Raw genomic sequence first — 114,469 nt, forward strand, 5'->3', positions numbered from 1 at the left:
GCGATTTACAAGCAGGCGTATATTATACCTAAAGAATACCTTAATTAAATTCCAGGGGACTTACTTGGAATCCTTTGGTCCGGGGATCAGAGGTTCTCCTCAAGAATCCCTCCATGCCGGCTGGAGGTCCCGTGATCCCGCGGATCCATCGGTATTCACAAGCAGGGTCCCATCTGGGTCGCCAGAAACTGTCACCGAAAATCCGGGAATAAAACCTCGTAACACCAATGTAGTGTTAAAAGACAGGCATTCTTTATTGCGACGCCTGATGCACGGCGGATAATTCCACCGAACGTGCATACCCCATACCCTTTCCGTGCAGTTTATATAGATCAAAATATACATATTCATCTGATTACATAAGCCCTTCCTTTCATAGCCAAATCAGCCCATTTTCATACACTCCTCCCACCCGCGCTTGTGCAGTGCCTCCTAGTGGTGGTCGTCGGGGGTCCCACGATGAAGGCTTATCCTCTTCACCACAGTTTCTGCGCAAACTCAGTCCTCTTCTGGCTCTTGTCCCTGCGGCACGGGTCGTCTTGACCAGTTCTAGGCACCTGCTAGTTTTAATTAACACTAACTTCTTTGGGGGGAGATGTATGACTTTTTGCTTCAGTTAATTCACACAATAGATAGGTACCACAAATACACCTGCAACTATTTGCTAACGCTATTTCTATCAAAAATCCCCCTTCACCATTACTGTTTAACATTAATGATTACCTAGGGACTAAACCCTCTGTTCCCAGACCTAATGTCCAGATGGGCAGGACATAGCAGCACTGTTCGTGCTTTAAGATTAACTAATTCCATCACCTTGGTTACAGGGACGGGACTGACGGACGGACTGACTGCCGCCCGCCCCGCCCCGCGTTGCCCCGGAGACGGTTGCCGCCGCGCGGGCGGCCGTTGCAGCTCCCTCACCGAGCCGCCCGGCCGCTGCGGGCCGGCCCCGCCGCTCCCCGCCCGGACCCCCGCCATGCTGCGCGGCCCCTACCCGGAGGTGGCGGCGGCGGCGATGGGCCCCGCCGTCCCCTACAGCTACTGCAGCCGGCCCCGCGCCCTGCCCGCCCGCCCGAAGTACCGAGCGCCGCCGGACGCCGCGAAGCCGTGAGTGCTGCCAGCCCCGCCGCCCGCTCCCGCCCTCCGCCCCCGCTCCCTCAGCCCGGCTCCCCCGCCGCCCTCCCCGGGGGAGGGGAACCCCTCGCCCCTCCGGCGCCCTCCCGGCCTGTCCCGGGGCCGCAGCCCTGTGACCGCGGCGCCCTGTGCTTCGCGTTGCAGCCCGGAGGAGCCCGCTCGCTTCGCCAACCTGATGCACGACCGGAGGGTGGTGCGCGGCAGCATGTACGGCCCGCGGGCCGCGCCTCGGGTACGTTCCGTGTAACGGGGTAACGGGAGGGGGGGGCGGGGGGTGCAGGGAAACGCTTCCTCCTTCATAACTGCAACCACGGGAGCTGTAAGTCTGCTGAAATTTCAGGTGGGGACGGGCCCTCCGTTCAACTGGCACGCAAGTGTTTTCACCCTTGCTTTAAAGCACTTTGCTTCCCGTGAACTTCTGTGGCTCTGATTATTTTTTTCGCGTTAAGAACTTGATTCCCGCCTCCCCCCGCCCCCCCCATTTCTTTAATGTAATGATACTGAGCACCAGTCACGATTTCTTACCATATGCATCCGCAGGTGTCATCAGTGAGAACAGCAGCTCTTGGGGTGGGCTTGGGCTTGCTTTACTACGGAAGCAGTGCTAGATGGGCCAGCTGTATGCAAAAGCTGCTTGTGTGGAGGCAAAAGTATTTTATTTGTCCTGATACAGTAGTAAATGTTCTAGTGATACTTTATTTTCAGGGAATATTTCTATGTAGACAGGTCGATCATATGAGAATTCAGAGCAGTCTGTATGTTTAACAGCTGCTTTGTGGAAATAACTTTGTATTGTTCAGTAGATGTTTGTTAGAGTGACTTTCACATACATATGTCCCGTTTAAGAAGTTCAAAAGCGATGTTCGTTTCAATCCACGAACACAGTACTGAGTTTAAAAGTTAGTATGGGTTTCTTTAGCTTTATCAGCAATAAAGAACCTATAATTTTTATCTAGCAAACAATTCTCTTGATAATATGATAACTGGACTTAAGTCCATTTGATCTTCTTAAAGCTTTACCTAGAAACTCTCACTTGTCAGCAAGAACATGCCATTTTAATATACTTTATCTCACAAAGCAAAGTTCTGTAGATAATACCCGCTTCTAAATAGCAACTGATGGCTCTTAGCATGAGATGCCATTAGTATGTGCCTGTAGGCAGCTAGCATACTTTATTAGTTTCATTCCTTACAGTCTTTAAGGTAACTGAAAATTTAGGGTCGGGACCCAGAAAAGCAAGTCCGAAATGCTGGATTTGTAGCATTAAAATCAAAGAACAACCTTCATTTTCCTGTAGAAAGAAATTAGTATAATTGCCAAGTACAAACTGTATTCTGTTTCGTGGGGGTTTTTTCCCCTTCATCCCTGCTTAGAGTACCCAACCTGATCCCCTGGAGATTCAAAGGCAGAAGGAAGCACGGAAAAGAGCACTGGCTAGAAAGCGCTTAAAAGAGCAACTGCAACCACGAACACCCGAGCCTGTGGAAGGCAGAGAGCACGTTCATGTGCAGACAGGTAAAAGGCTGAATTTTTAAAAAATTCATCTGAAAAAGACCCAACTTGCTGATCTGTATTCGCTTACTAAATCGATGATGCAGTTGGTAGAATCACATAGAATTCAAGAATCATAGAATTCTAGAATCGGAGGTTCTCTAGTCCTTTCCATTATAACTTCTTATTTTCAGTTATATTTAATAAACTTGGCTAATTAGTGGCATTTTCCCAGAGGCTCTGTTTCTTGGTTTTCAGTGTACATGCTTGAACATTACTCAAGGCTTCTTTATTTATTCTTTCCTTTTCCACTATCATCAGAGAAGATTTTAGATGCTTAAAACGGGAGTTTTAAACATTTTGCTTATGAGTGCACTCACATAGAATAGAATAAGACCACTATTAAAAATTCGAGGACACACCCTAATTTGCAATGGAAAACCGACCTGTTTGTGGGAGAACAGGTTTATTTGTAAGAAAAACAAAATTTCCCAGTGGGGTAGTTAAGGTGAGTGTCATGTATTGCTGTGCCCTCTGAAAATCATGTCAGATTGGACTGACTGGGAAAACAGCTGCGTTACATGCTAATCAGACACGGTCTTTGGTTTCTGAACGTTCCCTCTGCCCCAGCCGCGCTGACTCCCCTACACTACCGCCAATGCACACAGCGGCTTTTCACCATTCAAATGCTGTTCTACGCAGAAGGAGGCTATCTATTGTGAAAGTCGTGGTCTCGTATCCTTCCCACTGATTAGTGCAGATAATTTTAAGTACCCCACAGACCTTATTTTCTGAGCCAGGCTATTTATCTCTGCAGTAGGAGGCAGACAATTATAATTCAAATCAAGCACATGCTGTTATAGATATGTGGTTACATCAAAGCCGTTTCTGGTGGGGCCAGAAGTACAATATCATTCTTCAAACCCAACAGATCCAGTGTTCTGTTTTGCCACATACAACGGTGAAAAATGTATGTTTTCAAAATTACTCGTTAGTAGATAGGCAATCGTTATCCCTTTTTGAAATTGTCCTATCCTGCTGACTCTACCAAGAACTGTTTATTCTGCAAGGTGGGCTGAAACGGTCTAGACTCTGACTTTTTAAACCTACGAAGTGAACTGACCTGTCAGAAATCACTTCCAAGAAGTGCACCAGATGTAACAGCAAACGTGGCATCAGATGGCCTATGCAGCAAACCGATCTGTGTTTTAAGCTGAGGTGTCCTTTTTGTTTTTTAACTTTATAGAAGACATTTTATTGCACTCTTTGAATATAATTCACCTTGTAGAGTCATCAAAAATAGTTGAGAGTTTAAAGAAAAAGAATCCAACTTAGAGCATTCCTTTTGTTTCTAGAACTATATTTGGAAGAGATTAGTGACCGAGTAATAGAGGTTGATACAGAGTGTCAAACAGATGCATTTTTGGACAGACCACCCACTCCACTCTTCATACCAGCCAAAACGGGAAAAGATGTGGCCACACAAATAGAAGAAGGAGAGGTATGAAGCAAAGTCAGGTGCGCAAATGCTGTCAAAACATGTCTCTCATACAAAACATGTTTCTGATGCAAAATTGAGGCAGAAACAGAAAGAAACTTACCCTCACAGAACATCCCCCCCAAATTTCTCCAATGTCTGCTTTGAGGTTAAATGCAAAATTAAGGAAGGTGTGTCTCTGTATGCACCTGTTCTGCTGCTTTCAGCTAAGAACTACAATATTGAGAAATGTAGAAATGGTGCCCAGCCCGAGAAGGGGTTGGGAACACAGAGGTGAGCACAAATAGGGTCCAGGTGAGTACTCTGCTTCTCCCTGGCAGGCCCTGCAGTGGCTGTGGTAGGGCGTGCGATGCCTCACTCCAGCCCACTCATCACTTAGCCCCCAGCTGCATTCATGCTTCTTGCCTTAGCTGGCACCGGCCCCCCACCTGCACTTCCCAGCCCTGCCTTCAGCACAAGGGCTTGTTCATCCTCCTGTTCTCATTGCCAAGGTGGTGAGAGTGATTGTGATTTAAGGGTCGTTTATCTCTGTTTCCCTGACTCCCATCTTTAGTTGTTTGACTTTGATGTTGAAGTCAAGCCGATCCTGGAAGTGTTGATTGGGAAAACGGTTGAGCAAGCTTTGCTGGAAGTCATGGAGGAAGAAGAGCTGGCCCAGCTGTGGGCACGTCAGCGTGCCTATACAGAGCTGCGTAATGCAGAGCTTGCTGAAGTGCAGCGCCTGGAAGAGCAGGACAGGCGATACAGAGAAGAGAAGGTAGGACTTCCTCAGAGCAAAACAGGCCTGTCTGCTCGTCAGAAAAGAGCAAACCATTTCTGGTACTGAAAGACAAGCTGTGGAATAAGCTGGATGTGCCTAAAAGGGTACTGTCAAGTCTGATACTCCTCAAAGCATTTTGGTGCCATTCAGCTGCACTCTGCCATTTGCTCTCATGCACCAGCACCGTGCTGTTCTGTTTGTCTGGAGCGGTCATGCTCCAGTGACCTGGTATACTCGGACACCTGATTGAGAGGCCAAACCCCAGCATTTTCCTCTGTACCTGGTGGACCTGTTCCTCAAGCCTTTTCATTAGAATAACTGCTGAATGAATGGTCACAGTGCTTGAAAGTGAGAGGCATCTCCTAGACTTTCACATCCAATGCATGCACTACTGCATGAGCACATGCACCTTTCAAGATCTCCAAGTATTAAGCTGTATTAGTACTATCTAGTAAATAGGAATAAATAGAAAGGATGAGTCTTAATTATTTACTATTCATCAGCCTTATATATTTGTGTTTTTTAATGTTTTCCTGGGTGCATTTTGAGTTTTAATCTTTTCTTATATGAAATAGGATATAAAATTGGAAAGATGAAAAGTTCAGGAAATCCTGACCCAACTTCATCTCATTCCAAGGCTTTATCTGCGGTAATAAAGCAGAGGGTCATGAGATCAGTGCACACTAAGGTATCAGAGAAGGGTTTCGTCTGGCCAGCTACAAGGCCCTTATTTTACAGACTTGCCAAAACCAGAGAAGGTATACCAAAGGAACCTGTTTATCTCTAGTCCTTGTGGATTTTAGTACTCCATAGATGGAGTACAAGCTGGCTTTCAAGCACTTGTTCACATGAGAAATTTTTGTGAAAGCTAGAGGCCGTTAGTATTGGTACCCTTGATTATCTTTGCTATTTATGACTCTCACACTGTCATCATTCTTCAAAGTCTAGATCGAAGGAGTAACAGCTGAGGGCCTGGAAGTTTTACATGCAATATTGTCTTGACAGGAACGTCGCAGACGCCAGCACATGCAAATGCTGCAGAAACAGAAAGAGACCACTGAGAAAATCGCAGCTCGGGCATTCGCTCAGCGTTACCTGGCTGATCTCATTCCTTCTGTCTTCAACAATCTTCATGAGAGTGGGTTTTTTTATGACCCTATAGAAAGAGGTTTGTATTTTTTTTTTAATATGTGAACTGAGTAACGCAAAAGTCAAAACAACCATAAAACATAGCTTATTGTCCTATGATTTAGAATAATGTCAGAAGACTTCATATTTTTACATTTGTGGCTGAAAAGATAGTTTCCAAACTCAAATTTTTGAAACAAACATTATTAGTCACCTGTACAAGTAGTCAAGAATAAGCAAGAGCTGACAGTGTTACAATGAGAAGAGTGGCTTTTGAATTGGAGAGAAAGAAGTGGATGGTTAGGATTGGTAGAGCAGAGAGAGAGATCTAAACTGAGGTAAATGTATTTTGATAGGACAGGCAAAGAAATCTGTATGTCTTTCTGAATCTTTGTTAATGATTATCAGAGCAATGGAGAAATTAGTTAATTGTAATTAGGCCCTGAAAATAACTTTGGAGTTGTACATCAGTGACTTCCAAGCTTTTAGAATCAGCAGGATTTCTTATAGGCTACCTTGCTTCACCCCGCTTCCCCAGGCCCTGCACAGGTGCCCAGACCACAGCTTGGGAATGGATACGCTCTCCCCAGAGTGAGTCATGGGGCAAATGCAGAAACTGAGCATGTTTTGCAGACGGGGCAGGCTTTGGGAACACGGTCTACAAAGATCACGATTTGAGAAATACATGGGTAAGCAAGAGCTCTTTAGTCAGAGGGAACAAATGCTTTCAGCAGACCAGAAGCCAGATGTCTTTGGAAAGTAAGGCAGGAAATGTTATTCTTCTGACTTGTTCAGGGTAGTTATTTTCATCTCCCTATAACACTACTGTGTATCTCTTCTGTGATCGCCCTTCAAGGATGCCAGAGCTCTTTGAAAATCCCAGCAGCTGAGAGGACTTTGGTCTGGGTCCATAATAATGAGGAACCTCAGTAAGAGAGGCAGGAGATAAGAAACCCAGCAACACCTGAGGGATTTCATCTGGTCCTTGAAAAGCAAGAGTCTTTTGGCAGGGATGTACATCCCTGAATGATCGTAGCAAATGAAAAACAGCCTCAAGATCCTGTTGCTTATCCTTAGTAAAACCACATTTTTTTCTTTCTTTCTCCCTGCTAAATGCTTACAGATATTGAGACAGAATTTCTTCCGTGGCTGATGACAGAAGTGGAAGAAACGCTAGAGAGGAAGGTTCTGGGGAGGATAATGCTTGACTGTAAGTTACCAAATCCTGGAATGTAATCTGAGCTCTTGGATGTTCTTAATTGTTTTTTCCCCAGTCAAAACAAACATTACATTCACAGGGTCATTGTGGGCTGAGGTAGCAGGTGTCATATTAGCAAGAGCTCCAAGTACCCATGGCTTTTGTGGTTTTTTTTTTTACTGTATTAAAACATAATGTTTAGAGAAATTTATGAAGGCTAAACAGCAAAAATAGTAAAGAATAAGTGCTTTACAGCTGCTTTTCAGAAAGAGAACATCTTTTGATGACTGCCATAGTTCCAGTATTTCCCATTTTCAAAACCATCATGCTGTGTGCAGCCTGGCTAGTTCTTGCTCCTGGTGGGGTGACCTGCTCTGGAAGTGAGGAACAACTGAGAGGAGATGAACAAAACGATTCAGGTGAACCCTTTCAAATAACTGCTTTCAGTGTAAACCACTCATTTGGCTGGAACTAGGCTACAGCAGCAGGGATGGTTTTTGTCATTCAAGTATTCATTCATTTTTAGCGTTATTTCAGGGTTTTTTCTCTGTTTAAGAAGTTATAGGTCAGTCATATATAAAATAATCTCAAATTATGGGGGTTTTCCTCTGTGTTTTATAATGGTGGCTTTCTCTCTTTCAGCCTTGATTTGTACAGTGGTTGAAAACCGCTTAGATGCATTTAGCCGTAAACCTCTGTCTGATCAGACAGAGGCACCTGCTGAAGAACCCAGGCCAACAGATGCAGCACCCCAGGCGGCCAGTGAGACAGACGCTGCTGACCAGCCGGTCACAGAGGAAGAAGGGACTGACCAACCTGTTGCTGAGGAACAGCCTTCGCGTCGCAACTCTTTCCAACTAGAAGAATCAGATCAAGCAGGAACAGAGGATTTGGAAAATGAATAGCAAGCAGGCAAATCATCAAGTAAGTGGAGATGAATGGCTTAGCTGAAAGAAATGAGTTCCTATATATTTGCAAGTATTGTGCCCTAGCCATGCCGAAGGATGAACCTAAGAAACAGTAGAGCATTATAGCATGTTTTTCATATGCTGACATTGCTGATTTCAGGCTGTAAAAATCAAGAGAGAGGTTACTAATGCAATGAATGGCAGTGAAATTCTATCCCCTTCTGCACAATCCAATCCATCAAAAACCTGTGACGTCTGCAGTTAGGAAGTAATGCTGTCCCACACCCTGTGCTAGAAGGTCATGAGAAGGGCATTGAGAGCATCCTAATAACCTTTGCAAGTGCTTTGATAACATTCTTAGCACAGAATTTCCTTACTTTCCCTGTTTTGAAAGGTAGCTGCTACAGCACTTAGATAAATTTCTTTTCACTCATGTTAGTCTCTCCTTTCCTGACAACCTTGGGTGGACACCTCAGCAGGTAAAAGTGCAAAGGCAGTTGTTCCTGAAGCTCTTCAGGTTCAGAGTTATCTGCCAGTGGGAATTTCTGCCAATGTGAAATCCTCCCCAGCCTCCTGACTCACGAAGCACTGATGAGGAGCTGGAGCCTCAGTTTTTTTTGTAATCGTCCTCTCCTGCTGGTTCACTGGAAGCAGTACCAGACGTGACTGACAAAATGTGCTTGTACTGTCACAGGTATCTGTCTGTTCACAGGCCAGCTCCACAAGTGGGGCATTCCCCTTCTTAAAAGCACACCCGCACTCTACCGCAGCAACACCGTTTCCTTGCTGGCTGCGCCTCTGGAATAAGTCCTGCCTTGTCCAGACTGCTTTGTGCTACCTCCTCTCTGCAGGTCAGAGGAGATGTGTGCTAACCCAGAAGCCAGATCCCAGTCTGAGAGTGGAATGTCAGGAATGACACCTGAAGAGACAAGTACCTGCTCCACATCTCACACCCTCAAAAGGGACATCCAGACTTTTCACTGGATGCCTTATATGTGTGGCTCCACAGGCCGACCTTGCCTTCCCTCCATTCCGGGCTAGGACGGCCGGTGACAATCAGGGCAGCTGCTGCTCACGTGGAAAAGCGCCCTGGCAAGGGGTCAGCTATTTACATCTCTCTGTAGGTAGTTGAAAATCAGAAGTAATGAGATATAACCACTAAAAAATCCGCTCAGGAGTTTGATGTAGTACAAATGTGTTAAAACTGAGTGTCTGGAGTCACATAGTACAGACTGTAGACAGACACATACCCATGGATGCTTTTCAAAGCTGGAATATTCCCCTGTAAACTCCTCCTCTGTTTGCTAAGTTGACAGTAGTTCAACAAAGTATGCTTGTTTTTTTCATTTCTGATTGATTCATCGTAGCATCCAGCAAAATGTGTTACATGTATGAAATTAAGGTAGTTGGTGCTCACTACATCTGTCTAAGTTTCTAAGAAGAATTTGTTTTTGTGCACGTGGCTGGAATTGAAGGCTTGAAATGAAACGCCTTGGTTTAGGCATTGAAGTCAGTGGGAGGTTTACCTCAGTTTTAGTAGGACCAAGATTGTGCGTTGTTTTTTTTCCCATGATGATGGAGACTCCTGTCATGACTTCAGGTAAATCAGGTAAGTGACTTCAGGCTAATTTTATCTGCAAAATAGAAAGGCTTTGTGACATAGTTAATGAGAATTGTAAATGTTTCAGCTCATTTTTGGAACACTGTATGTCAGTTTTAAGGATTCTTCATTACTGAATTATTGTTTTCTCATGTATTTATAGGAGCCTTAGCATAACCTAGAGGGCTGCTACGGATCATTCCTGAAAAGCACCAAACAAACGCTGTCTTCAATATTTGGTTTTAGAACGTTACAAGAGGAAGATGGTCACCTGGAACATTTTAGTTTTTGACACTCCTGCTTTGTGTTTGATCGCTAGAAAATTTACTTGAAGTGTTGAATTATTCTGTGTAAATAGGTTGTGGCTTTATTATGTGTTCTTGAATTACTATAAAAAATAATGACTTGTATGCCCTACATTCTTACTTCATTAGAATGTATAGATACAACTCAAGCGTTGTGTATTGTGGTAGAGTTTGCAGTAACAGGTGATGTTTTTACAGGGCCATGCAGCCCTGCACTGGCAGTTTTCCGTTAACAGCCCTGTGCTGGAATTTGGCCCCAGACGTGGGCCAGTGGGCAGAGGAGGGGACCCCTCGTATCCTGTCTGTCACCGGAGAAGCGGAAAACTGAGCAAGAGTCAGGAGGGGAGGAGGGATATGGGGTAAGGCGTAGCTGTCACCTGTCTGCGGTGATGCTGGTGGACACACAGGCTCTGTGGCACGGCCTTGCTGCTGGCAGGGGGGCTTGGGGTGGCATGCGGGTGGCTGGGGGAGCCCGGGCGTGAGCACCATGTCTCCCCACAGGGACCCCTCCTGATGCCCTCCCCACCCCTCCAAATCCCCTTTCTCTGTCTGTGTCCCCAGCAGCAGCTGTCCCCAGCCGGTGGGTAAGGCCACAGGGTGGCCAGCTCTGCACCCACAGTGGCCCAGGGGAGGCCCGGGGGTCTGCAGCTCCCGCTCCCTGCTCAGCCACAGCAGCATCCCTCGAGTGGGTGTGCAAGGGGTGCGGAGAGGGGAACACAGGGAGCTGAGGCTGCAGGCACTGGAGGGCAGGACAGCCCACAGCAATCCCGCTGTGGGGACACGTAGGAAGACACTGATGTCACCTATTGCATGTTGCACACCCTGCACTAGTGACAGCCGTCTGCACTTCCCTCTGCTGATGAACCCCAAAGGCATCAACCTTTTGTGAAATCTCCTCATAACACGAAGAGCTAACACATAGGGCCACCCAATATAGTCTGCACTAAGTTTGTAGGATCACAGAATGGTTTGGGTCAGAAGGCACCTTTAAAGATCATCTAGTTCCAATGCCCCTGCCATGGGCAGGGACACCTTCTACTAGACCAGGTTGCTCAAAGCCCCCTCCAACCTGGCCTTAGAGGCTTAGAGTGATGGGGCATCCACAACTTCTCTGGGCATGGTGGGTTTCCGGGCTTTCTAACTGCTGAGTGTTTCCACACCATCTCTCAGCCCTGGGCTGAACCCTTTCAAAAAGTTCAGCAGAGCTGTTTCAGCCTGCTCTTTCAATGAGATTGGAGGAAAAATACAACCATCTTTTCAGATGATAAGCAACTCTTAACACATCAGTGTGCTGGACCCAGGATGCAGGTTTCTGGGCGCTTTCTCCCAGAACCATCAGAAACTGGACACAAAGTTCATTTTGGCACCGAACTGTGTCCAAGGGACCACTCGTAGCATGGAGGAGTTGAGCTGGTACCTCAGTGTTGCACACTGACAGACCGGGAGCATTTTGTTGGGACGAAGATTGACGGCTGGCTTGCTGCTGGCAGAAATCACGGGTTTCAAAGAGCTGGGGAGAGAACGGGTAAAAAGAGCACACCTGTGAAAGCGTTTGTTCGCTCGCTTATGTGCATGTGTTAAACACGCACCTCACCTTGTCCGTCTGTAACGGCTGCAGCCTTGGGAGCCCACAGAAGCTGTGTTACTTCAGCAGCAGCAGTACACAGCAACAGCCCCATAGTGCTCACAAAGCTGCGAGGGTTCCTGTCCTGCCCTCCTGCAGGTGACACCTCCAGATTAGTGGGACAACATCTACCATAGCGAAAGAGTGAAACTATTTCAGCGTGGTTTGACACTGCCAGGATTGCTTTACTGGTACAAACCAGGAGCTGGGAATGGCCTGGAGTGCCTTGCAGTGGTCTAGCTGTGGTGCTGCTTTACTGCAGTGTTATCGTAGTTACAAACTGCCTCATGTCACCTCACTCCTCTTCCTCAGCCCCACCACAAACATTTGGCCCTCTCAAGTTGCCCAGGCCTTGGTTATTAATACGATAATGTTAGCATACATATATTGTCACTGGCAGTTGTTATGGGTTTGCATGGCAAGGTTTTCGTAGCCGGGGGGCAGTAGGGGTGGCTTCTGTGAGAAGCTGTGAGAAGCTTCCCCCATGTCTGATAAAGCCAACACCATCCAGCTCTAAGACAGACTCGCTGGTGGCCAAGGCCAAGCCAATCACCGATGGTGGTAGTGCCTCTGTGATAACATGTTTTAGCAGGGAAGAAAAAAACTGTGGGGAGATGGCAGTTAGAGAGAGGAGTGAGAAGATGAGAAACAAATCTGCAGACACCAAGGTCAGTGAAGAAGGAGTGGGAGGAGGTGCTCGAGACACTGGAGCAGAGAGTCTTCCCTTGCAGCTCGTGATGCAGACCATGGTGAGGCAGGTTGTCCCTCTGTAGCCCACGGAAGGGATCCCACGCCAGAGCAGGTGGATGCCTGAAGGAGCCTGTGACCCCGTGGGGAGCCCATGCTGGACCTGCAGGCCAGTGGAGAGAGGAGCCCATGCCGGAGCAAGTTTGCTGGCAGGGCTTGTGACCGCGTCAGGGACCCACGATGGAGCAGCCTGTTCCTGAAGGACTGCACCCCATGGAAGGGACCCACGTTGGGGCAGTTCATGAAGAGCTGCAGCCTGTGGGAAGGACTCATGTTGGAGAAGTTTGTGGAGAACTGTCTCCCGTGAGAGGGACCTTCACGCTGGAGCAGGGGAAGAATGTGAGGAGTCCTCCCCTGAGGAGGAAGGAGCGGCAGAGACAACGTGTGATGAACTGACCGCAACCTCCATTCCCCGTCCCTCTGCGCTGCTCGGGGGGAGGAGGAAGAGAAATGGGAGTGAAGTTGAGCCCAGAAAGAAGGGAGGGGTGGGGGGAAGGTGTTTTAATTTCTGGTTTTATTTCTCACTATCCTACTCTGATTTGATTGGTGATGAATTAAACTCCCTTTTCTCCCCAAGTTCAGTCTGTTTTGTCCATGACAGTAATTGGTGAGTGATCTCTCCCTGTCCTTGTCTCGACCCTCGAGCCTTTCATCATATTTCCTCTTCCCTGTCCAGATGAGACAGAGTGACAGAGCAGTTTTGGTGGGCACCTGGCATTTATCCAGGCCAAACCAAAACAGCAGTTTAACTAACTTGACAGCGAGCAGTAGCAGCCGTGGTAGTGGCAAACCCAATGCTGCTGACCGCTGTGGGGTTCATGATTTCTGGCAAAAAGTCTGGCTGAGAAGCTGCTGCAATAATGCTTGAAACTACCCCAGAAAGATTACTTTTAACTGTCAGAGTCCTAGTTGGATCCTTCAGCTGCTGCTGAGACAACATATACTGTTAAAAATAACCTAACAGTGTAATTTGACTCAATAGGAATTGTGATTCAATCATTCTTTGGCAATTGAAATTATATCTACTTTAAACATGGCTTTTTTTAAGACAATCACATCAGAAAGTACTCATACATATGATGGGTTACAGAGTACATCTAAAAGATTATTTAATGGGAAAACACCAGCAGGCCAACCATTACCATTTTAATTAATGGTAATTAATAGATCAAATGCATTTGTTACAAACAGAGCTGACATAATACTTGAGTTATCTACCTTTTCCCCAAACACAACCCACTGGATCACAGGATCACTGAAAGGTCTGCCTAGGTTGGACAGGATCTCTGTGTCCTTGGTCATTGGTCCAACCTTCCCTAAAAGCAGGGCCCCAGACCAAGCTGGACTTTGGCCAGCTGGGACGGGTCCAGGGGGCCTGGTGGCCTGCAAGCCGCGCGGCCGGACAGCAATGCCCCTCGCAGCCGTGAAGGCAAACCATGTCCCAGCTTGTGTCAGCAAGAGCACAGGCGACAGGCCAAGGGATGCCGTGATGCCGCTCTGTTCAGCACTTGCTGGAGGCCCACACCTGCAGGACCGAGCCCAGCTGTGGTCTTCCCCAGCCCCAGGGAGACACGGAAGAGTTGGGAAGGGTCCCGCACAGGGCCACAGAAAGGGTTAAAGGTGGAGAACTTGCCATAGGAAGCCGGAGTGGAGCAACCGGGTGTGCTTAGCCCGGAGCAGAGCGGGCTCAGCTGGACCGATCCCAGTTTCCCAGAGTGGAAATGGCAGTCACGGAGCAGGTGGAAGCACCTCCCCGAAGACGCCCCACGGCAGGACACGACACCCCCGCTCCCCTCAGCCTGCCAGGGCGCCAGTCTGCGACAAGACCCCGAGACGGTGTCGGCGCAGGAAACCCCCGCTGCCTTGAGGTGCTTCTCTCTTAATGCTTCCCCCGCCCGGCTCGGCCGGGCTCGGCCCTGCTCTTCCCGGCGGGGCGGGGAGGAAGCGGGGAGGGGGCGCGTCCCGCCCGCCCCTCGGCCCGGCCCGGCCCTCCTCCGGCCCGCCCGCCGCCAGGCGTCTCCCCGGGGCCGGGCACCGCCGCGGGGACGGGAGGAGTCGCCGCTGCCGCTGCTCTCCCCGGCCCGGCGCTGGGGGAGCGGGCGGCGCCCGCGGAGCCGGGCCATGAGGTGAGCAGGGCCGCGCCGGGGGCGGCAGGTGAGCGGGGGCGGCGTGCGGGGCCGGGCCGGGCCGCCCGGGGCAGCGGGGGCCGCGCTGCGGGCGGGCCGTCGGGGCGCGGAGGGGCGGGGGCCGAGCAGCGGGGCGGGCGGGCCGCCCGCCGCAGGGAAGCGGATTGCGCCACATGCGTCCGCCTTCAGGAGGAGGCTTTGGATTTAATTTGTTGATTTTCCCCGTTCTCCCCCCTCAACTTTCCCGAGACCCCCGCCGCGGCGCGGGCTCTCCCGCTCGTCCGCCCCCGGGCGGGCCTTGCGGCGGGGTCGCGCCGGCCCCCGGCCCCGCTCGGGCGGGCTGACAGCCGGCCGCGGCCTGAGCGGTCCCTGGCTCCTGCGGGGACGCGGCTCTCCCCCTCACTGCCTGGGGAGAGGGGCTCGCCGCCTTGCGCCGTTGGTCTTTCCTCAGAGTACAGAACTTCTTTAAAACGCACTTTTTGGTTGTTTGTTTGTTTTTTTTTATCTGGCCGTTAAAAGCCCGCGTCCCATGGCCGAATGGCAGTTCGTTTTTCCAGAAAGGTGAATTCGAGGCATCCGGACCCTTCTCTGGGGGCTGTTGCTTTCCCTGGGTGGCTCGAGCGTAAGGAGCGCGTTCCTCCTGACAAAGGAGGGCCCGGTGGGCCAGCTGCTTTTGCAGAAGGTATCGAAAGTAGTGGGTGAAGGGCGCAAAGCAGTAGCTGGCTTTAAAATGGGAGTTTAAATACAGTCTTCTCACCTGATACTTTTAATCTGTAAAAGACTGTATAGGACAAAATCCAAGCTGTGTTTTTGGGTACATGATGTATCTACGTACGTACTTGCGTGTGGCCGCTTTGTCCAGCATTTGGGATTATTCATACCCCCTTGATGATGAGGGTCTTGGTGAATATACAAGTGGTACATGCGCCCTCTTTCCAAGAAGTGGTAGAAGTGGCATTGCTGCCAGGGGATCGGCAAATCTAGCTTGACAGAAGGAGGAAGGAAGAGGTTCCCGATCCGAGCACTCGCATCTGTTGGCGCTGCAGTTGTAAAATTAGCGTCAACATGTGTGACCTGATTCTTGGTTGTCCCGATCCTTAGCAGAAAATCTGGCTGTTCAAATCGGGGGTATCTAATCACGTGCAGTGGCACAGAGTGGCAAGCGGTCCTCTCCTGACTTGGCAACTTCTGCGGGACAAGAGTGTTTCTTTTCCTTGTGAGGTCCATAGTACTCCGCTGACCCTGCATGTGCAGCACCTCTGTTGTGCTCTGACCCTTCCCTGGGGAGATACAAGGGTGCTGTCACTGGGAATTCCTCTTCGCTGCTCCTTCAGATCCCTGTGACTGGTTTGGAGGAGCAGCACAGGGAGCACCGCTTCACCTCTGTGCAAGGCGAGCGGCCGCGCTGTACAACACAGAACGGGACTGTGCTGCACGGGTGGCTCTGGGTGGAACACGGGTAGTGCTGCTGAACGGAAGTACGGGTACAGTGACAGGGTCAGTGACAAATTGTGCGATGGTTATTTGATAGTGTGTGTGTTTGCTGCAGTGGTGCTGCTATCTGTGCAGTATATTTTCCACCGTTAATGTGCACTTACCTACCCTGTATTGTAAGTCAAAGCAGTCAAAATCTCATTTGCAAACCTAATGGGAGCCAGTACAGATCCTGGAGCAGTACAACTGCGTAATAGGCTGATCGTCACCGCGTTTTGACTTGTTGAGTGCTCTCCAGGTGTATGTCTGACATTTAAACAGGACCTGACCGTTCTGATAATGCAGATGCTGCAAATTGATGATAGGATTGTTTCTGTAAGAAGTAGAAGATGGGATGAGCGGGAATAAAAGCTAGAAATACAATCAGAAGGATTGTACCAGTTTCTCTGGACCTGCGCGTCAGAATGAGAACAGTAGTGGGAGGTTTGGAGAGTTCGATAACAGAAAGCACATAAACACGACAAGATAAATAATTATTTCTTGAAGGCAGAGGGGGCTATTAAATCACGTAGTTAGTTCTCCAGGTTTAACCAGGTTGAAGCCTTGGATTGGCATCTTCAAGTTTGTTTAAAAAGGCTTAGTTTTTTAGATGAAAATGAAGAGTTAAACCATTTTGAGTACATTGCTTGTAGGTAGACTTTTTTTTAACGTGGACACTTGTTTTGCGTTCATTCTGCAGACGCATAAGCCAGCAGGTCACAGATTCATGCTCTCTAGTTAAAGACAAGAACTTCTATTTCCTTTCAATTCCGTAATCTGCTCTGCAGCGAGAATCTCCTTGTTGTGAAGCTCTGTGAGCACGCGCATGTCTCCTCTCGCTGCCTGCCCTTCTGCCAGGACTCGGTGGAAAGGAAACAGCGTAAGATAATTTCCCCACCCTCCTGGGCCGTTGAGACACATTTATTGTGCAGTGTTTTGTAGGGGCTGGGACCTGAGCTGCTGTCTCTTTCCCTCAAACTCCTAACTTCTTGGCTGATGATTAAAAACCAAAAACATCAACCCCCACCCCCGTAAGTGAATACACACACTGTACTTAGGACAGCCTGCGCTGGTGTTTGATGTAAGTTTCATGTATTTGATACAAGTTTTCATGTGTTTGGACATGAACGGGACATTACACCGAACTTGACGAACCTAAATAGTCTTCTTCAGTAAGAGCAGTCTGGCTCACAAGATGTTTGCAGAACCAGAGAGCATTTAAGGGACGCGTTGCCAACTAGTTCCCTACTGGCTCCACTGAGTTTTTATTTTAAGATGTTCCTGCTTTCAAAGATAAGCATGAAGCAAACAAGACTGCTCCAAACGCCAAGGGAACAGCAGTCACACACTTCTACTTAAGCATGTGCCACCGTAGAGCCGGCCGCATCACTTAATTGTCACTAAACCCCGAAGAAACTGTTTGTTCTTTTCTTGCGTGTGTGGAAAGAAGTAGGAAATCTCCTTAAATGATGCCAAGGATACTGCTATTTTATGATAACTAGCAGGAAATAACAAGAGTTAGGACAGAAAGAAGGTCAGTCTGCTTGAATTCTGTATGGGAAAATCTTGAAAGTCAATCATAAAATTTAATTCCACGCATATCCCAAGGGTAATCAGATAGGTATTTTGCTCCTAGCTTTGCTTTTGTGGCTACTTACCTGTTTCTTCCATGCATTCTTCTGAATATGGACTATTTGGAATTTGCTGTGAAAGAGTATTTCGGGTTCCACATGTCTCCGACATAATGATCTAGAAACGACAGTTCTTCCCAATGGTCTTTGTCCATATGCTTCTCATATTTCCTTTTTTTTTCCTAGCTCTTTCTGACTGTACTGATTGATTTTCTGTAAAATAGAGTGAGTTGCAGTGCTAAATCAGGATCAAGGCTGCCTTCATTAACTATTTCTGTCTTGAAGGACAGAGCAGATTTGCTTTTATCTTTCTCCTTCCTGCACCTGGAGCACTATTTTTGGAGAAGCTGTTTCACAAACAACTTGAGGTAGCAAATTTTAAGCCTTCCAAATAGCATTAACCGCTCATAATTCCAAGCTGGAATGATGGTACAACGGAAATTGTATCAAAAGGCATGGATTTGTAGTTCTAACGAGCTGGAGAGAGAACGTGATCACACTGATTACCTCCCACTGTTTTCTCCCATTCAGCTTCCATGATTTTTCAAAGGACATCCCTGAACACGCTGACACTGTGTATTCCCTTGCTTAAACCACTGAAAAACTGCAGTGGGAATAAAAAGCAGAAAAGCATGCATATCTAGTCCTTGTGGGTTGTAAAAGAGTTTGAAATAAGCTCAGTCATGCTAGGTTGGTAACTCAACATCCTTGTTTGTTGCCATTTTTTCCTCTGGAGAGCCTCAGGTTTTAAGTATAGAAAGATTTGGCTCTTTGAGTTGCTAATAAATCCTTGAAGATATAAGACAAATATAAATGAATACTCTAGTTCTCATCTGTATCGGTGAAGAGCCTGAAAAAGTAGTTGTGCAGAAGAACTGTGTGCATTTCATTTTGTTACTCTTAACTTAGGTGCTGCTTTTGGAGTGTAAAAGAAGAACTTGGGAGTATCTCAGGAGTATCACCATGGCCTGCTGTGAACAGGACCTAGTCCTAACTCTCCCAACAATGAAGTAGTGGGGAAGAAGACCTCCCAGCTCTGTCTGACCCACAGGGGTCAGAGAGTAAGTGCCAGTGTTCGTGTCAGCTGCTGGGAGCCAGTCCTCTGTGCAATGTGGATGGATTCCCTGTCCCATCTGTTTTCTCCTCGGTCTCTTCCTCCCCTGCTCTGAGGGAGGTGGGAATTGGTCTGTCCTAGGAGGATGCTTCTTCATCACCTGTTTTATGTGTATCTCGGGCAGGAGCAGGGGAGATCTCTTTTGCGTGCTGAGATACAATATGAAAGTGGTCATCTCTTGGGTATCTGGAGTGACAGTATTCCTTTTGCCTTACGTGGGGCAGCGGGGCTCCTGACAGCGGCACTTGTGCTCATGGCTAAGGTAGTTCAGCTGGTGGCTGCCCAGACCTGCGTGTTACACACAGAGCTGTTTCAGTGCTAATAGTCAACTCTATGCCGAGGGGTGTTGCAGATGACCTGCATGACCCAGACACTCCGCGTGGAATGGCTCACCACTTTCGTTGTGCTGGTGGCACCATGCTTTGTCTTCACAGCAATGCTAACCATGTTGGGGAATGTTGCGCGCTGCCAGTTTCGGAGCACTAGTCACTCCAGAATGGCAAGATTAACCCACAGATTAATAACTTTGCTGGGTTCATCTGATTGGGAGGCACTGTCCCCCTGTCAACCTTCTGATGCCATCACCTCTCAGAGGATCGTCTGAAGAGCTGTGGCAAGAAACGTGTTTGCAACAAATGCAGAATAGCAGCTGGTAGAGTGCATAGGGTGGTGCCACCAGTGTGGTCAACTGTGTGCATTGGACATACAAGTCACAGGCGTGGTGTAAACCATGCTAAAGAGGTCTGTAGTGCAAACACACAGAGAGTGCAGAGATAGCCGCTGTGGACCCTGTGCAGTCCGTCTGACACCTGGAGCAAAGACAGGGCACAGCATTTGCTCCAGGTCTTGTACCACAGCACAGGTAACAAAGGCAGTGTAGAAGTGCTTTTCCATTCTTCAGGGCTTGTAATAGTATTTTCCTAAGTGCAATTCCAGAGTAGCGGTATCTAACCTGGGCTAGCATGTACAATCACAAGCAAATGTACTGCAGAGAGCAATATTACACTTTGCTCCTCCACTCGGTCTCTTGTTTCCAGGTTCTTGTTGCTATGAATGGTGTTGAGGGACTCTTGAGGATAAGCAAGGGTATCTTCTGGAAGAGTGTCACATGTATCTGTCAGAAGAAACTGCAACAGCAAAAGTCCCATGTGCTTTTTTGGCCATAAACTGTCACTGCAATTTTGTTGGTTTACTTCAGCTAGAATGTTATTTCAGTCACCACAGCTGTATAATGTGCTCAATAGCATTTGTTTGTCCTGTCCCACAGAAATAAGTAACAATGGAATCAATATGTCTTTTTTAAATATTACAATTAAAAGTGCTGCAAGGCTGAGCAATAAACAAGTGATTTATAAAGTATTACAGTTCTGTTCTGCCAGTGCCTTGACAGATCATTGCCCAAAGAAGACTCCCAAGTATCTAGTCATTATATTGCCCTACAATAATGAACAGTGTAAGGACCAGTGAAAGATACGTTAAAAATGTAGAGAAGCTAGTTCAAAGTGTATTTTGTCCCCAGAGAGGTGGATGTTTCTTCTTTTGTCAGGTAGAATTATCTCCAGAGTCGTCTACACAGATGCGGCGTGCAGACAGTCAAGGGGAGTAGGAGAGGACGGCAAGCAGCGATGCTGAACAAAGATCTGGAAAGAGGCCTTAAGAGAAAGGCAAAGGAAAGATAATGAAACACTGGAAAATACTAGCTAAAAGAAAGAAGTTACTAAGAACATAACTGAAGCTGGATTGAAGAAACAAAAGAGAAACTCTTAGATGGAAGAACAGTGCAAAAAAACCGCAGATTATTTTTGTCAACATAAGAAGTTCTATTTTAATTCAGTTTTCATTTAGTCAGCAACCAGCTCAACTCTCTGCAGAGAGGCAACCTTTGTAATGTGCTAGAAATCAAAAAGACTCTACATAGGTGGTCCAGGATGCTTTCTGGCTTCTGAATTTTTTCCTGTATCTTGGTGGGGGTCATGGCTCACCTGCATCATTGAGTAAGTAAAAGGCATTAAAGCCTTCTTAAGTCATTAAGACAAGCAAAGAAGAGGTAGTGTAACTCTTTTCTGCTTCAACTGCACTTAGATCTATCTCAGCAATTACCCACATTAATTCAACACCTGACTTAATACCACTCACAGTGAAACAGCAGCAGGTGATTTGCCTGCTGAAATCGGGTGATTTACCTGTTGAAACACCACCTTTTTGTGTTCTTGGGGCTCATCCAAGAAAAGCCCAAGGCGGATGGCCAGAATGAATCCAAATGCACTCGGATAAAACCACTCATCCCTCTTTTGGTGGGCGAAAAATTTGAAAACTAGCACGTGAGATATCCCGAGCAGATGCACCATTTGCTCATTGTAAACCAGGCAGCCAAATAGCCCTTCCCCTGCCAAGCTCTGGAAGGAGATTGCTTGGTGATCCTCAATGATGGGTACCAATGAATGTATGTAAAATAGTGTCAGGTGAGAATTTCCACAGTTGGGAGTGAGGCTGTTCTATCCCAAATGAAGGAGGGTGAAACCAAGAATTTCAGTGAAATGTGGCACAGCCTTTAGCACTAATTCATTGCAAAGTCAGTGAAAGTGGTACATTTCTGCAAAATGTTTCGGTTTCAGTTAACTCAGTGTATTCAGACAAAAATAGATTTTACTGGAAATATTTTGACTTGTTCATGACTCGCTTGTTTTTACAAACCTAACACTCCTTCCCCCACAAAACAAGTAAATTAACAGGCAGAGCAAGTGCACATTTACTGTACAATCTGTGATCTTGAAATTCTGCAGTTCTGAAAAGCATTCGCTGCTTTCCCTTCTGTGAACCCCTTGCGTGGTGGGGTGTTTGTGAAAAGTTTCTTACTGCTGTGGTGACGCTCACAATGTCCTGGTTTGGAAACCTGAAGCTTTGAATTTTTACTTTTGCATGGAACAAAAGATTGCAGAGGCATTTTGGGTCTCTCGGAGGCTGCAGATGGATCGTAAGGATATTCTTATCACCGGTCGTGCCCAGCAAGGCTTCTGGACCTTATTACTTCTCGCATAACAGCTGCCAGTGACAAGAATAATTTTCACGCTTGGAAATCATCTTTACTTGACCTGTGCGCATTCACATGCTGTTCTTCATTCTAAAATATTCTTAGTGTGAGTGATGGATGGAATTATTTCCCTTTTTAATGCGTGAATTTGCTATACAGGTTTTTCACTTAGTCTGCTAAGATATGTGAAGGTTTTTGATTAATAAAAATCTATCCTAGTATTCATATATTAGCTGAATAAAATGAAGAAAGGCTGCCCTCACCAAAACAGAGATCGACAAGGAAGAAAACAAAACAAAGATGAATGGGAGAGTAAATTTGTTTTCCCTCTTAACTTATTCTGAAAGAGGAGAGGTGACTTTAGCTGATTTTCTTCTATAAGTTGTTGTTACAGTTTCAGTGATTGGTCAATGTTAAAGCCTGAATCTCAGGCCTCAGCACCCACATAGACAAGTATTTACAAGTCCCTGGGCCTGTAGCAAAGATGAAATGCTGAATTACAGAGTGTGTAAGAGGATGTTAGAGGTCATCAAAGTGACTCTTGAGAAGGGGTTGTAGGTCTCAGTCGTTATTAAAAAGAAATGTCAGATTTTTATGAAGTTTTTCATAACATCTTTTAACAGCATTTAAAATAGCATAATTTAAAAGCAATCTTATAATAAGACATTACAAAAATGGATACAGAATTCTTAAACTGATGGAAAACAAAATATAAAAAGTAGGTTATTCTAAATATTTTGCACTCAAATTGGTAAAACAGTTCACAAAATATTTGAAGGCACTGTAGAATAAGGGTCTTTTTTAATCTGTAAAAATATTGGCAGGACATATTACTGTAAAACCTTTTGTCAAGTTCACATATTTTTTTAGACTGTATAAACCTCTGAATTGTCTTTATGGTCAGTGGTTTGCTATGAATAATTTATTAATCATCAAATTTAATTTGAAAAGTTTGTGACTGTGAGTTTTTCAAAATTCCAAACTCATAGGAAAAATAGTCACGGATCTGCTTAGGTGCTAAGATTGTTATTGTACTTCTGGTAACATATCGGGGTCCCAGAATCTTAAATTGCATTAAACTGTAATTTAAAAACAATTTATTTTGACAAGGATCATCTTCATAAGTTGAATCCATGGAGTTTACAGGACAGCTTAAAAACGGTCTTTGTGGAAAGTGTGACCAGTGTCTTCAGTTTGTCCCAGCGGAGCACTGACTCTTGAATCACACTGATTCTCCCAGTGCGAGTCTGGGTAGCATGTCATCAGTGACCATTTAATACACATCAGTTTGGGGGTATTTTTAACATTGTAGTAGATGCTGGAGACTAGAATGTTGTGGCGCAACAAGCAAAATACACTTCAATAGTTTACTGACCAAAACCATCTTCAGCAACCATCTAATTATTTTGGATAGCAGACACTTCTAGATAACCTGAAGTTCTTCCACTTGCAGACCTCACATCCCATATGAACATCTGACAGAGTATGGTCATGTAGGTTTTATGAATTACTAAAATGACCTTCTGGTAACTTGGGGTGCAAATGTCAAACGTCTAAGTTGTTTGGCGCTATTTTTCATTAACTCACTGAACCTTGCTCAATGGATGTTTCAAATGTCAAAGTTGGAGTTGAAGAGGTCACGGAACTGGGTGGAGAAATGAGGACAAATTACCTCTTGGTGAACTCTTCATTGAAAATTAGAGATCACAGGATTTTTTCCTACATTATTGTAACAAGCTTTTCTAGATCAGGAGAACCCTTAACTGAATAAATTGTGTTCTTTTTGCCTCTGTTGCTATAGCCCTGGGAGAAGTTAAAGAGCTTCCAAGATTGTCTATGAAAAAATGGCATGCAGACAAGTGACTGTAATAAAAATGACGGGTTGCTGAAGTACTAAGTGTATTTTATACCTGCCTGTACTTTGCATTCATTAATCCATGGTACACCAAATTTCAAATTCCTAATTTAGTATTGATATGGGAGTTATGGTCACATTTTTAAGTGGGTTTTTTCATTCTGTGGTGGTAGTGGCTGAACTCTTCCTTTACCGGTCTCTGCAGGGCTTTTCAGCATTGGCCTTGTTATTCTGGGTCCATAATTCCTTTTGCGTTCTCCTGCACCGAAAAGAGAAGCTTGCGTAGACAAGAGCCAGTCTCCTTTCATTTGTCCAAGTTTCACTTTTGCTGGAAAAAGGGTAGAACTACATTGGTATGTGGAATGAAATTTTAAACAAGCATGAACACTGTGCAAGTAATGCCACATTTTTTTGAGTAACGTGCAAGAAGTGGCGCAGGATCCCAAGAAGGTTTGTGTACCATACAATTAGCGAGAAGGCTTCCAATCCAGATCCCTTAAAGACAGGAGTCTAATTATAACTGTGTGTCACAAGCTGTCGGTTTGGGAAGACAAGAGGTCCAACTGATCTTTAGTTGACAGCGTGGAGCGACTTTTTCTCTCTCCTTTAGCTGAGAAGCAAGTTACTGTGCTGAATATGAATGGCGATTCATTGTATTGAATCTGCATCTGTAGCGACATTTGTTCAGCAATAACCTGTGAGCCACAATTTGATGATTTTTTGGAGTTATCGTATGGCTTCATAATCAAAGGAAAAATTCAGGAAACAGCCTGAATATTTGGGAACATGTGTAGCTCTCTAATCAAGTATATATGTAGTATTTAGACAGTTTGGATTGTTTTTAGAGTTGTACACCGTAGGTATTCTAAGCAGTCCTATGAAAATATAACCCCTGAAATTAACCTACTCTTTAAGAAAAGGCAGTAAGTAATTACTCCTGAAGTTACATTTTAGTTCCAACAGAATTAGTCCCTGATGATTTAATATAATGGCTCCATTCCAGTAAGTTAGTTTTAATAATTATCCTTCGCATCCGTGTCATATGAAGTGTCAGACTGCATTTTTCTTGCAGTGTCCGACTGCAGCCAGCCCACGTGTGCGAAAGACGCGGGTCGTTTGCTGCCGAGTTTGCCGCTGGCAAGTCCAGTTGCTGTTGGCAGAAAATCTGAGCGTGCAGGTTGCAGCAAATGAATTGAGGGATGTGATGGGCAGCTGTTACCCTGTGCAAGGCTTGTGGTGTTTAACGAAGTCAGCCACTGTTGTCTCTCTACCACGAGTGTTGCTAAGTTCTTAGTGAAAACTCTTTGCATATGCTTTAGTTGGAGTATTGAGGCTGTATTACTGTTATCATTGCTTCCTTCCGACTGCTCAGGCAGTTCTCCGAGTCTGAGGCCTTTGGGAGTGGGCAGAGGAAAGAAAACGTTTGTACTAGGCAAGATGCTGTTAACAAACAGTGCGTCGTGTTTTGGAAGAACATTAATTATGCTTTGATACATAATGTATGTATAGAGACATCCAGCTTTTACAAAGCAGCTAAATAGACAATGCTGCTAAACCTGTTAAAATCACTGTTAAGATGGTATGTTGCATCTGAAATACCTGTAAAAATACTGATATTCTTGACCTGAAATCCTTTTCCAGGTAAAACTTCCCTAGTTTTACTAGTTTCTGAATGAAGCAGTCATGTCCCACTGTTGAAATTTAAAGCTCCTGAAGAGTGAGAGCAAGACTCTGAAAGTGAAATGGGACCAAATAATGAATGTTAATATTTGCATAATATAGCAGCAACATTACACACTGCATTACATTATTGAAATGGTGCTGTAGGACACGTCCAGGTGGTGGTGTAGGTATGTGCAAAGTTTGTGAGGGTCTGAGGCTGGGAAGCTTTAGATTACCATAATCTGAGCAAGATGTGTGAGGTAAGGTGTTGGCTTCCGGATGACAAATCATCTGGTTTTATGATTCCCTGAAATTTACTGACATTGCTGGAGTATTGGCTAAATGTGCATTCCCTGCTCCGGTCATGGGAGCAGCTGTGGCACCGCGCGGGAACTCATCGGTCTGTCTGTCCCCTGCTGTGGGTTTCTCTCACCACGTTTGGAAAGCTGGCAGCTGCTAATGTGTTTTGTTGGTAGCGAGCTTAAGAAAGCAGAGAGTGTTAAAGCCAAGGTTTTCGTAAAACCTTTTTTGAAGCTGCCGGAGACTTGTTGACCCTTTGCGGCAGGCTGCCTGAGGAGGATGCAGAGAAGGGAAAGGACATCTCCCTGCCACCAGCCTGTGCAGCGGGGAGGAGTGGCACGGCCTTTCCCAAAATGAGCGCTGGGATGCAGGGCTGAAGCAGTGAAAAGAGTTTAGCCAAGGTATTGAGGAAGAACAGGAAAAAGTGCTTTTTCACGTGACCTCCTACAAGTGGGTTTGGTGTTTGTTTTGTACTGGTTCAGTCCTGAGTTTCAGCCAGTAGACCAGCGTCCTCTCCACAGGCTCATTGAAATGGAAATGGTTTTGCCCGCTGCTGTGGAATGCAAATTATTTTAGGAATGTTCCTGGGTCTTGAGGCTTTTTTAAAACTCACACATTTATATATATATTTTTTTTTAGCTTATTTTAACCAATTCTTGTAACAAAACAAGCATCCAGAAAGATGATTGGTGCCTTGATCCTGACCCAGCAAAATATGAAGCGTAGGTTTGTCCTCACATGTATGAATAGTTCCCTACAAGTCAGTGACAGAAGGACATGGGAAACGCAGAAATGCTTTGCTGGATCACAACCAAAATGCTGAGTGCTTTGCAAAGCCAAACAACAAGAGCAGCCCTCAGTAAGACAGGCTGGCCTGAGATGCCGTGTGGTATCGTTCGCTAGGGATATGTCTCCTACCATTTCTTCTGTTAGCAGGGTGCTGGAAATAGGCAAAGGCTTGTACTTGATGCCTTGTCTGCCATAGGTATTTTGCTGACCAGAATAGACCGACATGAAGTGATACAAGGCGAGGAAAATTATGATGAGAGACAGTGCCATGTTTCAGAACAGGAAAAAGCTTGCTTAGAAATAGGGAGTGGGATTTGCTGGTCTTTGTGTTTCTGGTGTCAGGCCACAAGATATAAAATGGATTTATGTTTAATGAAAACTGGTCTTTTGCTTTAAACTGAAAACAGACTTGGATAGATTAGGTGCGTATGTGGATCATATTTGATGATGCTACATGTTAAGGTGATGGTAACCAGCTTAGAATGTTGATCAGCTGGTGCAGGGAATGGTAAGGCAGGACTTCTTTATGTATCCAGATTTAACGCTCACTATAGGTTTGGCAAAATAATAGCCAACTGATCCAAAAATTCTCAAAGTCAGTAGTCCTACTGCCTGACCTCTTGAAGTCCCCAGCAACTGACAGTGCTCTTGGTGGCTTACATACCAAGGTGTATAATCTGTAGAGATGTGCATGTGGTTACAATATTTCCTTCAGCAGCAGGACTGGTTTATGTATTTGTATAGTATTTTTGTGTGTGCATGCACACATTAAAACAATACCATGAAGGTATACAAAATATTCTTAGTAAACACGTTAGAGAAAACATATCCTTGAGTGCCTGACTTTTATCCACCTGCAGTCTGCCTTACGATTTTGTGCACTGTTCTTTTACATCTACATAGTCGTTTGTAAAAGAGAGGGATATTCCGTATGTAACTTTGGATTTTCATCATATTTTACATTCTCAAGCAAGACTTACACTTGAAGAACTTCTGCAATATCAGTGAGCCAGATTTCTGGATTCGTGATACAAGTGTTTATATGTTGTACTGCTCAAGTTCTTTACTTAATCAAGGGAAAGATGCAGAATCCTGTGCATAAAGAAAAACATTATGATGGCAAAAGAGTTATTCTGTTTTGTAATTATAAAATAATTCCACCATTTGAAAAAATGATGTAATCTTACAAAGTACAAATATAAGCTATTTTATATGATAAATTATAAAGTTATTTATAGTTTCATATTTTCTCCAGTGAGGAACTCTACACATGGTAGATACAAAATGCATGAAATTTCACTGTTGGACATGTTTGAGTTGTACGTAGCACGTACCAAATCCTGATTGTGGATGCACGTGTAGGACTAACACAAACTTCGGAAAATCTACATAGGTTTCTCTGAATGGAGATTTTGGCCCTGCGTATTTGTTTTTTGCAGTTACTATTCATACTTAAATCATTTCTATATCATTATGATTTTCCTTCCTGTTCATGAATTCGGGAGAAGAGAAATGATGTCAGGAGAAATGCAGTTACCCCAGCATGAGGACTAGCAGTAGCCAAAAGAGAACGAGTAGGGACACCAGTGGAATGCAAATGCTGCGTAATAGATGCATTGTCTTCTGAAGGTATGTTTTCTTCTGATGGATGCAACCTAAGGCATAACGTATGCTTAAAGTTAAACCCTGGCAACCGATTTCTGTAACGGGGGAAGAGAATCCTTCCTGATAATTGATCTCAGAGCAAGTAGGTTAAGTGTGGTTTTCCTGTCACGTCTTTGCTTGTGTACTTTAAAGACATCTGCAACCGTATTGCTTGCCATAGATGTCTTGAAAAAGTGCGTTTACTACGTTTTACCTTTACTCAGTTGACATGTGGTAACAGGTACTTAGATAACAATGTCATCTATGTGGGGCTATTATGAATCTGTAGACAGGTTGTCCTGGACGTTCTTCTGAGTATCTGAAGTATAGCAGCGTCCCCTTGTCAGCTGCATGAGTGAGGTGGACAGATAACTTCGCAGCACCAGGAGAAGAGTCTTCCAGTGACTGGTTAACTAGTGTGTCTCTTTGGCATGCAGCATGACACTGCGGTGCATTTCTGAGCCGTGTAACGTCAGATCATGAGAAAGAGTGTGCCTGTGCTGACAGTTGTCATTGGTTTTTGACATTGTTTTTGCGTGGAGAGCAGTGTAAGGAATTTTGTAATAGCCTGTGAGGGCTTGGGAGGGGGGCAGATGCTGACGGGTTCAGAGCATCCGTGTTTCTGCTCACAGTGGATTCATAATTCAAAAGCTATGATCCAGATCTTTGTCTCTGCATGGCATAGGTCCCTTTTGCAGGCAGCATGTTCTCTTGTCATCTACAGATGGCATTCTGATGCAAGCAAGAGGGTATCACCCACAGTGTCACTGTGGTGGTACGAAAGCTTTTCCTGTTGCTGCCACTGAAGTCTCTTCCCATGTCGGTGCCTGCTTTCCCCTGGCTTTCTGGGGCTTGATGCCAGGGAAGGTAGGTGTACCTTTTCTGGAAGAGACTCAGGTCAGCGGAAGAGCTCTGTCACATGAACCGATGTGAGAATGCTGTGGTGTTACATGCAGGACAGCTGTCTTGAACAGCTAGTTGTAGTCGGATGTTGCAGACGTTGCAAAGCTCATTCACAGAGCGGTTTCGTGGCCTCCCTGGCCATGGAGTTCATGGACTTTGTCATCTCTGGTGAAGATGAGCTTCAGGACCAGTGAAGCAAGTGCTGGTTGGTAAAACTGTCGTCATCCTCCTGGAAATCCGCAGTGACCTGCAGTAGATACAGGACATTGGGCAAGAACTGCATTCAGAAACCTTAGCCAGGTGTCATCATAGTATTTTCCAGGCACAGGAGGAATGGAAAGTGGAGCCTTTGCCAAGCCTCTTGCCACCTCTTAGTGCGAACCAAATCAAGGCCGTTGTTGGCAACCTTCATAGATGTCTGATGTGCATGGTGAACAGCCCAGGGGTCCTGTGCGGGCTGGTTTCCCTTGCTGTGCCTCTCCTTGTGGGAGTCACCTTTCCTCTAGTACAGCAGCAGCCCTGATCCCCATGTAGGTCTTCCTCATGGACCATACCTGGAAACTGGCTGTCTGATTTCATTACCACCACGTCCTCTGCATGAGAACAGAAGGGATAACAGGCATTGCCTTTCCCACAGTGGACCCTGGATGTCCCAGGGCAATCCCACCACCATAATGTGTACCTATCCCAAGTCACACATGCCCACAGTGTGTCTACTACAGTCACTTCTAAAACACAAATGCATAGTCTGTAAATTTGCGGCAATGGTGAAACAACTAAGAAAACCAAAACCAAAAATCCTGGCTCCTACACAAATGTACTCTGTGACATGTCCTTCTCCTCAGTTGGCAGTGCGGAACCCATCCTCACTTCTAACCAGTGCATAACCACTTTTCATCACCACAAAGCACTGAACTTTTCATCATCCAGTGTGACTGTAATCACTGCTTTGCTATCTGTAGACTGTTAACCATCTATCATACTTAACCCATCAAGTCCTATTCAACCTAAATGCATAACCTAATTTCCTGATACCCGAAAGCCTATAAGAACCTCATAAGGCTTTGCCTCAAAATTTTAGGGATGCAGTTTTCACGTATGGGAAACATACCTGTTGTGGTTTAGCCTGGCTGGATGCCAAGTGCCCACCAAAGCTGCTCTATCACTCCTGCTCTTCAACTGGACAGGGGGAGAAAAAATACAATGAAAGGCTCGTGGATCAAGATAAGAACAGGGAGAGATCACTTGCCCATTACCCTCACAGGCAAAACAGACATGACTCACAGAAATTAGTTTAATTTGTCACCAATCAAATCGGAGTAGGATGATGAGAAATAAAACCAAGTCTTAAAAACACCTTCTCCGCAGTCCTCTTTTCTTGCTGGGCTCAGCTTTACTCCCAAATTCTCTACATTCTCCCCGAGTGGCACAGGGGGACGGGGAATGTGGGTTGCGGTCAGTTCATCGCATGTTGTCTCTGCCGTTCCTTCCTCCTCACAGTCTTCCCCTGCTCTAGCGTGGGGTCCCACCCGTGGGAGACAGTCCTTCACGAACTGCTCCAACATGGTTCCTTTCCACAGGCTGCAGCTCTTCACAGACTGCTCCAGCGTGGGTCCCCCCACGGGGTCACAAGCCCTGCCAGCAAACCTGCTCCAGCGTGGGCTTCTCTCTCCATGGGGCCACAGGTTCTGCCAGGAGCCTGCTCCAGCACGGGCTCTCCACAGGGTCACAACTTCCTTTGGGCATCCACTTCCTCCGGTGTGGGGTCTTCCGTGGGCTGCAAGTCGGTATCTGCTCCACCGTGGACCTCCATAGACTGCAGGGGGACAACCTGCCTCACCATGGTCTTTCATCATGAGCTGCAAGGGAAGACTCTCTGCTCTGGCGCCTGGAGCACCTCCTCCCCCCTCCTTCACTGACCTTGGTGTCTGCAGAGTTGTTTCTCTCACATCTTCTCACTCCTCCCTGCTGCTGCAACTGCTGTTATGCAGGGTTTTTTCCTGCTTAATAAGTTATCGGAGAGGTGCCCCCATCATTGCTGATTGGCTTGGCCTTGGCCAGCATCAGGTCAGTCTTGGAGCCAGCTAGCATTGGCTCTGTCAGACGTAGGGAAAGCTTCTCACAGCTTTTCACAGAAGCCACCGCTGTACACACACCCCCCCCCACCCCCCGTTACCCCCCCCGCTACCAAAATCTGGCCATGCAAACACACTACAATCTCTCACTCTGCTCCTCCTTCTCTTCTGCCCGTTCACTGGTGAGAAAGGACAGTGTTAGAGAACAACCACAAACAACTTCTTCTGGCTGTGTGGGCAGCACAGCAAATTTGGCCAATATGCCTGCAGCACTTCATATAAAGGTCAGTGTGGTACATCAGTGTGGTTTATAAGGAGTGAAAACACAAAAGACTGGCCAACGGGACTGTTAAACTGAGGCCATCATGGCCACTGGCCAACCACCTATGTTTAGATTGACAAGTGACTGATGTGGCCTGAAACCACCAGGCATGGTGCCTGGCAGAGCGTAGGTGGCTGCCATGACCCTGCATGTGTGGGAGCCCTTGTGGTCGGGGGCAATAATCTGTGCAGGAGATGTCCTCATGCACCAGAGGGCTGGCCTTGAAGCAGGAGAGGGATTTATGGTGGTGATTTTCTGCGGCTAGGAGGACAGGCAGTTCTGGGTCCATGTTGGGGGTAATTGGGGAAGAGCTGCCATAGCTTATGAAGGAGCTCATAGTTCTGCTTACTCTCCCTTGCCTCTGCAAATACACCTTGCTGTGCTTATCCTCACCCCGTCAGAGACAGCATCCCGAGTGACTGCAAGAGGAGGAGCAGTTCCTCGTGTTGGGGCACCTGCTGCTCTGTTGTTCTGCAAGTGGCCTGTGTGGCCACAGAGATGTGTTCGCTCTTGGTCTGTAGTCTCTGTGCCCTCCACGAGGGCTGGACTTGGGCACTATGGGGTTGCTGCTGTTAATGCTGCTTCATCAGAGGACCACACATGGGGGGGGGCAAAAAGGTGAAGTTTCTCCAGCTTTGATGGCCTGAGGAGAAAAACACTTTGGTGATTTACGGTTATGCTCTTCATAGTGCCCTCATTCTCTGGGGCAAATCTTCTGCAGCAGGGTCTTGCACCTTTGACCACGTCCTAGGAGGTCTGTGAGGAGTAGAGGTCTGCACAAGGGGACCTGCCTGTACTGGTAAATGCCATTAATGCCATGAGGGACAGCAGGTAGATGGCAGCGTCATGGACCGATTCCTTTCTGGCTCCAGATCGCAGAAGACAGCCCTGTCAGCATGGGAAAAAGGGATGGGAGGGAAGAGCCAACTTGTGCAATAACACTTTTCTGTTGTGGTTTTTGTAGCTGCTTCTGAGTAAGAAGTGAATGGAGAACCTCCTCATGCTTCTGGTAGCCACCCCCACCCCAGCAGCAGATTAACCTTTTAATTGCAGCAGAGGTCTCATAGGTGTTTGTGTTGCTATGGACCATGCTACTCTTCATCTGAGTCCCTCTGATGTCATTCTGACCTGTCACAGTCTCTGTGTCAAGAGATACGGTCTTCTGTCCCAGCTAGTGTATGTGCTCCTTCTTCTCCATGCCCCTTCCTCTACCACCAAAGTGATAGGACAGAACAGTTCAACTAAACCTTAATTGGGGTGTTCATGGACCACAGTGTCACTGGAACATGGCTGGATGGCAGACGTGTGGGGGACAGGGAGAGGATGGACTGAGGCTGGACTTTCTCGTGACAGGAGACTGCTGCAGACCAGAAGTGGGAGGATGAAGGTATACCACTGGCTCAAACCACATGGAAGGGGAGAGCCTGTTGTCTTGTGGTGATTTACCAGGTAATTGTCCTGCAGGTTGAATGCAAGCACAATTAAATCATTTTGCCCAGTAATTCAGTGGGGGGATGAAATCTTTATTAGCTGGTGGCACTGCTTTGACAGTGACAACACGTAGCCTGCTGTGTCTGGGGATGACAAAGGTTGGCGTGTGTACAATCACATATGGATGCCATTAAAGTCCACTGTTCCCTCTGCAAAGCATGAATTCTTAGAAATTAAGACCACAGACTTCGCACTCAGCCAGAATGGAGTCAAACTGCAGAGTAGGTTTTTTATGGTAAGAAGGTGTTTTCTGTCGATGGAAGTCAAACTAGGACACTTGTTGCTTAGAAAGCCTGCTCTCAGCATGGCTGTCTTCACCTGGAAAGAGGACTCGCTGATGTCCTTTTAGCGTGTGGACCCGTTTACTGCTTCTCTCTTACACCTACACACAGTCCCAGTCAGAGACAAAAGCCAGTTTATAAGCTGTGTGTTCCCTGAAGGCAGTTGTTTTGGCAGAGGGCAGAGGTTACGGAAGGGAAGTTGATGTGCTGGCACTTGTGTTTCGTGCCTTCTCTGCAGTCCCCTTGATCTCAGAAGTGATGTAGCAGCAGCCTGCCTGTTCTCTGCTTGGCTTCTTTTAAAAACAGACAAACTACAACAGTGTAGGACTTGATTAATTTGCTGAAGCATAGGCTTCTAGTGCTGTCTGAGATGCCCTGGGTAGCCCTGCCTGGCTTCTAGCTCCTGGTCCAGGAGGGACTCTTTTTCGTGTATAACCACTATTACAGCCATCAGCCTCATGTGGTTGTTCCGAATGTCCTATGGCACCTCAAAAGACACAGGATGCTTGTGCATGGGCAATTGAAGTGTCTTTCCTTGTAGTGTCTTCCATGTTGAAGGCCTCTGATAAGCTGCTCCCTGTCAGTTTTATCCCACTGATGTTGGGGACTGTGTGCAGCCCGGAGGTGGGAGGAATCTTTCTGATTTTGTGTTGAAAATACAAATCTTCTGCAATAAAGAGTACAGTATACCTGTTAACTACCCCTCTCTACCCACCACTGCAAATCACTCTTTAAAATGCAGAGCTTGTACTTGTCTTCTGTCTGGTGAAGGCAGCATAGGCTTGAAAGACAGGTTTAAGCATGTGGGAAGGAAAGACCAGGCAGCTTATAATATTTTGACATCAGAACTCTTCCAAATTCCAGAGTGCAGAGGTTCTATAAGATATATTTTCTTTACATACTGTCTTTTGTGCTAGGATTGACAATTTAAATCCTGAGGGGTTTGATTATGTTGTGATGAGACACATGGTAAGATAGCAAGTCTGATTTACTAACTTTGTATGGCTTGGTCTTGGGATCGGATCTGTGAGCACTTAAATGAGGATACGTTAAGTTTATCAATTGTTAGCTTGCTAATGTCATCAGCATAGTTGTTATGTTGCCTGGTAGTGATGATCTGTACGTACATCATTGTTGAGTAAATGCTGGGGGAGAATGCTTGGCATGGCTGCTTTTGTATGCATGGACAAACGGCGTGTCCTCCAGCTAAGATGGCAACTTAGATGCTTACAATGGGTCACTAGAAGGGTTATCTGATTCTTCTCAAGCTTGAAAATGGCACTGCAGCTTACTGGTAGATTTCAGCACATAGCTGGATCTCAGCTTCCTCGTCCTGCTTGTGGACAACCTGGCAGAGTCTCAGCTTCTTCCTTGACAAATTCTCATCAGCAGGCCACTGCCTCCTCTCTGCCTCATCGTGCTCTGTATTCACCTTATCTTACCACTTCTTTATGCTCCTTGAGTCTTTTTCCTCCTCAATTCACGTTATTTTTGGCCATCCATTTTTCCTGCCTTTATGGCCTGCTTCCGTACTGCTCTTCCCTCAGTTCTTCCAACCAGATCCAATTAATTTGGAAGTATCTTACTAATGATCATTGCATTTATAGAATGAAGATCTTGTCTTTGACCCATTTCCGTCAGCAACAAAATGCTGCTGTTCTTCATTGACGTCAAGTTTTCACTTCACTTCCACCCATACACGTACGCCTTCAAACGCTGCCTTAAATCTCCGAGACTTTTACGGGACACAACAAAATGGCATGAGCTGATGTGATTCATACTGTTATTTGCATGCCCCCTGATTATTACATGCCTTCTTATTTCTGTTGCTCCAAGTAGCCTTACCCACACTTTGGCATCCCACTGTGGTGGAGGCTACTCAGACAGCTACAGAAGAGACAGAGTCTGCTCCGATATGCTTACACTGAAATTTCAGTCAAAAAACAGCAGATGCATGGGAAGAGAACAAGGTGAACAGAGTTCAGCAGAAAGCTGGAAGTCTCCAGAAGTCTTTCAAGAGAGCAAATAAAATGTCTTGTCCTGTATCTAGTTAATATTCCCTTTGACTCTGTAAGAGTGAGGACTTGTAAGATGAATACCAGAAGTAGCAGGCTTAAAAACAGAATGGCATGCAATGTGGTAAAATACAAGGCGCCTGAAAATTCTGTTTTAATAACAAATGTTAATGAAGACGTGGGATACAGTGAATTGCTCTTAATTAAAATGTATTACATTAATATTGTCAATTCACATTGTTTGTGAAATTAAGTGGAATCATTTAGTAAGGAATGAAAAATAGATGGATTTACTCTTTTCCTCCACAAATTGAATTTCTTCTTTGTTAGATTTCCCTAGATACAGTCTCATTTCCTAAAGAACTAAAAAACTATGCATATGATAACTAGCATGAGGTTTAAACATGAGTGCTAGTTCAGAAAACTGATCATTCTTTTTTCATTTATTTTATGTAGGTTTCCTTTGCCTGATCTGTAAACATGTCCACAGACCTGCTATGTAAGTACATTTCCATCATCCCACAGTGATTTTTTTTGTACCATATGTTTTTATCAGATTCCCAGATGTGCTCATGATTGATGTCTTTTTTCTTAAGTATAAAGTCTGCTTTTACATTTGTGTTTCTTCTGAGACATCTGTGGAACAATATTACCATTATAATCAACGGGATTATTCTTGGAATAAGGCATGACTTAATATGAGTAAAATTGTAAAAATCTGTCCAATGTACAAGAACAGACTGGTTCATTGAGACTTAAAAAATTACAATTCTATCTAAAATGTTTTATCTATCTTTGGCACAAATACCATCCCAGATGACTACAGAGTGATGTGCTGGAGGTTTTTTAATCACTTTGTGAATTTAACTCCTCTGTTTCCAAGGCGTCATTATCCAAGTCACATCCAAACCTCACTCCTCATCACTGTTATCCATCCTTCTTTTTCAACAGCAACAAATATACAAACAGCATATCCCTATACTTTGCTGTCTTAACTACCGCAAAAAACTACTGCTTAGGTCTCCCTGATACTTGCATGCTCTCACTCCAGCCTAAGCTATCTGCAGCATTAAGCACATTTTCTGTGCTTGTTGATCTGTTTTATGTGCTTTCTTTTGGAGTCCCTCCAGTGCCTCAGCTGCCATTTTTTATCATTGCCTCTGAGGGCTTCCCAACTGCGTGCTGTGCAGTATGATAGGAATTTCAGAAACCCATGTTATCAATCTCCAATACTTCCTCACAGGAACACAGAAAACAAATTTTTTCTTTGGTCATTAACTATAATCTGTTAATAAATATAAAAGTATCAGTGGCAGACAGCAGCTATCTGTGGAGGCGATATCTGTACTTCAAGGTCAAGTTATTTGTGAAAGTGTGTTTTTTGAGGTTTATTTGCTACCTGGCAGTTTTGGGGCACACTTAAGTGCCATTTAGATACAGGGAGAACTCTGAAATGAGGAATGTAATACACCTGACTGTATTGTGTACAAAAGGCAACACTGCTGTCAGGAGTGAAATGTTAAAGAAAGGAGAGCGGGCAGGGTGACTGCACAGTGGTCCTGGTCAAAATCACGTAAGATGACTCAACTCTACTCAGATGTTTCAGCTAATTTGACCATTTCAGCTAATTTATGCACTGGCAGTTTCATTTTTCTCTCTTCAGCTCAGCATCAGCACTTCTCTCACACTTTCCCTAATGATCAGTTGGCAAGAGAAGTGGTCGCCTGAGGAGAGGCTGGAGGAGTTGGGTCTGTTCATCCTGCAGAAAACAAGGCTCAGGGGAATCTAGTCATGGTCTTCCAGTAGAAAAACGGTGGTTATGGAGTAGGTGGAAGCATTTGTCTCCACAAGGGTGCACTCTGGCAGGACAACAGGTGATGGCCACAAGTTGCTTCAGGGGAGATGCCCTTGGATATGAGGGGTATTTTCAGTGTGGGTTTGATTAAACATTGGAATAGGCTGCCCAGGGAAGTGGTGGAATTTCACATGCTGGAAATATTTGAGATATGGCTTGACAGGGCCCTGGGTAGCGCCAGTCTAAGGGCCTGCTTTCAAAAGGAGGCTGGGCTTGTTGAGCTCCGCAAGTCTCCTACAGAACTGCAGAATTATTTAAGTTGCATTTCCTTGTGTCTTCAGCTATCTTCAGTGCGATGATCAGTCATCCCTACCATCTGTCCCCGGTCTTCTCAGTGTTGTACTCCTGTGCTGTGGCAGGTCCTGCGATACTTCATTGTCCTAGAGGGACAGGCTTTTGTCTTCTCACTTGGAGACATGTGAACAGTGTTGAGGCAGTAACAGTGCTCAGGGGACTTCCCAGGTTCCAGCTGGTGCGAGTGCACCTGCATGTGGGGTTTGTGACAGCCAGGTAGTGCCTTGGAAAAATGTCAATGCACAGGAGAATGCTAAGGCATAACATGGCATATCTGTACAGATGTGAAGTGACTCTAGATCTTTATGTCTGTTTTTGTATAAATAAATAGTACAGAGCCAGCCCATGAGCTTACTACTGGCTTATGCTAACAAGCAACACCAAGGTGTGTTTTGGGGATAACATCGACCAGGCTCTGTTCCAGGTAAGGAATTTGGATGTAACCAAACTGTTTGTGGGGGGAAAGGGAAGGAGGTGAGGAGCGTTTAGACATGTGGAGCTGATGCCGGGTGGTCTCAGCACCAGGGAACAATGTCTGGCTCTTACCGTTTAGTAGTAGACATGTAACCTAACGACCCAGTCCCTACACCTGACCACAGCGTTGTCTTCCACTAATACTTGGTTCAATAGAATGTCAAATTCTAGGATTAGATATCTTGTTCCAGGTCACAGTAATGAACCTGTATAATTATAAAAGAAAATTAAAAAGAAAAAAATCTAACCAAACCAGAACTAAATCCCTTAGATTCCTAGGAAAGTCCACAGCAGTCTGGGGCAAAATGCACAAAGAAAATGTCATGGCTGCACAGTACAAGGGCAGTTGCAACGAGACCTCAAACTGCAGCAGCTAAGAGTTCAAGCCGGTGTAAATAAACAGAAAAAGCCAACATTCCAGTGAAGTTTCAGCAGGATGAATTTGAGGTAGCAAGTGTTTCTCTATTTTGGATGGAGCAGGTGAGGAAAAAGAGAGAGGTTTATAAAATGTCTGGCAGCTACTGAGGCTTGGTGGGTCGGGGCAGCAGCGGCCTTCCCTCGGACCTTGTTTGTCTTTTTATCCTTGGATGAACTAGCGTGCAGTATATTATGCTGCCTGAATGTAGGGGTTTGTCACGGTTAGCGCCGGGGGCTATCCCGGGGACGCAGGAAGGCGACGGGCGTGAATGGAGCACGCGGCGGTCGGTGGGGCTCGAGCCCACTCTTCGGGAAACCTGTCGCTGCTCCTCTCGGCCCGGGCGGCCAAAGCCATGCAGGAAAGGAGGTGGGTCTTTGATCTCTTTGTTGTAGCTGCTCCCTGGGAATTTGCTGAAATCAATGCCCTGTTTTCCTGAAGAAATGAATGGCTATGCCTAACTAGCTTTCTGAAGGGCCGGGGAATTCACCGCTTCTGTTTATTGACAGCTGAAAGGGAGCACATGGTGCTGAATGGGTCCTCTTGGGGAAACAAAACAGAGCAGAGTTAGACTCAGCTGAACGCAGGGGCATTTGGAGAAGTCTGCCAAAGGAGGATGGCACGGTTCCTGCCACCTCGTACTAGAATGGCCTGACTTTTTACTAAAAATGCCACTTTAAATAAGGTAAGGATTGTTTTTATTTCCCATACTGAGTGCGATTATGAAATGTTTGCATTTGTGTTCTCAAGTGCAAAAACAATGTTTGAATTGTATTCTGTCATGGGAAACACCTAAGCAACTCTTGTTTCTAGCCTCTGTACATGTTCATTTGTTCTTTATCTGATGGTGATTAATAAATATGAAAAGTAGCAGGAAATAATTTGGTATTTAGGTCTTGCAGTCAGGTCCTGAACATCAATCATTTATCTAGGCTTTTATATGCAGTTCTCTATGTCTTTGAGAATCAGCCAGATTGCATCAGATGATATCTTGACTGGTACAAACTGCTGTGTTAATGCTTACACAGAAGGTGGTGACTAACCAGCGGGCCTGTCTGGCAGAAAATCCGGGAATCTAAGATCCCTTGAAATTTAAGGGTGTATTTCCAAACCTCTGTTTCTATGTGTAGACTTCAGGCAAGAGATGGACTTACCACTACACTTTTAGATGTACAGTTTTTTTGTACAGACAGCAAAGAATAGCAAGAGGAGGATAATGAAGAAGCAGTACTTTCTTCATGTGAGTCCAGAACAGTTTATCAGACCAAAGGAATGTGGTGTGTAATTCATATGCAAATTTTCTACTGAAAACAGGAGAACAAATCGCCAGAGTTTCTATATTAGTTTCTGTGGTGACTGAATAAAAAGGTTTCTGAGTTCACGTAGCTACAGCTTTCAGGTGTGGCCAGCTTACAACTGCAGGAAAAAAAGTTAAGTAATGTCGTTTCTTCCTTTGTCAGTTTAAGTGTAAGGGCAAGCTCCAAGCAGAATAATCGCTGTTACGGGAGTAGGAATTGCTGGGTTTGTGTTGCATGTTGCAAACCTGCGAAGTGTCTGTGCATGCAAATAGAATAATCACTGTTGTGCGAGTAGGAATTGCTGGTTTTGTATTGCGAACCTGCTTCAAAGTGTCTGTGTGTGTGCAGTTGTTTGAAAACTCTTGAGTAATCCCCTCATTTCGGGGGAAGTGCTTGGGAATTGTCACCTTTTATCAGAGTAGTTTATGTTCCTCAGTCTGGCATTTTTGCTTTGGGTGACAGAGCTAGTAATCTTACTAGTTTTGTCTCATTTTGCTCTGCTCTGCAGCAGATAACTTATCTGTTTTTCTTGGAAGCATTGGGGCTCCAGGTGCAAGCATGTCTTCTTCGTAATACTTTGCGATCCTGAAAATGAAAATAGATTGCTTAACTGCAGAGTGTCAGCATTGTTGCTTGTGGCATCTGCCTTTAAATTTCCAAGATTTTCAGAAGGAAAAGCAAAAAAAGCAAATGCATTTATGATTTCGACAGAGGTAAAAACAAGCAGGCTGATACTGATGTTTGTGAGCTCTGTTGTCATTATTGTTGTCCAAATGTATCAAGTGTTTTCTGACCTCACTTACATGTATTTATGCATGATAGACATTGGAAGGTGCTAAACTTTAAAGCTAAAGCTAATTTAAAGTTAACATTTAAGTTGGAAAGGAGGTATGTTTGTAGGTCATTTTAATGCTATAGTCTAGATGTGTGAGGAAAATGTTGACTGGTGAGGGTTTGTGGGTAGTTGTAATGGTGTAAATGGAAATGACTTACGGTCGTGACTCAGTCGATGAGAGCTATTTTTAGTTAGTATAATGGAGAAGAAAGTAGATGATTCATGTGTGACACGGAAGGTGGCATTTGTTCTCTGTTACTTGGGCGATAAGGCAAGGCAGAGTCTGTTATGTTTAACTTACTGGACTGTGTTTAGGCAGAGGTGTGTAGGGAAGTACGTGGGGATATTTTGGCAAGACAGTTGTCCCTTTGCCTCTTCTGTCATCAAGGATCTTTATAAAATATGAATATCATTGTGACCTATTGGCAATGTTGAACTGGAAGGAGTACAAAATAAATGATTTCCAGCCAATAGTGTAAGATATACCAAATACAAAGTGGAATATGTGATCATAAGTAAATAAGCCTGTTAAATGACCAGGGTTATACACATACATGTCTGAGGAATGGTGCCTTTCCCCCAGGGTGATGTCTGTACCATCTGTTGATCTTGTGCTTCGAGCTAGGAAAGTGTGAAAACAGGAACAGATTCTCTGCAATTTTGTTTTGCAAGGTTGTGTCTTAGATTCTAGTAATAGAGACAACTGTTATTTTTATTTTTGTGACTTTAGGAAATAGTTTAAAGAAACTGCAAATTAATCAGAAAACAATGTGGAAAAAGTGTTTTGATGTTATTTAATCTCAAACTGAGATGACTGTCAACAGGAGAACAAATAGGGCTCTATAGAGATACATTATGATCTGAGTTTAGAGTGCTTCATGTACAGAAAAAATCTGCCATTTTTTCTAAACCCACGAATTTTTGCAACTCTCAGATATAATTCTCCAATAATACTCTATAATCACATACTTTGTAGTTATCTATTTTAGAGAACTAGACTCAAGGCTGTCCATATGCCTGAGGAGAATAGTTATTGTAAGGGAAATGTACTATACTGCTGCCTAATCTGTTGCTGCCAATTTTATTATCCTTACTTAATCAGTGTGTTAAAAAAGCTCAGGTGGACATTATTTCTTTTGGTATAGTATCAGTCAAGACAGTAGATAATTACCTTATGATTCCCATTGAAAGTCTTTAGAGTAGAAAAAGAGTACATGTTAGATCTCAGGAAGAAGAGAACAGATAAATGGAAACACAGATAGAACACTTGCATGTGTATTTTTTTCACAGAGGTACATTTTTGTGTCTGTTCAGCAGCAGGGCTTTCCAATGTCTGTGTTTTGGGGTTTTTTTTAAGAAATTGCTTGATGCCTTAAAAGAGGAGAATAATTTAACAGGATGATAAAGGCTAAGCATGAGAGTCTCCTACCCGTTTGGTTCCCAGAGATGCTGGGAATCAAGCATCCTTTTTGTGTTGGAAATTATGCAAGTAATAACACAAGTTATTGGCGGTGTCCTCTGTTATGAAAGTGATACATAGTAAGAGCTAAAGCTGTTCTGCTAAGCTGTTAATGACCCTTCATTTACAAAAACCAATATTTTTAAAAGAAGACTCCTACATTTCAGTATTTTAAATATATGCTTTAGGGTTCATTAGTTTAAAAAAAAAAACAACTCTTTTTTTCTTCTCTGGGGTGAACTGGAATACCAATAGGAGGTTTGGATGGTTCACTGAGAAAGTGAACTGATTTTCCACCTTTATTCAGACTTGGTTTCCAGTGAATGTAATATAGATCAGGAGTGTTCTTTCAGGATTGGCCCTCCAAGGTGTCAGCCCCCACCAGTCCTAAGTGTCCGTGTATTCACTTCTCCACACGGACCTCCTTCTTTCATAACGTAGCTACTCACACATCAGAGAGCCAAGTGTATGGACTTCTACCTGTGAAACTGGGTCCGATGGTTTTTACACTGCTCTTTTATTGCCAGTAGCTTGCATCATTTAGTTGTAACTGCCTCTGAAGACCTCGGGTTCTCCAGCCGTAGGGTGAGTACACCATCTCTTCGCTCGGTTATGCCAGGCTTCCTTATTGCTTCCTACAGTAGACTCATATTTCCTTCTCCAATGCATGTCTGCCTGCCTGGTTCTTTCTACCAGTAAACAAATGGAAATATATCCCAGCTGCTAGTGTCTTTTCTGGGGAAGTTGCTACAAGTCCATGTTGAAAGTTGTGTCACAAGTGGAAGAGCAAAGATCTATTTGGGCTGGTTTCCTAAGGAGAATCATAGAATATTTTGCATTGGAGGAAACCTGTAAAGGTCATCTAGTCCAATCCCCCTGCAGTGAGCAGGGACATCTTCAACTAGATCAGGTTGCTCAGAGCCCCGTCCAACCTGACCTTGAACGTTTCCACGTATGGGGCGTCTGCTACCTCTCTGGGAACCCTGTTCCAGTGTTACACCACCCTCATCGTAAAAAATTTCTTCCTTATATCTAGTATAAATCTACCCTTTTGTAGTTTTAAACCATTCCCCTTGTCAGAAAATCATAGAATCATACAATCATTAAGGTTGGAAAAGACCATCTAAGATCATCGAGTCCAACTGTAAACACTGCCAAGTCCACCACTAAACCATGTCCTGAAGTGCCACATCTACACATCTTTTAAATACCTCCAGGGACGGTGACTCCACCACTTTCCTGGGCAGTCTGTTACAATGCTTGATAACCCTTTCAGTGAAGAAATTTTTCCTAATATCCAATGTAAACCTCCACTGATGCAACTTGAGGCCTTTTCCTCTCGTCCTGTCACTAGTTACTTAGGAGAAGAGACCAACACCCACCTCACTACAGCCTCCTTTCAGGTAGTTGTAGAGAATGACAAGGTCTCCCCTCAGCCTCCTCTTCTCCAGACTAAACAATCCCAGTTCCCTCCGCCGCTTCTCTATTGCAATGGGCCCTGCTAAAAAGTCCATCCCTGTATTTCTTATAAGCCCCCTTTAAGTATTGAAAGGCTGCAATAAGGTCTCTACAGAGCCTTCTCTTCTTCACCCCGACTCTCTCAGCCTTTCTTCACAGAAGAGGTGTTCCTTCCCTTGGATCATTTTTGTGGCCCTCCTCTGGACCCGCTCCAACAGCTCCATGTCTGTCCTGTGCTGAGGGCTCCAGAGCTGGATGCAGGACTCCAGGTGGGATCTGACCAGAGCAGAGCAGAGTGGCAGAATCTCCTCCCTCGACCTGCTGTCCACACTGCTTTTGATGCAGCCCAGGATACGGTTGGCCTTCTGGGCTGCAAGAACACATTGTTGGCTCATGTCCAGCTTTTCATCCACCAGTGCCCCCAAGTCCTTCTCCTCAGGACTGCTCTCAATCCCTTCATCCCCAGCCTGTGTTGATTGGGTGGCCCTGACCCATGTGCAAACTCTGCACTTGGCCTTGTTGAACCTCATGAAGTTCTCACGTGCCCACTTCTCCAGTTTGTCCAGATACTTCGGATAGCATCCTGTCCCTCAGGTGTGTTGACTGCACCACTCAGTTTGGTGTCATCTGCAAACTTGCTGACGGTGCACTTGATCTCGCTGTCTGTGTCACTGATGAAGATATTAAACAGCACTGGTCCCAGTATGGACCCCTGAGGGACACCACTTGTCACCCATCTCCATCTGGACATTGAGCCATTGACCACTACCCTCTGGATGCAACCATTCAACCAATTCCTTATCCATTGAACAGTCCACCCATCAAATCCCTCTCTCTCCAGTCTAGAGAAAGATGTTATGGGGGACCATGTCAAAGGCCTTACAGAAGTCCAGATGGACAACATCTGTAGCTCTTCCCTTGTCCACTGATGTAGTCACACCATCATAGAAGGCCACTAGGTTGATCAGGCAGGACTTGCCCTTGGTGAGGCCATGCTGCCTGTCTCGAATCACCTCCCTGTCCTCCATGTGCCTTAGCACAGCTTCTAGGAGGACCTGTTCCATGATCTTCCCAGGCACGGAGGTGAGGCTGACAGGTCAGCAGTTCCCAGGGTCCTCCTTTCTACCCTTTTTAAAAATGGGTGCAATGTTTCCCTTCTTCCAATCACCAGGGACTTTGTCTGACTGCCATGACTTCTCAGATATGATGGAGAGTGGCTTGGCAACTGCATCAGCCAATTCCCTCAGGACTCTGGGATGCATCTGGTCAGGTCCCGTAGACTTATGTGTGTTCAGGTTCCTCAGGTAATCACGAACCCGATCTTCTCTTACAGTGGGAGGGACTTTGCTCCCCCATCTTGTGGTCCATCCACTCAAGAGGTGTGGGAAGAGAGGTTGCCAGTGAAGACTGAGGCAAAAAAGTTGCTGAGTACCTCAGCCTGCTCCTCATCCATTGTTACCAGTTTGCCAGTCTTGCTTATTGGGGGCGGGGGAGTGTACTTTCCTTGACCTTCCTTTTCTGGCTGACATACCTGTAGAAGCCCTTCTTATTATTCTTAGCATCCCTTGCCAAGTTCTGCTCCGGTTGTGCCATGGTCTTCCTGACACCATCTCTACCTAACCGGGCAGTGTCCCTATACTCTTCCCGGGATATCTGTCCCTGCTTCCACTGCCTGTGCATTTCCTTCTTGTCCTTTAGTTTGACCAGCAGGTCTTGACTCATCCATTCCAGTCTCTTGCCCACCTTTCCTGATTTCTTACACCTGGGGATCAAGAGCTCTTGCTCTCTATGGAAAGCATCCTCTGTGATCTGCCAGCTCTGTTCTGTTCCCTTGGCTGTGAGGGTGGTTACCCAGGGGGTCCTACTGACTAATTCCATGAAGAGCTGGAAGTTTGCTTTCCTAAAATTCAGGGTCCTGATTTTACTCTTTGCCTGACCCACATCCCTTGGGACTGTAAACTCCACCAGTGCGTGATCACTGCAGCCCAGGCTGCCTCTGATCTTGACGTCACCGATCAGCTCCCTTGCATTGGTGACCAACAGGTCCAGCATCGCATCCCCTCTGGTGGGGCTAAGAAGTTATCCTCAGCGCACTCCAGGAGTCTCCTGGATTGCCTACAGCTTGCCGTGCTACTTTTCCAGCAGATGTTGGGGTGGTTGAAGTCCCCCAGCAAGATGAGAACTTGCGAGCGTGGAGCCTCCTGGAGCTGGAGAAAGATGGCATCATCAGTAGGCTATGCTTGATCCGGCGGCCTGTAGCAAACACCAGCCACAAGATTCTCTTTGTTGTCTCGGTCTCTTGATTCTTACCCATAAACTTTCAACCTGCTCGTGGCTATTCTTCAGGGACAGTTCCTCACACTCTGTCCATTTCTGGAGGTAGAGGGAAGTGCCTCGGCCCCTCCTTCCTGGCCTGTCCCTTCTGAACAGCCTGTAGCCATTGGTAGCTGCAGCTCAGTCGTGGGATTCATCCCACCAAGTTTCAGAGGTGTCTTTTGTCACCGAGCCCTCCACCAGTCTCCTCCATGTGACATCTGGGCTTAGTGGCCAGTAACAGCAAAGTTTGGTGAAGGAGAGAGAGACCCAGTCTAAGGTTCCCTTTTAAGGGAATGTTGCAAGGGTTGGACGTGTTTCAACTAATTAACTCTAAGCATTAGTCATTAGAATTGCTGCACTTCATTTATCAGAATCTAAACCGTGCTGTTGACCTGCCACGAATAAAATTGTGGACTGTATTAATGCACTTGATATGGTTTGTGTGGCTGCGTGCGTGTATATTTATACATACATACATACATTTAGGAAGACGTATGTGCTTGGGGTTTTTTTGGCTAGAACAAAGACAGAAGAATCTCGTCTCTGTGTGAAATTGCAGCAGTAGCATTAACATTACCCACTAAAAGGTCTAACACTAAAATAAATCAACTGGCCTGCCAAAAATCTCCCCAAAAGAAAAGTGCTCGAGACCAATTAGAGTTACTTTTGCTGTGGGAGGTACACCTTGTGCTATGGGACGTGTAGGTTAGGGTGTCCAACGTGTGGCCCAGGAGCCGCAGGGTGCTTATGAGCAGTCGAGTGTGACTCCTGACAGCTGTCTGTATTTCTGTGGACAGGGGGATTTTCGTTTCACTGTCTGCAGTGTGGAACCAGTGCGGTTTGGACAGTGCTAGTGCAGATCTAAAGCAAGAAGGTGTCGTAGGCAGGAGCCGCAGCCTGGCACCAGGACCAGCTGCTGCTGGCTGCTGGGGGCAGATAGGCACAGTGCGGCAGGGAGGCTCGGCTCTCGGGAAGCTTTTGCTTGGCATTTTGTAGGACCAGGCTATGCTGACTGAGGCTGTTTCTCATAAAAAATAGCAGTTGTTTCTGTGAATTTGTCGTTAACTTCCTTCCCTGTTTCTGATTTTGTATGACTTCATGCCAAGCCAGTGGAGAGACAGAAGAAAGAAAACAAACCCCGAAAAACTCAACTGCATTTTTCAATTTGATTGTTTGAAATGTGTTCAGCTTTCAGCACTGAGAGAAGTCTCTTTGTTTGCCCTGATTAGAAGCTATTACATGTGAACTACGGGAAGTGACTTCACTTGAGCTGTGCTCCTTATGTGTATGGGTTCTGATAGCAACCAAACCCCATGTGGTGTACCAGAAATGTGACACATACGTTTTAGCCCCAAGAATAACCAGAAGAAGATTATTTTTTTAATAAGCTTTCAATCAGTCAATCAATCAATGCTTTGATCTCAAGTCATTTTTAGATGAACGAACCTACCAAGAACTTTGGTAAACCGGTTTCTCACACTGCAGGTGATAAGCACACCTACATACTTTCCCTGCTGTTTGGTTTGTTGTTTGGGTTTTTTTTTCTTTAAGTTTGCAAGAAAGCCTTGTAAGTTACTGCCCTTTCAGATGTTCAAACAGTGAAGGAAACTTTTTTTTGCCCTCCTAGCTGTGAAGTTTGTAAGATACAGCAGGTATCTTTCTGCTGCACAGGCTTCATGGCAAGCTGCTGTGTACAGTCACGCTGCTGAATTTCACAGCTCAGCTGTGCTTCTTGAGGCTTCTCTAACTGTTTTGCTCCTAAGATTTGTTAGGTGAAAGGAGCATAGTAGAAAGCCTCACTGGGCTTGGTGGGAGGATGGCTTTTTATGGGAAGCTGGTTAAATTACTCCTGGCTATGCCTGTTGCAGTACTTTGTGGTCACCAGGCAAAACACTTACTGTTCCCACCTGCGCTTGACTGTCAGGATTACTCCCTATTAGAAACTAGTAATGAATCGTAGGTGTTGTTATCATTTATATATTTGTATGACAGATAGTTTTGGAGTTCTGAAGAGTTTGTGTGCTTAAACTCCTGTCTACCAGGAATAACGCATGCATGCTTTGTGTTGGAAGATTTCTTTAGTCAGATCTAAGTGCTGAGCCTCCCTTCTAGAGGCATCCTTCCATAGCGACAGCTGTGCTGGACAGGATCAGACCGCTGTGAGGTGGGAGCCGGGCACCTTGACAGGTGATCTCCCACCGCTGGAAACCCGAGGATGTAAACTCGCCCCAAATCTTTCCTCTTGGGAACAAAGGCAGGGGCGCTGGGAGGATGGAGGTGAGGTGGGGGAAAGTGTCACTGCACATCAGCGTCTGGGTCAGGATGCCTAAGGGCTGGGCTCACCTGCAGTGCTAGTCCCGGTTTTAGGGAATCAGCTCAACCTGCAGGTCTGACTGAGTGTATGGGGTAGCAATAAGGCATGTTTGCTGCCTTATTTCTCCATTTCTGTCTCCAAATATAGTAACTCATTTTTTAGGTTTTACGTTTTAGTTGAGTGAGGTCATGTTCCTATAAATGTGTAAGAGTGATTGCTGGGATGGTGGCAAACCACCTACCGTTCTCCTGCCTGGGGAGAGGAGGCCCCAGAAAAGGCACAGGCATTCACTCGCAGGGTGCTGCTCACCCCTGTGCAGGGCCAGGGCTCCTCGTCCCCCTCCGACAGCGTCTCAGGGGCTCTGTTCCACTTGCCTGCAAGCCCAGGGATGGCAGTCAGCAGGACAAGGCCTCAGTTAAGGGAGCCGGTGTTGCCCCAGCAGAACGTCCCATGGTCTCTGTACTGGCTTCAGGGTCTCCGCGTGTCAAAGACGTGGGAACTCACTGCTTGAAATCCATTGGAAGTTTCCCTCTCAAGCACTTAGGAGTAAATCTCCTTCCCCCACCCCTTTGGTTTTGGGGGTTATGGAAAACACAGTGCCCGCTTCCCAAAGTAATACGCTGTGTGGTGCATGAAAGTGCAAGTTTGCAATCTTTGCTCAGGTGAGCAATTATGATTGCAAAGTCAGCCCGGAGTGTGGTTTCTGGAGTTACTTATTTTTTCCTTTTTTTCCATGCAGAGCTGAGCAGTTGTAACTCTCTGCTAGTATAAAGTTTTGTTGTATGAGATAGAAGAGACATGAAAAGGAAACACTGAAGAGATATTCACTTATTTTTGTGTTGGACTAGGGAGTAGTTATTATAGTTAAAAAGTGAAAATCAGTCAGTGGAAAATTTAGCATGACAAAACATCAGAAGTTAATGGGATTTGAATAAAATTGTTCTGAATTCTGGTAGTTATAACAAGTTCTGTTTTACTAGAATATAAACAGGATGAATTATTAATTGGTTAAGAGCTTCAGCTCCATTGTAAATGCACTTTGCACATCAAACTTAGGACAGGTAAGGCTTCTCTCATAAACATTTTTTACAGAGGAAATGTGTGGCAGTGCTCCACAATAACGAGAAAATAACTTGGGATTAACTGTTTGCTAATTGACTACTTTGATTTTTCCAAACAAATTGTATTGTAGAACAAGATTTTCAAGCTTTTCCAGCAAGGAGTGCTGCAGAGCAAACCACAGGGCAGGAAAACCTTGTGTAACTTTGTGTGAGAAGAACCAAGACTGGCAGACTGCACATGCAGTGTATCTTGGGCAGAAAAATGTCCACAAGGTTATTTTTGCTGCGTTCCTCTGTGTGAAAGCTGAGCAAGGCTAACGGAGCAGTACAGTTTTACTCTGGGATAAATTACTGTTGTTTGCTATGCAAATCTTATGATTGTAATTAGGCTAGGATTTGGGCTGCTGTGTACACTGATCTTTGTTCCCTCTGCGCACGGGAGCTAATTCTAATGCTGCAAAACAGCACAGCAGACGTCGGGCGCTGCTCAGCTGGACGATCATTTCTCGCATGGTGTCTTTGCTCGAAGTGGACATTTTAGAACGAATCATTTACCTCTGCCTTCACAGGGCACGTGGATTGTACTGCAGGCATCTTGTGGGCCACTGAAGTGTTCAGGTACCGTAAAGTCTCGCTTGAAAGTAGAGGTTGGAGAAGGCAGGAAGGACTGCCTGATAGGCATCTAGTTTTTAGCAAACTCATTTTAAACAGTGGTGTTCTGCCGCTGGTTGGCTAAGGAGCTGGTGGTATGTTTGAGCTATCACGACAGTGATTGCAGCTCCTAGTATGGCTATGTATAGCTCCCGTTATCTCTGCAGCCGGACTTTGTGTAACCACAGCCTGTGGCTCCTTGCCTGCGTTAATGAGCTCTCCCCGAGGACAGGCTGGTGCCTGTGGGGGTGGCACAACACTCAGGTGGTGCCACTGTGTTGGAAACCCGAGTTTGTTAACTGTGCTGGAGTCCAGCTTGCCCAAGCCGCCACGGGATTTTGTCCCCGTGCAGTGTGGCCAGCCCCAGAGCCGTCTGGAGGACAAGGCAAGCTGGCTGCCGAGGCTGCCAGGCTGTAGTTCGCAGCGAAGGAGAGCTGTCACCTAGACCTGGACGGGGGGGAAGCACCACCGTGGTGAGGACGGTACAGGTGAGCCGTACCCGCAGCCTGCTCTCCTCGCTGGGAATGTGGCTGCCGGTGTTTCGGTCAGCCTCAAGCGGTGGCCTTTCGTGGTCAGCCCGTGTGCTGGGAGTGCGTCCTGCAGACAGTGGGTGTTGTTTCTCGGGTGACCCAAAGAGCAGGGGAAAGCCGTAGCTGCTGACCATGCCTCCCGATGGCTGGGCAGAAGTGGGAGCAGATGCCTTCAGGGTCAGGGGTACCAGGCTGGGGCGTATGAGAGATGTACCATACTCCTAGCCTGTCCAGCGGCGGTTTGCAGGGCACGATGAGCACCTCATCCGTGTGATTCGGTGGTGGCTGCAGGCCCGCAACCTGCTCGGAGCCTGCACTGGCACGCGTGCTGAGCTCTTCGGTACGCGTGCCTGCCCACTGCTACAGTGGAGTTCAGCAAAATAAACATCTTACCAGCTACAAGCTCTACTAGCTTGTGTAGTTTTATCTCCAGATGGATGAAAAAGGCATTATTTGGAACTTTTTCAGAATCCTTGCAAAGACATAGAGAAAGAACAAAGAAATACCCTCTATGGGACAAGATAACACTGCTGCTCTAAAGATACAGTAAATGGTATGATCTGGTTTTTAACAGCTTGTAATTCCCATTAATCTTGTTTATTTCTTTTTGTTGCCTACTCATCTAAATCACAGCAAAACAGAGGAATGGAGGCAGTTTTGCTTTTTCTTGCATGCTTGCACATTATCAAATATTCCTGTAAATTTGACGTCGAATCCATTAATTTTGTTTGTGTAAATACAATTTAAGGGAGCAGGGAAGCTGTAAAAGCGTCAAGTGAGGTACTAAAGCGCCTAACAAAAAGCAGAAAAAATCTTCTTCACGGAAGGTGATTTTTCTAACCAAGTGTATTTCATTTGTAGTGCTAATATGACAAAGTGTGTGTTGTTTCCATAGCTGGATGCTCCATATTTCAGAACAGATTAGCAGGGTGTTCTGAGGCTGTTGTTGAAAAAGTTACATTTTACTTCAGCAGCCAAGTTAAAAGAGAACCTAAAATCTGTGTGAGTTTTGCAAACCGGTGCTGTGCTTTGGCTATGATAATGCATGCATTCCTTCACCAACAGCATCTGTAATTTAGCGTTGAAATACAAAGGATCATGACTTGGTCTGTAATTATCTCTGAGGAAGAATGTGAACTGACAGTTTTGTGCTGTTCGTTTGGGGGGTAAGAAATTGCAAAGACCCCTGTTCCTCAGGGTAGAGTTGCTATATTCACAGCGGTCCGATCCTGTGCTTCTGGTACACCTGGCAATTTTTAGTGTGCAATAAATTCAGAGTCAGGGTATTAACATGCTGATGCGGGGTCAGAGGTACTGTGTAGTGAATGTAATGCCAGGATGCCTGTTAAACAACGAAGTCATCTAGTTACCTTCATATGCCGTGTAATGAAAGACAGAAAATCCTAGAACGAGCCTTGGGCAGCTCTGAGTGTTTCAAGGTGCCACGCAGCGCTGCCGGTCGGAATCTCGAGCCCTGCTAGCTAGGTACTTAAATAACATTTCCAGCTGTGCAGCTGATTCCGTGCGGTGCCAGCGGATGGCTTCGTGGTGCTGGTTAGGCATGCTGCCTGGGGAGCCGTCCCCAGGGGCCCTGAGCTCCCTGGAGCTCGGTGGCACGTTCAGCGCCCGTTCGGATGCAAAGCTGTCCCTGGTTTTGGAGGAGCACCTCCCAAGCGCCCGCGCTGCGTGGATCATTTCAGACCTTATGTCTTGGCTCCAGAGGACCTAGCAAGGTTAGCTGACAGGGCACTAGCGCTGAATTTGGCGGCCAATTCGAGGGAGACCCCCTGTCCCTTCTTTCCTTTTCCTGCCTTCCCATGTGTTGCCCACCCTGGGGCCTCTGCGGCGGGCACTGCCCTGGGGCAGCCGGACGGTTTGCTCAGGAGCTCTGATAGTGATGAATCACAGAGGCATGGCATGTTTGATAAGGTGGTGTACTTTATGATTAGATACATCCTCCCTTTAACAGCAGTTCTTTGTCTCCATTTCGCCTTCGGTAATGTTTTTCGGCAGTTCGCATACAATGACTCTCCATGCAGGAGTTGTTTGACTTGAGACAAAGTTGCTATTATTCTAGGTAAGCTTAGGAAGCACTCAGAATTTTGTTGCCTTCAGAAGATGTAGGCTGTCGGCGATTTGTTTAAAATCCAATTAAGTTAAATCACCAAGAATTTTTTTTTTTTAGCCTAGCTGTAAAGGATTTTCAGGTGCATAAACCAGTGCATAACAAGAAGAATCCACCCTGCAGCTGTGTTATTTTTTGTGCATATTAAGTGGTGGCTGTAGAGTGGCATGTTCTTAATCTGTAGCACTAGCAAAAAAAATCGTGGATTTTAATTATTCATCGTGCAAGTGTGCAGTCTGGGAGCCGTGGCAAAAGAAAACTATTACATGGTCCCAAACGTATTGAAAAATATGGACTACTGCTGTGCCTGCAACCTGGCCAACATGTAAGTCTATTTATTCATTTAGAGATGATGGAGAGCCCAAAGAACTCAGTAGGAACACTTCAGGTTTATTTGGGGAGATTTTGGACTAGACTTGAGGCATGTAATTTAGTCAGGTGCCTACTTGTGTTTACAAACTGAAACCTTTTCAAGCTGCCCTGAAAATTGCATTTATGATCACAGAATCACAGAATCACAGAATGGTAGAGGTTGGAAGGGACCTCTGTGGGTCACCTAGTCCAACCCTCCTGCCGAAGCAGGGTCACCTACAGCAGGCTGCACAGGACCTTGTCCAGGTGGGTCTTGAATATCTCCAGAGAAGACGACTCCACAACCTCCCTGGGCAGCCTGTTCCAGTGCTCCGTCACCCTCAGAGGGAAGAAGTTCTTCCTCATGTTCAGACGGAACTTCCTGTGCCTCAGTTTGTGCCCATTGCCCCTTGTCCTGTCACTGGGCACCACTGAAAAGAGTCTGGCCCCATCCTCCTGACACCCACCCTTGAGATATTTATAAGCATTTATTAGGTCCCCTCGCAGCGTTCTCTTCTTCAGGCTGAACAAGCCCAGCTCCCTCAGCCTCTCCTCGTAGGGGAGATGTTCCAGTCCCCTCACCGTCCTTGTAGCCCTCCGCTGGACTCTTTCCAGTAGCTCTTCATCTTTCTTGAACTGGGGAGCCCAGAACTGGACAGAGTACTACAGATGAGGCCTCTGGAGTATGGTACTGTCCTTTCTCAAAGACCATCTCCGATGTCTCTCCAGGCGGTATCTCTTGAGCCTTTGTGATTCTTTTGACCTCTCTTTGGCTACAAGCATCTGTATGTGGTGAAGCCTTGCCTCTCCTGCCCCAGTCTCTGCTACAGCGTCCCGTGGCTTCCTTGGACTCTCTCGGCTGCTCTGGCTCCCCTCCTCTGCTCTTATTGTGGCTTACTGAATAGACTTGCTCAGCAGAGTTTTCAGAAGTAAAACAAAACGAGGTAGTCATGGATGACCAATATCAGCTGTTGCTTTTAACTCAGTCATAAAGCATTGTTGGCTCGCTGATTTGGTTTCTACTGTCTATAAAAAGGTTTTGTGCAAGAAGTCCTGGTTTTCCCATCGCCCTGTGACACCAGTGCCAGGATGACCTTCTGCTGGAATCATTGCTCGGTTGTGTCGCTGCTCTGTACAAGTCTCCCTGGCAACCAGTTTGAGCTACAGTGAACCAAAAATATCTCACTGTGCTGGGGAAAGTCAGTTTGCAGACATTTATTTCTCATTAATGGCTTCTGGATGGTTCATGTGTTCAGCCTGCAGATGTCATTATTGGGAACCGATGGGTGGGAGATGTGGCGTGCCCCTTTTGCTTGCTTACACAGGGAGCATGGTCTACAAGAAGGCTGCCCTTGTGTGGTTGTCAACTGAGTTGTGGCTGTAAGACCCATCGTACTTGTTTTTCAGGGTACACCGAGGGTCTGGTCTACTGAGAATGGTTGGTGCAGGCTCACAAAGTCACAGTGCTCTGCTTGGACTCCTTGGATCTCTGCAAATTACCTTGGTTATTACCAGCACCTTTGCCCTTCTCATTTCTGTGTAAATATATGCACCTTGATTTATAGGTGTGCATGCTGTGAGCTCCAGTTTTGCTGCCATCCTAGTCACCAAAGATGGAGTCTGTGACACCTCCAAATGAGCTTGTACATAAATCTGTGGAGGTCAGGACTCACCAATTCGCACCAGAGAGAATGCAAAGACTGGAGGTCTTATTTCAAACCTTCCTAGTTCAGTTTTGGCTTGCAGATAATCTTTTCACTACCTAATGTAGAATAGTGGTGTGAAGAAAAGCATTGGTAATTCAAGATGTGTTCTCAGGGTGACGAAATTAGAAGAGACTAAATTGGAGAGCAGTATGTCATTTTTAGTAACAGGTTCCCTTTTCTGGATTTGTAGGGTGTGAGGATTGCGGCAAAAGCCTTATAGGAGAATGCAAACTCCACGGACCACTCATCAGGGCTAAAGATAGGGTTATTCCTAGCCGAGCCCGTCTCACCCTACCTCATTACCTCACTTTGCGAGTGTTGGAGCTGCGAGCTGGAAACCAGCAGAGTAAGTATTTTAGCTCTTTTTCCTACGTTTCAGAAAGAGGAGTCAAGACTACTAACACTGGCTTGTATTCACGATGAACTCGAGGCATGATCATTGGGTATTAACAGTATGAAGACTACTTTATTTTCAGCTGAGCAAAGCTAAAGCTCGCATTCAGCTACTGGTTTTTATGACTGATTTCTAGTAACCTCAACGCGTAGGCTGACAGCAGGACATTACCCAGAGCTGGTGTGACACTTAGCTGCGAGCAGCCACGTAGCTCTGTTCAGTCAATAGAAGTTTAATGAATGTTGAATTTGTATCTAATAATAACAACTATGCACTATTACATACTTTTTTCTTTTCCCCAAGCATGCAAAACAGGACAGAGTACTCAATAAGAGGTCAGAAACAAAATGGTAAATAACATCCCTCTCCTCATCCCCCCCCTGCAAACCCAGAACAACACAGAGGGTTAATTTACCTTTTGCAACATCTTCAGTTCATATTATAGAAAGACTGTTTTTTTCCTTCTGAGGGCAGGGCAGTTTGAATGCCCAAACTTAAACAAGGGAACTACATCCTTAGTGTTCAAATTTTCCACAGCTACCTGTGGAAAATTAGACCTGCCTAGGTTGCATTTCAGAAAGAGAATGGCAAGATGCCTGTTGTGTCATGCTGTTGGTACTAGGCAGGGGAATAACTAGACTGATTAAGACAGCTAATGTGGTTTTTAGATGCTCTCCACTCATATTGGGAGAGAACAACCTCGTAAATTGTGCCAACAATCAGAGCACTGTGATAACATCAGCTTGTAAATTGAAGAGTATCAACACATCTGTGTTGCATACTCAGTTTAATGTCTTGTCATGGATTTCACGCACTTTTGTATTCAACGTAAGACCCTTTTTAAAAAATCTCTGTACATATTTACATCCTTTCCAGATTCTTCCTGTTAGAATTATTTACCTGGGTTATTTGTCTAGAGGAAGAATTCATGTGTTCTGCACTATTGTGTTTATTTCCATTTTCACAACTGTACGTATACAAGAAATAGTTTGTGATGTCTGTATTAATACTAGACTTGTCTTTTTATTCACAGTCCTTGGAGTATTTGCAAAGAAAGTAATACAGAAGAGAACACAGTTTGGTCCTTATGTTGGTCAACTGTCTACAAAACTGACCCGCTATGATGAGAGCAGGCTAGTTCTGCAGGTAAAAACCCAGTGACTTATTATGAAGTTCACATGTGTCTTTAGCACTTCATATGTATTTATGTATTTTAAGCAGTCAATTTGCCATCTGATCTAGTTAGTTAATTATACTTCGTAACCTGAAGTACCAAAATGTTCCTGTATGTTGTGTTTTGTAGAAGTTTGCTTTCCTGCTTTCTGGTTTTACCACTTCCAGGGTGATTTGTTTATCAGTCTAACAGCTCGATAACTTTTCACAGTGCACTGAGTTGGCAATAGAGGTATAAATACGCACTAAGGCACCTGCTTAGTAGAGGCCAGCAGTGCAGGGATAGGGAAACACTTCTTAATCGTGATTATGTATAAACTTTGACACATAGTGCACTAACTCAGTTTATTTAGTTGGATTGTTGCTGAGGGCTGGTACCGTCCTAGTACTAGATGATATGTGCAGGTACTGATGGTCTCATCTGGACCATGACACTATTGTTTTATCCCACACCAGTAGTGGCGTCTCAGGACTAGCCTAGCTTAGACATATCTGCATGCACATCCTTTCCCACAGGAATTTCTTGGGAGTGATAGGTGATCTTAATCCCCTGCACCCTGGTCTGTGCATTTTGCTGCATGGGGTTGTGCCTCGGCACACCTCTCTGTCATACAGCAAGTCCATGGTCAAACAGCAGCCTCTGTCAGGACTTCTGCATGGGTCATGGTTCTTCCAGACCCGTCATTTCGTGTCAGGCCCTCTCACCTCCCAGAAGAAAGGGACCAGCAGCAGCTGTCCTGTGACATGCTTTGTGTCTTCGTTTGAGCTTTCTCCAGAAGCTTGGGACTGGAAAACACCATCTGTTGTGGAGGAATGCATAGATACAGATACTTCTGTAATTTCATTGGAGAGCATAAGTAATAGCTTCAGTAGTTGCTGTAAACTTCATTTGTGCATGGAAATCATATGAATGGTCTCCCAGGAAAGTAACACTGTCCTGTGGGATTTTTCATGGCATGTTAACACTAGAGAGGGTTTGTTCTTCTCCATAACTAAAATTCTTCTGTCTTTTTACAAGACACTTTAATTCTTACAAATGCAGAAAACATACTTCTCTAACAAGCTTGCGAGCATGGATGAGCAAAGCACCCAGTTCCTTCCTCTTCACCAAGCCATTGTAAACCACACCTTATCCTCTGTCGGTCAGTCCCGTTTGCTTTAAAGTGTACAGTGATAAGCACAGCTATGTCTGATGAATGGACTGTTTCTTCAGAAGAGGAGACCAGAGTCCCAGGTTTCCTACATGACAGCAGTAGCTGCCTTGACTTCTCCCCAGCAGCATTCTGAATATGTGATCAAAGTTGTCCAACAGGCAAGTGCTTTCATCGGAAACAGGATGAAGTTAGATAAAGTAATTCCCAGAAGCAATGGAAATGCAACTTTTTTTGCAATTAATTGCTTGCTTATGTGGTTAGTAGAACAGATAAATGCTGTGCTGACATCTTTTGTGCAGCTTCAGCTGTCAATGTTTGAGAGTGTATTTTGCTGAAAAGCGACTGTCTTTTATGAGGTCGGGAGCGTTTGCCTTGTAGAGGCATTCTTTTGGAAAAGAATGTAAGAAGGATGAATTACAGCAACAAGAAAGAGATCTTTCTGGCATAATCGTTCATTTGTATTTACTTTTGTATTGTTAAGGGGAAAAAGAGAAGATTGTTAAAATGCCATTATATCATATGTTACCTCTCTGGACTTCTTACACAAGTTATGCAATGGTTCCATGCAAAATATAGCATTAATACAGCACTAAAGTTTGAGATTATCAAGTACTCAGGAAGTACATTAAGGCCTAAAGCTTATCTTTCTACTTGCCTGCACTTAGTGCTTATAATATTATCTTTATATAACATAAAAATGATGAAATGTAAGATGGAAATACATACAGAAGCCTACAGTCATTTGGGTAGCTGGGTGCCTTGGCAGGTTTTCGTTCTTCACTCTTTTGCACTCGATGTTCTTTAAGAGTGATCTGTTTCCAAACAACCACGATTTCAAAGGACGTATGACCAAGACAGGGTAAATAACTGATAGCCATGATTCCAAGTTAAAGAAAACTAATGTGCCTCTAGACAGGGCTTGGTTTTATCATGTTCTTTCTCCTGTACTCCCCCTTTGTTTCAGGTATTGAAAGATGGAGGGAAGTACTTTCTGGACACTCCCAATGAAGACTGTGGAAACTGGATGATGTTTGTCCGGCTAGCCCGGAATCAAGAAGAACAGACCCTTGTGGCTTATCAGCACTGTGGAGAAGTCTACTTCACAACTGTTAAGGTAGTTAAACCCATATTGCTTCACCCGTCATCCAAATGGAAACTTATAGGCAAAAGTTCTGAAAGGCTAACATTTTTACAGATGAAAGATTGATTATATATTGCCAACAGGATCTTTATTACATACCACCTTGTATATCACTTAGTTCATAGTAAAGCGAGCAGTGTGTGGGTTTTTTTCCAGTAAAAGGCAGTCTGTACTTGCTGTTATGGGTAGTGAAGAAATTGAGCAGAGAGAAGCAGAAATATCATTCATGATGGTGGTGTTTACAAGTGAATGTTATAAAGTTCTTCAGTTCCAGATAGGTACACGGTGAGATTATCTAGCATTGTTACATTCAACAGTACTTCATCCTGGAAAGAACAAACACTTTCCTTTCCTTTATTACAGTTTTGGATGCACGTGGTATTCTGAGCACATTACCAGGTGCTCAGGAACAGGGTGCTAAACAGAATCTGTACGTACTATTTTCCGCTCTCATTATATCTGAAGACTTAACTGCAGAACTTACAATACTGCAGTGTTGGCATGAAATGATCAGTGTATGTTAGAGATTCTGGACTGTGTCTTCATCTGAAGAGAGAGAACAAAATACTCTGTATTTACAAATGACACTGGTACACACAGTCTTTTTTTTGTTGTTTTGGCCACTTTCTCAGGCAAAATTTTTTTTAATCAGAACTTACTCTTTTGTACACTTAGGAAACTGAAGCCTATATGTTGAACCTCCATTGTTTTCCTTTTTTATTCTTAAGTTAATGCTTGTGTATCATTCTGAGCAACATTAAGAAAAAGAGAGAATATTAGTAAAAAGAAGTTATTGTGGGATTAGAACCCAGCATTTCAGTTTCATTGGCATGCATTTCTGTGGGATAGTAGTGTTTACTTTTGTTCCTCCATTTTTCTTTATCCACCTGCACAGGGAGAAAAATATTTACCACACAGTGATGAGGTGAGAAGTTAATAGTGATAACATTTTACAGCTTCAAAGTCTTTTGTAACAGTATGTAGCATAGTTGCTTTTGGATTAATATTAAAATAAATATTTTAAAAAAAGAAAATCAATGTAAACCATTATGTGCTAATCTGAGACATTGTTTAGGCTGTATTTGAGATTCTGATGCAGTCCATACCATTTAAGATCTCAATTTGATTTTAAATGCATGCTATGCTTGTAGAACTGACAGGATTAATAGTGCTATATTTGGGAAGCATGAATGAATGCTTTTTTCTAAGAAGTTGTAGTTATGAACTGGTAAGTTAAAATTTCCAGTATAATTTAAATAGTGTCAAACCAACTCTCTGCTGACTTCAGCAGAACTCTGCTCATTGGCATTAATAGAGAGTTGCATCCTATATACTGACATGAAGAGTATCGTAGGATGAGGAACGTGCCTTGGAACCTTTACTGTGCTGTGTATCATAGGGAATTACTTTGGTTTGGTTTCTCCTGAGTCCCAGTATCATTCACAGTAGCGTGGCATCCTGCAGATTTTGTCCTGATCAGCAAAAGTGATAGCCTTTTGCTACGCTTAGGCACACCCTGCTGGTCACAGCGTGAGGCTGCCTTAGGGCTGGTTATGAATATATTTTCTCAAGATATTTTGAATAAAATCTATTAAGTTTGGAGTAGAAGGATTGGCTCCTCTCCCCTGTTTTTAAAAGAGATGGGATTTTGGTGGCATGAAACTGCAGCTACAAAAGCATACATGTAAGTGGCGTACTAACAACACCGTTCGTGTACTTGCAGACGTAATGACTGCAGTCCCTAGAAATAAGTATTTTTAATAAGTATAGAATTACGAGGAAGTGAAAATCATCCGTGGTTGCTGTCACAGGACAATCTCACATGCTGCCATAGCTTTCTCTTCTTGTCACAGGTGAGACAGAGTAAATGACAACTTGTAGTGGATTTGGATATTGGTGTTTAATCTTGCCCTTGCTTGACTACTTCACACATTGATGCACTTGCTTTTCCTCCAAAGCCACAATGACTAGGTCTCAGCTCCCCGCAGAGGTCACCACTGGTCCAGGAATGTCGGACAGAAAATCATGACAGTGTCACGCTGTGCAGGTGTTTGTGGGTACCAGTCTCAGGTGTCATAGGCCAAGGTCCTGGGCATCCCTGGGCTCGATCTTCTCCATCTAAATAGACTATCTGCAGGTGCATAATGCATGATCGACCTCCTAGTTGGTGGCTCTACCTCATGTCCTTTGTTGAGTGGAGAATTCAGCACATACCGTTGCTGTTTAGGCCAGGTGTTATCAAAATGTACCAACCCCTACTGGCTGTAGTTAGCAAGCAAGCACGTGCTTGGGATTTCAGAAGTTCCATTTTTGACATTATACACACAACTACCTGTCACCTGTTAGCATTCACAATCTAAGTTGTCTTCCACCTACCATGTTTATCCAACAATGATGTTAAAAAATAAGAGCATTTTAAGATGTCACATTTTGTGGAATAAGACTCAGCTGCTCTCCTTCCAGGCTGGCTTGTTCTTTTTAGTGGCCCAAGTTTATCTGAGTTTAAATGAAACAAGTACAGCGCAGATTGGCTCTACCCCTGTTGCAGCAATGCTGGTTTTTATTATAGATTAAGAAAATTGTGTACAGGGCCAGAGAGTCATAGAAATCATGACCCCAAAGTTAATTTTCTCCTTTGCTTTTAAATAAGTAATGGTTCTTTAGGCAGTGAGTGTCATCACTCCTCTTTTTTTCTTTTTGCAGTATTATTGACTGAAAGTATTTGCCAGAGGAGATCATAGTCCAGTCCAAGGAAAGATCGGGGCAGGCATGACTGGGCAGGATACTGCAGGTTATGCGGTCCCTTAGACATGTGTGGGTAGGCTCCAGTGAAAGGAGGCCAGAGGTAGAATAAAGCCCATGCATAGTAGCCTGACACATTAGAGCCAGCATGTGGAAACATGCAAATTTGACTTGCAGTCCATATATTGATCAACTCTGCATCCACGCTCTGCAAGTGCAACATATCCAGGAGTCATCCAAGCTGTTGTGCATTCACGATGCGTTTTTTCCTTTGCCTGTACACTGTAGTTAGGTGTTGTGTCCAGTGGGCTTCGAAACATTGAGGAATAGACATGGGATATTGCTTGGAAAGACTGCTGGATGTCTGGACGTCACAGACAAATAGATCTCAGTGGGCAAAGGTCATGAGGGCTGAGGCACCCCTCCTGTTACTGTCCCCCCAAAATCTCTGAACATATGCATTTCTGCTTTTAGAAACTGTGAAGGTGTCAAAAGCTAGAGGACAGTAATGCTCAAAAAGTGCTTGAATCTTGAAACTAAGTTACCAATAATTTAAACAGATTCAAAGAATGCAACTTGGGTAACAACACAGATTGCACACACACAGCTCCTGCCAATCTTCAGTATTATTTGGTGTAAGAAAATTGGCACAAGTAAACATGTGCTATTTTCTTCCATTCACAGCCAATTGAACCCCACACAGAACTGAAAGTATGGTATGCTGCCGATTATGCCAAATTTATGGAAGCTTCTGCAGTCTTCATTAAAGAAGAGTCTGATGTCTGTCCTTTGCCTCCAGTAGCAGTAAGTACCCCTAATCTGCATTCAAGCCATCACCAGACATAGTCCATTACAATTTACATGCTTTCTCTGTTTATGTAACTCCAGTAGTGCTAGAGTAGACCATAGAATAGTAGGCTAATACAAAGCCAAGAGCAATTTTTACCACACAGCTACTTGGAGAAAGGCTCCTCTTCCTCTCCTGTGTTTGTAATCCAATGGAGCCATTAGATATAGGCAGAAGTAAGTGGCACCAGTGGGATGTGTTGGAACAACGTAAGATTGGCATTAATTTGTAGACAACCAAGCTGTCCAGCCTCAGACTTCTTTCACCAGCTCCCCCTTGTTTCTCTGACCGGTTGGTCAGATAATGCACTGATTATTTCAGTCTTTCCTGTGCAATAACCCTTCTCTTCTAATCCCAGTACCTTCCTCTCTGTGTGATAGTAGGAATCTTTAAACTGATTGGAAAAATTCATAAGTATTGCAATCATGTCCATGAAAATTGGTACCTACGCTAGGAGGAAATGTTGAACAGGGAATATGATAGAACCAGGAATTCGGAGGTGCTCCAGGAAGGGAAGTAATGCCATTGTAACATTTGCATGTGAGGGCTTTCGAGTATATGCCAGAAAGAAGGGGTGGGAGGGTCACAGCATCGGAGACAGAGACGGTAGACGAGGGCTCTGTCTGTAAATAAAGGCAGAGTGGACATAGCCTCACCATGTTCTCCAGAGCAAGCTAGCCCAAGAGCAAGGGAAAGTAAAGACAGTTTATGAGAAGCTTAAGTAAAATGTAGAGACAGCTAAGGAATTACATGGTCGTGTATTAATTGGAAGTACATTTTATCAGTGACTGGGTTTTTATTGTAATTGTTCTTCACTGGAATTTTTAAAATGTCAGTATTTAAAGTGAATTTAGCTGCATGCAGTAGAGTTCTTATTTCCACAGAAAGAATACTTACAAATAACGCATCGCTTGCCAAAAACCTTTTATGTTTTACTGCCTCTGAGTCGGGATAGACTCGAGATCCCCAAACCTAAGGTGTTTCTTATTGAGTTTAAGAAAGTCTAATGCCAAATGTCAAGCTAAGTGAGGAAGTCTCTCCTGGAGAAATCCATCTGGTAAAGCATGGGATCAGCCCTCAAGCACAAGGAAATCCTGTACAGCTAAATTACAGTTGTGTGCAGAAATCCACCCAATTTTTGTATGGCTGCAATAGCATGTAAATTATGTCAGTCTATGGATAAAGTACAATTTGCAACTGCTTTTAGGAATAATTCCATAAAAGGAACAAATGTAAAGACTTTGAAATTCAGTAAGCACAGATAAACAAAGGTGAAGGACTCGGGACTGTTACAGTAAATGCTAAACAAAAATGTGGAAATAGTTATTTAGCCAATTGTTATTTTTCCTGCTGGCTAGTAGACTCTGAGAGAAAATCCATTTCCAGCTGAATAGCTGTGTACATTGAGGTAAATATCGCTAAGGACAACAACAGGTCTTGGGGAAGCCCAGGAGAAGATGTAGGGTCAGTGAGAAGAATGTGACCTTTCCTTAGAACGGCTAATAAGAAAGACCTGTTTCTGTTCTCATTGCAGAAAGAGCCCATAGACCCTTGGATATGCTCCAGCTGTAGAAGCACTTTTGCAACTTTTGCTTTGCTAGAATCTCACCAGTGCATCCACAAAGACCGAGTCCTTACCACCAGGTTCAGACCGCCGAATAAACTGGGACCTGTAAAAGCAAAAAGCAAGCTCAAAGGGAAACTGAGAGGAGCGGCATTAGGCAAAAGCATTGCTCAGTGCTACGGGACCATTTCCTGTTCCTCTGCTGCAAAGCTGAGCTGTGCCAGCTCAGGAAGCAATTGTGATGCTCTTGTGAGGTTTATACCGAAATGGAGAAATGGCCGGTCTTCATTGCTGAAGGGAAGAGACGTGAAGCAGCCGGACAGTTACCCTTGCCGACTCTGCGGGAAGAAATTTGATTCCATTGACAAGCTCACAGTCCACACTTACGTGCACAAAGGGGAGCGCCCCTACAAGTGCTCACAGCACGGATGTGCAAAAGCCTTCATTTCCAAATATAAACTGCTCAGGTAGAGCTCTGAAGGCACTCCTTTTCTGGTGGATGGAGGGAGGGTGGAGGGCGGGAAACAAGGACATCTTTTTTCTCCTGAGTGTCCTAGTGACAGGTAATCCCTGAATTCCAGTTTTTATTTTTCCTGTTTTGGTAGAATTGGAGAAAACTAATCTCCCTCAATTGTGGTCGCTACTCAAAAAGATTGTGTTGAGCAATTTAGCCTACTCTATGCTTTATCATTAACACCTTTCCCCCCAAAAAAGTTAGGCTTTTACTAATAATCTGAGAATTTGTGAAAATGCCTTCACAAGAGTGCCACTGTTTTCATGTCTTGAAACTGCACTATGTACTAGAGTGAATGTAAATGCAAACAACTTTTTTCTTTTTTCTTTTTTTTTCATCTTAGGCACTCAGCTACTCATTCTCCACAGAAATCTCACCAGTGTGGCTACTGTGAAAAGACCTTTCACAGGAAAGACCATCTAAAGAATCACCTTCAGACTCATGACCCTAACAAGATGGCCTTCAAGTGTGAAGAGTGTGGCAAGAAGTACAACACCAAGCTAGGCTATAAGAGACACTTGGCTCTCCATGCAGCCACCAGTGGGGACCTTACCTGTAGGGTATGTGCGCAGGAATTTGGAGGTACTGAAGTTTTGTTGGAACATCTCAAAAGCCATGCAGGGAAACCAACTGGCAATGCTAAGGAAAAGAAACATAAGTGTGACCACTGTGAGCGTCACTTCTATACCCGTAAAGACGTGCGGCGTCACATGGTAGTTCACACAGGCTGCAAAGACTTTCTGTGCCAGTTTTGTGCCCAGAGGTTTGGGCGGAAGGACCACTTGACTCGCCATACTAGGAAGACTCATCCACAAGAACTGCTGAAGAGCAGGTTGCAGAACGGTGACTCAGTGGGTCTTCTTGAGCAGCTTTTTCCAGTCAGACTGAAGGAAGATGCCAGCGTACTTTCTCCTTTTCCTGAAAGGGTCTCTGTGCAGAATGGGATTTTGAATAGTTCAGAATCAGGGGAATATACCTGTTCACATCTTCATTCCCAGCCAAGCATACAGACTGCTCTTCCTCTCGAACCTTCTCCTCATTTGCAAAGGATGGGCTGTGCAGACAGCCTTCCAGCTGTCCATCCCACACCATGCTCAACAGCTGTTCCTGCCAACCTGAACCTTCATCAGCCTAATAAATATGACCTTAGTTCTACCTCATTTGCAGCAGGATCCCTCAAGAATCTACCGATAAAAGTGGATGTTAAAGGTTACAACGTGCATCTTCCTGAGGACCTGCTGTTACCAGAACCTCAATCTCTCCACAAAATCAGTCTGGAAGAAGCTTCCTCAGGGCCTGTGGGGGATACTAACAAGTACCCAGTGCACAAGGAGACAGAGGCAGCAGCTGAAACTGCGAGCTTGCCTTTCATGGATCTCACTCATGTGATGAGTTTCTGGCAGCTCCCACCATGTGACAACCAGAACACTACTGGGGACATCCCAATGGCATTTGGTCCAGAGGAGCCATCACACAGGCTGAATGGCCTCGGCCAACAGCAAGGTCTTCAGCTAGCAACTGGTGGAATGGCCATAAACCAGCTGCATCATCTTCCTCGCTCCTTTCCATCCACTACAAATTCTGTAACGTTGCCTCATTTTCACCATGCCTTCAAATAACTATCACTGTGGGGTTTTTTTTCTTCCTTCTTTTTTTAAGACTGTGCTTCTTACTTAAGTCTGTTAGGATGGGGTGTGTTTGGTTTGGTTTTTAAGGAAAAACTGCCCCAAATGTTTTCAAAGCACATTATGAACATGGTAGTTAAGTTCAGAATGTTAATAAACAAGAAGCTCTATTTTTCATACTACTATTAGTTTTTTAGCATATGGCGATAGTAGGACTAACATATTTTCCTCAACACCCTCTATATTTTTGTTACTTACGTTTCACACAAACAACTAAGTATCTTTGATTATAGCAAAGCATCATAACAGGCACAATAAAACTATGGCTGCTGCGGTAGGAGAAATAGGGTTAGGGTGAATGGGAAGAAGGGGGAAATCACAGAAAAATAATTTTAGTGAGCCATAAATCACAGCAAATTGATACACATGGCAAACATAACAAACGATTTATCAACATCACGTAGATTTCTGTTAAGCACTTAATTACCAAACTTTATGAATCTTTAATTTAAATCGGAATCATTCCAAGAGTAAATCTTACCTCCTTGTTTCACTTTTTTTAGATGAAGATCACTGTTGTGATTACATTTAACTAGATTCTGTCTTCTGAAGCTCCATTCAGCTGTGTGCATCTCCTGCATTTTTTCTTAGGGCTGGAAATGGCTACCACTTCTGCATGACTCTGTAAGAATGTCTTGCATGTGTGCAGTTTTCAGAATGGGAAGTGAATTGTCTCAAAAGTTAGATCAAAACATTAATTTTCACTTAGAGCTGGATCTGGCAAGGTATCAGACAGTGATGTCTCTCTCTCTAGTAAAGCACTTAAGCATTTGCTTAAATTTAAGCATATATTATCCCATTGGGTCAACAGCTTGATTGATTTAGCACTCAATAAAAAATAATGCTTCCTACCTGAGGGGCCGTTATTCACCTTTTGTTGATAAAAATGGCCTTTGTTTATTCTGGGAAATGGTTATTAATCGTAGCTATCTGAAATACGGATTCTTTCACAGAAAGCCAATCCTGGCCCAGGGGAGCCTGCGACAGAGCAGGACCTCTGTGGGATCAGGGGCAGGTCCATGCACAGAAGGGTTGTGGTGGTGAGCTGACACTGGGCCCTGTTCAAAACCAGGTTATGAACCCACCTCACAAGTGTTGCCTGACACTAGTGGGCGTGATGATGGTCGAGGCCATTTTAATCACAGGGGTTTTGCCAGGTAGCATTGGGACAGCTACAGCTGGACTTCCAGCCTTTATTTCCTCTAAACCAGAACCACAGGGACTTTTGTTTTTTTTCCTGGGGTAAATTGTCCATGGACATTTCCAGCTGATGGTGCTTTGGTGTGACAGTTCTATCACCTGATGCATGAACTAGCAGAAATTGCAAAAAATCATATCTCCTAGTAGATGACACTATTAAAAAAAACCCAAAAAACCCCCACCAACTCTTCACAATTTACTTTCTTGCCTAACCCATAGCTACAAAAAAATTGCTGGTTTTAGTGGGTGATGCAGTTACTAATGGATTCTGTTGCAGCTAAAACAGACACACGATTTCTTAATCTGAGTAAGTTTTCAAGCCCCGAGAGCTACTCTTCCATTAAATCCAAAGAGAGTTAATAGTGCCTAACGATCATTACAAATATAGCATGAAGCAAACGTGTTCTTTTCTCCCCCATTAATCACAGGAATAGTTCCAGACACCTTAAAATAAAAAATAGTTTTTAAATAATTGCTGTTTTGCTGTTACTGAACTACATTGATGTTGTACAACTACAATGATCTGAATATTCTTACAGCTTTATCAGTACTTTGATTAAGGAAAGGTTCTATTATTGCAGCTCATGCAAGAATATGTTCTTCAGATACACTGTTGAGGGTTTTTTTGTTACAAAAATTTTTGGCACAAGACAAACCAGAAGGAATTTTAATATCATTCTCGTAATGACAACAGCAGGAAGAAGAGCAGGTGCTGCACAGTCATACCCAGTTAGCAGTTATTTAAATTACAAGTTCCAGAACAGGGAAAAGGTTGCAAACAATGTTACATTGCACATTCTACAGCTAGGCTCGTATTTTCATCCGGACTTGGAAAGATGTGTGTATATTCACTTACTGCATTATTGTTCATGCAAAGTGTATTCACTTGGCTTCATCCCAGCTTATGTACTTGTAAAAAAATACCCCAAAACCAACAGAAAAAACCACCACACCACAAATTTTGTAGCACTCCCTGACCATATACTGTTAATAGACATTTTGTCATTTTAGTCTGTGGTTCTGTAAGAGGTGTAACTAATTACTGAAATACTTGTCTTTGAATTAAAACATGATGTTAAGAAGACAACATTGTGCAAACGCTGAGCTAGGCTGGCGCCCACGTTCTTTGAGCTGCTCGGCGGTGGCAGGGTGCCCGAGCTCTGAGCTCCGAGAGCTGCTGCTGCCTGACCTCAGCCTCTTCTGAAATGTGGAAGGATGCATTGGTGAGAGATGATTAGCGTGTATAGCTACAGGTTAAAGACCAAGTCTCATTCAAGTAAAAAGAAAATAACCACTTTTGATATTAAAACGCTTAGCAAGCACATGATGATGGTGTCTACAAGTAAAACTCAGAACCAAGTCTTAAATGTGTAAGCTTTAACCCTTCAGTCCATTCAAATTGCCTTTTCCAGATTCTTGGTATCATAAACGTAGAGGAAGCTGATGATATCCCATCAAAAAGGAAGGCAAGTTATTTCAAAATGTTATGTTTGCAGAAAATTGTCTTGTTTTAAAATTCTCACAACTTGGGCTATAGCCCCAAGTCTTTCAATACTTACAGTAGGGCTGGACTTTTTGACAGCTTTTGTTAGGGGGACTTCTGAACATTTCTGAGAGACCACCAGTATGGCTGAGGCTCATGAACGCTTTGTTTCCGGGCAAATAAATTCTTTGAGCTCGGTAGACCTGCCTGGTGTGGGCCAGAACATTGCGTTTCATAAAGAGTGATCGTTTGGCTTTGGTGGGGTTCAGATGACAGGCAAGGCAGTGCCGAAGGAGAGGTGTGGAGACAGCAGCGCATCCTCACCAGCTCTCCCAGGGCTTCCCTGCGGTGTCCGAGCAGATGGGGCCGTAACGGGCGGCCAGGCAAGACTCCAGGCGGTGATGGTAACGGTGACGGCGGGGAAGACAGCGGGAGCTGCAGGACCTCTGCCCAGTGGCACTGCCTTCTGCTCATGGCAGGGGGGAGAGCAGGCAGCCCCACCAGTGGCCTGTCCTCCTCCAGATGGGTGAGGAAGGTGCAAGCGCAGTGAGGTGGCGTGGGGAAGGTAGGACAGGCCGTGGCTGAGAGGCAGAACAGAAAGATCCAACCCCGTTCAAGCACTGACCCTCCTGGAGATCTTGGGATATTTTACCTCGCATCGCAGTAGAGATAGGAATACTGGATTTTGCCGACACTGCTTGGAAAGCTGTAGAAGCAGAGCGATACATGCTAACTAAACAACCAAATTACTATAATCGAGTGATACCATAAAACAGGAACTTAATAAACATTTGGTCTCATAGAAAAGATGTACTTATTAAAAAAAAAAAGCGATGGTACACCTGCTGAAATAAGGAGATAAATTATACTACATGGAACAAAAGACCACATCCTCTATGTAAACACAACTATCTCTAATGCTTATTCCCCATCCCCTATAAGAAACGATGTTAATATCTTATTTCTTTGGTTTTGTTTACCAACCATTTCTGTTGGGATGCTCCATTTTCTTAACCAATGAGTTGCTGTTAATTCCTGAGAGTTTTCCCCAGCCAGTCTGAAATAGGATGGTAAGTTCCATATGTTAATGATTTATTCATTTTTCTGCCGGCAGAATTTTAAAGTACTTTTCTTCAATACGCTGTTCCTGTCCCTATAATTAGATTTTTTGTAAGACACGGGGAAATGATCTGTGAAATCAGTACCAAACGGCTCTACACACAGGTAGAAAATAATGGTGAGGGGGAAGAAAACGCCGTAAAACTTGCTCTAACTTTTAAGTTTTGCGTTTATTTGGTTGTAAAAGAAAGAAATTGTGATAACATTGCACAGGATAGTCTGGTGTGGGCTTTTTTCCCCCTCTTCTTCCTGGGTTGAAAAAAAGGCTAAGCAGCGCTGCTTTAATATGTTTGGGCTAATTTCATGCCCGTTGTTTCTGAGACAGGCTAGCTGTAGGAATTACGCTTGTTTCAGTGTCGTCCTTTCTGTATGTACCTAGTCACTATTAGCTACAGCCTGCATAGAGTTTAAATTCTGTAAACCCTGGTATTTATTATTGCTGTGTCCAACTACTTTTCGTCGTTGTTTACTCTCTAAACTTTTAATTGGCAAGAACATTCCTTACAGATTTTAATTGAAAGCCTTAGTGGGAACTGTTGGGCTAAAAAAGCCCCCAGCCCAACATACTGCGACATTGAAAGTTTATGCAAGGTGTTAATAAATCAGGTGGCCAAAACATAAGAAGGGGATAGGCCTCCACAACATCTCTGTCTTGACCATCAGTTTCTAAAAGCAATTGAAGTTTTTAACAGAAGAATGAGATTTGGTTTTAGCTAGTCTGAACTTGGAGTGCTTTGAAGCTGATACACAGCTTACACAGCTGTTTATCACTTATCAGTCACTACCATTTATCATTTATTGCTTACTGGAAGATTGTATTAAATATATACACAAAATTCCAAAATGTTTATTTCTCTTGTTCAATAAATCAAAGCAAAGCATTAGGGGAGGAAAAAAGTATGATACTGGATCTTCCTACGTGTTCTTGAAACCATTGAATGAACCACTGGTAACAGCCATCTCCTTTTAGGCAATCAGTTAATTGAATTTTGGCAACCAATGTACAAATAACCTCACAACTGTAAAAAGGACAGCATAATATACTTTTTAGGCTGGGGGGGGGGAAAGGAGGGGGAAAAAGTGAGTTTCAGTTTGCTTATTTTATTGAATGTGGTAGCTGCACCACTGGAGTGGAAGAGGTGCTGGAAAATTACGTTGCTTAAGGTCTTCCATAATGCTTCAGAAGAAAACTTTTAACACATCCTTACGGACCAGCCACTTTATCTTCTGTTGCGCGTTTGCGGTCTGAAAGCAGCAACAAGCCATATATTTGTCATTTGCATAGAAACAGCTTTTACATTTACTCCATTTTACCTAAGAAGATTAAACCTGGATCCCCAAGTAGGTGATGCAGCAGCTCATCTTGGAAACTATTTCCAGGCACTTTAAGGATGAGAACATTTAGGTGCACCACTCAAAGCCAGTTTCTCATGTCCGCGTTCCGAGCTGAAAAGCGCTCTTGCTTCTCACTGAAACTGGTCTCTCAGTAGAGCCCAAAGTGTTCCGTAAAACACCTGGCAAAGCTGAAGTGTTACAAAAAATGCAGCAGCAGCTGCCAGCAGCCCAGCATCTACAAGCTCACCCAGGCCAGTTGCTTCCAGAGTTCCCAGGGCCATGCAGGACTCTCTCTCCTGTGCTGGCATGGATGTCTGTCCTGGGGACCTGTTGGAGACACTGCCTGTCCCAAGCCCTGTAAACTGGCTGTGGCTACAACCCCAGCAATACCTGGACTCGCCAGTGTCCCTAGGGAAAGAGGTGTCTCCTGCCCAAACCTGTCAAGCCCAGAGCTTCAGAGTTCAGCAGCTAAGCCTTGAGAATGGTGATGATATCAATAAATGCATGTTGGTGGTCTGCAAGACTCTGCGTGATAACCATGAGTCACAGGTAATTTGGGGAATGGAGAACACCAGGAGAGACCACTGGGTACTGTCAGCAGATTTTCCTGTAGTCAAGGCGGTAGATAGAGTTGGTGATCACCTGGGGGCTGAACACTCCCTTGCCTGTTGCAGAATTCCCCACAGTTGAAGGTTCTTAGCCACTGAACAGTAGCAATCAAGGACAGCAAAACTCCACAGTGGAGGACCCTACAAAGACTTTAGATGTGAATCCACATAACAGACTGTTTTGTGCATGTTACTGTTCATCCCATGCTCCGAGCACACCTACAAGCTCGTCTCCCAGGCTTGAAATATCTTGCCAGCTACAGGGAATCCATCCTGACCCCATGCCCTGCCAGGATCTCATATTCTGCAGTTGTGTGCATCTCACAGGGGTGAAAGATGCTGATCATCTGAGCCATCCCCTTGCACAACAGGACCACAGCCACCCTAAGCAGGGGCTGGAAGGCCTCTTTGCTGCTCTGACATGGCTCTGCACAGCCCAAGGTGGGAACAACACTGACTGCATGGTCTGAAGAGCAGAAGCATCATGGTCTGGGAAAGTAAACACTGAGGAGAAGGAAGAACCTCCACACCACCATCTTGACATAGTGATTATTGAAATGGATGCTGGCATCTTCCTCACTCAGATGACAGAAGCACATCGTGAGAGCGCAAGACCTGCTAGAGAGGTTTGCATTATCAAGCAGCAAATCCTCTCAAGGTGCCCGTTACAGCAGAACACAGTCGCTGCCTACTTGAGATGGAGCTGCTCCAAACCAAAGAACGTTTAACACCAGAATGAACATTCTCAGCAGCCTGTACTGGGGACATGAGGAGCTCTGCAGAAGTTTTCGGTGCAATTGGTTGCATTGCTACCATTAATACAAAGTTCAAACTGCAAACACTGCAACAGGATATTGTATATACACAAAAACAAACAAGGTCCTTTTTTAAGTTATATATGGTCCTTTTATTTTATAATGTTGAAATAAAAAGAAGATTTCTTACCCAAACTCTCCTGAAGATTCTTTTCCAGTAGATAAACCCAAAGATTTTCTGGTTTTCTGCGGTATTCCTGGGGAGGTCTCTGCAGATCATTATTTTAGAAATTTATTGGCCAGAAAAAATTATAACCTATATAAATTCAATATAAAACCCAGAAATGTAGGGATCAAAGATGTTGATACAAAGAGCAGTATGTATTATTATTCACAGGTTATACTACAACTAACCATTAAAATAACTTTATAAAACATCTTCTAAACATAGACTGAGTATGGGTCGTGATTACCGGTCACAATGTGTGCCAGCAAACATGTTATATGATACCCTGCTTAGAGGGAACAGTTTTAGGGGATGTGATGGTGTTCATTTCAAGGCTGAATCGACAGGGGGAAAGTCATATGGAACAAACAACACACAAAGCTTGATACTTCATCTAAATGGACTTAAGAAAAGGTAAAGAAGACGGAATAAATCTTAACATTGAAGATTAAAGGTTATGGAGTGCTTTATGGGACAGAAGGAACCTCACACCCACAGTGCATATTTTAGGTCTATATAGAGGCGTCTGTTTGAGGACCTCTAATTGAAAAGGCTAAGAAGCCTCTCCTGAGAACCCACATGAAAACCTCTGTGTATACACTCGGCACAACGGATCAGGATAATGGCTTGGAAAGTCATTCAACATCAACAACATTCACTTGGAAATTTTTGACCCTTCTTGTTTCTAACAAGCTTTGTATGGAAAGGACTTCAGGATTTCATGTCGAGGCCTGGACTTGCAAGAAGAATAACTTTAAAAAATTCACACTTTATGATTCTATCAGAAAACTGGATTCCAAAGCCTAGGATCTGCTTTAAAAAGGACGGCCCCCCCACCTCAAATACATCAGAGTTTGTTATATGAAAAACATAAATATGGCTACATGAACTCCTTACCCGGCCTAGGTTTGTCTGTACTGGCACCTTCTTGTACTCTCTTCTGAAGCGATAACACAGCAGTTGTTAAGGTTGGGGGTTTTCTCTGAGTCACTGGTTGCTTGCCCTGGTGAAAGAAAATGCACAACTCACACAGCTCTAGCAAGGAGCTTACAGAGCCCAGTGACAACTCTCCAAATCGCTGCTTAAGCAGTACTAGGAAGGAACAGGAAGAAGGTGCACCCCCATCACACTTGAAAGCGATTTTTTCTGCGCAAATAGGCAAAAGAGTAATAAGATTTTCAAACATCTTTAAAAAAAAAAAAAAGAAAAGAAAATGAGTACTCTCCTAAGGGAACTGTTTACATTATTTTTTTTTTCTATAATAAGATAGGAGCTCACTTCAAGACACTGCCAATTAGCTCCACTTTTCTGATTCCCCAAAGGGGCTTAGCCCTTTGGCCTTGTGTCTAGTGACCCGGGAGTAAATCAGCTGTACGTTCGCAGGGAACAGCAAACCTGCCAACAGCAGGGAGCCCTAATGAACAGGGAGAGCTTTCTCTTTCTGCTTCCCTACAGCTGTTACCCTGGAATCCAATTGCAGAAGAATCTGAAGAAACTGTTGTCCAACTTTTTCATACTATCATATTCTGTCACGTTTTATATCAGGCAAAGGGCTCCAGTTCCAGAGAACTCCTAGCTGACGTTCAGCATATATCTAGTCTTAAGCATTTATCAGCTTCCCTGGAGTCTTAAGTTTTATACTGATATAAGTCTTTACTCACCATAAAGTACAGTTTGGCACACCTGCCTCCAGGACAATCCAAGCGTGGCTGTGTTTGCTTACCAAAGCCTGTCTGGTGGTCTTTGCAGCAAAGGCACGGTGGGCAGCTTGTTCTTCACAAAACTTCATGTGCCTCTCCGCTGCGGCCTCATTAAACCTTCATGAGCCGTGTGGACACCGAATGTAGTCTGATAGTGAGAAAGGAACAACTGGTGTCACAGTTTATACACTACAGGAGAAGAATTGCTCTCCTTTACTGGAACATCATGACGTAATTCAAAGCCTGGCTCCATCAGCAGGGGACCATGAGCTCCCAAAGCACAAACTTAGGAGAACTGCAAAAACTGCCTCTCGAAAAGTACTTGGGGTCCCAAAATACATGCTTACAGTACTAACAGAGCAAACAGTAATTGCCTTCAGAAATAAATCCCTGGAGATCAATAAAAGCAAATTTTATTATCTTTGTCCTATTCCCACCCCCAACCTCACAATTAACGTATCTGCAGGAAAAGCAATATTTAGAAATTCCTCAAGCAGTCTAAACCAAAGATTTTAAGACTACTTTTGAAGACTGGTATTAAGATTGTTAGTTGTTTCTGAAAAATCCATTTCCTTTGAACGCTGACAAAATAGTGCTTAAGAAGTTGTGACCCGCCAGCTGGGGCATATCCAGGAGCCAGGTTTCTGAGTGTGGGGCAGCGTTGTGAAGAACACAGAACAGAGCTTCCTAAAGTCATTTTTGACGGTGTTATAGCCCTGATTCTGCTAAAAGCTGTTCAGGTACGTTTATCACTCGTGCAGTCCTACTTGCTTCAATGAACGGTTGGTGCTTGGTATCACCGCAGTCACATTCAGCCCTTGCACTGCCCTAGCTGTCCTCAGACCCTTCCTCCCCACCCTAGGCCTTTTACGAAAGCAGCTCAAGCATCCTTATCCTGATATTACAGCTTTAGCATCTTTACAAATCATTCCCCCCAGTAACAGCCCAGAAAAAGTGGCCCAAGCAGTCACCAAAAGCCAGCCCCAGACCAGCAGCACGGGCAAAACAGTTCCAAAGACAGGAGCGGAGGATGAGACAGGGCAGGCACCTGGCTTGGGGGGGCTGGCAGGGGGACCTGGCCCTTTGGGAGGGACGGGGAGCTTTGGGCTCTGTATGAGGGAGGAGGAGAGGGAAGGGGATTATCTCTCTCCTCCCCACAATCCATGTGCTTTCTCCCCAGTCCTGTAGTAGAGAATATACAGTCCTGTAGTACAGGATGTACATCCTCACTAGGTCCCTCAGCAATCTGTCTTTCCTAAAAAGCTGTTCTCCGGTTCCTGTCTCCACAACTACAGCAGCTCCCGTACAGCTTGGTTTCCTCCAAGAGGGAGAAGGAAAGGGAGGGTTCTGCAATTCGAGTCAGTGGAATCAGACAAGAAATAACAGAGTCATTAAAGAACTCAGCAGTGGAAATCCAGAGAGGAGCTTGACCCCAATCAAGGAAGGAAGATGTGTCCTGCTGCTTATATTGCATCGCTGTCACCTAGAAGAGGAGAAAGGCTGGAATCACGACAGCTGGTTTTGCTATCAGTCACGAATTCCTGCCCTGGAAGCGAGCCCAGAGAGCCACCCCATCCCCCTCCACCTTCCTCATACAGCCAGGACTCCACCGAGACCCTTTCCGAGATTGCTCTCGCGTTTCATAAATCACGTACCGTGAGAAATACTGGCTGTACGTGCATCTTTTTGTATCCGTAACTTCCGACACTGAGCTCTGCGCAGACACTGCACCTGGTATTAGCAGTAAGCCAGACCTGTCTTCTAACCGACTTCCCCTAACTACACTGGGGAAGGGGACAGTGGAAAAGCCACCACACAGGAGTGGGGAAGCCTGCATGCATTGCAGTTGTTTTAAATGGTGAGGGGATGTATTTCACCCTCTGTTTTACTGCGGTGCAGCCTGTGCTAGAACACAGGCACCCCAACTCTCCTCCCAAAGCACTGTCTAATATCACACCCCAAACTGGCTGCCTTTACACTTAAAAGGCACAGTAAGTTTTCTCTTCCTTCCCACCACCTCTGCATTGCACTCCTACTCAATTTAAGCCAAGAAATACAGCTGAAAATTAAAGACTACGGAGGGAATTAATGTTCACGTTGTGCTGTGCCAGGGGTGCAAGACTGAAGCCCAGCTGTAGATAATAAGAGGTCACTGCTTTACCAAAGATCAGTACAAGATCAGCAAGAAGATAAAGTAGACCACAAACCTGGACTGATGCTTGGTGGGGGAGGAGGTGGAAGAGGGCGACCCTCCTTAAGAGCTTTTGTGACCTGCTTGGCTGATTGAATAGCATTAATAAGATCCTCATGGTGCTGCCTCCAGTTAGATTTCTTCCCTGGCTGATCCTGTGATGGAAATGAAGGAAGACACAAACTATATTCCCCCCTTGCAAGGGACAGAGAAAAATCTTAGAGTGTGGGCTCTTCCCTTCTGAGGGAAAGGAAAAATGTTACAAACAAAACAAATTTGCTTTTTTTGAAAGGCATAGGAAAGCTGATTTAGCCCTTTGTCATCTATTGACAGCACCAGAAGTTGGATAAAAGAACAATGCCCTCCAACAAAACACTCTGGAGGTGGCAGACCAAAGGGTGCTTAAGAAGGAATAGAAAAGGTATTATGACCAACAGCCTCCCTTCTCCTCCACTTGTCAGATTCATCTTCTTGCTTTAACCCTTTGCGTGCTTCTCTTTCTTTCCATGACTGATTTTAAAGAACATTTTATAACAGCAGCCTGCATGGATACCAAATCAGCAGTGATTTGGCATCTCTGGCTAAAATAATACACATGCACATCCATGTGTATTCCCCTCCTCCCCAACAATGCATGGGAAAAAAACTTGTTCCAGTAGGAGCCTAAGCTCTTCCCCTCTAGCTCTGTAAAGAAGTTCAATTTAAATACATTTTTGAACCCTTGCATTCAATAGCAGTGAATCTCCGTAGCTTCATCCGTGGAAGATTTGGGACTTCTGACAGCTCTCGGGTTCAGCCTGGAGCATTCATGCACCAACCGTCTGGGATCACGCTCTCTTTCAGGTTTAAGTGAAGAGGAAGCTGTCAGAGACTTGCAAAGCCTTTAAAATACATACAAGAACATTGCCATGAGAAGCAGAGGCACTTACGTGCCCAGAGTAGTCATGACACCTACTGGTTCGGCTTCTGAACGGAGAAATACTCTCGAACACCAACAGCACAGGAAGGGGGAGGAAAGAATTTGGCGCTGAGTCAAGCAAGTATGCGAGACTCATCCACAGCATCCAGGCTTTGTCCCTGGAGGAAGCAACAGCGTGACTGAATGAAAGACTTTGCACGGAGATAACACACACGCTTCATTTTAACCACACCTTTCGCGGGGGCTGCTTCTTCACTGTGGCCGTTTCTGTTCCCTGCAGTCTCTGTTTCAAAGAGTTGAAGGGCTTGCGCTTCTTGTTGAAGACTTGCTTGCAGATCGGATCATGTCTCAGCTAGGATACAAAGAAAAACAGTTTTTTATGGGTTAAAGCCATGCTTTGTTAACGATACTTCCGTACTCAGGCTTTCAAGTTACTTCTGTTCAGGAGCAGGGAGCTGAAGCAGTATTTATTTCAGGTTCAGTTTAACTCCTGAAGGAGTTCAGCAAAACTTTAAAAAGCTGTCCAAGTACAGCTGCAGTTCACACAAATAAGAAATAGAAGCCATTTCCCATTCGTTGTGCTCAGGGACGTGCTGGAGGCCAGCACAAATAACGACTGGCAGAGAATAACAGAGCGGGCCTGCGAACAGCAACAGTCCCGCCGGACACCCCCTGCCCCCCCCGCCTTGGCTTGCTTGCTTTCTCGGTTTAGAGGGAGAACAGACTAATCCTGTTGAAGGGGCCAATACTCCCATCGTTAGCTCTTTGAGTTTAGGTAGGCATTCAAGACCGGGGTCTCCCCTGACAACCAGCAGCCCTGCCCATCCCACCAGTGTCCCAGGCTGAAAGGGAGCAGCTGCTTCCCTGCATGCCCAACGTGACAGCTGGGGAGGGAGACCAGGGGTAGCACCTGCGGCTGAAGGTACAGGGAAGCTCTAGGTTTGGTAGGCATCCAGCAGGGAATTTGTGGAAGAGCCACACCTTGCAACAAAGGAGGTTTTAAGATTCGGAAGTGTCTCAGGTTTTAGCATTGACTTTACTCTTCTGCAACAGGATGGCCAGTCCCCTTTGTGAGGAACACCGTGAGAGCCAGCACCAAGCTACGTCCTCACTCTTGTGCTGTGGACCACACCTATTTGAACCCATCCACAGCTGGCAAATTAAAGACTCCATTCCTCTCTTTTCTTACTCCCCCTTTCCTGTTCTCAGTTATTCTGCTTGATCTTCTCATTAGTTTCTCTGTGCCATCCACTCTTTTCCTAGACGAGTTAGGCAGCTGCCTGAGCAAGGCATTTTGGTTACTGCTGAGCTGGGCCAAGCAGCACCTCATTCTACCGCAACACATATTCCTACATACTCATTTTCCTTTGAACCTTTCTACTCACATGCTTCAGGCCCCTATCTTCTGTATCCAGACGTTTTTGACAACAAACTTGAGAGGAGGATTCCTCTGTAGGGCCAAGAGGGCAGCAGATACCTGTGCCTTGCTCACCGAGGAGCACGCCAGCCCTTCACCACTGGGGCACAGACAGGCATGACAGGACTCATCTCACGCTAGTCACGGTGACGAGAAAATTCCCACCTGCCCTAAAGCATAAATAACTATTTCCAAACGATTTTGCTAGATTAAACAGTCAAGTTCTTCACGTATCTGATCTATCAAATGTAGAACTACTAACATGGGGTAGTTCCACCTGCACCTCAGCGCTCACAGTTAATCATCTTCCAGCGTGTTTTTCTTGTATTTTTTTTGCTAAATCAGTTATTAGTTCTATCATGGGGCTGGTCTGATTTAGCACAGGGCCACGGGATGAGTAACGCAAAGCGAGGAGGGGAGGGGTGGCTGCAGAACCCCCCGCTTGCAGGGAAACCCCGCAGTCGGGCTGTGCCAGGCAAAGGGCTCAGCCATCCATTCAGTTTGTAATCGGGGGATCGGGGAGGGCAGGGGGAATCTTTTCATTCACTTCAGCAGGCCTTCGAACGGAGCCTGCTGCCCATGTTATGCTGGCATAGGGACTGCTTATCAGGTGGTTCATTAGGCTATTTTTCCCAGGAAGCCTGAAATAACAAGTTCTGCCTAGAAACCTGGAACACAAAGGAAGCTTCAAGTTAGTAAGTTTTTGTCTCACCAAGAGATAATACTTTATTTTAAATGTGACATATAGTGAACATCTGGCTTTGGATGGGCAGGTAAAGTAAGATAGTGCAAGACTGCAGATTAAGTAAGTCACAATATTTCTATGAACATGAATTCTCTAATCAAGTTCACTAATGAAAGCAGTTATTAGATCATTTGCTCTTTTAAACATGTGTTCAACCCATTTCTCTGCAAGCAGCCACCTTCTTCCCCAGTGCTCACCACCCCTTTCAGCTCAATGCATTGACATTCCCACTAAAAAAACATAAAAAGTTTTGTTTTACCAGAATATCTTGTGCAAAGCGTCTTCTGCAGGTCGTACAAGGAGCCAGCTCGTGACTTCGGGCAGCTGTGTAAAATCCAAAGGACGGAAAAGCCTCAGTTACACAGTACAGGACAGCTCGACTGCAGCAGAGCCAGCGTTTGGACAGAGCCCTCGCTGAATCGGCGTTTCTCTGTCAGAGAGGGAGGCCCACGATCATGTGCCAGGGCTCCCCTTTTGCAGAACGACCTTGTTTATCTTGTCCCTACAAAGCACAAGCTCCCCTTTACTGCGACGGGCAGCTTTCTGTTTTCCACATGACTGCTCAGGTCGGTCCTTCCACAGCGACATCACGGCTGGGCAAGGAGATGATGGGAGAGCACTTGAAGTTGCTGCAGCCAAAATTCAGCGAGGGGGGCTGGAAAGCCTGGCACCCAGCTCTATTCTGTTCCGCCTGCAGGCCAGCAGGAGCTGGCGATGCCCAGTAAGGGCGCAGGGTAAGCCGCCGCCATGCCGGAAAGCAGCAGGTGGCACGCCACGCGTGACCCAATCCTCGCTCTGAAGACAGAACGTTTCCGTGACGTGCTAAACGGCATTCCAAGATGATCTCACTTCGTAGATGTCACATTTGTGGGGACTGTTGTTTTTAATCAGTAATTTTTTTGACAAAATAGGTTTTTAAGTTACATGGAAAGTAGTTTGAAGCCTTTCTGACTCCAATGCCAGTCACATACTGTCATTTGAGAGCAGGGACATTACTTGTATTGAACAAAAACAGCTTTTAGGAAAACCTGAGCAGTAACAAAGAGCCCTTTTCATGAGACTTATAACCTACAGAGGGAAAGGCTTCTCATTGCAGCACTCCTTACCCGCCCCTGCTGAAACAAAAGAAGCCCTTGCCTTGCTGAGCTGAAGCAGATGTGTGGCTGCTTTTGCTTCTTCCCTTTTCCTCCAGATTTTACTGTACTCCAAGGCACAGAGTTACAGTCACTACAGAGTTTTGTTGATGACAGGTTCGGAGAACAAAACAATTCTCTCATTTTTTTGATTCTTGTTGCCTCTGTTTAAATGTCTTTCCACTTCTGTTCAAATATCTTTCCACTTCTGTTCTGAAGCAACATCTTTCCGCGTGTCTGTGCTTAATCTGGACTATACTTCCTTTCACACGTCTCCCTCTGCCTCCCCCATCTCTTTCACTCTGTTCTCATCCCCTCAAGGTTTTGACTGATCCAGCTTAATTTTTTTTTCTTAAAGGAGTTTAGGTACAAGCAGTGTTGCTGACTCAGCAATGAGAAGTCAGGAAAAAGGACGATTTGCCACAGATGAGTTACTTCAGACATGCACAACAGCAGATGAGTTAAGGACTAGTAAAGGACACGTGCGCTGCCTTTAGTAAGAGATTTCTCTTCTCAGTACATCACCAAATCACACTGCACCCAAACCGCTGCACAGCATCTGTTACTTGCTCCATTTAGCTCCTTTCCTGGTATCTGACTCGTCTCCATACAACGGTTTCTCAAGCTTCCTCTTCTGCCTTGTCAGGAGCCACACATACCAGGTGGTCAGTCTTCATTGCTCCAAAGCTCACACTTCAGGTTACCATGCATCAGCAATTACATAATTAACAATTATGACACAGGCAGACCCTGCTTAAGCCTGTGAAACACATGAAAACTAGTACAGCTGTCAGCTAAATGAAAACCCTGAAACTTGTTCTAATCTTATAGATTATTTCTGCCAATTTGGTTAACACAGGCTCTTGGACAAATTTAGAAAATGAAGGCTTAATCTAGATGCAAACACTGCATTGACACTGCAGGTTTCTGAGCAGTGATCAAAGACTTGTAGACTTAAATGAGTGTTTATTCCCTTCTCCCAAAATCACGGTGCTTTGTCAAGTACTTGGAATTGTTTCTGTGCATTACAAGGCCTCACAGTCCTTCTGTTAGCTTGTCTCCATCTAGTATTCACAAAACTAAGGAATATTTAAGATGCTTTGAATTTAGTTGAAGTCAAGCGCTCTACTAATGTGCTGGTTACTGTGTTCCTTACCAGTAAAATGGTTACCTTTTCACTCAAAGGCACAGATCTGCATCTCTGCTCATCTTCAGAAAGGCTTTGCAACAATTGCACTGGGTCATAAGTTTGTATTTCAATGAAACCAAACTGAATGCAAGACCTGAAGAATATTATTCCAGGAAAATTAAGACAACAGCTATTTGCAACACAGTATTTTTCTAAGCATCTGCTGTTTTGTTTGCCATAGGACTCCGACTGAGAACTTTCAGCAAAGCTGATTTCATCAGCAACAGTAAGGGTCATTGACTTCTGCAACCGCAACACTTGTTGCAACAGATTTTATTTGCCAAGAAATGTGAAACTCGGGTTAGGCAACAGGGATGTCTAGGTACACAACAGCTTTTCAGACACCTCTGTTTACAAAAGGTTATTTTACATCTTTCATAACAGTACCCAAACAATAAATAACCAGCCCAGAAAAGAACTAAGGAGTGGGTGAAGACTCCTTGACTTACACAACCATGCTGTACCAAGGCACTATGTTTAACCATCAGCATGAGAGAAGACATAAATGGATATATTGCTTTGTAAACTGAAACAATTTAATAGAATAATCTGATCAGATCAAATCTGTAGGATTCTGCTGATTTGCTGAAAACATGCAACAAATATATATATAAAACTTTGTACAGTGATAGCTTATAAGAAAAATATTTTTTAATAATTTTAAAACATTTCTACTGTAATTAAATTTTGCAACAGCTGCCATGTCACTCAGGATAGAATAGACATCACTTGTACATTATTTTATGTATAACTTTGTTTCAGAAAGAACAACAAGTTATTGGTTCTTGTCTGAATAACCCCCTTTGATCATGGCTGGCAAAGCTATGAGTTAGCTGTTCCCTTCTCAATACAACTGAAAAATTACGGTTGCTTCTACAAGAAGTTCCTCGGTTTCATCAAGACAGCTTCAGTCCTTGAACGTTTTGTTTCAGATTGAGCAACTCTTTTTCTTGCCTTGTTTTCTCCAGTTTGAAGGCTAGCTTGTTGGCTTTCTTCTCCATTCTGCGTTCCTGTGCATAGGAATAATTGCAAATTTACAATATATGCATAACATGCAAAAATAAACCATTCTAATTAACAGTTCTAGATCACGAAAACAGCAGCAATCCAGACAATACTATTATTTATGGCATTAATTATTATTAGTCAAATTAATATGTGTACCACCTGGATTATCATCTTTAATTAGCTGAAGCTTCTAATATGCTGGCAATTTCTGTTCCTGAATAAAACAACTAGTATATCATTGTGGCCAATTAGATTTTCCACATTTCTTCCAGACACTTTTCACTTTGTGTGATCTGAAACATCATAACTGTTGTCTTTGCTTCCCTAGGTAATAAGGAAATACGAGGGCTCCTTCCAAAGTTATGTATGTGACAGGGGCTGCAATAACAGACAAAAATTTCCATATAGGAAATTAGGATGACAGAATTATGAGTTAACTTTCTTTCCAGTAATTTTTTTTAAAGCAGCCATAATTAGTCCTTTGAGACTAGCATGTTTTTCCCATTAACTTCCAGACACAAGAACAAATGAGCTTTAAAAAAAGTCTGAAAGACAGAATTCAGATAATAGAACAAGTTTTTACAGGGTTTTATTTAAAACAAGGCATACCTTTCGTTCCTCTTTTATTGCCTGTTTTCTAGCTTTGCGATCCTCTTTGCTCTCGTCTTTGGAACGGGGCTGTGTTGACACTCTTGGCAGGTCACTGCCATTAATCATTTGCATGCGTTCAATCTGCTTAGCAGTGAGACCTTTCTGAGGCAAGACATGTAGGGGAATTCCGGTCTTCTGCGAAACTTTTATTGGTTTGGGCTAAAACAGAAAGCACGTATCTATTAATGGGCCCTAGCTTTCTCTCCAAGAAGTGCACATCGCACTGCCTTGTCAGTATAAAAACATCAGATTCAGATTTAACAGTAACAAACATATGATTTTCCTCATACTATTTTCTTCTCTCAGAAAAATGCACATTAATCCCGAAGTAGGAAATGAAACACACCTGTGAGCAGAATCTGGCCTCCCAGAACAAGTTTCTCCCCTTTACTTAAATATTACTGAAAATAAAAAGAACTTAAGTAGGCACTTAACATTCCTTTATAAGCTTTCAGGAAAAAGGTTTCCTTTCAAAACCTCACACATCTGGAACATCAAGCAGTGCTCTAATGATGGGGAACGTCTGGAAGGCCAAAGAACTAGAATAAATTGTTTCAAACTGTAGAAGGGAAATACAAGCCTAATATGCGGCTGTGAGACAGACTGCACAAAGGTGTATCGCAGATAACAAGACAGTAAGTTCCTCACTCTCTACATTTCTGCCTAGCCATTACCCAAATTTTGAACTTACTCAATTTTCCTCCTGATAGAAAACAAATATATCCAAACCCTTCTTCAGCAAAGAAGTAATAACAGAGGCTAACACCCTCCCCAACCCTCTTTTCTGCTCCCTCCTCCTTTTAAAAACAGATACCCATTGAGAAAACAATCACTTTTGTCTTAAATTTTCCCAGGCCAGGTTGTTACTCAGAATAAGTTTAATGATTTTACCTTTGATGGCTCCTTAATGAGTGTTGGGTGATTATATAAATTTGAATATGTACCTAGGTCACAAAGAAAAAAAAAAAAGTGAATAGTGAAGAAAGGCTTGCAAATAGAAATGAGGTAAATTTATTATGAATTGTACTACTATTTAGTCTTTGAAGACACAATGTTATCCACACAAAAGCAGTTGTTTTATCTAGCAAGAATTCCTGCTGCTGTGTTCCAGAAGCATAAACCATTTTACCTAAAGCACTGTTGGAAAAGTTCTGAGATCGCCTATCATTTACTTTGAAATCCTAGGAACAAACAAGCAAACTCCAAAATACCTACTCAAAATGGATTCACAATCCCACTTTTCTTTCGGTTCCTCAATAACTACAGCTACTATTTCTTCCTTTTCTTCCTCACTTTCTTCATTCACAGCAGAGTTTAAATCTTCACAGGGTTCAAGAGCATCCAGTTTCACACAACTTTGAAGAAGTCCAGAGAAGAAAAAAAATACGCTTTATCTTTTCTTGAAAACATGTATTACATAAACCCAGTCTCCCCTCAGTAAAACCCCAAACCAAGGAAAGCTATTCCTAATGAAACTTACAGCAAAACCAAGTTTCCTTAAGTAAGCAACCCCCAAATAAACCAAAACATTAGGACAAGAGACACAGTCAACAAAAGAAGTATTTCTGCATTTCAAAATTACGTGGCACAGAATATTTGTGATTGGAAGACAGGAAGAGAAGAAGGTATATTTTTCAATTTGTAAGCAAGGCAGCCCTAGAGGTGATTATGTATCCCGCTACTGACCAGTCATCTTTCCCTACAAGGGCACACTACCATATCTTTCTAGTCAGGAAACACACAGCTAATGTGAGAACATTTAGCCATTTAACTTTGGGATAGTATCACCTGCTTTAAGACAAAGGGAACATACTGTGGAAAGGCAGTCTTATATTGAAATGGGGTTGCTTTATAAGCACTGATTTTTTCAGTGCTCCAAACAGTGGTACCCATGCAACAGTCGCCTGCGAGTTTATTGTCATGTTAAAACCAAAAGTAAAGGCATAAGCAGAAAGGTAGGTTACACTAAAAAGGGAAAGGAAGAATGCCACTAGATATTACTTACACTAAATTCACTACAAATATACAAAAGGAGCATAATCTCACATAAACCAACAACATGCCTCCACTTAATTTTATCATCTTGTAAGTGAAGATTGACATTCAGTGAGAGAAAAAAAAAATGGGTAATACTCATACATAGCTGCTTTTATTGTGGGATGTAATCTTCCACTACATGAACTGGAAACAACATACCCAGACTTTCAATACAAACACAAGATTATGTAACAACTTATGTGGAGCAGTACTTCTGGGAATACGTACTTCTTTGCTTTCTCTTTGTAGTAGTCATTCAGGACTTCCTGCAGCCGAGCACTGTCTGTGTTAATATAGCCTTCTAACTCCACATTATCCAAGGCTCCAATTTCATCTTCATCAAATTGTTCAAAAAACTAAAATAAAGAAGTGGGTATCTGTAATTACATTGCATTTGTTGTGCAACTTCTTGATAGCTTAAAGAAGATCTACACATTTCTTTCTATTTGCCCCTTTTTCCTCTCCCGTCTCATTTGCTGAATGACTGCCACACACATCTGCAGCAGGATTTTCTCCTTACTGTCAGTATTCTTTCAGCAGGGGAGTCACAAAGTTATCTTTTCATAATATTTAAATCAGCTTTCAGAAAATGTTTCTTATTCTGATGCTTTATTTCAACCTGTACATTAAAAAGCCTGTCGCTGCTCAGGACAGAAGTCACACCGTATTTCCACTGCTCTGACACCATCTGATGAACGTACACTTAGCACAGCGGGGAGGAAGGGAGAAACAAGTGAGTCTTCACCAGGCACTTCTACATGATTTGCTGTGTTCAGCTGAGCCTCTCAGACAGAAGCGTAACACCAACTATGATCGCTCATTATAGTGATTGGAATAATTATGTTTAATTGTATCAGTGTTAGGTCTTTTAATAGCAATTAACATTATAACTATTTAACACAAGCCTCTTAGCACACACAATATTAAATGTGGAATATGCGCAGAGAACAGCTGTGTGATGCCCTGACTACTGAAGGCCGGAAGAATTTGCACAGGGATACAGGACACCACCTCACGAGATGAATCCAAAGACAAAGAAGCATTTCACACCCTTACGTCACATTCTTGAGCTGCCTCACCTTCTCAAATCTGTCATCCAACAGGGTTAACTGTTCATTCCTCCTGATTACCGAAGATGTCATCGAATATTCTGTGAAACGACTCCTGGTTTCTTCTTGCTTAAAAAGAAATTCTTTTGTCTGTCCATTAACCCCATCATCTGATAAAGGGCCTTCTGAATCATACTCTTCATCATTACTGCAACTATCCTTTTCATCACTATCTTTCTCCACATCCTCCCATTCATCTTCATCCTCAGCATCTGATCGCCTGAAGTATAAAACAGTTTTAGGATAATACACGGACCTTTCCATGGCTCTGACCAGTGTTGGGTTATCTGAAACAATCTGGCAATTAAGCAGATTAAAATCTTGAGAGGCAGAGACAAAAAGTGATTATTTTCAAGCCAGTAAAAGAAAGTTTAGCAGTAACAGTGTTGCCAAAATCAGCATAATACTACTTTTGTCTGAAAGCTGAAAACATTTCTGATAACTGTTGGGTCAAGTATCTGTGCATTGAGAGTGAGGTTATGTTTACAATCAGCTACACATGTCAAAGTGGAAAAAGAAAAATACTAGCTGCATTCCTGAATGTTAAAACTAGCAAAATTTCTCACTGTTCATAAAATGATGAGAATGATACCAAAACCTAAAGAAATAATATGCAGTTGGGTATCACATAAAGCATTTCTAAAGGTTCTGGAAATACCCATTAGCTTTCATCAGTATCATTACTGATGTATTTTAAATGTGATACATGATAACGTTTTAAATAGTTCCAGAATCCCATTATTCCATACATTGCATGTGTAAACAAATACATATAATCCATGAGCTCGAAGTAACAAATGAAACCCATCTCTTGGATAACACATGAAAATTTGATTTTGTAAGCTACCACCCGCATAACACAAGGTAATACTTTTTTCCTTTAATGCACCTAAGTACTCAGTTTGAAACCCGAAACCATTCTTGCTTCCTACACCACCACCATATGAAATAACAAAATAGCATCATTCCTATTTACACAGGACAAACAGCTCTACAAAGCTCTATGTACCCTTTCTGCAGCTCATTTGCTTGTAGAACAAAATCATCTTCCAGAGTATTTTCTGCATTGTCAAAGTCAAAATCGTCATCAAGAGCTGCAACAATATCAGGGTCAAAATCTAGCCGTGGTCCTAGAAAGTTAAAAGAACACAAAAACAAAAAGCACAACATAAATATGTAAGTTTCTCTCATATTACAAAGCTACTCTGCTGGATCAAAACCTATCCAACTATACTGCTAATCTGCACTAAGGAAAGATTAAACCTAAGAATCACAAAATTCCTCAATAATATTTGTAGATTTGATACAAGCCAGGGCAAGTCACCAGCATCTCGTCAATTCCCCTCATCCAGAAGAGAGTATTTTTGGAAGTGTAAGACCTCTGGGGAATGTATTTTAATATATTTTACTTAGAATATTGCAGAAGAAAAGATATCCAGGTCAGAGTACTGTATATCAACCAACCCTAGCTCACACCCTGTACAGTTCCCTACATTACAAAAGGTCAGAAAGTGTTTCTCTACTGCAACTGACTGAAGTGGGCATCCTTCCGTCAGGACAGGGAGAACTACCACAATTAATTCCTGTTATAAAATATTAAGACAGCTGCCAAGTGCAAGTTCGGTGCAAGCATGGATACATAACAAAAGCATACCTACAGCCTGTAGCGCTGAAATAATACTAATGAAGGAAAGTAAACACCACTCTGCATTTGAAAAGAAATTCTGAAAGTGAAAATCCAGTTCCTGACTTGGATTCAAATGCCCGGAGTACTAAATCTATAGCATTACCTACAGCTTTCCTCTGTTATTAGTTACATTTCCCACACAATAGTAAGAGCTCATGGATTCCACCCCCTCCCCAGCAATGCTAAAAAGCTGTTATTAGTGAATCACAGAAAACAGGCCTCAAATTGAAACACAGGTCTCTCATAGACCATTCTTTACATCTGCTATTGAGCCTGTTCTAAACCAGAATTAATACGACACTGTAATTGAAGCCATAATTACCATCTAGTACCTAGATGGCAACTCATGTTAGAGAAAGGTAAAAGAGTTAATAATACCTGAAACAGGAGCAGCTTTATTTAACAAGCCCACATCCTCTTCAAACTCTGTGGCAAATACTGAGGAAGGCAACTTAATAGATGGAGCCTTAGAAAAAAGAAACAAAAACACATCACCAAAATACACCTGTTCCCAGTTTCTCATTTGAGCTCACATTGACAAAAATAGATAATCATGTGACCAAATGAAACACTGTGAGTGCTACTTAAATATTAAGACAAGCGCTATGTTATCGGTTGCAAATTTTCAAAGTTATGCAATGAAAGCTAGGTAAAATGTTGGAAGCATTAATTCTCATGTCAACATTCTCCAGGTATAAAGACAGTATTTTTGCATCTCTGAAGCTTTGCAGAGAATGGCAGTACAGCAGGCACAATGAAATTTGGTGGGTTTTTTGTTTGTTTTGGAGAACACTGACATACATTTCAAATTAGCCCCTTACTGAAAGGCTTATTAAAAGCTTACTAACATGCACATCTGAAATAACTTTAAATCTTATGCAGTATCACCAAACTGTACCTGAAAGGTATTTCTGACTAAGAACAGCGGTTTTGACTAAAATTACAGTATTTGGTTAAGCCAAACTGCCTCAATTAAAAGTGACTGACTGGTAATTGCATACTTCATTGCCTGAAAGTACTTACCGATTTTCCATTCCGACATGATCTAGCATCACAAAATTCCACAAGGTACACCAGCAATTAAAAAGTTTGGCTTTATTCCCTCTGGGTTCTGTTACATTCCACTTTACAAACATGGTGTACTGGTAATACAACCTGATGCATTCATAACTCCCAGAGCATTCAAAATCTCTCAAAATTTTAAAAACAAATGCTAACCCCAGAGAAACACATGACTTGTTCAAACAAATACCTTTGGTAAGCCATCTCTGTCAAGAAAAGCTTGTCATGGGTACACAAAGTGTTTTAACACTGCTAGCAAAACACTGTTCATCAATAAACTTTGGTTTGTCAACTTCTGTTTTCACTTGCAGAAAACTCTGATTGTGGCTTAAAAGGATCCTACACATATAGGGAGAGATCACAATTGTGATAACACTGGTTGAATACGGTTAATGTGTCTCCAGGACGCTAAGCTCCAAAGAACAGCGTAAAATTATTATTAGCAAAACTACTACTTACTGGAACTCGCTGAATTTCGTCTTCTATGTGCCCCTCATTTGTGACAACAATTCTGCTTTGCGGTCCACGCACAGAAGGGACAAGCTCAGAGGGACCAGAGGCTTCTTTCAGATGCTGCAAATAGTCATAGTCATCATCAAAGAAGACTCCATACTTCCGCTGCTCTTCCCTCCTTTGCTCCTCGTGCCCCTTGGAATTGTAAGAAGAAACAGATGTAGTTACTTAAGTCCATTTAAAACTTACTAGCAAAAACAAAAGCAACACCTCTGCTGAGAATGCCTGAATTCTAAAGTCCTCGTAGTCCTCTCTCCACTCGTTACCCTAACGCACAGCCAATTAGAACGTTGTAACCATCTGGTTCAGCATCCTCAGGCGCTGTCTGAGCAGAACCTTCAACATCTTTTTCCATAAGCAGCATAACTAACAAAACCTGTTCTTTCAGGGTGGGTCAGGCAGTCTTTGCTGTTGTTTTTTTAAAGCGTTCATATCCCTAAAGCCAGCTAGTCATCCTTCAGCCCATCAGGGAGTAACTCACAACTATCAAATTTCCTACAACACCCCTTTCTTTTTAATAAGCTGGACTAAAAAGTACCTTCTTTGTGGCCATGTTTTTGCATTGTATGGTTGCATACCCACTTTTCTCTCCTGCAGCATTTCTTATCTGAATGAACCTCAGTATCAAAAGCCAGTATTTACTTTGTGTGTAGGCAGCAGAACTCTCTGGGGCGCAGTATCATCAGCAGCAAGTGGATCCCTCTGACTTCTGTGCACTAAGTGAAATGTCACTGCTTTCTTCTTCTCTATGAATGGTTTCTTTTTCTTGTGAGGCTGCAAAAGAACATTTGGTTAATCATTAATAAAAAATGAAATATTAACTGCACCTAAAAACAATCTTTTGCCTGAAGTGTGCTGCTGTATTCCTTTCAAGTCAACGTCTTATAAGCCTATACTTGAAGACAAAGCAAAAAGACACTAGTGGCAGCTTAACTCTTCTCACCACACGCACAACAGCTGTTTCATAAGTTCTAACAGCACATGCAGCAGTATTCACCTGCAAAACGGCAATACATTGGTACAATAAATATCTGACTATAGCATATACACATACAATCCTAGAAAGGAACTTGTAAGTAACTACTTTCTAAACACTGGGTCAGATGGGAAGCAAACTTCATCAAAGAAACACAGGAAACTGACATCAGGAGATTCATCTAGACACACCTAGCTTCTTGCAAACTGTTTAGGCAGCTGCTCCTACACCGGTAACTCAACAGCAACCACGAAAAAGATCAACTGCACCATTACACAGACATAGCTCTAACACCAAAAATATAGCTGTGCTCTGGATCAACAGAAACCTGAAGTATTCTTAACTGGGTGAAAGCTTTTTCTACACGTTGGCACATCTGACTTGGGGGAGTACTTTTATAAAAAATTCCAGCTTTACTTACCTACCAAAACGTGTCAATAGCAGACACAGGCAACTGGGAAGCTACTCTACGGGTCTAACCTCTCTTCTTTACCCAGTCACAGCGCACAACGCACCACACCACGTCCTACCGAAGCTCAGAGCCCACCAACCGCCACCGCCCGTTTTGAGCTAAAAACTCCAAACCGCGCTTACAAAACCTTACAAGCAACGGAGCATGCACAGTGGGAAACCCGAGCAGCTCCCGGCCGGGGGCGACCAGGCCGGCGCCCGCCCCACGGCCCCGCCGCCTGACAGGCCGCCGGGCACGCCAGCCGCCCCGCAGCCGGGCCTCTTCCCCGCGACCCCGGAGAGCCCGGCGAGCGCGGCGGTCCCCCCCGGGCCGCGCTACGGGCCCGGCCCGGCCCGGCTTCAGCCCGGACGCGGCGGCTGTTGGCGAGCCGCCCACCCCTCCTCACCATGGCGCGCGGGCAGGCCGGGCAGCGCGAGCTGCCGGCGGGCGCTGGGAGCCGCTACGGCCGCCGCCGGTACCCCCGGGGCCGCTCGCTCTCACGCGGGCCGGCCGTCAGCACCGCCGAGCTGCGGCCTCCATCTTGGGATGAACCAGTGACCAGCGGGGGGACGGCGACAGGCTGCCACTCTGGACAGTTTGGCTTTTTCCCCACCAAGAACGACAAGAAGAGTTTACCTACACTTAAATAGCACTTTAATAAAAGAGACGCTCTGTGAACGCAAGCAAGCTACTTCCCCCCATCCTGCGCAGGCATATTTTCCCACTTCTCCCCCCAAATCAGCAGAGAATGGTTCCGCTCGCCAGAGCGCTTTGCCACTGGCCAAAGGGCAACGCGCCTGCGCAGCGGCCGGGCCGCCGCTCCCAGGACGGGGGCTGGCGGCGGGGCGGGGCTATGTGCCAGAGAGGCGTGGCTTAGGGCTCGAGGCTCCGCCCCCCTCTCCCACCGCCCAGGGCGCGGGGCTCGGGTGTGGGCAGTAGGCATTGACGGGAGCGGGGCTTCCCCGCACGCTGGTGGCTGTTCCCCGCGGTGCGGCGCCGCGTGAATTCTGCCTGGCACGCACGCGTGCACGCTCCGTGCTAAGGGCGGGGGGAGGAATGCTTGGTGTTTTAGGAATATGACCTAAAATCTTTTTATTACGTTTCGAAAAGAAAGTGTAAAACAGGAAGGAGCGGTTTCTCCCACGTGCATACAGACAACTGGAACAGTGACAGCCGTGGAAAGGGTGTTACCGAAAATTAAGAAAGAATTCTCCATGCGTTATGCGTGTGTATGTACACAGCTAAACGCGTATGCACACACATGCACCTTCAAATACGAGCTTCAGTCATATGTGAGTGGATTTCATTGCTTTTCAGTAGGTGTCACTAAAGCTCCGAAAGCACCCGCATTGTCACTCTTCTGGCCGTTGTTCTCTGCAGTCTTGCGTCCTGGCCGTGAAGTTTCATGGCACCACTCTGAGGGCAGTGCACAAACCTGATGCGCTCCCTCTGTTGAAATGTCGTCGGTGGCACTGAGTCTGGTTGGAGGCCTGTAGCTAGTAGTGTTCCCCAGGGGTCAGTACTGGGCCCAGTCTTGTTTAACTTCTTCATCAATGACCTGGATGAAGGGACAGAGTGTACCCTCAGCAAGTTTGCTGATGGCACAAAACTGGGAGGGGTGGTAGATACACCGGAGGGCTGTGCTGCCATTCCACGAGACCCGGACAGGCTGGAGAGTTGGGCGCAGAGGAACCTGATGAGGCTCAACAAGGGCAAGTGCAGGGTCCTGCACCTGGGGAGGAACAACCCCATGCATCAGTACAGGCTTGGGGCGGACCTGCTGGAGAGCTGCTCTGCGGAGAGGGACCTGGGAGTGCTGGGGGACGACAGGTTGACCATGAGCCAGCAGTGTGCCCTGGCTGCCAAGAAGGCCAGTGGTATCCTGGGGTGCATTAAGAAGAGTGTGGCCAGCAGGTCGAGGGAGGTTCTCCTTCCCCTCTACACTGCCCTAGTGAGGCCCCATCTGGAGTACTCTGTCCAGTTCTGGGCTCCCCACTTCAAGAAAGATGAGGAGCTACTGGAGAGAGTCCAGCGGAGGGCTAAGAGGATGATGAGGGGACTGGAGCATCTGTCCTATGAGGAGAGGCTGAGGGAGCTGGGCTTGTTCAGCCTAAAGAAAAGAAGGCTGCGAGGGGACCTAATAAATGTTTATAAATATCTCAAGGGTGGGTGTCAAGAGAATGGGGCCAGACTCTTTTCAGTGGTGCCCAGTGACAGGACAAGGGGCAATGGGCACAAACTGAGGCACAGGAAGTTCTGTCTGAACATGAGCAAGAACTTCTTCCCTCTGAGGGTGACGGAGCCCTGCAACAGGCTGCCCAGGGAGGTTGTGGAGTCTCCTTCTCTGGAGATATTCAAGACCCGCCTGGACAAGGTCCTGTGCAGCCTGCTGTAGGTGACCCTGCTTCGGCAGGAGGGTTGGACTAGATGACCCACAGAGGTCCCTTCCAACCCCAAACATTCTGTGATTCTGTGAAATGACTGCTGTACCCAGAGGACTCAAATTACCCCTGCATATATCTGCGCAAAGTCTAGGCCTTCCTTTCCTCTCGCTTCCTACAAGTACATGGTGAGTATCACAGAATCATAGAATCATAGGTTGGAAAAGACCTCTAAGATTGTCAAGTCCAACCACCTGTCAGCCCTCTGAAGGTTGCAGAACACACCTCGTGGAACAGGAAGGCTACCAACCCTTTGACTGCATACTGTGAGCAAGTTTTTCAGGACTGCAGCTGCCAGGAGCAACTCCTTCCCTATAGCATGCCTATACTGCAATCCCGCTGACAGGCGGAGTAGTCGAGCTGGCTTTTCACAAGGCGACTAAGAGTGGAATCACCCAACTGTTAAAAATACAGTGCTTAGCACTTATCTGTGGGATAACAAAGTAGATTGTATTGCTCCTTATTGCTTCCAGGTCCCTGAGGTAGCTCTGGCATCCCTAGAAGTGCAAAGTACGTGTATGTAGACTTGGTAACAGGATTACACCTGACAATCCCCTACATACCCCTACCAGGGGTCTCCTGGTGACCCCCTATATAATAGTGGCAGTACTGTCTTTCCATATACCCCAAATCTGGTCTAGGAGCATCATGGCAGTCTGGAAGTGGGAAAAATTAGCTCTTGCTCTCAGCTCTGTTGCTAACCATCTGCTTCATATGTGTAAGTTAAATTCACCTGTTCATTTTTTCAAGACTTAGGGTTTTCTGACTTGCTTTAACTCACATTCCCACCATGTATTTCCTGCTCAGATTCTAAGTGTTTAGGGGGAAGGACCTATATTATATGCTCACACTGTGATTAAAGCAACAGGCTCCCTTATCACACAAGATTGATAATGTATGCCAACGGTAATACATCTGAAGATCACTTTTAAGATTGAAGTATTAACAATAATAAGCATCATATTGCCTCCTTTGTTGGTACCTAAGGGTGAGTCATCTCCTTCCAACTGATTTACGATATATCAAAGTGCAAAATTTAGTATCACATCTACATGAATTGTGTATGAGAGAGTTTCTCTCTACTTAAGCTTCTAACTCCATCTAAGCCTTCCAAGGCCGTCCATCCCAGTGTACTCTCTCGTTGTGTCCGCTGAGACACCTTGCAGTTCAAACTCGGCAAAGAGCGTCTGCAGAGGCTGAGGGGGAAAGGCTTAGGCCACCAACCACTACTTTCGTGCTCATGGAAGAATGGTCAGTGTTGCAATGGTCTCACTGTTGAGGCAGCCACTTGAAAAATAATATGCTGGAAGCATACGTTTCCTTAATGTAATCAAGAACTTCCCTTCATGTGAGGAAATTTATGCTACTAAATTTTTCTCTCAGTTCTTGCAAGGCAGAAGTTATTACAAAGTAATTAGAGAGCAAAAGTTATTGTCAGTCACTTTGTAATGTTAGAAGATTGGCAGACATACTGCAGACTTGGTTGAACCCTCAGCTATGCAGATCAGTTTTGTCCATGTACAGTAGGTGTAATTCTGGTGCAAATCTGCTGTCAGTGAAACCAAAACTAGTGAAAACCACTTCTTGCTGATAAAAAAAATGTTGGGAAACCAGGAGCGTAAATTGGGTCTCTGAACCATTGAGTTACAATGCGAACTTCATCTTTCTAAAATAACTATCATCACCTCTTTGAACACACCTCTGCAGGAATACACCACCCACAAGAGAGCTACCAGATATGTTTGAAGGCTCCAAAATTCAAAGGAAGGTTTCAGGAACCTTAATTCATCTCATTTCCATGCAGTGGGGCTTTTACTTCAGTCTCTGGAGGCTGCTTTCCAAAAAGTAACAGCTCTCTGAAGTTAACTCTTTTACACACGACTGTGTACGGGCTAGGCATTCAACAAAATATTTTCTGTAAAGATTTTCTGAACAATTTTAATGAGGTAATTTGCTTCATTTTATATTTATATATATATTCACTCATAGATATCTATAATTCAAAGAGCTAAACCGTTGTCTAAGGCACTTGGAACTGTGCACAGCAGAGTATCCTACAGCACTGTACAACCAGGCAGCACGCTTTTTTTTTGCTTGTTAAATAAAAACACCATAAAACAAGCATAATACATGTACTGTACGAAAAAAGATAATACATATTCTATTTTTCAGATAACGATATTGGAATATATTTGTGTGTGTGTGTACAGATACGTACTACAGTACAGAAAAAACTCCAAGAGGCAGCTGTCATTGATTTGTAACAATTCCAGTTATTTGCATTCACAGATATCAACACGCCTGTGTGAAACGCAATGTCAGATCAGCAGCTTCTTTATAGTTACCATACTTAATCACACTAAGTCAAGCTGCCAAAATACAAGTCAATGCATTCATTTTATAATTGTCATGTAAAATACATGCTGCATAAGCTGAAAAGTTACCAGTATTGATTCTCCACAGCCTCACATCTTTTGAAAGTCCTTAAACATGTGGAAAGTGCATTTTTAAATACCAGCAATTCTAAGCTGATAAGGTTTCAGATACATTTTTTTTATAGCTACCAATAACTTTCCAGCATGATGGGCAGTGGGGAACCAAGTCTTGAATTTTGTTTGCCTTATTTCACTTGTGAATAGGAACATTTAGCGAAATTCAGGTGAGCTACTTTGAGCATAATTTCTTTGTGTTTTTAATCAAATTAATAAAAACAACGGAGTCTAAGAACTGGCCCAGTGCCTATGAACAGGTGACACTCTCCATCATGTGCTGCAAAATTTTAATTCCAATGAATTCACATGAAAATTTCATTTCAGGTGATTGTCCCCTCCTCATAGTATATTCAGCACATAAGAACATTCTGGCTTTACTGGATGCTAGTAAGACCCTACTGGAGCTTAGCTACCTGCACTGGAATGGACGGGTTATCAAGCGCTCCTTACTGGAGTCATCTCCAAGAGGTGGTGTACTTGGAGATGTGAGTGGAAGAGTTGGGTGCACAAGACTTCTTAGCACTGGGTAGTACCCTGCTGCAGTGTATTGCAGCTCTGCCACAGAAATAAGCGTTCTTGAATGCCCCGTGTTTCAGGTACAGGTGGGTCTACAAAGCGTGACATACTAATATTGCCATGATTTACTATTTGAGCAATTGCTCTGTGAAAAGCTGGGAAGGGACACAAACTTCTTAGCTCCCGAGTGTAGAGCAATGTGGTCTGCAGCGTTCTTGCACCTCTGCTAGATTTGCAGTTTGGTTGTAAATGGAATTCTATTTCTCTTTTAGGGGAAAAAAAAATCTTGAGACCTATTTGGACAGTTATGGGCAATTAGCATGTGCCACCTCCACACCCTTCCCACCCCTACTCATACAGTTAGGTGCCCAGTCAAACAAGCCATTGACACCTTTTTGTTTCAGATCACATCAGCTATAATAATAATCCAAAACACAGTATTTCTTTAATTCCAAAATTTATACAAGTTTACAAATCAATATACCACCACACAAAGTAGTGAAAGGAAGAAAAGATATGTTCAGCAACATTTTACTATATAATAACAATGTTCAAATATGGTTAAATTTGACACAGTATTGCAAGACTTTTTTAATATAAAGAATTAATGATTGAACAAGGAGATACAGAGAATACCATTACTTTCTTTGTTCCTATCCAATGCAGTATTTAGCTTCTAGAAAACAATGAAATATTGGTGAAATGCTGTATCTAGTTCATATGAGTTCTGTTTCCATTAAAATCTTGAAACAAGATGGGAACACTGACGAAGTGAAACAAGACAATTTATTAATCATTAAAGTTAATAAATAGAAACCTGTCAAAACATTACAGTGAAATATGTTATTTCTGTTGAATTTCTCCCTTTATATAGATACACTTCCGCAAGTTTTGGGGTTATTTTTCAGATGTCTGTTACATAGACACTTTAAGCTGTTCTGGGGAATTTACTTTTTTTTTAATTTTATCCTCAAAATATTTTAATATCAACCTAGTAAAGACTTCCAGAATGGCTTTTTTTTTTTTTTGTTCCTCAAAAGCTAGGTCCCAGCAGTGAGCATTGCACTGAGCTTTGTACAAGAAGAATAGAGATAGCAACAACAACGGAGCTAAATGTGGGAGCTCCTAAAGGCAGGAGGCAAGTTTATTCTGTTTTTCACCCTGAGTATGTCTATATTTTAGTTTACAGCAGCGGCACAGGTCTTAACTCCTTGAGATAAGAATAAAAACAGACGATGTGAAAGCATTAAAAGACGCAGTTCTGGTATACCTGACTATTTAATGCAAATGTCAGCTTTTAGCTTGGTTTACTTTGTCATTAAAGCGTTAACAGACATTAAGACACGGGCTCATATTCGAGTGTCTCCTTAGGATGCCAGCAGTGCTCAGCCAGACCTGTCCTACCCGTGCAGCCTGCCAGGCACCCAGGGGAGAGCGCGGTTCTCCCTACCCGGGCTCCGACCCGCTGCCAGCTGCAGCCGACTTTTGGCGTTTCGGCTGATTCCTGGGCTGCCAGACTAGATCCAGCTTTTTAATCTGTGATAGCTGGATCTCCCTCCCGTTTTATGATGATACAATATTGTGGCTCAGACCGTGTTTACCATCAGGTTAAGCGACAGCTATTTTGAAACAAGCTCTCTGATGTACCTGTAGTATTACTCGTCACGAGATCTGGGTCTGCAGCATCTCTGCTGCAAACAAAGCACTAATCTCACCTGGAAGGAGGGGTCTAATTTCTGTAGTATCAGGGACATTTTCCTCCCTTTGATTCACAGCTTTCATTTGGTTTTCAAGGAAAAAAAAAAGTGAAAAAGAAAAGTGGTCATCTGACACGTTTTTTATGTGTCAACACCAAGGTTGTGGTGCTTCTCTAAGAGCTGCTCAGTGTGGCCAAAGCAGAAAGTGGGGCTTCCCTGCCTCACACCACGTCACAGGTCAGTAAAGGCCACCACAGCAAGGGACACACACAACTGCAGGTACATGCTAAACCCAACAAATAAATACAATCTTGTAGACCTATAAAGGCTGTCAACACTTTCGGTGTTTTTGAAGAGAAAATGCTACTGGTCCTACCTTGTCACTGGTCAAAATGGTATTTCGCTTAAATAATCATCAGCATTTAGCTTAAATAATTTTTTTTAGCACTTGTTGAGTCAACATGTGTATCACAATTCGAGGAAATTCAGATAGACTATTTTTGATTTGAAACAACTAATTTCAGTTATAAGGACTAATATATATTACCCGAAAGAAGAGAGAGACAAGAGACACTCTAGAATGATTTCAATTTGTTATGTGAAGAAGAAATCAGGATTTGATTAATCGTCCATTCTTCTGCACCCACAGCAGCACGCTGTGATGCGTGATCCTACTGATAGACGTGATGCATGAGGTCATTTCAGAAACCACTACTTCAAGCTACTCGTTTTCTCTTTGTGTGGATGTAGACATCTGAGTTCATATCTGACTCTGTGGAACACAGGTATGTGTGTAAGGTTTGCCATATGTTGGGGATGACATTTAAATGATTTGTGCAATAATTTGATACAAATTAACACACTGATCCCTTTCAACCAGCTGGACTGTACTTTGCGTTGCATGGAAAGCATTATTTTTCTCTTTGCCATTTTTACATCTTTTATTTTTCCCCCCTCAAGGATTACTCACTCAGAAGTTTCTCAGGACTTATCCCGATTTTCCCCTTCTAACAGGCATGCAGCACCATAGACAGTTAGGTACATGACATATTATTTCCAGTGGGCTGTTGTAGCAAACTTTAAGAGATCCGAAATCAGCAATACAGAGGACTACGAGATCCAGCAGAAGCCGACTTCAGGCAGCTCAATAAGGTAAAGCAAACTTGCTTCACTGCACATAGTGACATACCAAAATCCTGGGGTTTTTTATTGCATGGATAACACTTAACAGCTGTCGTTTTTCTGCCAGTTGATATTTAGAATATAAAAATAGTATATACAATTCTAAGTCTGTGTGTCGGTACAATACACAATGGATAGTTTATAGTTCTACTTCTGCAAATATACTACATTTTTACATAAGTTCCAATAAAGGCAACTCTTTTTGTCCAGTTACATAAATTTGCTTAAGTAGTTTGCTGAATTGTGGGCCAAAGAATGCATCTGATTATTTATAATCAAAATACTACGAAATTAAAGATCAGCTCAGCATGTCTGTCCAGGCTAGTATTCTGCCTGTAGCAATGGCTTGTAGTGAATACTTTTGAGAAAAAACAAACCCAGGATGAGGACAGGGAAAGCCTAAGTGCCTAAGCCTCACTTCATCCTAAGAGTTTAACAAATTTTAGTTTGCTTGTGTAACCCATACGTACTCTGGCATGTCAGTGCAACAGCTATCTTTCTGCCTTTAGTATCTTGGCTGCTTTCAAATGTGTGAAAGTGATTAAGGCAACACTGAGGTCTATTTAATTTCTCCACTTATTTCCTTTGAAGTGTTTTATACTTCAAAGTCAACATAGTGGGGCTTTATAGGATTTTGGACATGCATTTCTGAATTTGGCAACAACAAAAAATTTAAGCAGGAGAACTATTTATTAAGTGCTAGCATAAGTTTTTAAGTTTACTCTTCAAATTCTAAAAATAAAAATTAAGATTCTATAAGAAGCGCTGACAAATCTTAACTCTAATGGCCTGATCATTCCTGTACGATTTAGTGCCAAAGAATACATTTTCACTGCTTCCTTGATGTCCAAGTGGTGTTTCTATATTTGTAAAATGATGGGCCTCACAGAAGCTAAACTCTTTTCTGCAAATGGAATCCTAATGCCTCTTATTGATTCCATCACAAAAGGAAGGTGCTGCTCCCTCTGCTTTGTTACAAGCATGCAGATGGTTATTTTATTTGGTTATTGACATTTTGGGGTCCATACGTCATTGGATTTTTACTAAAATGTAAGTGATCCTAACAGTCATATAAATCTATCTTTTTTAAAAGAAGGTTTGTCAACCTGTTTAAAAATAATAGAGTGTCAGCTGTTGGAAAACACTCTCCTGTTACTAGAAGTGCTCTTTACTAAAATAATCCACCCCATTTATGCAAACCTGGTCTTGTAAATATCAGCAAAGAGGGAGATCTAATTTTAGCTACCAAATTGCCTTCCTGCCTTCAGGCTGACGTCTAAAACAACAACTTTCAATTCTATAAACTAAAAACATTCCACAAGAATCTATTGCAGGTTCTGAGGTAAAAATCACATCTACACAGACTTTTTATTGCCTGAAAAAGAAACACTTACACTTCATAATTCAAAACTAAACAGGGCACATAAAAGACAAAAATAAATTGTAACATGTACACGCATTTGAAAGGATAAATAGCAAATATATTGTAATACTGCATTAAATGTATGCATATGTGAATTCCAGACCCCCCCCAAAATGTTGTGTACATTAATTCAAAGGATAAATAAGTGCTAATATAAGACAGAGCATTTCTTAGTGTAAACAACGCCACAGGCTTTTTAATAGGCCTTTGGGCCAACTTAGAAAAACCATGTATTGCCTTTCACACTCCATACCACTTAATAGTACTGTATTCACATATACAATTTCAAGATAGTATAAAAAATTACGAATCTAAGAAGCATTCTTCACACTCAACAAAAACAGGCTGCAGACACTCTAAGGATTTTCTGTTCGCTTTTACAAGACCACTGGCTGAAGACATACTGATTCATCTGGGAGCTCTTCCTCAAAGCATCGCAAGAGTCCTTAAATGTAAAAAATCACATTAGTAATCACTGCTCAAGCCTACTAGTAGAGACTTTTGTGCCCAATTTCAATTCTGATTTCGGATTCACACTAGCATGATGTCAAAGTCGTCACCACTGCCTGCCACAGGTGAGAAAGATAATGATCCCTCTGGTTTGAACGGCAAGTGGCAGACAGCAAGGAGTGTTTCTAAACATGAAGCATTTAATTGCATTCATAGTGTCACACGTTGTTGTTTGTCCTTTGAATGCTGTTTATGGATTTCTGAAGATCCAGAGTATGTCAACATTAAAACCCAAAAAATATATGACTTGTTCTGCATGAACTTTCAATGTATTTTCTTGAAGCATGCTCATCGGGATTTTAAAAAAGACAGCCGAGTTATACTAAGACTAATTTCTGGCAACTGTATTTACTGGCACCAGAGAAAATGACAGTTCTTCACTAAAGTACTAATGACATGAGGACTTGTGGCTTGCTGTCTTTCTAAGACAGGCTGCAGCCACTAAAAAACATACATGTCCAGTTGCTCGCACTCTCAGTTTTGTTTTTTTTTAAATAATTCCTCCCACTGGCCAAGTGCATCGTTAAGCAGTCCCATCCATTCCACTCTTCTCTGTGGACTGACAAGCGTCTTCCTCCACAGTCTCAGTCCTTTTCGCACCCCCCCTCAGCTCCCCTCAGTCACAACCCTAAGCAGACTGGTGAGATCCTGGTAACAGGCTCTCCCGTGATTGTCTTCAGCTCTTCCTGACTTGAGGAGCTCCGGAGCAGTCCACCGACTTGTCTGTGTGGGCTAGCCAATGGACCACGGTCTGTCTTAACACTGACAAACACTTCATGTGGGTTCTTCTCCTAGACAAATCCTTTGTCCACTGATAAAGACGAGGGCCACGGCCTTCATTAACCTCAGGGCAAGCTGTAGCACACACTCACATTCAGTCAAGTTCCAGTGCAATCTCAGGTCTTCAGGACACAATGATTTCCCCAAAGAAAATTGTTACATGAAATATGGGATGTGGTCAAACAGTTATGGACGATGAAACCTGAAATGAGAAATCATTAAAAAACTTAGAATTATATTATTTCAACTGACTGAATCATCCCGATTCTGCTTTCACAGCTGTTTACTTTTGTTGCCCGAACAGAACTATTCCTGATTTTCTTAGTCTAAGTGGGATTAGAGTCAGCCCTATTATCCCTCACTGTCTGTCTGTCTCTCCTAGAAAATCAAACAGGGCTACGGTGTGTCTCAGGCACTGGTGTTTGTCTGTCTGTCCATACCCTTAACCTGCTACTGTGGTCCCTGGCACAGTTCCACTCAGGTCAGCCAGCGCCCTTCCAGATGCTGCCTAGGCATGGCTGGGATTAGCACAGGCCAACAGGCAGACTGGGTATGGGGGGACGTCACCCTGTTTTGGGATGGGGGGAAGAGGTTAACTGTAGGAATTCAAGCTGTGCCAAGCCTGCTGGCCTCAGGGCCAGAGAGCAGTCTCCAGTCTGTTTTGGTTACCGATGTAGATTTAACCACAGTCGCATCCACTATTTGGAGACACTGTCAGTAGATCCGAAAAGCTTTGCTAAAACATAAAACTGGAATTTCTGGTTTTCAATCCTTCTGCAAAATGAGGCCAACAAAAATTCTGAATTTTTAAAGTAAGCAACAAGTTTAGTAGCACTGCAGATGCCTTCCTCCTATTAACAGCAGCCAACTGTGGCAACATGAAGGCCTAAATGCACCTCACTGTTTACTAGACTTCTAGGTAGGGCATGTACATCACTCCAGATTGCCTGTATGATGGATAGCGAGGTGGGTTGCTCCAAACGGTGTCACCAACCTTTTCTAGAAGAAGTTAGGAGCCGACAGCAATTAAAATCCTAACTCAGTTTAAATAGGATGAATCCAAGCAAAAGGGCAATATATCCGGGTAAATAAAAGGGTAACCAATATCAGGTGCTCAACGTATCTATCACAAGACTTCTAAATCTCTGTTTAAATGGCTTAAAAAATGTATCTATCCATGAAGCAGTAAAAGATGCAGCAACTTTAAAAAAGCATAGGTAGTGATGCTCCTAACACAGCAGATTTACGTAAGTTTTTGTTTGACACATTTTCTCTTAACAGTTCCAGAGAAGAGAAAAGAAAATGAGCCACACATTACCCCTGTAACGTGGTACAGTACAATACAGGGATGTATTTCTCAAATGAAGGAGGTGTACACAAAAGCTGACATTCACAAGTATACAGCTCATCTGCTAAGTGAGGGTTCAGCGCATTGCAAAAAAGACACAGGGTTTTTGTATTTGTGTAGAACAGCAATATGTTGGACTATATATAGCATTTCCATTAGAAGCACTTTATAAATATCTACTAATGTCCTCTTCCCAAACTTTTATTTGTTTCTCTATTCTTAGAAACTCAGTTTCTTGGATTCTGTTATGAAGTAACAAAGGAATCAATATAAATTGCAAAGAGTAGAAAAATAGTTCAGCTGACAGTCATTACTGTAAATGATGAACAATGAAAATTGGTGTTTTTTCTTTCCCAAGGTTAATACCAAATTTGAACAATTCAAAGATAAGAGCATTTTATATTGAATTTGTAATGATGAAAGAAACTGTATGTTTTAAAGTATTTTTATTTAATAAGCAGCTTCCTTGCTGTCTCATTCTATCACAGAACTTCACAAATAAACCTTTGCTAACCAATTGCCAGTGCAAGTGCCTTTTGGTTTGTACTATCTCAGTGATCATCCTTCAAAAAACTCAAAAGATGAGTAATTCATTCTCTGGCCAGAGACTTTTGTCTAGGGTTTTCTTAGAAGTTCTGTTGTATCAACCCAAATGTAGTGGTGAACTATATAATTTTTAATGAGAGGTCCCGGGGGAAACTGAATCTCTTTTTATTTTCAAAATTGCAATCGACTTAAAACATCTGCATCTAGTTCTGCTCTTAATTAGTTTTTTCTGGTGTTACTCTGCCGACATCTGTGCAGTGGCTCCACAACATGACCAGTGAAAAAAAGAGGGTGGAGAGGGAACAGACAGCACGTGATTTCCCTCAGGTTGAGATTCTTCCACGATCCTATAGCATCATTGCCCATACTTATCACAATCTGGCTGTGCCTAATTTTTACTCCAGTTTCCAAGGCCCTCCTCAAAAAAAAAAAAACCACTTTTTAACTGGTTTGTCACTCCACTGGAGCCCTGAGATTTTTGGGTCATCTTTCAAGAATCCAACTGTTTTCAGTTATTGTGAAAAAATATCTGATTCTTTTTGTATGACTCATGCCGATCTGTACTTATGTTTCTGTATTGCAATGCAACTCATAAAAACGTAACAATGTAAGCAGGAGTTTGCACTCCATCTCTCTCAGTACATAGCCAAGTTCCTATTCCTGTTCATTTTCCTTCTTTCCCAAACAATCCTTTCCCATGTAGCAACCGGTCCACTGCAGTCACCCTCACTGCTGTATCAACTACCCAGCTTCAGGGATGGCACCAGCAACACTGGGAATCCCAAGAGAATCAGTGGTGGGATTCAGGTGGGATTCAAGGGGACTCACGGTAGGAATCTACGCAAGCCATGACACAGCTGCAGAGGACTTGCAGAAAGGCAGAGGGTCGCTGTCATCCTCATTTCTCCAATTTATGCCAGAAGAGAGATTCACCCACCTGGTAAACTGCCGACTTTCCTCATGTACTTCCATTTCCGTGCTTTTAAATTCATTCAGTTCTTTCCGTATTGCTGCCTAAGAAAGAATAATGATATATGCAACCATAAGAAATATGAATCTCAAGGAAAGTAAAGAGTCTGCAAGGAACCTGGCCCTGCTCTTGCAGGTTGCCTTACAGTTCCCATTTTCCCATCTCCCTTACTGTAACCCACAGCTCTCACACATTTCTATCAACATGAATGACTTTTTTCAGTTACAGCTATCTGGAGCAGTAAGACACTACCAAGAAACTAAAAGCAAAAACACCGACAATAAATGAAGAAACACCAAATCTTCTGCAACGGGTGAACCAACCACCCATCAAAACGTGGCACTTGCTACAGACAAAAACGGGCACGGGACTGGGTTGCTGAGCTGGGCCAGTGACCTGCTGGGCCTGCAGCCCCAAGGGCACAGTCTCTGCGGACACAGCCCGGGAGCAGCGCGGGGGTCACGCTGCCTGCACGGGCACCGTACACACAGCTGGGGCCTCGGGGCTCCCCGCTGCAGACACGGCATCAGGGATGCGGGATGAATGGCATTTTTTTTTAAGTGGAATTAGTCACTTGGTCTGATTAGTTTTATATAAAATTACATGAAATATTTGGACATTTCACGTTCGTGTTTTCAGTTGGCAGATGCACAAGAACAGCAGAAATTCAGTGCACTTTTTAAATGCCTTGTTGCTTATGTTAAAACAGTGATAAGCAATTTACTGCATCAAGTAATAAATATAATTTCTGAAATATTCTAATATATACTACAAGGGCTTTTGTTTCCATGCCATACGCTTTCCTACCTGCAGTGTGAAATGAAATGACAGTTTATTCTTACTCTTTTCTTCCACCATTTTAAATAAAAGCAGTATCATTTCATTAATCTCTAAAGAAACGTCATATGGTGCGCATGCCTTTCAATGCGGAACACACAAGCAGCATGATAAAATTATAGCATCATCAGACTGCGGTCTCATAAATGAGAAACTTCATTTTAAGCAGGTGATGGTTCTTTTAGCCACAACAGCATGCTTACACGAGGCTGCTGTAATAGCTAGGAAAGAGACAGCTATTTCTGAGCACCAAATCAGCAGCAAAGACACCAGAGCTCCAGCTCTGTAATATAGTTACACCACAATTTTCTGCTCCCACTGGAATTAGAAACATGACTTCTTTGCGGAAAAAAGGGGAAGGGATTTTCCAGGCAACCCAGGGCCTTTGCCTTTCTGCTGAGGCCAACAAACATGGGGATCACAGAACCAGCCTTGGGCACCTGTTCGTTACAAAAATGAATTGCAATTAAAAACTTCTACCCTAAAGCAGGCAGGAAGTATTACTGTTGTTTCTTGTGCAGTTTACCTTGATTGAGGCTGAGTTACCTAGGTGAAAGTGGAGGTGCTGGGTGCTCTAACCTCCCACAGACTATGTGAGGACTAGAGAGTGCTCAGCACCTCCCAGAACCAACATCTACAAACACTTCTGGGTACATTTTTAATGTCTCCACCTTGACTTGATATGAGATTCTCCTTTGATTGTCAGATAAGCTGGCCTGAGTACTAAAATACAAGCTGAAATAAAATCAGTGCTTCACAGTCCTTAGCTAAAAGACAGTGGGTTCTTGCACATACCACTTTTCATGCCAAGCACATCTCATAGGATTTCCATAAAAGTTGGTGCAGACACCGTGCTAAAAGGGCCGGCACTTTTAGATACATAAATCCCACAGCTTTCCTTTTATGAAGTGGTATAGGAGGGAAATTAAGATTATTTTATGGCAATCTTTGACTGATCTGGTTTTTTTTAAAGAGAACCACAGAAGCACTTATTTCATCTTTTGCAGTTAGGCAGAGGAACTGTTAACTGCAGCATGCTGGGGGCAAGCTTCGCAAGGAGGCGTGCTGCATGCATACGGTCAGCACCTGCACTGATGGTTGTGGCCAAGAACCCTTAGGAGGATGGAGCAGCTTCTACCTTTCTTCACTTGAATGAGCTGCAGAAGTAACTCTCGGTGGCAGTGATGCATGCTTCTGGCTGCAGAAACCTGTGCGCTTGGCTTAGCAAGGTTTTAAAAATGCAAGAAATTCTGGCCTGAACTGCTGTAATGGAGGTGGCAAATATGCTCCTAATAGGCACCTGAGCGGGTTTTCTTAGCTGCAAGCAGTAGATGCACAGCAGTACCACGACAATCTCGCTGCCTCCAACAGATGTCATTTGTGATGCTGGTGTCAAAAGAACGTAAACCAGAAGAAAGTCCCCCCAGAGTGACAGATGTGAGCATTTTCTTATTATCTACATTTGTCCCTTGCCTTGTCTGCGGGAGTTAACCTGGCCCAAGGCTTGTCAGCACGACGGTCGTAATCCGGAGAATCCGTGACCTCCACGTACTCGTTAAACCGAAGGATTCTTCTGGCTTGAAGTTCAGCCACTGTAGGCCTCAGGCTGAGCTGCACGTGGGAGGCAGAAAATAGTACGTTTAATAAGATGAAATAAAATAAAATAAAAGCCGAGGGTATGATGTAATCTCAAGAGAACTTTAATGGTATTTCTAAATAGGGTCACTTTCAGGTGTCTAAAAAAAGGCACCATCCTGGGAGCACTGCACGGGAATGGGGAAGCAGCACAACCTAATTTCTTCAATTACAAAAATACTCTTTGTCCGGCAGGTCACAGAAAATCATGACAGTTATCCCTGGAATATTAATTGTGACTTTGCAACTGTCACACTATTTACCCCACTAGGCAGTAGGTCTGTTTGCATCAACAATTACACAGTCTGCTGTGTTCAACTATGATACCGAAAATAAGCAGGATTTTGAGATGCCCAAAAAACTTGGGTTTTAACACCTGGGGGTCATTATAATGCCAAATAGTTTCAGTCACCTCAAACAATATTCACTTTAATTAACTAAGGAAGACCATATTAAGGAAACTGTATTTTTGCACAGAAGGGCGGAGGAGGGACATTTATGAAAAATTCCCCCATCCTGTCCCAGGACAATCTCCCAAAGGCAGGGCAGCAGATCCATAGCTGCCTTATATCCAGGGACAATGAGCGCAATCCCACCTGCAGTGGCCAAGACCGCCGACGCAGTTAGAACAGTGAAGGGATTTCTTAGGGTCCACACTGCTCTGCTGCCCTCTCTGCTGCTCTAGGGAAGAGGATCTACAGGTGTGGCTGCCTCCAACACACGACAGGAGTGGTCGTGCTCACCAAAGAAACACGGGTCGCTTCTCTCCCCTGCTTGCACGGACAAATATTAAGCATGGCCAGACTCTGTATGCTTTTCCAGGTATGGGAAAGTGGACAGGAAGGAGTTTCCTGCAAGATGGACTTGGCTTGTACTGATTTTTCAACAGATTTCTAATCTGAGGGCATGACTGACAGACATTTGCAGTAATGTATACACACACAGATTTTCAGAATCTTATAATATAAACCTATGTACACAAACACGCAATCCAAAAAACACATCATCACCTTTCTGCTGAGTCTACGTTTTATTTCTCTTTTGGCTTCCTGTTCCTCTTCTTCATTCTTCTCTGTTTTCAGAAGAGATAAAAATGAGTGAATATTTAAGTATTATAAACTGCAAATGCTGTATTTCTCTTGGTTGAAAGCTTCAGGACTTCCAAGTCTTGTCTCATGTTTTCTCATATTTCTGGGTTATCCTGCACGTGTTGCCTGCTTTTTGGATTCTGTGTGCTCTCATTTCTTTTCCCTATCCTCATTTCCCCAGATTGTGTAGACATCTCAAGTCACCACTGTGGGTCAGGAACACAGCAAAGAGGAGGTGTCTGCCATTTCCTTTCTGTGTAACAGCAAACAAGACGTACCCTGAAAGAGCCACCTAATGTTTCAATTACTTGTCCTAACACTAAAATCACTGCTGCTTTTACTTCCAACATGCCACCTATTGACTTTGGATTCTAATTATTCATAAGGCTCAAGAAAAAAGTTTGCTCTGAGTATCCAAATCAGCTGAGTGTCCTCTGCTGCTACAGGACGCAACGAATCAATGGCAACTCGTTTCACTGATGTTTGTCAGCGCAAATTGTTTCTCTTACTTTAATTTTTTTTTCTGATTTTGTAATGCAGACTTGTGATTCAGTAATCAAGCTCTCTTGGTTAAGGGTCACTAGCTAGACCAAATGAATGAGTACAGCAGAAAATGATGTGCATTTTTTGAATGTATTTGGGCATGAGACTGAAATGCGCTTTTAACAAATCTCTGTGCTAACCAAACTTGATTTCTTAAGTGCCAGTGAAAATCACATTTACAAAGCCATATTCATATTTTTTAATTTGATGCAGATTTTTTAAATTGATGCAGATTTTGAAAAATATTATTTGCTCTTTCAGTCCACATCTGATGGTTATATGCAAAGTTAACTGTTGTGGGTGAAATATCACACCTAGAGATATCCATAAAATTCTGATCCTGTTTTATTCGTGGTTGGGCATTATGGACTCCACGTTGCAGCTCAAGGCTAACTATAAATTAAAAGGAATTGATTTGTCTATTGTGGATGCAGCCAATCTGTACAGATGAAAAGGCAGTTTTAAATCCTGGTATAGTCCAATCTGCCCTATCTGCTATGGCCAGCCTGCTGTGGTAGTATAAGCAACCTGGCCACAGAGGACCTTCTGCATCATGACTGAATACACTGGAGGCAACACTACGACAGGACACCTTGTGGTACTTGCAGATTTCATTTACTAACCCAAAGGCTCTCATGTAAGAATACAAGGGAAAGACGACCAAATGATAAAAAAGAAAAAGAAGAAAGTTACAGTAGGAAAAAGACCTGCTCTCTGAGAAGAGTCCAACACCAAGTCCAAGTTTCTATCAGCAAGATGCAATCACACAGGCTTGCTGCCCAGCTAGGTTGGGTCTCGTGTTGCTGGTGATTTCAGTGTGATACTGAAATGCGGGTGTAATTTATGGTTTATTAATAGCTTGTCTCTTAAATAGTGAATAAATGGATAGCCTATTTTGGTAGAGGAACTGTAAACTGACTAAAACTGAAGAATGGAGAGTTAAAGATTAATTTACATTTTAAATTTTTTTATTATTATATCTATCAATAAACAAGTTGGGTGTATTTAAGGACTTATGACTTTAGATAAGAACTCTCTTTATAACATCTTCACCTAACAAAATCCAAAGCTCTCTAGCTATTTTGGACAGGTAAATCATCTGTAGGCTTTTGTTTAAACATACTGTCTTTGCAATCAACAGACATAGTAACTGAGGTAATTAAACATAAACTATTAATTTGGGGTTCCGTTTACCTGGAATCGTTTGACATAAAGAACTTTGTCCCTTCATGAACTGAGTTGTTTAAGTCTCAGAAATTCTCCAGCAGTGGACAGCAGAAAAAATGCAGCTAGATATACAGGACACTGTACTGCCTTTTCCTTAATTTAGTTTGCAAAATAGATTCTTCATTATTCATATCTTGACATTTCTTTGCTACCTAAACCACTGTATCTCCTAAGAAGCAGCAATAAGACACTTGATGTCAGACACAGGGGCTCACACTACTTAATTCGTACCTTAAGAAACAACTACCAACAGCACCTGAAATAGTGTTTTTCTATAGTTTGGGGGAAAATAAAGTAACTCAGAAAAGTTGATCTGGACACTTAGGAAGGTTGACAGTTAGCTGCCTATCCCAAGCCGCAAAGCTATCTCCCTGTGGGCTGCGGACCCAGAGCGCAGATGACTGCACGAAAGGATGGGTGGACACAGGAGACCACCCAGAAATGGGAGACGAGCAAGGCCACCCTGTTAGCTGCTGGGCAGAGGGCCCAGGCAGGTCCTGAAGCAGGTTGTCAAGGAGAGCTGGAAGCCCACCTTTTGGAGGACAACTTCAACAGGAAGCAGAACGAGCTTCCTTCACTCCCGGGCAAGGCAGGAGGGGATCAAACCCATGGAACAGACAGTCTTCTGCATGAGAGGTCAGGGGGCAGGATGTGGTTTATATGTTCAAGTTGTTTTACTTCTAGGAACAAAACTCAAGAGCTAGAGGAAAGGGACTGAAATCTGGTGGTTGCTGCTAGTATACTGAATCTGCTGCTTGGCAGATGGCCTCCAGTCTACAGCACCGACCCACTCCAACTTGTACCTAAAGCACCTATTTCCCATCTCCAGCCTGCTGGGCAGAGCACTGATTTAAGCTGGGTGCTACAGAAATACTGCCCTGATGCAAATTCCTACTAACTGTAACACTTACTACATATTTTTGCTCCTTTAAGGTAAAAGTTTTGAAAGTTGCCATAGTGAGGTCTGGTCCTCCTGCTTTCTTCAGGTGCTGTGGAAAATTCCAGGCGGAGGGCCAAGTTTTAGCTGCAGGTATGAACTGACTGGCTTGCCCGAACAGGAACACATTAATGCAGAGGAACACACTCCTGACTCTTTCCACCTTAAAAGCAGATCTAATCTGTGTGATGGGGAGCAAGAAAATGGAAACACAGCGTTCCCAGCTGCAAATCCCCTCCTCAGATGTCCTGCTGCTGCTGTATTGGCAAAGGACCAGCCCAGCGAGCACCCTTTGCTTGCAGGAGTCTCCAGTTATATCCCAGCAAAACTACGGTTTCCCTCCTTCCCTGCCTGCTGCTCCTAGGAGGTCAAACTGGGATCTGACTTCTAATTGAAACAGTTTTGCTTAGCATCACTTATCGTGGCCTTTGAGTTAAAAATAACACCGGTCAAAGCAGAACAAGCAGCTTCCCTGGCATCTCTACATTATTGCTCCTGCAACTCTTGCCTTATTAAATCTGGTCACTTTCTGTTCTGTGGGACATCTGTTTAATAGCAGAGGGGAAAAGAGAAGAGAGAAATTATTCTGCCTGAAGACTGCTTCGTTCTTGACCAGAAAGTACTCCCAGAGCGTAAAACCGAACTTTCCATTGAGTCCCTATGGGATTAGCTATGTTTAGACTTCTCTGTGGGCTTGCTAGGGAAAGAGAAAGAAAAGACAAACAACGCGCTTGCCTCTTGCAGTGCTCTGGAATGCACAAAGCAGTTTCTCTTTTCTGGTTTTACAAGCAAAGACAACCATTAATACTCCTTAACTCGCATCAAGAGCTAAACCTTGTTTTCCACAAAGCCAGTACTGGCAGGCATGCAGGTGCGCAGTACAAGAAGTTTACTGTCCCTTACAAATACAGGAAAAAATACAGTTATCTTAATCCAAAATTCCTGGAAGAATAAAAAGTTTCTTTGGCATAATGCAATACTATAAATACTACTGGCTCAGAGCCAGTACACAAGAAATCCATTTGTACTAAAAACACAGGGCTTTATCTGTTCCTTCAAGTGGACACTTGAGTTATCGTAACTTTGTTTTAATGTAGGAAGACTCAGAAGTCTGGATAGTTTTATCCAACTTGTTTTTATAGAAATCCGCCTGCAATGTCTTGCATTCATACTCGGTCACATGATTTTGAGTAACTGGTTTACCTGGAAGTATTATCAAAACAAAACTTCTTGCAAGACAGATTTCCTCACTAACTGGAAATACAAAAGAAGAAAAAATAGGGACTTTTTCTGAACCTCTTACAAGATTTGGAATGAACTTAATCCTGAAATAAACATTTAGACCTTTACCACTTCATGTAACCTCTGAGTCTGATAGATATTGCTGAAAACAATACTCTCCCTTAGCTGCAGTTTACATACACACAATAATATAACCCTTTCTCCACATCCATTGCCTAAAAATAGGAGGAAGGAAGCTTTACGAAAGAAATCCCAACTTCTTCACAGAAGCTGCCTACAACAACAAAGGCATTTAAGGTATGTAAACATTTTTGAATGATCCACAGGAAGGGAATGTAATACTTTTGATAAATAATACGAGTGCTTTAGAGCTGAGAGAGAACTTGCACTCTGAACGGGCTCTGAGTCAGGCTGTCACCATAAACGCCGGCTTGCTTTGGTTTGCTTTGCTTTTTTAAAGATCACTATCAACTCGAAATACTTTTTATCTCGGTGACGAGCAAAAAGCAGTTTTGGATTCTCCATGTGCTCATTAACGACTCTGCGATTTTTTGTGATTTATAATGCCGTTTTCCAGCCTTTATTTCTTGCTCTCCCTTGCCTCTTTAAGACAGCACCCGGCAGCAGCAGGAGGTATTGAGTGCAAAGCCTGGGACGCTGCCAAAAGCTTAAAGTAAACAAGCTGAAACAGGAGAATAAATCTATTAGCTGCTTTCCAGTCTTGAGCTACTTATTGCAAAATCAGTGAACGGAATAAACAATGGCAAAAGGGATATTAAATACATGGCAGGTTTGTTGCTAGATTAGTTATCTAGAGATTAGGCAGAGAGAGAGGGCAGTGGGGAAGCCCAGCTGGTGCTCCCGGCTCAGTGGCTGTATCCTCGCCCAGCAAAGATGGTTTGGGATTACCTTTCCCTCATAGCCCAGCATGAGCGGTTTTTTGTATTAAAAAACCATTCATATTTCAAATTTAATCTTTATTAATCTATGCAATCTATAGGTTCAGAAATTATAGTCTCAGAAAGTCTGTTTACACTGTGTATTGGATGGGAGTCCCTTGAACCCTCTCCTGTGCACCACAATGCGTGAACTGTAGCTTCCCTTTTCAATAAGACATGGCACTATTTGGCAGCAGTAGCATTTCATTAGCGCGGATGGTTGCCTGAAAGCCAGTAATTGCTATGCCTCCTTGATTTGGTGGCCTGAGCAAGTGACAGAGTGATCAGTCCATGGACTTTGTCGGGTAAACAGTCCACTTTTTTTTCTTTTTCTGGCCTCAGCAGGTGACAGAGTGATCAGTCCACGGACTTTGTCGGGTAAACAGTCCATTTTCTTTTCTTCCATTAGCATGCTGTGCACCGGGGTTGTACAGATGAACTTCGACTTTTCTGAACAATTGTTGGAAACAATGGCATTACACCTGTTCTTTCAGTGACATGAAGTGTGGAAAGTTCTTACACCTTAAGAACAGGTGAGGTTTTGGGTTTGTTGCTATGTGTGAAATGCTTCCACAGGCATTTTCTTCATTTCTTTCTTCTACTTTAGCATCATTGAACAGAGGGCTAGAGGAGCCAGGCATGACAACTGTTACAGTATGTGTATCCATACTATGGAAAGATTCATACAGGAAGACAAAAAATGCCTGTTCTGAAGCGTTTGCCAGCCTAAGAACAAAACCAACATAAGTAAATGGGAGAACAGATGTTGAGGGTAAACATCCAATGTACTTCATTCCTCTGCCCTTCACTATGTGAATTATAGTCTTAAATTTTTCAAGAGGGATACTGAGGAAAAGTTTAATCAATGGGAAGATATTCAGTGAGAATGTCTCATGCACAGAGGATGTCAGAATTGTGAAGGCCAGCATGCTGAAGTAGTTGGGATATACCTATTCATTTTCCCCCGAATGCTTCACCTTTCCTCTTTCTACTCCACCTTCCAACCCCTGCCCTTATATCCTGCCTCTGCCTGCTACTGATATTCCCTCCTCCTCCTCCTAAAAATTAGGCGGAAGTTTAACCAGCCTAGAACTAGTTCTAAGGGGTATCGAAGTCATTCCTTGTCTTTGGGACCAGC

The 114,469-nt window shown here is 43.9% G+C and overlaps 5 protein-coding genes across 13 annotated transcripts in view; 2 read left to right on the forward strand and 3 right to left on the reverse strand.

Annotated features, from left to right (window-relative positions):
- The first annotated feature begins 909 nt into the window (after nt 1–909).
- RSPH3 (radial spoke head 3) lies at nt 910–12,859 on the forward strand. Its single transcript, XM_075413888.1, has 9 exons — nt 910–1,110; nt 1,282–1,369; nt 2,512–2,653; nt 3,985–4,130; nt 4,681–4,884; nt 5,893–6,055; nt 7,139–7,225; nt 7,856–8,137; nt 9,885–12,859. Exons 1-8 carry the CDS (start codon nt 980–982, stop codon nt 8,116–8,118), a joined length of 1,224 nt encoding a protein of 407 aa, XP_075270003.1. The 5' UTR covers nt 910–979; the 3' UTR covers nt 8,119–8,137; nt 9,885–12,859.
- A 1,572-nt stretch (nt 12,860–14,431) lies between these two features.
- On the forward strand, nt 14,432–70,308 carry PLAGL1 (PLAG1 like zinc finger 1). 5 transcript variants are annotated; one of them, XM_075413891.1, is made up of 8 exons: nt 14,432–14,551; nt 35,566–35,608; nt 54,442–54,597; nt 55,679–55,791; nt 57,937–58,086; nt 61,540–61,659; nt 63,237–63,733; nt 64,124–70,308. In XM_075413891.1, the coding sequence occupies exons 2-8, from the start codon at nt 35,590–35,592 to the stop codon at nt 65,397–65,399; spliced, it is 2,331 nt and encodes a 776-aa protein (XP_075270006.1). In that variant the 5' UTR covers nt 14,432–14,551; nt 35,566–35,589; the 3' UTR covers nt 65,400–70,308. The 5 variants fall into 5 exon arrangements, with proteins under 5 accessions (XP_075270006.1, XP_075270005.1, XP_075270009.1 ...); XM_075413890.1 differs by having other exon boundaries at nt 14,432–14,523; XM_075413894.1 differs by lacking the exons at nt 14,432–14,551; nt 35,566–35,608 and adding an exon at nt 39,510–39,577.
- ZC2HC1B (zinc finger C2HC-type containing 1B) lies at nt 68,762–81,369 on the reverse strand. Its single transcript, XM_009936080.2, is given in 9 exon segments — nt 68,762–68,854; nt 69,133–69,205; nt 72,156–72,234; nt 73,089–73,194; nt 73,915–74,039; nt 76,099–76,237; nt 77,234–77,353; nt 79,423–79,487; nt 80,863–81,369. Coding segments are annotated over 9 exon segments (843 nt in total). The 5' UTR covers nt 80,906–81,369.
- A 357-nt stretch (nt 81,370–81,726) lies between these two features.
- Nucleotides 81,727–91,505, reverse strand: LTV1 (LTV1 ribosome biogenesis factor). Its single transcript, XM_075413895.1, has 11 exons — nt 91,386–91,505; nt 90,195–90,326; nt 89,499–89,687; nt 88,356–88,443; nt 87,300–87,420; nt 86,261–86,510; nt 85,410–85,537; nt 84,360–84,499; nt 84,036–84,088; nt 83,103–83,303; nt 81,727–82,495 (listed from the first exon to the last, which is right to left on the reverse strand). Exons 1-11 carry the CDS (start codon nt 91,386–91,388, stop codon nt 82,382–82,384), a joined length of 1,419 nt encoding a protein of 472 aa, XP_075270010.1. The 5' UTR covers nt 91,389–91,505; the 3' UTR covers nt 81,727–82,381.
- A 5,315-nt stretch (nt 91,506–96,820) lies between these two features.
- Nucleotides 96,821–114,469, reverse strand: part of PHACTR2 (phosphatase and actin regulator 2) — a 142,574-nt gene continuing 124,925 nt past the window's right edge. For 4 of the 5 annotated variants that reach the window (XM_075413900.1, XM_075413896.1, XM_075413898.1 and 1 more), the window contains 4 exons: nt 108,367–108,428; nt 107,195–107,332; nt 104,852–104,928; nt 96,821–102,222 (listed from right to left, as the gene is read on the reverse strand). In XM_075413900.1, coding sequence (XP_075270015.1) covers nt 102,207–102,222; nt 104,852–104,928; nt 107,195–107,332; nt 108,367–108,428 — 293 coding nt within the window. In that variant the 3' untranslated portion in view covers nt 96,821–102,206. Of the gene's footprint in view, nt 102,223–104,851; nt 104,929–107,194; nt 107,333–108,366; nt 108,429–110,880; nt 114,058–114,469 lie in introns of those variants that run through there. The other variant, XM_075413899.1, reaches the window with a different exon arrangement.

This window comes from Opisthocomus hoazin, chromosome 2, assembly GCF_030867145.1.
Source record: "Opisthocomus hoazin isolate bOpiHoa1 chromosome 2, bOpiHoa1.hap1, whole genome shotgun sequence".
Taxonomy (NCBI): Eukaryota; Metazoa; Chordata; class Aves; order Opisthocomiformes; family Opisthocomidae; genus Opisthocomus; species Opisthocomus hoazin.

Coding starts and splice junctions, on each gene's coding strand:
- LTV1 (XM_075413895.1), bottom strand. Junction 88,444..89,498: donor ACGAAATTCAGCGAGTTCCA/GTAAGTAGTAGT, acceptor CTTTTTTCTAAG/GCTCCATCTATTAAGTTGCC. Junction 87,421..88,355: donor TAAAGCTGCTCCTGTTTCAG/GTATTATTAACT, acceptor TTAACTTTCTAG/GACCACGGCTAGATTTTGAC.
- RSPH3 (XM_075413888.1), top strand. CDS start 980: ATGCTGCGCGGCCCCTACCCGGAGGTGGCGGCGGCGGCGATGGGCCCC. Junction 1,370..2,511: donor GCCCGCGGGCCGCGCCTCGG/GTACGTTCCGTG, acceptor ATCCCTGCTTAG/AGTACCCAACCTGATCCCCT. Junction 6,056..7,138: donor TTATGACCCTATAGAAAGAG/GTTTGTATTTTT, acceptor AAATGCTTACAG/ATATTGAGACAGAATTTCTT.
- PLAGL1 (XM_075413891.1), top strand. Junction 54,598..55,678: donor GCGAGCTGGAAACCAGCAGA/GTAAGTATTTTA, acceptor TTTTATTCACAG/TCCTTGGAGTATTTGCAAAG. Junction 58,087..61,539: donor TCTACTTCACAACTGTTAAG/GTAGTTAAACCC, acceptor TTCCATTCACAG/CCAATTGAACCCCACACAGA.